General features: G+C 35.0%; 7 protein-coding genes and 1 long non-coding RNA gene across 21 annotated transcripts; 4 read left to right on the top strand and 4 right to left on the bottom strand.

Annotated features, from left to right (window-relative positions):
- Positions 1-204: 204 nt before the first annotated feature.
- LOC110813147 (Pentatricopeptide repeat (PPR) superfamily protein) lies at positions 205-11,997 on the top strand. 6 transcript variants are annotated; one of them, XM_088208797.1, is made up of 5 exons: positions 208-949; positions 5,877-5,955; positions 6,369-6,477; positions 9,233-9,645; positions 11,282-11,997. In XM_088208797.1, exons 4-5 carry the CDS (start codon positions 9,280-9,282, stop codon positions 11,696-11,698), a joined length of 783 nt encoding a protein of 260 aa, XP_088064923.1. In that variant the 5' UTR covers positions 208-949; positions 5,877-5,955; positions 6,369-6,477; positions 9,233-9,279; the 3' UTR covers positions 11,699-11,997. The 6 variants fall into 6 exon arrangements, with proteins under 6 accessions (XP_088064927.1, XP_088064924.1, XP_088064928.1 ...); XM_088208801.1 differs by lacking the exon at positions 5,877-5,955 and having other exon boundaries at positions 205-949; positions 6,369-6,874; XM_088208798.1 differs by lacking the exon at positions 5,877-5,955 and having other exon boundaries at positions 206-949; positions 6,369-9,114.
- Positions 11,998-13,124: 1,127 nt separating this feature from the next.
- Positions 13,125-14,818, top strand: LOC110813169 (RING/U-box superfamily protein). The gene has a single exon (XM_022040204.2). It carries the CDS (start codon positions 13,561-13,563, stop codon positions 14,686-14,688), a length of 1,128 nt encoding a protein of 375 aa, XP_021895896.2. The 5' UTR covers positions 13,125-13,560; the 3' UTR covers positions 14,689-14,818.
- Positions 14,819-17,647: 2,829 nt separating this feature from the next.
- Positions 17,648-39,527, bottom strand: LOC110813086 (AP-1 complex subunit gamma-2). 5 transcript variants are annotated; one of them, XM_088210167.1, is made up of 19 exons: positions 39,205-39,527; positions 36,332-36,634; positions 35,993-36,134; positions 33,303-33,476; positions 32,846-33,025; positions 32,502-32,656; positions 30,114-30,204; positions 28,887-29,050; positions 28,579-28,633; positions 23,333-23,458; positions 23,123-23,218; positions 21,731-21,861; positions 21,401-21,505; positions 21,042-21,301; positions 20,159-20,404; positions 19,897-20,072; positions 19,481-19,585; positions 18,021-18,117; positions 17,648-17,905 (listed from the first exon to the last, which is right to left on the bottom strand). In XM_088210167.1, exons 1-18 carry the CDS (start codon positions 39,234-39,236, stop codon positions 18,022-18,024), a joined length of 2,637 nt encoding a protein of 878 aa, XP_088066293.1. In that variant the 5' UTR covers positions 39,237-39,527; the 3' UTR covers positions 17,648-17,905; position 18,021. The 5 variants fall into 5 exon arrangements, with proteins under 5 accessions (XP_088066293.1, XP_088066292.1, XP_088066294.1 ...); XM_088210166.1 differs by having other exon boundaries at positions 17,648-18,117; XM_088210168.1 differs by having other exon boundaries at positions 17,648-18,117; positions 21,731-21,858; positions 39,205-39,526.
- Positions 39,528-42,456: 2,929 nt separating this feature from the next.
- On the top strand, positions 42,457-46,398 carry LOC110813095 (NHL domain-containing protein). 2 transcript variants are annotated; one of them, XM_022040108.2, is made up of 6 exons: positions 42,457-42,617; positions 42,695-42,865; positions 42,936-43,100; positions 43,205-43,405; positions 45,575-45,672; positions 45,751-46,398. In XM_022040108.2, exons 1-6 carry the CDS (start codon positions 42,569-42,571, stop codon positions 46,255-46,257), a joined length of 1,191 nt encoding a protein of 396 aa, XP_021895800.1. In that variant the 5' UTR covers positions 42,457-42,568; the 3' UTR covers positions 46,258-46,398. The 2 variants fall into 2 exon arrangements, with proteins under 2 accessions (XP_021895800.1, XP_021895801.1); XM_022040109.2 differs by having other exon boundaries at positions 45,747-45,975.
- LOC148252790 (uncharacterized) lies at positions 43,412-43,992 on the top strand. Its single transcript, XR_015814075.1, has 2 exons — positions 43,412-43,588; positions 43,668-43,992. It is a non-coding gene; the product is annotated as an uncharacterized LOC148252790 (long non-coding RNA).
- Positions 46,399-47,595: 1,197 nt separating the features above from the next.
- Positions 47,596-51,520, bottom strand: LOC110813094 (uncharacterized). Its single transcript, XM_022040107.2, has 7 exons — positions 51,075-51,520; positions 50,843-50,923; positions 50,529-50,705; positions 49,406-49,576; positions 48,869-49,081; positions 48,694-48,782; positions 47,596-48,497 (listed from the first exon to the last, which is right to left on the bottom strand). Exons 1-7 carry the CDS (start codon positions 51,160-51,162, stop codon positions 47,835-47,837), a joined length of 1,482 nt encoding a protein of 493 aa, XP_021895799.1. The 5' UTR covers positions 51,163-51,520; the 3' UTR covers positions 47,596-47,834.
- Positions 51,521-58,623: 7,103 nt separating this feature from the next.
- On the bottom strand, positions 58,624-63,852 carry TPS9 (trehalose-phosphatase/synthase 9). Its single transcript, XM_088209811.1, has 4 exons — positions 63,690-63,852; positions 59,994-62,053; positions 59,633-59,906; positions 58,624-59,534 (listed from the first exon to the last, which is right to left on the bottom strand). The coding sequence occupies exons 2-4, from the start codon at positions 61,970-61,972 to the stop codon at positions 59,205-59,207; spliced, it is 2,583 nt and encodes an 860-aa protein (XP_088065937.1). The 5' UTR covers positions 61,973-62,053; positions 63,690-63,852; the 3' UTR covers positions 58,624-59,204.
- A 14,003-nt stretch (positions 63,853-77,855) lies between these two features.
- On the bottom strand, positions 77,856-84,667 carry LOC110825734 (potassium transporter 6-like). Of its 4 annotated transcripts, none has more exons than XM_022056223.2 (8): positions 83,896-84,667; positions 83,139-83,634; positions 82,994-83,047; positions 80,923-81,183; positions 80,781-80,833; positions 80,029-80,152; positions 79,682-79,936; positions 77,856-78,981 (listed from the first exon to the last, which is right to left on the bottom strand). In XM_022056223.2, the coding sequence occupies exons 1-8, from the start codon at positions 83,932-83,934 to the stop codon at positions 77,906-77,908; spliced, it is 2,358 nt and encodes a 785-aa protein (XP_021911915.1). In that variant the 5' UTR covers positions 83,935-84,667; the 3' UTR covers positions 77,856-77,905. The 4 variants fall into 4 exon arrangements, with proteins under 4 accessions (XP_021911915.1, XP_021911916.1, XP_088066373.1 ...); XM_022056224.2 differs by having other exon boundaries at positions 83,139-83,628; XM_088210247.1 differs by lacking the exon at positions 83,896-84,667 and adding an exon at positions 83,719-83,858.
- Between the last annotated feature and the right edge of the window lie 23,105 nt (positions 84,668-107,772).

Here is a 107,772-nt window from a genome sequence, read left to right as displayed (position 1 = left end):
AAATAAAAATAATTTTTATTATTATTCATTAATATATAATCTTTTTAAATATAATATAATTTTATCATTATCACATTATTTTAGTATTATACGTTAATGAAACACCGTAATATTCGTTCAAACAAAGCCTAAGAGATTCATGGCGCCGTTCTCTGAGTCACTTTTAAAAACCAAACGATTAGGATTTGTTTTTCTTTCAACATCTTCATTTTTTCTTATTTTCACAGTGAGGGGGCATGGTGACTGGAGGAAGACATATGACGTCTGCGGGGGCTAATTCAGGAGTCTGACACGACATGTCAACAGAGAAGGAAATGAAAAGGGGATGGCTTTTTGTTCGAGAATGAACTTAAATGGAAGATGAGAAGATGTTCTTGGATCTCTATGCGTACCAACGAGAAAGATGACGAACAATGAAGAGGATAAGCTGCTAGGGCTAACATCGAGAAAAACCAAAGTTGAGACGGGAAAGTTGGTTGCTGGAGACCCAAAAGTCAACGAGGGAGCCTTCTGAAACGATGATCAAAAGAGCCTACCCCGTTAAATTCGGCCTGACCCAAACTAAAAGTAATCCAGCCTTTTTTATTAACAAAAAATCCATTTTCACCATCTTCAATACCCGAATACGATCCAGATTACAGTGTTTCGGCCTATATGCAAGACCAGCCCAGCTATTGTCTCGTCCAAAACGACACCGTTTATAAGCCGAGAAGGAAGCTTCCTCTTTCTTTCGTTCATTTTACTTCAGGTAGAGAGCATTTGCGTAGAGTAAATGTGATGGTTGTTGTAAGTAATTCCACTGTTCTGAGGAATGCTTCTGAGCTTGCGTAAAGAAAAACGGAGAAATCGACTGAGAGACCAAGCGTGAAGAGGAAGAAGACGAAGAGACAGAGCGATAAAAACTAGTTGAAGAAATCCTCAGTTTGTAGGGCTCACGGGAAAAAAAGGGGTATAATTCAATCCTATCCTTTTTCGATTGACGTTATTTTGTTTGTTAATCTCATCTATTTGAGAAATTTTAAGGATCAAAGGAGATGTTATTCTGATGTGCTTTCCTGGGAATATATTCTATACTTGTTTTGGTTATTTTATTCACTATTTCTTGAGATTCTGTGAAATGTTGGAACTTACAGTGAAATGAAGGGTGTTCTTTGAGTCCTTCCTTTTTAAATACCAAGCAACATTCTTAATGAACACTGAGTTGCTATGACGATCATTAACAAATTTTTTTGCTCCCTAATAAGTACTCTGCCGTTAGTAACCGTAGTTCAGTAATTTCCTTTTTGGGAAGATATGTGTTGAATGGCCCGAGTTTCTCCCTCTTTGTCATATTCGTATAAACTGGACGCTGATGAATTGAAATTGTGAACCTTGCCATGACTGTTCATCTTTGTTCAATAATGGCCTTATATTTGGTCTACATCATTAGAGTGCTCTAATGTGAAAATGGCTGGATTATGCATTAATCTGTGAGATGATTTTTTTCGTTAAATGTCCTTTGGCTTTGTAGTGTAGCATGATTGCAATGTTTCTCTGCTCTTGTTATCGTTTTTGTTACTTCCCAAGCTTGTTCTTTTATTAATCGAATATATGAATAAATAGTAGGCATAGGAATTTATGAGTACTAAAACCTATATTTTTGTCTACGGTCCTCTCCAATTTTCCTCACTTTAACACTGCTTCCTTCATTTTTCTTTTAATGTAGTTGTTGGTAAGTATTTGGGTAAGATGTGGTATTTTGGTAAAGGCAGAAAGCTCTTGAATGTTTAAATGTAAAAAATAAGTTAACTAATGTGATCCCTTTGACAGTTTTTTGGGTCTTATGGAAAGAAGGAATAATAGAGCGTTTGATAGTGAGGCTAGTAGCATGACTAGGTTAAAAGATAGATGATTGCATTATTTTTTGTCTCTATTGTTAAAACATGATATTATTAGTGTCGTGGATTTTGGGCGGTACCCCCGTTTTTGATACCTTGTTAATACACAATTGATACTTTTTATTTCAAAAAAAAAAAAAAAAGCTCTTGAAACTTAATCAATAAACTTGGGTTTGACTATAAGTGGTAAACCTTGTTTGGTTTTGACAATAAGACATCTAAAATGAGTTTGGTGTAGAATATAATTCTTTGGGGAGGATGTCAAATGCCCTTTTTATTTTGTGTATTTTGTCATGTATGATCATCATCTCTTAAGTTTACTTGTTTTAGTTTTCTCTTTTTTACTGTTTATCTATTATTTGTTTTTGTGAAACTGCTTTAAAGATGAAGTTTACTTAAACCTGCTTAAAAAATGGCAACAAAAGACTGTTTCTCTTTGATCTTTGCTGACTAACAGAAAATATGTGAATGATTATGAGGTTTAATCCTCTATTAAAAAGAAGGGCTCTCAGGAGTTCATGCGAAAATAAGTACGCAAAGGGTTAATTAGGATCTTATAATTTTCTTTTCATTTTGATTTTTTTTTTAAATAAAAATTGTGTAATATGTATTAATATTGGTACCAAGGAGTGCCCGCCCATGTACAAAAATTTGCAATTCAATCAAGTTGTCAATAAATATTCATTTTTATTTATGGGTGAATGGCACCGATCACACATTACACAATAGCTAGGTTATAGGAATGCATGCATGGTACATTTAACTACTTCATGTCACATGATAGATGTTCCATATGTTCCTCCTTTTTTTCAAATTTAAAGTATGAATTGTATTTATATAGGCACTAAGGGGGTGCCACTTATGTACAAAATTTTACAAATCAATCAATATAGCGACAAGTTCCCTAAATCCTCTATAGAGTTTAGAGGATGATCTCATTACAAAAAATTAAGGGTTTAGAACTATCTATTCGTAAGAATATGAAAACCATTTATATTCTCAACCTCATTGAAAACCTTTCTATTTTTCTCCTTCCACACCACTCCAACTAACACCCTTTGATGTCCAAATTTCTTCTCTCACCGAACCTGCCATAACCCACTCAATTCTCAGCAGCCTATAAACCAGGGTCCACAAATTATAAGCATCTGGACATTATAGCAAGAGCTGCTTGCAAGTATTCTCATCCCTCCTACAAAGATAATAAGCATTAACCAATATCTTTCCTTTTTTCCTCAAATTTTTAATAGTAAAAAAATATTCCCTACTAGCCTCCCAGTCAAAAAAGGAAACACGGGGTGGGACACTAGTCTTCCACATCTGACTAACAGGGAAATCTTCATACCTATACAACTTCTTGTAGAAGGATTTAACTAAGAAAAACTCGTTGGACGTGAGGCTCCACTGGGCGGAGTGTTGATCCTTCTATCCAACAAAATAAGGGATTGCATGCCCAAGAGCTCTTCATAATCTCCAACCTCCCAATCATTGAGATTTCTCGATACAAGTACTTGCCATTCCTTTACACCACTACTGTTATCCACTAAAAAGTCATAAATCTTGATGTCTTTCTGTTAGACTATTGCGTAAATATGAGGGAAACACTCTCTCAAGATGCCCCATTCCACTCACTGATCCTCCCATAGTCTCACTCTATCCCCCTTGCCAATGTTTCACCTGATAAACTTCTGGAATCTATCCTTCCCTTGACTGATCTTTTTCCAAAAGCTTTTCCCATGTGGTTTTAAGTTCTCTCTAGTGAGCCATCTTTTATTGTCCATGCCATATTTTGTTGCAATTGTTTTTCTCCACAATGTGTCTTCCTCTGTTATGAATCTCCATAATCATTTTCCTTACAGAGCTTCATTCATCTCAGACAAGAATCACAATCCAAACTACCAAGGCATAATGGCTTCTTGAGCTTGCTCCATGCCGCCAAATGATACCTCCGTCTTTCTTCCATGTCAACCCACAAGAAACTGCTCTTTATAGCTTCCAGCTTTTCTGCTACACTTTTCGAAATGGTTAACTTAGACATGTAGTAGATAGGAAGGTTGCACAAGGTACTCTTGATGAGCTTGAGTCTTCAGCCTGTTAACCTCTTGTTGTTTCATATTCTACACCATGATCATTCTCTTGAGGACATTGCTCTGACGTTGATTCTTGGCAGTACTGTTTTGAATCTAGGGTAGGCATTGGTTGGGGGTCCTACACTGCCCAGGAACATGTGTTCTAATAGCATGAAAGTTAGCCGTGTTCTTTTCTTTTCTTTTTTTTTTTTTTTTATTACAGAAATCGTTTAATTAAACTTTGCGTTGAGCAAGTTGTCTTGTGATGCATTTTCGGTTAGGCTGGTTACTGATTCGTTTTTTTGATAGAAAAGGGTGAGTACTAATTAATGTCTGTGTAGCTTCATTTTATGGCTGGGCAGTCCCCCATCACTTTATTGACTTGTTTCTTTTCATTATGTTGCATATGATTCAGTAGAAAATCATGTGGTGTAGGTATTTAAAAGTCGGAAATTTTTTAAGCTGAATATGTTGTGGGTATTTGGTGGATTATATATGATAGATTAGATTAAGAGGGTTTGCCAGTGAAGTGCTGAAGATTTTGAGGGTCTGATTTGGCTAAGAAACGGCTGTTTTTTGAGTACTTGTCTGGTTTATTGTTTAACCAGTACGTTATTTGCATGCCCTTAACCTCTTCTTACCGCTTCTTATGTGGATATATCTTTCATTATGAAGAACAAAACTTCATGTTAAGGTTCAGCTGGCTTAAGAAATCCCGAAATCCATACCTATGCATCAAAGATGTAATATTTTTAAGTTGACGGACCAATGCTCACTATCACATTGAAACAGTAGGTAGGGCAGCCACAAAACATTAAATTACGGTCATAAAGAATTAATCTACATCATAAGACAGGTGTCTATGTCTTTCCAACTTGTACTATTTTCTTGGATCCATTTCTTTGACATTGATGAGTGCATATTTTGTTGTCTAATCCGACCTTTAATGGTATCATGGTGATTTCTTTTAATTCTGATTTGCTAGAGTATACAGGAGTCTCGATTGTGACACTAGCATGTAGAGGAAGAATAATTAGGCTGTGGGAATTTTATGCTGGATTGTATGTTATAACCTGCTTGCTAGCTAAGCAATCCATTAAAAATTTATGTTAAATTTATCTAGCAAATGGAATAAAACTAACATGACTATATCTATGTTCTGTGAATTTAATTTCCATAAATGAGTTTTCAAGAGTTAATTTTCATAGCATATCATTAGATTGACAAGGGCACTGCAGAAACACTTCCTTCTAATTTTATTAAATTCACTTCTTGTATTGTATTTAGATTGAATTAGGTGGAGCATCAGGGTTTCAGAATGAGAAACATAGAGTTTTAGACCCATTTTCTTTTTATTTTTATGTTGATTTTGTTTTAATTGCATTAATCATTAAATGCTTTCTTTTAGTTTATTTATTCTGAATAATTCATTAATTGGTTAAATTATAAATACTCGATGTACAAGAAAAGTCACAATGACAACTACAAATTGAGGAAGACAAATTTTAACTTTTCTTTTCCTTCTCATTTATTTTTGTGCTTATATGTTTTTAGATTCCCATTATTATGACTGGAAAGACTAATCTTGTTTTCATTTCTTTTACGGATCAGACCTGATAAATGATGAAATGTATGCATATACACTATTTATGACAATTTTTGACTTCTTTTATGCGCTAATTAATGATCCTTCATGTGACTAACATCTTTTTTCTATTTTAGTTCTGAGAGCTTTTTTCTCTATTTATAGGCTAGCATAAATCACAGTCCTTGCTTTAAAATGAATTAGTTGCGACTCATTTTTTGTAATTACTTTAGTTACTTAGAAAAATGTGTTCACTACAGCTTTGATCAATTGGTGCAATTGGTGCAATGGGTGCAAGAGCTTGGGGATTGAGCTTTCTTCTATTTGGTTTCATTTCCTTTTCAGTCTTTCTCTATGCTGCTGTCATATCCAAATTTCTTCCACCATCTGAGAATCCCATCTTAGCATCCATTCAAAAAGATAGGTACTATTTTACGCTGTTCCTGTAGTAGTTTTTGTATTCTGATAATTTGTGGGATAGATGTGTTATTGGCTTTTGAGTTGAATTCTAAGAGGATATGCTTGTCGTGCTTAAGTCACATCATGCTTTTATGAGTGTAGAGGAGGATTAAATGTGTGATTTTTGTTGACTTGGATTCTGAAAATATATGTAAGACAATGGATGTAAGACAATAGAATTAGATCCTATTAGAATAAATACTTCGTATACCTTAAAGTGTTTTATCAAGATTTTCATATATAGGACCAGAAATTGTTGTTTTGAGTTGTCATTCTGATATAAAATTATTCACTGAAACACACTCAGTAGGATGCTGATTCGCTTTATTGTTCATGTTCTCCATTTGCTTTTCTCATTGGGTTTTTCTCTTATTGCAGATACTACAGTTTGCTAGTGCCATTGACCCTTCCTGTTCTTGTAATTTCTGTATACTTTCACTGGCTTAGCATGAAACTCTTCAAGCATGCCTGAAGCCTACTTTCTCAGGTTTCCAACACTATTTCCTGAAAAAAATTCTCAGTTTACCTCCATTTTACATTTTGGCGTCTACAGTTCATAAGTGTCATAATTGTTGCATGGTGTCTTTTTCCCATTAGGAAATAAGTTTTATAAGGATATGAACAATGTTTCTTGTGTCTAATATTGTTGAATGAGGTCAACCAGTTTGAATTTATTCAGTAGCTGAAACCATTCTCAAGGTGAGAGTTTCTGGGGCTGGGGAAAGAGCAGAAAATCGGATTTTGAATGTACAAATCACATTTATTTAGGTTGTTCATGCTGTTGAATATTTGACATATAAAAGATATGATTCTGGACTTTAAGGGTTGCTGAAAAAGCTATTTTCCTTGTGAGAGGAATCTGTCAGATGATACTCGGGTCACAGGTGACTCATTTCTCATTTATTTATTTTTAAAAGGAGGTGGCTCATTTCTCATTTAATTCTTAGTTAATTCTTGCAATCCCTAGGTGTCTATACTTAATGATACTACTATACTTGTTATTTTTTTAAAAAATTCTTAGTTATAATTTTTGTATTAATCTTGCTATTTGTAGGTATAACCTGATTTATTGTTATTTCAGAAAAAAAAAAACCTGATTTATTGTGTCTAAGGCCACCTTGGATTCCTTGGTGCTGAGAATTCAATTTTCACTTTTAGGTCCTTAGACTTGTAGGTGAGGTAGGGATAACTAAGTGTAAAAATCATGTTGTAGTTTTGCATAGTTAGATAAATATTAAAATTAATTTACGAATTAGTTAGGAATTGAAGAGGGGATTAAGATGAATGAGCCATCCATATCTTTTGTTTTTCTTGATTTGATATAATTTGTACACATACTATATGATAGTTGTAATATCTTCTCTTTTTAGTTAAGCAGGTATTTCAAAGATTTTTCTTTGTCTATTTTGCATAGAGGTTGATTGATTAGCAACTCTATTTAGTTTTGTCGGCTTTCCTCCTTTTTTCAACTGTTTTTTCATCTTCCTTTTGGGAGGATATATTAGCCTTTCTTGTTGTTTCTTTTCTTATAGTATATCTTTTTCCATAAAAGCTATCTACTGATTGTTCTTCAGTCTTGCAAAAAATGATAATCATAATACTTAAAAGCGTTTCTTGCCTCTTTTCTGAAGGTTCTGTTCGTTTGGATGTATTATTTTAATGAATATGTGTTCACTTACAAAATAAGATTTTTATGTTTTTGAAATGCAAAAATTTTTATTTTTATTACTGATAGAAAAGCAGCAACTAATGATGAAAGAACAACTTTTGCACTTCAGCTATGGTATTTTATGAACCTCATAGCTAGGTGCTATCAACTTCATATCTAGCTGGCATTAAGCTTGAACATTTGGTCAAAGCTACCAATGATTAGATTTTTTTTTGAGAAGGCTATAATGATTACAAAACCCTTTATATTTTTTTTTGAATGTAACCAGAGACACTAATTCCTCTTCCTAACGTTGTGAATGGATTTTTTTTAGAAAGCAAAACATTATTACCTGAAATTTTGCTAACAATGACGTAATAAAGGTGAGTTAAATGAAAGTTTTGGTTAGAACATGCAATTCGTCCTCTCTTTATGATTCTTCTATCCACGTAACTTCATGGTGTACTCATGGATTGGCTAGTTCCTATTTGGAAGGCTGCAATTTCTTAACTGCCGCGGTGTCTACCCCTGCTAATGGTTTAGCACATTCTTTGTTGTTACTATGGGGCCCTGAAGCACAAGGAGATTTTACTCGTTGGTGTCAATTAGGCAGTCTGTGGACTTTTGTTGCCCTGCTTGGCGCTTTTGGACTAATAGATTTCATGTTACGTCAAGATTCATAGGCATCTGAAATTTGTTGTGGCCCATGATTACGACTTGAATACATAAGGTTTAGTGTACAAATACAGCTCTGTTTTGGAAATACATAAAAAAACAAGTTAATTTAAATTAATGTAACAAAAGTATACCCTTCTAACATTTTTTGTTTGTTTTCTTGACTTTTATTACTTATGCCATACATACATTTAGCAAATGACTAAATTACCCATGGCCTTGTTATACATATAACATTTGCTCCATCTTTCTCTCTCTCTCTCTCTCCTTGATCACATTCACTATTGAGCCTTCCTCCCCTGAGACTATCCTGTTGAAGAATAATGCCTTTCTTATCCTTCACAATCTGATCTGATCCATCTTATTCTCTAACTTTATACCCCACTTTCTCTATAGAAATCTTTTTAATTTTTTTAATAGAAAAGAAGCATTTACAGTAGAACATGAACTTAAAAAACATCTAGGGAAACCAAATAATCGCTTCTCAGTTCTCTATACAATTTTTACTTACTACTCAAGCAACACCATAGTGATAACAAATAAATATCCAAACGCTGCAGCCTCTTTTGAAATCTTTTGGATTAAATGTTTGCATAATGCAACAATGTCTATGCTTCTAACTACTGAAAACTTTTGATCTGTTACTTTTATTTCATTCTCTTCCATCCATATTGAATGGTGTCTCTTGAGTGTTTGGGTTGTGTTTAGATTGGAAAATGGAGCCCTACATACGTGATATTTTATGGGTTGCTCTAATTGTGGCTAAGGAAAGATGCGTGTACATACATTAGTGTGATTTTGGTGAGTGTTTGTAACTAAGGTTTTGAATTCAACATGCCTAGCAAATAGCTAGCATTTTTATGAGTAGATGGTCTTATTAGGGGGTGTAAAAAACTTATCATATTTATTTCTTTTGTAGAAACTGCTGTAACCATTTTAGTTCTCAGAATTCAACCCGCTTATGCTATGCTACTTTTTACTCCAAAGCTTTTGCAAAAAGCTTCATCTACAACCCCCAAACCCTTCTGTCTTGCAATCCACTTGCTTCTCCAAAGTACCTCCACAAAACATGAAAAGCAAAATCAACAATGGTTTGGTTTGATTCGTTGCATTGCTGGTCCAGCATCAAGCCCGAGCTTGTCTATATGGAGGCGGAAGAAGGAGATTGGCAAAGAGGGGCTTATTGCAGCCAAAGAACTCAAGCGACTTCAATCTGACCCAATTCGTCTTGGCCGATTCATTCGCTCGCATGTGTCTCGCTTGCTCAAGGCTGATCTTGTATCAGTTCTTGCTGAGTTCCAAAGGCAAGATCAAGTATTCCTTTGTATGAAGGTATTATTCTTTTTTATTTACTTTTGCTGATTCTTGCTTTAATTGCAATGCTTGATGCAAAATTTTAATGTTTTGATGGATTAAGGAGAAACTATTCACTCGGTTGCAGAGATTGGATTGTTGTGTTGAGGTGGCGTATCGTTTGGCTTTTGTTTCTAATATATATTTGCTGGGTCAAATAAGTATGGAGGTTTTTGTTTTAGCCGTTTTGGTTTATAAGCCATTGGCTTGTAAGGGGAAAAAGTTTTAAAACTTATCTTTTTGGCTTCTAGGCTTATGCTATAAAGCTTTTGGCTTATAAGCTATGCAATAAAGCCTATTTTGTCTTTTATATCTATTACCAAAATGTTCTTATTAAAAAATTACTACCTTTTGTTCATGTGTCCTTTTTAATAATTTTATTGACATTTCTACCTGCAACCACTCTTTTACCAAATACATTTTTCTACTTATAACTACTCTTTAAGGAAACAAAAGTTTCACTTATTTTCAATAGGTTGGCCCCATGAACTTATAACCCCAACCTAATTGTAGGGGAAGTGAGGGACAGAAAAGACTGGATGTTGTTAATGCATGCTACGTCCTTCATGCATGTTACAGTTGTATGCTACCTGCTTGCTTATCAGAGAAGGAATAACGCAAAGATCAGATGTTGATGTATACCGGCTCTGATCTTACAGAAACAGAAAGCTATTCTGATTCTCTTCTCAATCTCTAAAAGGAATCCTAGAGTGAAAATATTCAGGATTTTTAGATTCAAGACTTATCCATGTTAGTTACTTTAGGTCTGGAAAAATGAGAGATGCTCTGTTTCTGTCAAGCTTCAACAGTTGGTTAACTTGATAATATTATGGGTTCTTGACTTGTTCTGTTGGTCTGGGTGGCTGAAAACTCTATGATAGGAAATGCAGTCTTGATAACTTGGAATCAAGCGTGATGTTGTTATTCAATATTTCCTTAAATGAATTTGTCAAGTTTTTACCAAGCTGATAGTTTGGAGTTGTGTCTACGGCTGGCCTCCTTTGTTTTTCTTATGTAATGCTTATTATGTAGGAGTATGAAGACACTTTTAATCTCAAAGCAATATGCTAATTCTGTTATTTACTCTGCATATATCTTCAAATGTTTCTGATCAGTCCAATCATCCCTGAAGATCATATTACATGTGCATTTACATGTAAGCAATGCCAAGCCATAAGCAAAGAATTTTTCTGATTGGTACATGAAAATATTTTCATTTTTCTGTTTATGCATGTTATTATTCATAGAAGAATGTAAGAGTTGCATATTTGTGAAATAAAGTAGTTTTTTAGGAAACACTGAGAACAATATTTAAATTTTTTTTGATTTCTTCTTGTTATGCTATTTGTTTTCTTATTGTTAATAAATTTGTATGATTTTATGAATGAAATACTTATAAATTTAGAAAATAAAAATTAAAAAATATTTTCATATAATAAACGGAGTCTTAGATTCTTATATTGAAGTTGAAGCACTAGATCTATTAAACTTGATTATTATGCCACATTGAAGTTGGCAGCTAAACTAATTAGTGCAAGCAAATTAATCACGAAGAGATAACTACTTATAAATTTGGAATTCTTCTAATTTTGTGACATGTGATTTTGTTTTTCAGTTATATGATGTAGTACGGAAAGAAATATGGTACCGGCCAGACATGTTCTTTTACAGGGACATGCTTGTGATGCTAGCTAGAAACAAAAAGGTGGAAGAAGCAAAGAGGGTTTGGGAAGACCTAAGGAGAGAGGAAGTTTGGTTCGATCAGCATACTTTTGGAGATATCATAAGAGCTTTCTTAGATGGCGGACTTCCCTCAGAGGCAATGGACATTTATGAAGAAATGAGACAATCCCCTGATCCCCCGTTATCTTTGCCTTTTCGAGTAATCCTGAAAGGACTCATTCCATATCCAGAATTGAGAGAGAAGGTTAAAGATGATTTTTTGGAGCTTTTCCCTGGTATTGTCGTCTATGACGCCCCTGAAGACTTGTTTGAAGATCAAGGATTGAGATCAGAGAGTGAAAGTGAGTAGGGTTTTATTTAGGGCTTCTTTGAGAAAATATTGAAGATGAGGTGTTCCCTAAAGCTTTGAGAGTTTAATGCCTTTGGAATATTGGGAGCTTGTTTTATGATAGATTATGTTGTAGAAGCTCAGAATGGAAGGGACTATTGCCACTAGTCCGTTTGCAATGAATAGTTCGGAATAAATATCTAATTCGTCAAATAGTATAAATCTATAAGAATGCATTACCAAGGGAAGGTTATATTTTTGTGTATGTATATGAACTATTTGGTTAAGTGATCTACTTTTGTCTCTTTCCAAGAGTTTAAGATTCTAGTGCCTTAAAGATGAGTCTTTTCGTACAGTGGACAGGTATCTGATAAAATACACACACACACACACATATATATGTACTATAATCTTCTGAGGAACTAATAGATCAGAATTTATATTTCTGGCTGGATCATTGATTGGTGATTGCAAAGATTTTTACCACTAAAAAGGAAGTAAATTTCTTTAGTACTTTATATGACTTTCTTAAATCTAAAAGTTACACCCAACCAAAATTTTCTTTTAAAAAAAAAGGCTGCATTAATTTTTTTTATAAACTATATTATTCAGCTCGATCGAGATAGTTTCTCCATTTCCTTCTACAATAAAAAGCACTGCCTGAAAAAATAAAAAGAAAATAAAAAAGCACTAAAGCTGAAGATTATTTATAATTTAAAATTAAAATTAATTTTTTCTTCTTGTTTAATAAGTCATATAACTGTACAGTCCATTCCTATCTTTTATCATTTTAATTTCTCAATTTATAAACATCTTGGGATTATGACTAACTTTGTGTACAATTTACTTATAAATTTATATTATTTAAATTTAAAAAAAATTATGAAAACTGTAATTAAAATAATAAAAATTAGACTTATAGAAAATTTTGTATGATTAGATCAATAAAATCTAAAATTGATCAAATTGAGTTGGGCCTCTCTCTCTCTCTACTCTCATAATTTTAATTGTAAATTTTGTGGTTCTTTTCTCTTACACGGGCCAGCTTTTATTCAGGTCCAATCTGATAAAAAAATTTCTAAATAGTGGGTGAATGACCGTCCTGTCACTCAATCAAAGCCCCTTTCTGTTGGGTCCTTTTCTCCTCTCTCACATGCCTGTGACAGTAGACCACGCTCAGAACAATAGAATACAACAAATTAAATCTTAATTTAATTTAATTTTTAAAAATCACATGACATGACCGTCATCTAAAGGTTATTGCATGCCCAATCTGTAACATATTGGGTGTTGTGACACAAAACAAGCTTAGCTGGACAAAAATACATTTATTACTAAATTACACTTTTACCCCCAACTCTTGCTCGTATTGACATCCACATCCCGTCCCGAATGCCAACTAAACCCCTCTAAACAAAAAATAAATAAATAAATAAATAAGAGTAGTACTGCTCTTATTAGGGTTTCATGTCACTGCAACTGAACACTGCCCAAGATGATACTCATCAGTTTGAAATGGCCTCAATTAAACCCAGATAGTTTCCTTATCGAGGTAGGTAACCTACGCCCTTGACTTCTCTTGGTAAATAATTTTTAAAGGAGCTTTCCATTTAAGCCTTCGTTTTCCTTTACTCAAAAAAAGTAAAAAGAAAAAACTCTTCTTGTTAACCCATTATTTCGATTGCTTAGCCGAGTCAAAATTGAATTTCTTTTCCCTCTTTCTTCACCCAGTTGGCCTTATTGAAATGGGTTTCTTTTGGGTGAAAAGGGTAAGGTGTCTGTTGCTTGTTTAACTCAGTGTTTGAGTTGGGCTTGATGCTGAAGGAAGCAGAAATGGTTTCTTGAAGCCGCATGTAGGCGAGAGTGGTGGTGTTTTAGCATGTATGCTTCCTAAAATGCATTGGATTCAATCTCAGATCCAGCACAAACATGGTCTTTTGACCTATTCTGTCTTCTATTCTTCTCCTTCATATAACACTGATTACCAAAAACAGACCACCACACCCCCACCACCCCCACCATCTTCTTCTGGTAGTAAAATAAGCCCGGCCCTTCTTTTTATTATTGTTATTCTAGCTGTTATATTTTTCATCTCTGGTCTACTCCACTTGCTTGTTAGATTCCTCATAAAGCATAGATCTTCTTCATCAGTATCTGAATCCGACAGATACCAAGAGATGTCAGGGTCTGATGCCTTCCAGCGGCAGTTACAGCAGCTCTTTCATCTTCATGATTCGGGTCTAGATCAAGCGTTTATTGATGCTCTCCCTGTCTTTCCTTACAAAGAGATAAAGGGTTTGGAAGAGCCCTTTGATTGTGCTGTTTGTCTCTGTGAATTCACGGAACAAGACAACCTGAGATTGCTTCCCATGTGCAGCCATGCGTTTCATATGAATTGTATAGACACATGGTTACTTTCTAATTCAACATGTCCACTTTGTAGAGGTACCCTTTTCTCAGCTGGACTTCCCATTGAGAACCCAGTTTTTGATTTTGAGGATTCAAACGAAGAAGATGCAGTCTCAGGTAATGGAGGGAATTTAGTTTCTGCTGGTAAAAAACCAGCGGAGAATGAGATTATTAGTGAGAAGAGGGTGTTTTCTGTTAGACTAGGCAAGTTTAGAAGCACAGATGGAGGAGGCGGAGGAGTTGCAGACATAGCACAGAGAGGAGAAGGGGAGACAAGTAGTAGTAATTTGGATGCAAGAAGATGTTACTCAATGGGATCATATCAATATGTGGTTGCTGACTCGGACCTTCAAGTAGCCTTACGTACCAGTAGAAACGGAGCTAGTACTAGAATAAAGCTTGGTAAAGGAAGAGGATTAGGGCAAAATGGGTTGCTCTCCATTGATGGGGGGGATGTTGAAGGTAAGAAGATAAACATTAGAAGTAAAGGAGAGAGCTTTTCTGTTTCTAAGATATGGCAATGGTCTAGTAAGGGCAAATTCCCAAGTCGTCCAGAATCGCAGCTGGGTTCATCTTCTGTAACTGTTGTTGGTTGGTCATGAACTGATAGAACTCAATCTCATCAGGAATCATGAAAGGGTAACTACTGTTGCCTCCTACTTTTTTTTTTTTTTTTTTTGTCATTGTATCAATAAATTCATTTATTAAAAGCTTTCCTCTTGCCTTTTGCTTTCTCTTTTCTTCAAGAATATATATAAGAATACATTTTTTTTTTTTTCACCGTATGAAACTTTGGTGAAATATCTTTCTTTTGTTTTATACTTTTATGCAAATTGCTGGGTGCTTTTTCTGCTTTGAACCTACCAAAAAGGAAAATCTGGGTACTTTATCTTTTCAGTAAATTCCATAAATTTGTATGAACTGGTTTTTACTCATCTCTGACACAATCAACCTTCATTCGGAGAAGAGAAGGAAGATGATAGCAAACTCAACAAACTCGAAATTACAATATTGTTTTTTATCCATAATTATTTTATTATTTCAAAATAGTTTTTTTTTTTTTTATGATAATTAAAATACTAGTAATAACGTGAGCTCGAATTTATAATAAAAAAAAACTGAAGTCGGTTGTATCGATGAAAGATCCAACTCAGGCCATGTGTTAAGTTCATAAAGTCTTTAAATTTGAAAGAGGGCACGCAACGACATTGGCCTGCCATGTGATCTCCCTGTAATTTACTTCCAGGATAATCTAGACTGCGTTTTACCTTTTTAAAATTTTTTATTTTCCTGGGAATTATGATTAATGGGATAAGCTGGCTGTTTATTTGCTGAATAAATAATCTTTAACAGAAAAAGAAGTGTTTTTTTTTTTCTTTTCAATATTTTTTTAATATTAATTTAAAGTGCTTATTTTGATAAATTCAGTTATATATATTTATTTTGATAAATGCTCCTATATATATATATTTGATAACATAAAATAAAATAAAAGATTTTTTTTTTTTTTTTTTTTTTTTGGGTGGGGAAAATAAATGGTTTTGGTGTTGGAATGGAGAAATGATATCTGATGGTGGTGGGATCGGTGAAAAGCGTTTTAAGGGACTCTTGTGATGGGCAGACACTTTATCATTTGATAAAAAGTTGACATTGGATGGATGTGGGATCATAATTTTTTCTTCTCTTCTTTCTCTCTTTTAAAAATAAAAATAAAAAATAATCTTGTCCCTAGTTTAATAATTAGCAATAATGGTACCTGGAAATAGTTAGGTTTTTATGTTTTTAAGATTAAGAAAATGATGTTCAGACTTTTAATTTCAAATTTGAAAGATAACATGACGATTAAGTGATTGTTTTAAACAAAAAATCCAAAAGGAAAAAAAATGCACGTAGTCTCCTATTACTTAGAGGTGGGATACTACATTGTTTTAGTTTTTGTTAGTATGGAGTCAAATTATATCATATTGTTTTTATCTTTTATTATTATTACGTAGTTAAATTATTCGTTATTAGGCGAGGTATTAATTATTACCAAATGAATAATACAGCACTTAAAGTTGATTATAACAAATGATTGTCGAAATAACAATTAACAATAGTTAAATGATAGAGAAATGTATAGCATATAGTAAAGAGGGTTTTGTTAGTACGTAATTTGGGAGGTAAAAGTGTGATTGTGTATATGTTAGGTTAACATGAAATGCCCAAGTGATGTATTTCTAAAAAACAAAATCAGGCAGTTGGGGAGTTGACATCATAATAATACCTGCTGCACAGGACATATAAAAAAAACCTTCCCGTCTTTGTCATGTTCATGTACTATTTTCCAATTATGCCAGGCAAAAACATCATAGAGAGGTGTCGTCTATGACATTTTAAAGCAAGAATAGAAAATTCACTTGCATACCAAAACCATAGAATATGAGGAAGAATCCAAAGTTCTTCCACCTAAAACATATACATATATATATATATATATAACAAGTAGGGAGTGGGATTGAAATTCCCAGAAATTTTTGCTATTAGATTATGATTAAGGTAACAATTAGTATGGTAATACGTGCCTATTCTACAAAATGACTCCTTGAATATACAAGGAAGAACAAATTCCAAAGCCAACAATTAATTTCACATGGGCATTAAATGATATTGCCTCTTATATTATTTTACCTTTTATTATTTGTTTAACTTACTTCAGATGGCAACCGAGGGGGTTGCTATTCCTTCTCTCATCCCCTCATTTATATAAGAGAAGGCGAATGGTGACTAGTTATTTTACATTTTTGTAATAAAACAAAAATTAATAACAGAGAATTCTATGGTTCAAAATTATAATTTTTTTGTAATAAAATTACTCAATTATATTGTATAGAACTAATCTAATTAATGTTCCTAAATATGCATGTGTCAGGCTGAAAAGAAAAAAAGATAAAATCTCATTCGCCCATTTTTGGGAAAACTATAGAAGAAAAATATTTCATTAAATGTAACTTGTAAATAAACCCTAAAATCATTCAAAAGAGGGATTATTTTATCCCCCACCTTAAAACAAAAGATCTAATGAGCAGAAACTCCAGACCTTGCTGAATCACCAATTAACAATATAACTGGACGTCAGTGACGAACATTAATCATATATTTTGAGAAAAGAAAGAAACAAATAGTCCCCCACATCTTCCATTATCAAAATAAACAATGCTAGATGTACAAAAAAAATTTATAATGCAAACATAACAATGAAGGCGGATACCATTGCCAGAAAGAACAATGCTTATTTAATTGAATAAACTCGGTCTATACATCAATTTCGGAAAATTAAATCCATTTCACATTACTCTTAAACATGATTTCCATTAAAAGAGTCAGAACCGAAAGAACAAAACTCTTTATAGTTTGATATCCAGAAATTGAAGACTAATATTGAATAATTTAATATCCAGAACTTAACTAGAAAAAGAAACCCAAAATCAGAAACATGGCCAGCCTCTGAAGAGCCAATTTAGAACCTCAACGAGATACGGTAGACAATTATATCATCTTCAACTTGAATATGACAAAAGATTACTTGTAAAGTTTGTGACTTCATGAAATTCACATTACTAGCCGAATTAGAACCTCAAAACAGAGTTTCATCTCTTTGCGCCTCGAGAAGGCAAAATTTTGATTCCCACAAATTACATACAAAAATATCATATCATAATGTACATAAACACCTAATACGAAAAGTAGAGAAAAAACCGGTATTCGAAGTGTGAAGATATCTGACATATGCCAAACCCTAACAAAATCTCATACCAATTGCCACAAGCCACAACGGCCCTGGATAAGAAGAATTAATTGGAACATCACTACCCCTACAAACAACTCTTCCCAGTTGATGAAAAATAAGCAATCGTACATGTATATCTATGAAAACCTTTGCGGACCAACCAACCTTACAAATCATGAGGGAAATTGTTGATTTGCCCCTCCTCCAACATATCTTTGCCGTTCACCTTGTAAGCTATTCTTACACGCATGACAAGGGATTTCTGAAAGTCAAACGAGGCTCATAAGAGCAGAAAATGTGGAGATATCAGTTGGCTGAATGTAATAGAACAAGTAGTAACAATTCACTCCCATATGGGTCCCCCCAAGTTCCCACAGTGTTCCCAAACCAAAAACTCAACATTACAGGTATAAATAATCTTAATAAATTTATCAACCTAAGTCAATAAATACACTAAGCATATTGTAACAGCTGCTAATTTTCTAGACAAGTAACTACCCTAACTTAGTCCTTTTTTTATGGAAGTCCAAGAAGTACTCTCTACTGCTAAACTTAGAAATTTCATAAGTCATATTATTTTGCAAGGGAATCTGATCTATAGAAACACTTTTGAACTGGAAATGCTAATAAGGCAGCAGCATAGGAAGATTTGATTCTGCTTGAAAGATTCCCATCACAATCATGGCAAAATCTCTACATAGTTAACCTAAATCTCATATTGATCTTTCTTCTCTATCAGTAAAAGAACCAGCGTCTACAGCGGTATCATTCAAGAGAGCGAACAGAGTCAGACAAACAACAAGATCATTCTCTCTATCACACAAGAAGAGAAGCAAGGAAATTGGAAAAAAAAACACATTAGTCATAAAAGGCATGAACTAACATTCCCCAAAAGAGGCAAAGATGTTAACTGGCAAGCGTAACTTCAAAGTCTGTGGCTCAGGGTTTTGTTGATTCAAAAATAAAAATAGAAAGGAATTTATACACATTTAAAGAAGGCATTCAAAGTCTGTGGCTTAGAATTTCGTTTTGAGGAACAAAAGGACTTTTGATGGGATTGATGATGTGGATGGTTTTGATTTACTTAAGAATATATAGTTCCAGACTCTTAATTTTTTGTTGTTGGATCATCATCTTCATTTAATAGAGGATTTAGGGAACTTTATTGACACTTTAATTAATTTGTAAATTTTTGTATATGAGTGAGCCTCCCCTTGGTGCCAACATCAATATATACATTATATATATATATATATATATATATATATTTTTTAAAAAAAATTATAGCTCAGGCATGCAAAATCACCAAAGAAAAAATTTTGAGAAGGTTCTATTGGCACATGAAAAGTATCCTAAATCTATATATATTTATACATAAAAATAAGTACTTAAAAATGATAATAAATATAGTAAAAACAAAGATGACGTTAAATGAACAAAGATTGTTTAATTGTTTTCCAGAAAACACTTTTCATTTATTCATTATTACTTCACAAATTCATACCATCATACATCCTTTAAGGAACACATGCATAAAGCATATAAATTAGGGACTGAAAACTGAAAAATCTTTTCATACTCCATCCAGAACCTAAATGTTTGTTAAAACACATTCATCCACATACCTTCCCGTGTTGGCTGTTAGTGACTCTCAAACTTTGTGTGATGTTCCCATTACCATTTGCGTGAAGGGTATTGCCACTTGCTGGATCCAAGTGCAGTTGGAGGAACTGCAAGTTGAAAAGAATTTATGACGTGTCTAAGGAAATGTGAAATTCTCAATACAGAAACCAGCCAGACTTTGCAGATATCAATTGTTTAGAATTGAACATTTCAAGGCCACCCATACATAAGTGACCGTGCTTTTTAAGTTACGAAGTTCTTCAAAGTTTCAGAGCATAAACATAATGACTACCAAGCTTGATAATGCAAATCATACACGTAGGTAATAGGAAATGACAAAATTCTACTCACAAGTCAATAAATTACCAAAAATGACAGAAAATAATATATAATAGGTGCAACTACTATCTGTAGCTACCTTTGGAACTGCTGCCAGGAAAACAAAATCTGTATAGCGATTAGGAGATAAATTTGTAAACGTAGCCTGTATAACTGTTGTTTGCGGATTCTCAGGTTGCTTTGAGAAGTCGAACATTATTCTCAAGGAGCCACTTTCAAACGCAACAACAGATGGATATATTGGACCGTTGTCCTCTGTTCATAAAGGCAGAAGTTATCACTACATCAAGAACAACAATAAAATCTGCCAAACACAATTTTCACCATTTAAAAATTCTTACTCTGCTTTGGTGGATTTGGAGCAAAGCCATCCAACAAATCCATCATAGGAGTAGCTCCTGCTGGAGAAGCAGCTTGTGCAGAAAGTGAAGGTGATGAGAGTACATCTAATGTTGCAACTGAAGATTTATCGTGTGTTGAGGACAGCAAATCAGATGGAGATGAGCTCTTCTCTACAGGAACTGGTGTTCCAATGGACAAAAGATCCAGCAAAATATCTGTGCCAGCTTTTGGAGCCTTGGTCACACCTGAAAATTTGTAGAGAAGAATAGTAACTAAATTAAATTTAAATAGGAAAAATGAAAAAGCATCAGCACCTCCTTTGGAACAAAGATAAAGAATATCTTAATTCTAAAACTAAAAGAATATCATACAATTAGCAAAAATCCCAATCACAAATTTTGTCAACTTGTATTCTCGAAAATATGTGAAAAGAAGTGGATGAAATAGCTGCATGATGAGGTGAAGGATAACCGCAGCTATAAAAAATTAACCTATAAGTTATTGAGGCCAAAACGTTATGTGTCAGGTTCCTCTATCAAGTTCACATTCATTAAGAATTTCTGCCCATCAAATTACAAAACTATACAGTTAACTGGACTACAAGTATGGGCAAGCCAATTCAATAAGATTAGATTGCAACTAGTGGACCTAGGCTAAACCACAGGCACCCATATCACTACCAGGCACCAGATATGATTATTGGGGAAGTGGAATACAACCACGATGTCAAGCAGTACAGCTTCATGCAGTGATTATTTGAGAAACTGAATTCTTCTACCTTCTTCTAGTTTTGTTTCAGGAAAATACAGTCTCCAGTCTTAATGAAAGTAAAAGAAAAGGGCGGCTTAAAAAAAGTGCAATTTCAGACACCAGAAGACTGACCAGGTTGTGCTGCGGATGACGATAAGTCAACACTAAGGAGATCATGAAGGAAATCACCACCAGAAGAACTTGGTGCAGGGACGTCATCGGAACTTAGGTCAAGTAAGTCCACCAGAGGAGCTGCAGCAGGTTTGGCAACTCCATTTGGAAGATTAAGTGCCAGGGCGCTGGAAGTTGAAACAGATGTGGGCAAAGAACCAGCCCTTCTTCCACTGAAAGTTGCCTCATCCAACACTGGCATTCTTTCAACCAGTGAAGGCCTGCATGAATTCATCCATCACTTCTATGAATTTAAATTACAGGATGCAGGACACTTCTCAAGATCATAAGGAGTATGCATAACAAAGGTAATCACTTACCTAATGTTCTGGTGCTTCTCCATAATAGAGTTAAATTCAATAGATCTCTGCTGCAATTCAAGGACGAGGCTGCCTTTATGCTGAACTATTATAACCTTAATCCTCCTACAGATATGATTGAAAGAATGTTCATGACGTGATTTAATAAGAAAGTCAACTAACTATGGCTGGATAAATCTTGCTCAACAGTGATGAAATAAAGTTTTAATCATTTAATAGGGAGATAAGCAAGACATCTCAAAACAACGAGAGCCTAATCAAACACATTTCAGGCGCAGACGGAAAGTAAATAGTATATGTTAAAATAGAAGTCAAGTAAACATTACATACTCTGAAGAAGATGGGAATCGAGATGAGAGCTTTAATAAAGCAATCAAAGCCATTGCTTTAGTGGTGAGATCAGATGTATGACGCTTTATAGCCGTCTCCATGACATCCACAGCATCGGATTCTGTTACCTGCTTTGAAACCAACCAATTTCACTAAATCCTTAACAACCGTAAAAAACAATAAAATAAAATGCAGATTCTAACTAACTAAGAAATTCAGTAGAGGAAAAAAAAAACAGCTGGAGTCAAGTTAGTCATTGATCATAAAAATTGTTCAATATTAAAAACAAAAGGAACGTGCAAACTGGCATGATTTTATGTTAAAATGATTGGACAACATTTTTTCTCTCTAAAAATATTAAATATATATTCATTTTGTCAAAAAGATAATAGGTGAACTCTTGATCCAATATATGGATGACAATGAAAATACTTGTTTTATTTTCATCATCAATCTATTAAAACACAGGCCTCCTACTTGTAAGTGTTAGTTGAGTAGTGTTTTTGAAGCAATTGCACAAGAAATGAATATATTCTCTCTTTCCTTGAGGCATTATTGATATGGTGTGAGGCAACCAAAAATCCTTCACTTGAAATATCGATGCCCATGGAAGTTGCAAATCTCAATACTTTTGGTATCTTGAGTTCCAGAAATCACACACTTTGGCCTCCTGAGTGCACTAACCACAACACAAAAGGACTACATATCCAACAAGGTAGTGTGGCTGGGCCAATTCTGATATAACATCAGAAGCCCATCATGAAAGTGCTTGCATTTTTTTCTTCTCGTTTCTCTAAAAAGCAACCAAAAGTCTTATCAAAAGTGGCACTCTTGGGGTCATTAATATGCCATCACTTTTTTGGAGACAACAAATGTCACTGCTTATGTTGCAAAAGACAACTAGTACAGCTAGTCTTTGTGCTCTATGGTCACTTTACTAACAAAGTTCTTCAGATAAGAAAACTCAGAAAAACTCCCAGTAAACATGGTTAGGAGACATCTAAAACAAACAAAATATACAGATAGAAGTATCCTTTGCTCTTTCTTCAAAACTAAAATTAAAGATAGAAGAACAGTTAATCTGAAATTTTCTGTTAAAAAATATGTAGATTGGAAAGAAGTTAATATTATCATCTAAGACATTGCCTTTTCCCACTTTGCAATATGTATAGTAGTCAGCTGACACATTAGTTTACCTCAAACATGCATCCCCCAAAAGGAATTTAAAAAAATCCAACTTACCGCCCTGATTCATAAGAAGACTCTGTAAATCCAAAAACAAAATTACTTGGTATTTGGCTAGTTTTACCCCTTTTTGGAACAAGAATATTACAGCAGAACATGACCATAACAACTGTGGTCAAACAAATTACTGAATTAGAGAAAGCTCACAGTTACTGGATCCTCTGTATCAAGCATCCCGGTATTATTGACCAACAGATCACCATATTCTCCAATGCACCATATGGCTACTCGAACAAGAGTTTCCTAACAAGAATATTAAAGCAATCTTCTCAAGATTCCATATATATGGACACTTGAATAATTAAACTGACAGGAATTTCAGTTGAGCAAATTATCTTGTCAAGGAAGAATACCAACTACCTGTTCAGCAGATGCCTGGTATGCTCTGTACAATGCCCTGACTGTATAGCCATGCAGGTCAGTAGCATTGCTTATCACAACAATAAGGGCATGCCATACTTCATCCTTCACAAAATTTCCAGCCTACTAACAATATTGTAGAGATCAGTAACCTTGAAAACAACAGTATAATTAATTGTGTCGCAAGGAACAAAAAATTATAGTATAAGTATGCCTTGAATACTACTTTCAAAAGAATAGAATATATTGTTTGCCATCCAGTTAAGCCTTAACTGCAAAGTAATTGCAAAATTCATGTCCTGGCATAGGAATTCCCAGGCACATTCTCTAATTAATCTTATGCTTTATTCCTTCTTTCTTCCTCACCACCTGAACTAAAATCATAGCCTTCTTCATTCTAGTTTATTCAAGCAGAATTGCTATTTTCTACTTTTTATTATTTTGCAGCCACTTGATTGTAACATAACATACATTTAACCAGTGTTTGCTAAGACATTGAACTGAGTTGACATATATGTTTGTTATTTAGTGAATTGTTTGCTATATAACAAAGAAATAATGGATCCAGCAGTAATTATACTCAATACGAACCCAAAAATCAACATGTGAAAAGGGTCCAGTGCAAAAGAGAATAACTATCCAGCTTTTTTTTTCTTTTTTAAATAAAGTAACCCCAGCTTTAGGAAAATGCTTCCACAAACTTTACCAAGACAAGAAACTAGTTCCAACCTTCACAGCTCAGTTCGCAGAGGTTGACATTGAACTATTACTCCTAAGTTCCAACCAGCATGGCGACCAATAGAAAATGGATATGGTTGAGAACATATCCAGTTTATTTCCTGGTCTTTAGGAGAAAAATACCTGCTGCTTGTTTTTCTTTTTAACCTATGTATGGTATTAGTTTTTGTAGAAGCAGTTTTACATTTTCAAATAGTTATGAACTCTAGACTCTGCAAGATTTCCAAAAACTTTAACAAGACAAGAAACTAGTTCCAACCTTCACAGCTCAGTTCACAGAGGTTGACATTGAACTATTACTCCTAAGTTCCAACCAGCATGGTGACCAATAGAAAATGGATATGGTTGAGAACATATCCAGTTTATTTTCTGGTCTTTAGTAGAAAAATACCTGCTGTTTGTTTTTCTTTTCTCACCTATGTATGGTATTAGTTTTTGTAGAAGCAGTTTTACATTTTCAAATAGTTTTAAACTCTAGACTCTGCAAGATTTCCAAACAATTTCATCAGCTTTTAATGCTTTTGGATTCACTAAAGTAAATTCATTCAACATGGGGCAGTGGCCAGGATTCAGTAATGCACTAGGTATAACCATGCTTTGTTACATCGTAACACAAATAACGTACAAGAGAAATATAACAAATTGACATAAGCTGTTTTATTTTCTACCTGCATTAAAATGACATAGTTCTTAGTAATTCCGTTCATCTAACCGTAACACAGTGATGAACAACATGTAAATAACTTATTAAAAACATATATGGTAGTATCACATACGACTTTGTCTTCCAAACCCTCTAACATCCCGTAATTTCTAAAAAACCAATGGGAAGAGAAAACATCAAAAGAACACAAACTCCTACGCAAACAACGTACAGCAAGAAAAATGAATCTCCCATTGCGATCAATCTTTTTAATCAATAAGGAAAAAGATACTTAGTCCACTCAACAAAAAGCTCTAGTCTTTTAGAAATTGAATGGAACATAGAAAAGAAAAAAAACATGAAAATCAAAATAGCTTCACTTTGGAGGGACAAACTGATACTTTCACTTAACAAAGAGATAAGACAAAAGAATTGTAGAGTCCAAGAAGGAAAGATGGCCAAAAAGAGCAAAAGAAGATTATATTAACCAAAGCAAGAATATATGAGATTTCCTTCAAACCTAGCAAAAATAAGTTATTAAGAATACTTTTACAGCAAGAAAGTCCAAAAATAAGTAAATTGCAATATTTAACCTGAAGAATTCAACAATAATAATCAGATGATTTAAGGGATCTTGTTTGTTGGGAGTAAATTGTTTGTGGAAGGAAGGCAAATCCAAGATGCTATTCTTGTGGCTAATGAGGTTGTGGATGATTTGGTGCACAATGGAAATGGGGGATTGATTTGTAAACTTGACATGGAAAAGGCCTACAACCATGTTTGTTGGGAGTTTGTGGATTACATGCTATATAAAATGGGCTTTAGCATAAAATGGAGATTACGGATGAAAACGTGTATGACTACTACTTTTTTCATTGTTCTTGTCAATGGTGGACCTTCCAAATTCTTTAAGGGATCTAGGGGGCTGAGACAAGGGGATTCGCTCTCCCCGTTATTGTTTATTGTTGTGATGGAAACTTTGAATGGCTTGATGGAGAGGACTATAGAACTGCAGCTGGTTAGAGGGGTGCAGGTGGGTAGAGCCGTTAATTCTGTGGAGGTATCTCACTTATTCTTTACGGATGACACGTTATTTTTGCGGCCAAAAAAGCAATACTTACTGCATCTTAAGTGCTTCCTCTTCTGTTTCCAAGGTGTATCGGGGCTCAGTATTAATTTATCAAAATCGGAATTAGTGAGGTTGGGAAGTGTGGGTGATGATAGCAGTTTGGCTAAGCTACTCAAGTGCAAAAATGCGCAGCTCCCCATAAAATATTTGGGGATGCCATTAGAGGCGAGGTATAAAGATAAACAAACATGGGAACCGGTGGTTGAAATGTTTGAGAACCAGCTTGCGACTTGGAAGAGAAACTTCTTATCAAAAGGAGGAAGATACACTCTAATCAAAAGTACACTTGCTAATCTTCCAACATACTATCTAACTACTCTAACTATGCCGGTTAGCATTGCAAAAAGATTGGAATCAACTCAATGTTGCTTCTTATGGGGGGGCAGCATTGAGAAAAGAAAGCATCACTTAGTGAGATGGTCAAAAGTTAAAAAACCTCATAGCTTGGGCGGTTTAAATATCAGATCTCTGGTTCATATGAATAGGGCTACTTCAAGGCAAATGGCTATGGAGATTTTTTAAGAAAGCAGATTTTGGAGAAAGGTTATAGTTGCTAAATGGGGCTGGCTTGATTTTGCTGTGGAGAATTTCCGTGATTGCAGGGGCCAGCTTGGCTTTTTGGAAGACCATCAAACAGGGCTGGCCAAGATTTAAAGAATACATCAACTGGTAATCGGGTAGGGGAAATTGTATTAGGTTTTGGCATGATGAGTGGCTGGAAGGTGGATGCTTGAAAATCAGATTTCCTAGAAGATATGCCATTGCTCAATCGAAAAACATGAGAGTTGAGGAGGCGTATGCAATGGAAAATGGTTGTTTGTCTTGGACAGTGAGTGTCTCTAGAAATCTGAATGATTGGGAGGCCTTTGATTATGAAGAGGTTTTGAGACTGGTCTCACAATGTAAAATTAGTGGCGAAGCAGACCAGATTCGTTGGAAACCTTCCAAAAAAGGTGAATTCACGGTTGATTTGTTGTATCAACAGCTAGTGGGGACTAGGCAGGAAAACATTCCCCTTTCCCCTCAAGACAGATCTGGAATTCCAGGGGCCCGCCTAGAATCTTTTTTTTTTTTTTTGCATGGGAGGCTTATAGAGGAAATATATTGACACTTGATAGGCTGAAGACTAGAGGCCAGATTGTGGTTAATGGGTGTTTCATGTGCAAGAAGGCTGAGGAATCCTGGTGTCACTTATTTCTTCACTGTGAGGTGGTCCACGAGTTATGGTGCCAGATTTATAGACTGATTAGAATCAATTGGGTCATCTCTGGTTCGGTTTTTTATGAGATCTGGGCTTGAAGTGGGATTGATCTGAAAAAGAACATTGTTATAATTATCCCTTTAACCTTTTTTGGGCCATTTGGAAAGAAAGGAATAAGAGGGCGTTTAATGGTATGAAGAGGGAGATTAATAGACTAAGAGATGTATGGTTTAATTATTTTGGTAATATTGTGTTGGATCATGACATCATTAGAAATGAGAATTTTGGGGATGTTATTGATACCCTAACAACTTTGTAAATTTCTATGTGGGTGATACTCCATTGGTACCCTATTTATATATATATATATATATATATTCACACTTTTTATCTCAAAATAATAATAATAATAATAATAATAATAATCAGATGATTTAATCTCATAAACGAAAAAAAAAAACTAATAATTAAATTGATAATGTATACAGAAGGTTATGAAGAGAAAAAAGATGTAGGAAATAAGGACAAACCGATAATCTACTTAACCAAAGAAATGTCTAGCAAAGAACTAAAATACATAAAGGACAAAATGGTAATTCTACTAAATCAAAAGAAAAAATGAACAAAAAGAACAATTTTATTTTAAGGAAAAAGAATAGTAATATTACTTTAAAAAATTAAAAAAAAAACAGTAGAACTGTTATTATAGCAAAAGAAAAACGTAATATATTATTATGCTGAAAAATAGAAACAAATAAGGGATTGGGAATTAGGGGAAGAAAACAGGCCTCCCTTTCTGTTGGCTCACTGTTCCAACAATTCTTGGTTTCAAATATCTCTGTGTGCTTGAATAAAGACAGTTAATTTAGCAATATAGAAACAAATAGGGAAGGGGGAAAGAGACAACATGGCCTTCTCTTTTGTTGGCTCACTGTTCCAACCATTGTTGGCTAAAAATATGTGAGCCATTCGTCTGGCGGCTTAAGCTCCTTTTATTTTAATTTTTTTCAAAGAAAAGACAGATGTGAAAATGGTTATGATAGAATGCGGCCTACACGCTAGTTGAGGAATACTGTTCCAACATACGTTTCTATTTTAACAATCAGATAAATGTGGACTGAACATTAACAGGCAACACATTCATAAAGTAGACCCTCTAGCGAATCCTGACATTTTGAGCAAAACCTCCTAAAACTGATATGCATTTTAAATGATTTAGCTACTACACTGAAATACCTGAGGCAGACTTCAGATATCCTATCAAAATTAACTATGCCCATCAAGTTCTTTTCATAAATAAAAAGAATGCCCAAGACCCTCTAGCCAACCCCGACATTCTAAGCAAAGCCTCATAAAACTGATATGCAGATTGAAGTAGCAAATACACTGAAATATCTGAGACAGATTTGAGATATCCAATCAAAGTTAAATATGTCTATCAAGTTCTTTTCGTAAAGGAAAAAAGACCAGATTAGGTTCTTAATTAAAATTATACCTTGGGGTAATCTCAAAAAAAGAAAATAAAATTATACCTCAGAGAGAACCTTCAGCATCTGATCTATGTACCAAATTTTCTCAGGGGAAAACCTAAATCACCAAAGAGGCAATGTTAACAGACAAGATTGTGGTAAAGTAATTCCAAAAAGCTGATTTTGTTTTCAGCAGACAGGCAGTAATCTGCCATCATTTCTCAGGGTTAGATGCATTATCAACTCGACGCTAAGATCATCAATTATATTAGCACCTTGTCCTTGTTCAGAATCTATAAATCCTGATCATAAAGTAGTATGGTTTAGCTACACAAAAAAAAATATAAACTCCCCACAAGAGCATAACTTACTTTTCAACAATGGAGCAAATCTTTGCAGTAAGATCTCCTTTAAAATCTTGATCACTTACTTCCAAGTAATCAATTAATTCTTTTGTCAAAGGCTTTACATTGCTCTCATTCACCAGAAGGTAAACAAGTTCAAGAGCTCTTTTCCGAATTGAAGCATCTGAATCCTAAAAGGGTAAAAAGATCATCAAAATCATTTTTGGAAATCAAAAGGAAAAAAAAAACAAAATAACATAAAGGAATTTTTCAGTCAATAATAATAATAAAGCAGTCTAAGACAAAAAAACACTGCCTGGAATTAGGACACTTCTGAAAATTGTTATGCTCTTCACAACAAAATTTACAAACTCATCATAGTTGTTGTACAAACATGATAATAACCATAAATCAAAGAGAAACATGTGTAAATTTCTTTCTTTTTCTTATTAAAGAAGAAGCTTTATTAGAGATACAGGAAGAAAGAGTTACAAACACAACGAATAAAGCTTCTCCAAACAGAGTATTAAAAAAAAGCAGAAAGCTAATGCACAAAATGCCACATCCTATGGGCTAGAAATATTTGTGCTGAGATAACACCTATGCGCTGCCCAGTTTCAATGGAGCTCCAAGATATTTGTGTTGGGGTAATACCTATGTGCTTTAGCCCATAAGGTTGCCAGGAAAATTTATCTTTCCCACAAATCGTAGAATGAGGTGTGTCGTTCATTGAATATCCTACAGTTTCATTCAAGCTATATCTTTCATACCCCTGCAAAAACAACCCCTTTCCATAGGGATTTAGCTTCTTTCCCCACCCCTTCTCCCTGAATACTGGAACACAAAAAACTCTCCACTGTGGGAGAAACAGGTGAAAATACAAATCATATCAACTAGAAGAAAATAGCAAAAAGTTAATAGCGGAAAACAAGGATCCAACAATATCCACAAGAAAACAAATAGTCTTGCCTTTGAAGGAAATATGCAAAAGTAGGTTTGTGGTTTAAGGTGCAGTGTCAAATAACAAAATCACCAGGTCCTATATGCCTTAAATATGGACCAAACACTGCAACTTTTGGCATAGGAAATCTTTATTAAGCCCATACATGATAAATATCACAACAAGCATTATTATACTGAGAAAAGGAAAAATAAAAATAATGGGAAAACAAAAGAATTCTTAAGAAAAAGAAAATAACTAATTCAGTAACCTCCTGATGTTATCAGGCATGAAAGAAGTCATCTTTGAACTACCTTCACACATTCCAGGATGGTAGCCCTATGCCTCTGCACTGCTTGGGCATCAACACTGATAGCCTTCATCAGCATGTTCAATGCAACATATCTAAGAAACATGTCATTGACAGATAATATATTAGATAGCAGCTGGATAACATATGGATGAGTGACACAAGGTCTGCAAAACTTTAAACGTATATCAATCAGGGAAACAAATAGTTGTCAGCATACTGCAATACGAAGCTGAACCAAAATACTCAGAAAATCACATATATACTCAGAAAATCACATATAAAACATAGACATTCAAGAACTAATTCTACGTACCACATGAACACATCTCAAGACCACTTTAGAATCTCAATGAGGAACCCTTCACAAGTAAGCAACACACACATGTGCATATATAATTTTTTTCTTTTTGATAGAAAAAGAAAATATATTAAGATAAGGAGGAAATATTACAAAAAAGGAAGCGGATAGGATATCCAGCTGAAATAAAAGGAAACAAAAAATACATAAGGGAAGCACCAAAAAGAGAACCAATCCTGTTAGTGTAGCATCCCATCTCCTACGTAGGATAGTGAGGGAGATGTCAGAGCATTTCCCATGAGCTTTGGCCCAAAAGGAAGCAAGAATGTCATCTTCTCATATATAAGGTTGTCCTGCAAAGAACGGTCATCAAATATCCACTGATTTCTTCCAATCCAACTAGTCCAAAAACCATCAAAAATTGCTCCTACTATAATGGTCTGGCCTTAACCTTAACCCCGAAGGCACCAAAATTTGTGTTGATGAAACAATTCAAAGGAGTAACTCATACTAGGTTAAAAGTGTTAAAAAGCATGACCCATCATTTCCATGCAACTTGACAATGTAAAAAGAGATGAGAAAATGTTTCCCTGCCCTTATGCCATATAACACAAATGTCAAGAGACAGAAAAAACGCCCCTACCACAATGGTACAACCTCAACCTTAACCCCGAAGGCACCAAAATTTGTGTTGATGAAACAATTCAAAGGAGTAACTCATATTAGGAAGTGTTGAAAAGCATGGCCCATAATATCCATACCACTTGACAAAGTAAAAAGAAATGAGAATGTGCTTCCCTGCCCTTATGGCATACAAAACAAATGTTAGGAGATAAAGCTCAGTTAGGCCTATGAATTTGCAGCAACTCATTAATGTTAAGCTTAGTCCACACAAAACCTTCACCTTTGAAGGGACCTCCAAATGTTCTAGATCTAAAACATACCTCCCAATTAACCAGATGATCTCTCCTATCCTCACCATTCCCCGCCCATAGAAGAGTCCTCATTGCACCTTCTAGTGCTCAATCACACTGTCAAGAACCTTAAATAAGGACACAAAATAGATAGGTATACTAGACAATCATGCTTGAATAAGAGTGACCTTACCACCCAGCAAAAATAGACTCCTTTCCAATTATCTAACCGTCAATATACCATACTTACCACCTCATCCCAAAACTTATACCTAGGGTTACCGCCCCATGGAAAGCCAAGACATGTAATAGGCCATGCTAGAGACACACGACCAATAACCTCCGCTAGATTGTTCAATGTGCTACCGGACATACTAATACCAACCACCCCACATCTTGCCATGTTAGCGCAAAGCCCAGACATATTACTGCCAACCAATCCACATATGTGCATATTTTAGCCCATATTAATTCATTGTCTTTTGTCTTTTCCTTTCAGCCTTCTGGTCTGAGTTGGGTCATAGATAGAAGTGTGGAAAGGCATCTAAAGTGATAAACAATCTCCAAGACTTATCCCTTTAGCTACTTTTTTTTTGGTGATTTGGAAGAAGAGGAAGAGGAGAACTTTCGAATGGATAGAATTTTCTTTTACAGAACTAAGATTCTAGGTTCCAGGTCCTTAATTCTTTTATTAAGGGTCATCCATTGTACTCTAGTGAGAATTTAGGTGACTTTATTGATTGGTTGAGCTGTAAATAATTTTGTATAGCGGTTGAACTCCCTTGGTGCTCTTTTACAGACATATTATACTTTTTCTTCTTCTCAAGAATAAAAATTCTTAGATCTTTCCACATCATTCACAGTAATCCCAAGACCTTCCAGACTGAAACTTCAGTAAACATATGTAGTTTAAACCTACTAGCTTTTCACATCTCAAATATGATGGTTTCAAAGGTTTAAACACAATATAACAGCAAAGGATAAATCCAGCAGCAAGAAAGATAAGCAGATACTATAAGAAGTTCTTTTTTAAAAAATAAATACTAACTTTAGCTGAACAGGGAATAAGTTGGCCAAAAAAAAGATAGGGTAGCTATTGACACCAAAAAATTGATTTAGTCAACTACAGAGTACAAGATTGTTATATGCTATATTAAGAGTTGGATAAGAAGAGAACCTGATATTATTGTCACGATTGGACAGGAACCTTCCCAAAATATTAATAGCCAGCACACGTAGGCCACCATTATCTTCAATACTCATAATAGTCGCAACACATTCATATAAAATGGCATTTCCTGCATTTTTATTTGACTCGGTTTTTGTTGCCACCTGAGAACGACATAACATACACCAAGAAATGAGATAATTGAAGGCATGTAAGTTTGAAGAATTGGGAAATGAAAAGCATCTAACCAGAAAAATAATAAGAGAAATAAAATAGAATAGCAAACTGGAAAAGCGGCAGCTACCTGAAGCTTGAATGAATTTTTCAGACAGAAGAAAGAAAGGGAAAATAACCTGAGCAAGGATATCATTCATACAGTCACTAGAATCTGCATCCCCTTGCCCCAAAGTACGCAATAGTTTAAGCAATCTGATGTGAAGGAAAGGATCTGTAATGCCTGCAATGTCATACTCAGGTGCATATGGACTATTTGTTACATCCCTTAAAGTTTTGACCAATCCCTCTGTACATTTCTGCAGCCACAAAACAATTTTTACAGAAGAAAAAATAGTATTTTCCATGAAAAATTAGGAGTAAATGACAGAAAGACTCAAGTATTTCTATAGAAGTTCGTGGATGACTAGTAAACAAGTCACGTGTCAGACTGACACTGAGATCAAAAGACCCAACAGATTTCCACATAAAGTATGGCTGTTTTTTAGTCATTATTAGCTACCCTCTATACTTTCCAAAGAGCCCCTCCACTCCCCCAAAAAATAAAATAAGAACAAAACATGAAAAGAGTTTTACCTTTCTAAAATATTCAAGAGCTTCAGCACTGACTTTACACAGATCAGTACAAAGTTGAACTCCTGTTATAAGAACTCCATGGTGCTTTTCTTTAAGTAAGGAGGCAGCAGTGTTTATAAAATTTTCTGCCAGATCTGGGACCTTTTTTATAATCCGTATGGAGCATAGTGCTGCCTAAATTCAACAGAATAGACAAACAATTATAAGGATGAGTACTTGAAAACAAACCAAAGAAGCAAATGAATACAAAGAGCAAATCACATATTCATTTTACCTCTCATAAGAAAAATTAGATTTGTCATTAAAATATATAGAAGTTTAGACCATCTGATAACAGCATTTGGTTTGTAATAGAAATTATGACACCAAATTTTTTGCAAAATATAGAAATTATGACATCAAAGAATCACACGAACATTCAGTTGTTCTGTATGGTAAATCTAGGAATTAATTTACTTAAAAAATTCTTCAAAGATTTGGCAGCAAGGTTTATAGCATGTGATAATAGCAATCTCATGAAAAATTATTGAAATCCATGAAAAGCACTTCAAAATGGAGCCTTACTGCAAGATTTCCCAGGAGAACTTGCGAAGGTAGAGTAGAAATCCAGATGATAAAATATACAGTCATAAAAACAAATTTTAACAACTTTTTCATTCAAATGGTGTGATGGAATAGACTATCTACTGTTTTGTGAACCAAACGGAGGAGCACTACTTAACCTAAGATGTGTTCTACTGTATTTTCAAGGGGTTTCTAGTCCCAATATCAACTTCACAAAGCCAGAGTTGGTGAGACTGCGTGATGGGGGAATACTAGATTGGCAAATGTTCTGGGTGTAAAGTGGTGAAAATTCTGAATAAGTACCTGGGTATATCTTTAGGAGCAAAATATAAAGATCTGAGGACGTGGGACGCTATTGTGACAAGACATGAAAGGAGATTGATAGGGTGGCAAAGAAATTTATTATCCAAAGGCGGCCACCTCAATTTCATTAAAAGTATACTATCCAACCTTTCCGTGTATAATGTCCCTTTTAACAATTTTGGTGAATGCTGCAAAGAAATTGAAAGCAATTCAGAGCAGATTTCTATGCGTGATTCTGAGGAGAGAAGGAAATATCATTTGGTCACGCGGGAAGTGTTAGAAAGATCTTTGCATCAAAGTGGCTAGGGTTTGAGATTTATAGTAGAAATGAATAAGACGTCCTAGGGCAAGTCGATTTTGTGGTTTATGAAAGAAAACGAAATTCTTTGGCAGAGGGTTATTGAGGTGAAGTTTGGTATGGTGGAGAGGGGCTGGTATTCCAGAGCGGTGACAGGACTGCATGGGATTGGGGTGTCGCGAAAATATGTATGAGAATGGATAATTTTCATAAATGTATCAAGTAGAGAGTTGGTAATGAGGAGAGAACTAGCTTTTGGACGAAACCTTGGCTTGGAGAACGAACGCTTAGAGACAGTTTCCGAAAAATCTTTGTTATTGCACGATATAAGGATATTCCAGTCAATGAAGCATATAGAGACCTTGGAAGAGAGAGAGAGTGGCATGTAGAGATATTGAGAAATCTTAACAATTGGGGAAAAATGAAGACGAATCTCTCTTAAGCTCATTGTCTTCTATATCTTTGAACGAGATTTATGATCAACCGGTTTGGACACTGAACCCAATAGGGATATTCACGGTTGTGCCCTTCTCTAACAATTTGGCCACAAATGAAATTGGAGAATAAGTTCCCTTTCTGACAAATCTGGAAAGTGAATACTTCTCCAGAAATGCTTTCTTTGCTTGGGAAGCAGGGTCTGCATGTATTCTTACCATTGACAAGTTGATCCGAAGGGGAAAGATTAAGGTGAACGGTTGCTTTTTATGCAAGAGAGCAGAGGAGACTTGCAACTATATTTTACTTTAGTGCCTTTTTGCGTATAACTTATGATTTATGGCATGCATAAGTTACTGCGATTAGCTGGGTAACAGTGGGTAATGTAAGGGATGAGATATATGCATGGAAGGGTATTAGTGGTCGCAGAAAAATATTTTGGTCTCGTTCCCCTTGCAATCTTTTGGGTGGTGTAGAAAGAAAAAAAAACACTTTTGAAGGGGTGAAAGAGGTTTTTTGATAGGCTTAAAATTAGATGGTTTCAAATCCTGGTTTTTTGGTCACGGCCCACCTTTTGTATTCTATGGAGGATTTAGGAGACCTTATTAATATCCTAATCATTTGTAAATATATTTATACATGGGTAGGCACCCCCTTGGTGCTTGTAATTAATATACTCCATACTTTAAAAAAAAAAAAAAACTATCTTAGAGTTACTAATTCTTCTATACTTCAGTGCATTATTTCTGATATTGTTATCTTAGATCATCAAAAAACAAATTATCCTCCACTATACTTGCTAGGGCATGAGTGGGTATGTATCAGGACTAAAAGAGAAAAGCTCCAATTGAAACAGATTTGCATGAACACTGAAGATGCCAAGTAAAAACTCATGTTATCATACCGCCTATTTTCTTCAGCAATGGGATTTCTAACTCTAAACTGCAGTTCTAACCCCTAGAAGGATGTAATCTCCAGCCAGTTTTGTAAAAGAGCCCCCAGCCAGTTTAAAGAAAGAGAAACCACAAATTTTTAGTCCCGGGTCTCTCCTTTCCCTCTAATAGAACAATAAAAAGTAAGCAACACTCACTTTTTTCCGAATATTAGGATCACGGAATTGAAGCAATCTCTCCACTTCTGGTGCAAGATCACGAGCCATTTCAGCAGAACAAATATTTCCCAAGGCACAAAGAGCAAGTCCCACTATATACTGGTTTGAGTGATTGAGATCTCTGCACTTAAGTTAAGGCTGCTGCAAGGAAAAGTTAATTTCCACACAGTATCCCCCCCCCCCCCCCCCCCCCCCCCCGCCCAAAAAAAAACCACCAATTCAAAATAAAATGTGAGACTCAAAAAATTGTCTGAATAAACTAGAATTGGCAAAATAGAACTTCGGGAAAAAAGCCATAAAAAAATCTGGACAGGATACTGCTTCAACGAGTTTGTAACCAACATTAGAACTTCTTGTCTTTCATCAAGAAGCAACATGAGGCCAAGATAACCGATTCTCTTCTCTGGGAATCCAGCAGAAGCAATCAACTTAAGGCACTCCATTTGCCCAAAATGTGTAGGGTAACCAAGCATGTGAATGAACATAAGTTTTGCCAGGTTACGGTGCCTATAATCCTGATCATTTTCATTAATTGCAGCACGAATGGCAGCACACTCTTTCCTTACAACGGCACGTTCCTCAGCTGCTGTTTTGCATGCACGTATCGCCCGAATCATATCCCTGTATCCAAGAAGTAAGTACATACTATTTCAAAAAAGTCGAAATCAAAACGTATTGATCAAGTTCCTCACCAATAAATAAGCATCTATATGAAGAGAGAAAAAAGAGTAACAATATGTTTCCAAATCAAAACATAAATCATCAATTTTTTTATCAAAAGTTCAAGTTAACTATTACAATTCCAGGAGAGCAAGAAATGTATATAATTCTGGGAGAGACACACAGATAGATAATCATATATAAATAAGTATTTTTTTTACGGCTTCCCCAAAAATAAAATTATAGTGAACAAACTATATTCCTAGAAGAAAAAAAGAAAAAAAAAACAATAGCAGCTCTTAACCCACCATGTTAAACAATCAGTTAATACATGATACAATTGAAAGAGGAAACTATTCATTCTCCCTGTCCATTATCTAATTGGAAAAAGAAAATGAATCAGACTCATGGTCATTGACTCATTAATGTATCTCACTATCACAGATTAGCATATCAAGATATCAAGCCATACAATCAGTCATTAGCTAATATGGAATTACTCACTCAGTTGAAGAAGTTCCAAGAAATCATGTACTCAAATAAAACTGAAAGAAGAATTCATTATCACCTCCCACCATCTAATTGGGAAAAAGAGCCAGGACCACTATAGTTGACTACCAAAAGTTATCTTGCTGTTACAGATTCCAATCAAGATCTTCTATCTCTAAGATAGGTAATGCTATCAACAATACCAGCCTCCACAGTTCAAAATTCGCAAATGAACCATTAAGACTCTCAGATAATAGCTCCAATAGTCACTTTCCTCCTATTCTTTGAGACAGAATGGCGTTCTTGGCTTCTTCTTGGCCAAGGCACATGGGGTGCTTTATAAAATCTCTCAGTCCTTGATAAAAACGAATTGGGGTGCTGTCTTGTATTGAGTTTTTTGTCTTTGTTTTCTTTCCTCCTGTTCCTTTCAGAGGCTCTCCAAAGAAGAACTTACCTTCTTAACTTGTATTTTTCTTTCTCTTCTCTCTTCTCTATGATAATACTTCCTTTTCTATAAAAAAAAAAAAAGTCCTGAACAGCCATCTAGATTCTTCTGCTATTTTCAAGGGTCCTGTGTCCTAAGAGAATAAGTATAATCATACAAATGAAGCCACATCACTTCCTACTTAGCACTGACACATACAATCTAGCTACACTGCATGCTCTTGCAACCTATTCCAGGTAGGAAGAAATTGATAACGAAGACTTTTTTTTTAACTAAGAAATGTAATGATTATACTAAATGCAGCTGAAGCCATTTATGAACCATAACTATAATTTCCAATTCTGAATCCAAAAGTTGAACCTTCAATATAGAAGGCCGCATTCTTTTGACCACAATGTAAAGCCAACATAAAGAATTATGGGAGATGCAATACCTGCTTCAAGAACAAAATACCAGTTTCCAAAGGTAGAGATCACAGAAATTATCTGGATGATAAACTCTGCTTAAGTATAATATCATCATTAATATTGAACATGATTTCCTATTAGCATCTAGTTGATTACTCAAAACAAATTAACTTCAAAAACTAAACCATGAAAGACTCCTCCCAAAATACATGATAATGCATCCCGTTAATCCCCTAACTGTCAAGTGACTTACTGTCAAGTGAAACCCTCTGGTGGAGATATGGGAAACGGCTAAAATACTTAGAGAAAGCTCTGCCCAATTCCCCGGCACTCGGAAACCAAATAAGAGTAGCATTTTTATTTTCCAATTAAATCAATCTCATCACTCATCCAATTCACGTATCAGTTTTCAATCAACATCCTTCATCACTTCTTATCTGGACGTGGCCTTCCATATACGACAAACCTTCTTCCTTCTTCACAAAATTGAGCATTCAAAAGAGTATCGCAAATTATCGCAATGCCCAAAGAAAGCATAAACAATAAGATCGTCTAAAGTTTTATTTGGACAGTCCAAATATTTTCATATTTGAATAAGGTTGAAATTAATGCCAAAATTCCCTTTCAAGCCACCCACAAAATTTTCCTCGTTGTTGAATTTTCTCACTTATTTATTTACCTGGCAAGGCAATAAACCCCGAAGAGCAACATCTTTTTCACTGCGGAGGGTGTAGCACCTAGACATTCTACCTTATGCAATGTAAAGATTCCAGAAACAAGGGGATCTCCCAGCAGTTATGCTTTAAAGACATGGTATATCAACAGCTCACTCATTTACACATTTGCTTTACTAGTTGCCCACTTGTAGCTCACTACCAATCAAAATTCAAACCCAAGCAACCTAAACTCCGACAACCTAAACTCCGACAACCCAAAACAATCATTAACAGAATGCCAACATAAACTAACAACGAATTATGCCACTGATAACGCAAAGCCATTTTCAAATCAGCTTAATATTCAACTCGGAGAACGAAAAGAAAATTCAACACCTTCAACCACTCGCTCAATCAGGTCGGTCTACTGCGAGTCATAACTAATACATGTATCAGCCGAATCCCTTGTATTTGATCTGAAATTATTAATTAAAAAAAAAGCAAAAGATAGAGTGAATAAATGCTATAACTCACCTTAGACGCGTACCGGACGAGAAGGGATTCATGATTGGGTCCAGGGTCGAAGCACCGTCCCAAGCTTCAATCAGATCCAAACAGAAAATGAAACCAAACCAGACCGAGAAGTTGCGAATCGATCAATCACGAGACTGAACCGAGTGGAGAGTCCTAATTCGAAACTCGATAACAGAGTAGCTGAATTTGGAGATCGCAAAGAAAGAGAAGAAATTTGGATCTGAGAGTCTTTCTTCTTCCTGTTTGATGTGTAATTTCTTACTAGAACGCACGCTGGTTCCTCTGCCTTGTAAAAAAATGAAATCAGAATGAGAATTGAATTAATTTTTATTTTTAATAGAATTTTTACAACAAAGTTTAAAGGAAATCAAATTTCTTTGTTAGCGTTGATTGGGTGAACTGCGGGTGATATGTCATTTAAGGTTCTTGAATGTTGATTGGCTAAAGCAATGTGAAGCGTGCGAAATACCTAATAAATGTCTTTGTTAGGGCTTCGTGTCTAGGCGCAATTCCATTGGTCGTTTACGAAATCTGGGAAACCACAGGTAACGAACATCAGTTTCCACTCACGCCCTTTAAGAAATAAGAAGGTCCCTCGTCATTAAAATAAATTAAGCACAATTTGATTAATTTTGGAAAACGAGTAATTTTACGAAACTAATAAAAAAGCGAGTTGATTTTTTAAATCTGTAAGAAATTAATGATGAGATAAAATTATTAACAAATTAGTGTCTATAGAAAAACTGGTGTCATAGGCTTAGTTTGGAACAAATAAATAATAAAATATAATTCTTTTGAATATAAATTTTATAATATACTTTCTTTTGGAAATTAATTATTGTTTTTGAACATTTTCGTTTGGTTTTATGAATTTTGATTGAGTTATTATGTTTGAAATAAATCTAACATGAATACAGGTAATTACCCTTTTATACTTTTAATAATTTTACAACTAGTTTAATTTTTATTTAATATATGTTTAAGAATTCGTCTAAATTTATTTTTTAATAAATGGAAAATAATAGAAAATCATGTAAACTGTGCTACAATATTAAAAAAAATATACATATAAAAGAATTCAAAGTGAAATTAAAAAATTGTATTTTAAATTCTATTTTTTTTTTCAATAAATAATATTCTTTTTTTGTTGAGGGGTTCCAAGACATGATAATTCATTTTAGAGAATATGTGTCTTCCAATTTTTTAATTAGTTTTTTTTTTTTATAGAAAAATTAAGATTTGTTGTTTTGTGAAAGCAACCATGGTTTATTTAAGCATTGAATATAATATAACTGTATTTTCATAATGTTGCTACAATAAAATATTTATTAAAAATACTATATTAAATATTATATAATAAACGAAAAATTAAGCACTATTTAATAAAATACTGTATTTGGTAGTATATGACTGAGTTGGGTAATTATTGTTCTGTTAAATGTTTGGTAATTGATATCAAGTGCAAACACAATATATATTTATTTTATTTTGTGCGTGAATATAAATATATATATATATTTTTTTTTATACTTTTATTAATATATTTAATTTAGATTATTTTTAAATTAATATTAATTTAATTTTGATAATTTTATGACAAAAATCTTAAACTGTTCATGGTAATAAATCACTTAAAAAGTAATAATATATTAAATTTATTTAATTCAATTCAATCATCTCCTAGTTAAACTAATCGTGTCTTCCTTCTACATACAATTATAATTCAAAAAACTTGAAATTAAGTATTTCACCAAAACAAAAAAAAAAATGCTAAAATAAAACTACTTATATTATGATACGCCGTACTTAATTATTTCGCGGTTACTAATCGAATATCTAAAATTTTCGAATGAAATTTTGTTATTATATTATAAATTAAAATAATTAAAGATTAATTTATAATCGAGTAAACAAGATAGAACAATGAATTTATGATAGTTTTGGATATTCTATTTAACTTAAACCCTAAAGTTTGTATAAAAAAATAAAATAAATTAAGCTCATTTGCCGTATAATATGATTCAATTTTGGTTTTAAGATATGTGTGGAGTATTTAGCTACATTATATGATTTTTTTTAATTTTAAATATGTTTTAATGTCAATATAGATGATAATTTGTCCTAATTTAAAAAAATGATTTGCAATTAAAACTTTGTGAAAGAAATATAGAATAGTGACAAGATAATGCCACATATTATTTATATATTTTAAGAATTTTATTGAGGGGCTTTCTTATTTGTTTTTTTATGTTTAATTAGGATTATAAACTTTCGTTAAAGGCATCATATAATTTTTTTAAAAAAATATTTCGCACTTGTTGTTTTATGATAATTTTTTATATTAAGATGAAAAAAAGCTACTAATATATTGAAAACCTTATTTATAAATAATTATATATAAATTAATATGATAATGAGTATCACATCCGAATGAATATAAGTGTACTTATGCAAATAAAGAAAGATATAGTAGTTAATACTCAACAATTATTTAATGCTAGTTTGAATAGTCATTTTAAAGCAAGGTTAAAGATTGAATTACTGTAACTATGCATATCTTTTCTTGCTATATTTAGAAGATAGCTTGAACCGAGGTTGTGACACTAATTATCCTCACTGTATCTTCGCTTAGTATATTGTTTTTTTTATGTTGTGCAATTTAATAAAATAATATTAGAAAACTCAAAGTGAATCAAGCAGATGAATAAAAATTAAAAAAGAAAAGTAGTCCAAACTTATAATATCTAAAATCACGTTTACAATTGCTAGAGGGAGATATATATATATATATATTTTTCATTATCTTTACTTGATTAATGTGCTTAAATTTATTTAAACTTTCTCTTTTGATTTTAGATTAAAAAATCAATAAAATTAATCTTATTATGTTTATGACATGACAATATCAATTATTTCAAAATTAATTTAAATTAACTGAAAAAAAGAAAATATCTCAAAACCATAATCACCCTCCGTATGCGGACCAATATACTAAACTAAACTATTTAAATTATTATGTGCTGAGCTCTAAAATAATTTAATCAATTTGATTAACGAGCCTAAATAAATCTAAACTATATACATATATATATATATTTGTTGTTCTCAAAAAAATAAAGTGGAACATGTGTAATTTACCAAACTGCAGGGAGTAAAATATAATTATTCGTACGACAGATTTTTCAACGGTTGATGGTACATTGACGTGCCACGTGGATGACGATCAAGGCAAGACTCGATAATAACACACTATGTTTAAGTGATCATCTTCCTTTTTCCTCTTCTAGTTATTTCTTTCTTCTCTTTTGGGTAAAATCATTTCACTGTTTCAGAGCGCGATCGCTGGTTTCTTGCTGTGTTGACGATGGCTTTTCATTTCCCTCTACTCCATCTCTTCTTTCTCGTCGGCTTTGGTATATTTTTTTAATTAATTTTTTTAATAATTTTTTTACCTATATATTTACTATTTTTTAAAATTAATTATTGACAGTATCAGCGGAGCTAATCCTTGAAGATGGATACACCGTCATCACTGTGATCGACGGCCACAAGCTACACATAAATCCCTACTCAGTCCTCCCTCAGTCAAGATCGTCCGATTTGATAGTCCTTGACTCTTCCAGCAGTACCTTCTACACCGTGTCATTCCCCATATCTGAAGGTCTTGTTGTTTACTCTAGGGTTACCTTAATTGAGAATCTATTAATTAATTATCAATGTAACACTTGCAGGGAGCTCAGTTAAACGCTTATCGGGAGATGGCATTGCGGGTCATGTGGACGGGAAATCGGGTCATGCCCGGTTTAATAAGCCCCGGAGCTTCTCTGTGGATGCTAGAGGGAACGTGTACGTTGCTGATCCGAAAAACCATGCAATACGCAAGATTAGCATCTCAGGTTTATAATTTATGTTAATGTCTTTGTTTCGTTGTTGCGATGATGCACCTCTGTCTTCATGTGTGTGATATGATCGTTCGACTCCATTTTTTATCTGTGTTTAGGTACTGTGACTACAATTGCTGGAGGGTATTCGAACAAAACCGGTTCTGGTGATGGACCTGCGCAAAATGCATCCTTCTCTGATAATTTCGAGATCATTTTCGTTCCTGAAAGATGTGTTTTGCTTATCTCGGATCATGGGAATCAACTGATTCGGCAGATTGATCTGAAGGTGGATGATTGCACGAGAAGTTCTCCCTCTGGTGAGTTTTCGAAACTCTTGTGTGCCTCATATTGAATTTGCGTGAATAAGTCTGTTAGTGTTGTAGTATGTGGACTGTGTGGCTATGGATTTTGCTTCTTAGGCAAGGCTTTCAGGATTTGGCAAATGTAAGGAAATGATTATGCAGCATGCTCTGCACTTTGCATGAATATAATGACTGCGGGTACGGTATCAGACAAAATGGGGCTTCTATGATGTTTGTTATTAGTTATGCAGTTTGGATTGACATTTAGGTCTTTCAGATGCAGAGTACAAGTTAATGGGAGTTGTAAAAATGCTGTTTAGTGTGATAACTTGAGGCAACAATGTTTCACCCTAAGGTGGGAATGGGATGTGAAGGAAGTGTCAACTTCTTTTTACCAGGGTGGAGAATAGTACTCAGATGTGAGTCATAAACTCTATAATCGGAGCGTTAACCATCTAATGCTCTTTGCAAGAGGAGAAGAGTCCATTTGGTTATTTTCTAGAGCTGTTTTTTCATTTTTTTAAGATACATGTATACGTTGAAGGTTGGTTTCAATATATATACATAAAACATTAGATAAATAATATGTATGTATTAGATGTCTTTATGTCTGTTTTTCATGAGGTTTATTTTTTATGGCACAAGATCCTTAACCTACAAATCCGGGGACCATAAGTTCTTGGTTCCAATTTTATTTTGTTGGCATCCAGTGACTATTTTGCAAGGTTCTGTTAATTTGCTTGGTAAATTATACAAATGCTCTCTAAACTTGATCATAATTGCAAATTGCCCTCTATTTTCAGACAATTATATTAATGCCCATTTTTTTTTGCTTTTATTAGCTGCCATTGGAAAAGTGACATCTGTTGTACTAGTCAATTTACATTTTTTTTTTCTTCGTATTTTGCTTTAACTTACTGTCAAATAAAATACATTAATAAAAGTCATAAGAAAAAATCCTGTTGTTCTTTTCTTCAAACAATGATGTTGGCTTTTTGATTAGCTTCTCCAATCCTGCAACTGCAACTGTTCATGTTCTTTCTTCTCCTTCAAACCAAACGGACTTTCTATCTCTTTATCTGCCCTATTCAAATCTGTCCCCAAGCTACTGTTGTTGATGAAGGAAAAGCCAATTTAAATAGTGGAGTATAATTTCAATCAACAGCAACTAAAAGAAAATGTTGTAAATGGGTATTTATGTAAATCTCAAGAAAATTGAGGATGGTCAAGTTAAGAAGAGAGCTTTTTTGTAATTCACCCCTACTTTTCTTGATATCTAGTTTTGTTCCATATATATCTTTCTTATCATTGCTTTTCCTCATATAATGAAATATGCTCTAGCCTAGTTACTCTTATGGTGCATATTATATGTTCATACTTCCTTTAACTTGCAAACCATGTTATCTTGAATGTTTAACACAGTAATTTTTTGGGAAGCACATTTTCCCACATTATGATGCAGATGATTTGTCAATATTATTATTTGAAGGAGTAAATTTATTTTAGATTTGGATTTTTACATGTATCAGGATTTTATTACTATTTGAATTGTATTATTAGTTGCATATATTTATTCAAATTATGGGATAATAAAGTTCTATGTCCTTTTGGATTTGTCTACTTAGAAATTAATTTTATGTTAAGACTTTTGTAGAGCAGTACAAGTAATTAAGTCCTATGAGTTGTAATTTTTTTCTTTAATACATATTTTCTTGATGATGTTAGTTCTTTTTTCAAAATATTTTCTTGTTCTTTTCAAAGATTTCTTTATTTTCCCTAGTGGATTCAACAGACCTAGTGCTTTAGAATTCAAGTTGATTGTGGACGAGATCAAGGGATTTTGTTGCTACCGTGAATGAGATAAACCATTATTCACAATTCTATCTTGTGATACTTCATACATGTTAAAGTCAGTCCGATAATCTTTTCTTGTACATGAACAATGAGTAGATTGTATCTTATGTTAATGTGGTTGCTATATTCAGTATTTAAGGTATTATGACTATTTTGACTTCCAATTTTTCTCTTGGAAGGGGTCCTGCTCTTAATGCTTCTCTGACTGCTTGGTAGAAATTCCTCTGTACATTTTTTTGATAGAATATTCATACTTACATAGTAAATGTGTTGATATTAGTCCTGAGTACCAAAATGAAAGACAACGATTTACCATTTCTACTTTTTCAGCTCTCGGGGCAGCTTCAGTCTGGTTTTTGGGACTGGCACTTTCTTGTTTACTTGGCATGGCCATTGGGGTCGCTGTTCGTCCTTATATAATTCCTCATGTAAGTTTCCTTTTCTATTTGTACTTTCTTTGTCCCAATCGAATTTGCTCACATTTTGGAACCAAACTCTGTAGACAGGAGGGCTCCAGGGTCCTCAGTTTCAGCAAGACATGGAAGCATTGCCTAATCAATCTGGGGAAGCAAGTACTGATGCATTGCTCCGACATCAGAAGCGCAGTTGTTAAATCAATGGTTTATACAATCTTGAGGCAGCTTTTTTGGTTGTGCCTATCTCATCTATCACTCATGGTTACGGTCAACAGTGTGAATTCTAAAATTTTACCACCCCAGCACTTGGTATCATTACTTGACTCGGATGACTTAATGAACTGTGAGGTGAAATCGTCAGAGGTGATGTCTGATCAGTTAAAGGATTTACTAAGTTTAGATTATAACCAGGTTGTATCAAATGTAAGTAATGAAATAATCACGGGAGGAGATACAGAACAACAGGAGAGTAATGTTTTGGCGAGCGACCAGAGAAGGATAGATCGAATTATAATGGCCAATATCAATGGGTTATCAAAGACGGCTTCTCCAGCTGGATCTGTATTTGGCACTTCTGATTTACTCAAGAGGAAATGAAACTAACTAGAAAGGCACGTCTATTTTGCATATTAAGGCATGTAGCTTCTTTTTTTGTGTCCTTTTGGTCAGGGAATCAGTAAAATCCTAAACATGGTTCTGAACTCCTACGTAGTAAATATAATGTACTTGCTCTTGGTATGTGCTCTTTTGTAATTTTTCTTCTTCATATCCTGTTTTCGTTGTAGCTGGGAAGAAAAGTACAAGTCCCTGATGGATGTTTCAGCGAGGATGGTTAACAGTCCATCAAGCTCAAAATGAAGTAGCCTAAGGTTTGTCGACCTGATTGGATGTCATTTTAATAAGCTTGGTTCCAACTATGGTGCAATTCCTTTACAGGGTCGGGAATAAAAGAAAAAACCCAAAAATGATGATTTCTAATGATCGGCTTTTTAAATCCTCTATTCAGAGGTTAGATCAGAAACTGCTGCATTAGTGGTTCAAAAAATTAATTTATGTTTTTCCTTTAAAGAATCATGCTATGTGGTAGTACAGCGTGTTTTGGGAGTCTTTTTGCTTATGTTCCAGTAAAACATGGATTTGCTTTAGAGAAAAATAGCGTTCAAATTTCAAAGGTAAAGTCTGGAGGGAGAGAGAGAGAGAGAGATTATGCTCTTTTAAACCCTTATATTAAGAAAAGAAAAGGGAAAAAAGAGTTTTCTCTTGTGTGATTTTCTGAAAATAAAACTAACAAATAATCACTCTCAAATAACTTTAAGATGAGAAATTATTGGGTAGTTGAGGAATGTAGCTGAGCTGGTTCCCTTTTCGTCATCCGTTTCAATTAGACTGTATTAGTTCTTCTTCTTTTTTTTTCGAAGGACCATTAATTTTCTTCTAATAATAATCTGAGCAACTCAACGAAAATTTAAGGGTTACTTGGAACTGCAAAACAGAGAGCATCTCTTGACCCTTGCTAATGGAGAATCTTCATATTATATTAATTGCAGATTGCAGATGCATGTTCAAAACGACAGCTCTGAAACTTCAGGTTGGAATGCTTGTCCTACTGGCGGCTTTTGTTATTATAAAGTGTTCGTTTTCCGTCAAGTGAACAAAAATATTCAAACAATATATCAGTAACATGGCACTGAAAATATAATATATTTTCACCAGATAAATGTTTTCCGAAGTTGCATCTCGTGCACCGAAAATGTTGGATCACCAAAAATTTCTGAAGTCTCTATTAAACAACTCCTTTTGGACTTTAAATTATCAGCTATATACACATTTTTTTTTATTTAAAAAAAACACTTATAGCATGCTGCTGTTTGGATTCTTGCAGGACCCAACCCCAATCAAACAATACATATATCTAGAAAATTGAGGAACAGAGCATCGGAGAAAGACCATTTCATGACCCTTTTAGATATTAATTGGCTTGAGTTCTCTTACAAGGCCTGTCACACATGTACTACCAACATTGAGACAATTCCCAGTCTCATTAAAGATGCTCTGACTAACACTCCAATCTCTCATAAGAAAACTTTTAAAGCCACCTATACCTGATAACACCTATACCTAAAATATTATCAAGGAAAAATGTTGTACCACCAAAATCTCTTTTCTGTGTATGATCAATATCCATAGGGATAACCAGTTGAATTGTTTCGGAAGCGAATATTGTGATGATTATAAATGGGATCTCCATAATCAACAGGTTTAACAACCATGCCATCCAGCTTCCTTTCCTGCTCCTGGACTGCCCCAAACACAATCTCATTGGTCTTCTCATAGCTCTGCTCATAGTAAGTATGAGGAACAGATGATTGATAGCGATGGTTATGCTGCTGTTTCTGCTGCTGTGCAAAATCTGCATCCCAGCCATTGTAGAAAGCTCGACTTTGACGCAATTGATGCATCTTTTCCGCATCCTTGGACATGAACGGATAAGTTTTCCGTGGTGTAGGGGTTCTGGTTTCAATTGAAGGGGGAGGTTCATCTTCGTCTCGAATAACAAAGCTCTCTTGCACAGGCCAGGCACTGGCTTGCTTCTGCTGTTGCTGGTGTTGGCTATCGTATTGATAGCTTAATTGCTTCTTCCTGAGGCCAGGAAATATTCCTCCCAAGATTTCCAGAAGAGATGCTCCAGTATTGGCAAAAAGTTTCCCAAGTGATCCAAAGAAACCTTCTTCTAGCTTCTCTTGTTCATCTTCTGTTGGAATTAATGGTGGTCTCACTGACTTCAGTGGCTTTTGATATTCATTTGCTGCATTGCTTGTTTTTACTGTACGATGATCCTGCATTGGCATGAGATAGAAACTAAAAGAACTCCCTCGAGATGTAGTAAAAAACTCTTATGTCTCACAACAGATACTTTGGAAAAGAATTCTTACATGAAGTGATTCACATACATTATATTGATAAGTAATTATCTTATGCCATGAAGTGCTACAAGATAAGGAAGTAAATTAAGAAACAAGGATTAATACTTACATTCTGAGAAGACACAATTGTACCAACCCTCCGTTGCAGCAATGCCAGCATGTAACCAAAGAAACTAGCTGCAACAAGAACTGCAATCCCTGCAGTAACCAAACTAACATTATAAAAGATCTGCCACATCAATAAATCATGAAAAAAAAATGAAGGTTTGGATTGAGTAATTTACCAAGTGGGAAACCACTTCCATACTGATAAGCACAGTCGTCAAAATGGAGTTGGATCTCTCTAATGGCTCTGTTTCCTCTGTCAATAACCAGTAGGGAACAACTGCTTCCAATGTAAACCACATCAAAGTCATTAGAAAATTTTGCATCTTCACTTGGACCATCTACATGGCCTCCTCCCTGGCTCCACTTCCCTCCAGCAATGGTTGTTACCCCTGCAGGAAGTTTTTGGTTGTTACCACACCAACACATAACATATAACTACAATCCTATCACAGACACAGTCACAAATTTTTGTTTTAATGATCTTATTAGTTTCCCTTTCCGCCATAAAATACAGTTACAAACTTTAGTTTAATATTCTTATTAGTTTTCCATTTCCACCTGAAAATTTGATGTGAAAACTAGAGAATATGGCATGTGAATTGCTGGATTAGCTTAGAAAGAAAAACAGTGCTATCCTTCATCTGACATAATAAAGTGCCAAGGAAAAATTCTCTAGGCACAAGAATGTCCAAGCAAGTAGAAAACAATGTTACCTCCGTCACTTATCTTTCTGATTGCCATATTCATTGTGTCTGCAATATAGATGTTTCCTCTATCATCGACTGTAAGCCCCTTTGGGTGGTTCATCCTAGCTTCCCTAGTCCTGCCATCTATATGCCCAGCGTATCCCTCAGGGGATCCAGCCACCAGTTTTGGCCTACTATCTGCAGTATTCTCAAGAATTTGTCCCCCAAAAAGTCAGAAAACAATCACACAAAAAATCCATGAAAATGCAGTTCCATTAACAGAGTAACATTAAAATTGTCAAAAGCATGGGACAGACTGAAAAAAACAAGTAAATATTCCATATGTTTGAGATATTAGCGATTCAGAATGAGGAAAAATGTAACAGTATACATCGCTTATCTAGAACTTGTTTGATGCCAAATGTAGTAACAATAAGAGAAAGTAGTGTAATTGAACACAGCTCTATATAATACAGATCTGTTTGATTTAAGAAAAATATGAGATGCCCAAGATATTTATAGTATGATATTCATATGGTAATGCTGCAAATATTTAGTTAGTAAAATTGCTATGGAACCACACTCTGCTACTTAAACTTGCACTGGAACCTTATTCAATAGGTAGGATACAGCACCAGAAATGTGACACTGCTCTAACTGAAAATTGCAAGCAACAATAATTACTCAAATAGATTGTCCTTCATTCCTAGAGTCATTTGGGGATCCCGTCTTCCCAAAATCAAATAGAAACAATGAAAAAGTATTTCAAGTACATGCAAATTCTTTCCACTTACGAAAAGCAGCTTCAAAAAGATATGAAAAATAACAAAATGCATAAAGCATTGAGTGGGAGTGCTGCTGGAATGTAAGCAAAAGGTGCTCTGTGCTTTTTTATGCAATAGAGTGTACTGCTAAAAGAAAACAAGTTGAATACCCCATCTCATCTGCAGTACAACATCAAAGTGCTAAAATCCAGCACAAAGAAGCTAAGGATTAGATTTGACAGACTAAAAAGAGTCCCAATTACATTTCTAACAACTAAGATGCAAATTAGTTCATTCAATATGCTAACCCCATATATTGATAACATAAAAAAACATAAATGGATATCTAGGAAAGTAAGCAAAATTATAAGAAGCAAGTCTCTTACATAGAGAAAGAGAGGAAGATATCCTGTAAATGTTACTGTTAGCAGAGTCCAAAATCAGAAGCTCTCCATTGGGTAACAACTCCACCGAGTAAGGCTCAATCCCAAGCTTGCTTCCATCAAACACTGTCTCCACAGTATACCCACTCTCGAATTTCATCATCGGACGGCCAGAAATCGCTATACACACAAATCCAATAAAACCCACATTATCGTTTAAAGAAACTGTATATACACCACCTTCATAGCCAAAAACCCAGAAAAGGTGAATCTAAAAAGAACTAAGCGATCGTTATTTAATCGAGAGAGATGTAGACCTGTTTTTGTGGTGGTTTTGAGTGACCATAGCCATTTCATGAAAGCAGACAAGGCATTAGAGAAAAAACCACTAACAATCTCTGCAAAAGAAGAATAAAAAAGAATAATCAAAGGAATGCATTTTGTCAAAAGGGAAAGATTTAAGTTCAAAATCATACCCAGAAAAAAAAAAAAAAAAAAAAAAAAAAAATCTAGACAAGCCTACACATGAACATATCTGCAAAAACTCACTTGCAGGTGAAGCAGCAGAAGGAGCTGAAGCGACTCCTACAAAAAGCAGCAGAAGGACAATACCCAGAACCAGTACATTCTTACCCATTACTTCTTCTACCGAGAAAAACCGAAATAATCAGCTCGGATAGTTAAAAAAAAAAAAAAAAAAAAAAAGAAAAGCAAGAGATTCAGGCTCCACTCATAAGCAAGAACCCTAGCTCATATACGGCATAAAATAATAAAAAAAAGCGGGTTTTGAAATGAAAAACAAGACTGAAAAACAATGGGCTTTATGGGATAATTTTCTTTTTTCGATTTTCAATGAGAAAAAGAGGAGGCAGTGAGTGAGCTTTTGAGTGAAGCGCAGAGGGTAGAAGGAGGGGTAAAAGGAAAGTTGAAAGAGAAAGAAAAGGAGAGGGTGAGAGTGGGGACGGTGTGGGGAGGGAGAAGGGAAAGGAATCATATGATTTGAGACTGTGTGATCATGTCTTTAAAAATTATAAATTCATTTTTCTGGTTCTGTTTAATTTAATTCTCAACAAACAATCGTCATCAACATTTATTCTTTGCTAAATTCTCGCTATTTCTTAGGGTCTTAATGGTGTTTTCCTGTAATTAACAATAGAATCTTTCTTTATTTTCCCCTTTTTATTCACTTTATAGCAACTGTTTCTCTCCTTTTCAAATACCAGCATCTATTGTGAATTGGAGATTTTCATGGTTATCTTTACTAATTTCTAATTTTGTACATTGCTTATAAATTAAGACATCTTAATACTAACCTTATGTTCTTTTACATGTTATGTAAAAACAATTATTAATATATTATTTAAATTCAATTAACATAATTTGTTTTACTTTCTTTATAAATTATAAATTTTGATTCATAATATTTAATTTAATATAACATATAACTTAACAATTTAAGATATTAATAGAATTATATTAATCAAATTAATTTTTATCTTAATAAATCATAACATATTCGAATTAAAAAAAAAAAAAAATTTATGACCTTGTGGCTAAAAAATTAATATAATTATTTTTACAAAAAAGTGTTTGACTTGATAATTATCCCCCCTCTCTTCTATATTATATATTAAAGAATTAATTTAAACTCTTATTTTGTACAATATAGTAATTAAAAAAAAGTAAAATTTTTATTTAAAATATAATAAAAAATAAATTTTAAAATATATTATTTTAATTACGCATTAAATTTTTTATATATTCAATTTTTTTTTTTATCTCGATACAACTTATTTTTTTTAATTATATAAAATAAAACATATTATTCAAATTTATTTGAAATAGATTTAGTCAGTATTGTTTGAGTAGCACTATTTAAATAATTTGTAAATATATTTGCACTAATATCTCTACACCTTATGATGGATAAATCAAATTTAGAAAAATATTTTTTATTTTAAAAAATCCATTGAGAGTTATAATATTTTATTCACATAAACTAGAAAAATGCTCTCAAACAGTAATTTAAACAAAAAAAAAAAATTAATGTTTGATATCGTATATATAGACATGTAGATTTATATATTTTAGTATACGATTAAATCAATTCTATTTATATTTTTAATTTCAGAAAGATAAATTAGTTGTTTTTTGTACAATTGTCAAAGGAATTTATTTAGACAGTGATAATATGTATAATGAATTATATGTATATGTGTGTGTGTGTATATAAAATAGAGCACGAGCCATGTGAAGAAACAGTTGGACACTAATCACCCCAGCAGCCATCGCAGCTGTTGATTTGGACCTTTGATGTTAGCTTTTGCTTCTGTTCCACCCAATTCCCACTTGGATATTATTTTGTTTTCGAGTCTCTAATTCAACGCAATAATAATGGTGCTACCATTTCTGTCTTCATGGTTAATTTTTATTAGTTTTAATTTGCAAACCGCTCTTCAATTTTCCCCAATTATATTCTCAAACATGAGTTGATGGAAACATTCATTTACCAACTTTATATAATTTATATATATAATTCCATGGACCACCCAAAATTGGTTTCTTTTTTGTTACAAGAAAAAACAGAAGAGAAGGCATATACACAAATGGTTGAGTGCCACATCTCTCCATCTTTTATCTTGTCAAAAAGCGTGATTCCATTTTATCATTCAGTCAATCCACCAATTTTTTGCATTGGGAATGGGAACGTATGATGTAAACACATAAATATTTACCCACATTTTATTTATTAATTTACTATCTTACCTACACACTTTTATATATATATATATATATAAAGAGAAATGCACATTAATCTCATAATCTTTCTTAGTGAGTAACTGCACCGCTAGAACGCTATCTATTTCCAAAATGATGCTACGTAACCTGACATTACAAAACGAGTTAAAGACCATCGAAGGCTCCCTAAAATTTAACTTGAAGAATAGAGTATCTATCAATTTTCCTACTGAAACTTCTCAAGCAAGCATCATCCTCATATCTAATAAGGCCGTTATAGTAGGAGAGATTGGTTGCAGCACGATAAACACCATCAGTGTTCACCTTCAGCCAACCCTTGGTAGTTTTTGCTAAGTAATAAGTTCTTCAGATCTGTGTGTTATGCTTGGGAGAAAAAAAAATTCATATTATTAGTTATAAAAATATAATCAATCATGAGGGACACATCTTTAGCTAACTCCTCGATACTACTCTCATTCTCTTGGAAAATAAATTTATTTATATGGTTCCATAAGTTCCAGCAAGTAATGCCAAAGGTCATTCTCCGATCCTGAAATGTCTTGCACCAGAGCCAATTATTTTTTAGGTTCAGCACTAACCACTCGTTCACAACAATACTGAAGAAGGTTGATTGGGCTTCGGTAGGAATGATTTTCAACCATAGTAGTTTGGCATGCTACAATACGGAGGATATGATCCACATCTTCAATAGGACTGTCATACCTATTGCATTCCGTAGTAGAGGACATGTGACATTGGTACTACTCCCAATTTGTCAAAAGTTTCCCCTTAGCAGCCAACCAAAGGAACGTATGCACCTGTTAAGCACCTGACCAATGCCAAATGTCTCTCCAGTTCCTATTTTCTGGGTGCCAATGATTGCTCTCCATGAGGGCGTAAGCTGAGCTAATCAGAAGCACATAACACTTGTTATACCCTATAGCAAGAGTTCGAAATATTATCATCTTTAGGAGTCGGTACTGTTGCCATCTGGAGTAACGTACCCATTGACAATACCTGGTATAGGGCATCCTAATCCCATTGGTCGGACGGCACCACATAGTCCCTGGCACATCTATAGAGATCTTGTTCCTCAATAAGCGCGAAAGCCAAAAGCTTAAGCGGCCCCAGGTCATCTAACCAACAGTCTTCCCAAAACTTAACATTTCTCTCCGAACTAATGGACCATTTGATGTGAACTCGAAGGTCCGTCTGGAGATGGTTAAGGTTACACCAAAGATGGAAGGTCAGTCAAATTGGCTTATAATTCCACGATAAGCTAAATCACCTGTACTTGTGAGTGAGGACCTGAACCCATAAGAGGTCGGGCTTCGTAACCATAATAAAGCCTAATTTCATTAAGAATTCTTGGTTTTGCTTATGGATAGATCGAATGTCGTTTCTTCTAGCATCATAAGACATGCACATATCATCTCAACTGATAAGACTAATTTTCTTGTTGTCATTCCCCTAGCCCTAGAGAAACTTCCTGACCACAGCTATAATCTGATCACATAAGGTTTTGAACAAAATTGTGGTCTGTATAGCATAAGCAAAGATAGTCATAAGGACAGATTTGACCAAAGTTAAACGCCTTGCAAAAGAAATGAAGTTAACATTCCAACCAGATAGCTTCTGGTTAATCTTCTCAAGAATTAACGATAAATATCTTTATTGACTCTATCATGTAACAACGGAATACCCAAATACTTACCAAGATTATTAGACACTTAAAAACTAAATATTTTGCTAATACGACTAACCTCACTTGTGTTAAAATTACAAGAAAAGAAGGCAAGTGTCTTCGTCGCACTCACTTTGTGGCTCAAATTCACACAGAATTCCTCTAAAATCTTCTTTATAACCTAAGTTTGGTCATTAGTGGCTTTCCCAATAATCACAAGGTCATCAAAAAAAAAAGGTGTGAGAGGACAGAGTCTTTCTTACTAAGGCAGATCGGCTTTCACATACCATTTCTCACCAAACTATTGATGCGATAGGATAGTCGTTCCATACGCAACATAAATATATAAGGTGAAAGTGGGTCCCCTGGTCGAATGCCTCTAGTAGGGTATAATTCCTGGTGTGAGACAACCATTCCACAACAATTGCATGGAGCAAAAGGAGATATAATGCATGATGACTCTGATAAGGTTACGAGGGAGACTAACATCAAGTAGAATGTCCTCCATATATTCCCATCTGATGCGATCATAAGTTTTTTCTAAGTCCACTTTAATGGTCATTCATTTATCTTTTTCCTATAAATTCCGCATAGAGTGGACCATTTCTTGGGCAATAATAAAATGTTATCTGTGATATTACGCTTAGCTACAAAGCTAGCTTGGGTAGGACCAACCAAAAAATGTATAAGGCTCTTGAGTCTATTGGCAATGAGTTTGGTAGCAATTTTATATAAAATCGTTAATAAACTGATTGGATAAAATTCTTTAATAGTCTTCGGTTTTGCAACTCTAGGGATGAGAGTAATAAGGGTCTTATTAATCTCAGCCAATAACTATTCACCTTGAAAAATACCCCTGACCATTGCACAAATTGATTCGCCTACAGTCTCTTATTGGTTTTGGAATAACATCGTGTGAAGACCATCTACACCGGGTGCCTTCAACGAGTGTATGCTAAATAAAGTGTCATAAATTTCATAGTCCATTACCTTAGAGTCCAACTGAGCAACCATAGTAGTTGTTAACTTTGGGAATAAACCTCTTACATGGTAATGCAGTATAGATCTCTCTTTGGCAGTATAAAGGTGTTTAAAAAAAGGGGAGGCCATTCTCCGAACATATCCTTCATCGGTACTCCAATTTCTATCCTCATCCTTCAGCATGCTAATTTTGCTCTTTTTTCTTCTAGAGGTGATTTGAGCATGAAAGTATTTGGTGCTTCTGTTCTCTAAAGAAATCCAATTACAATGATATTGTTGCTTCTAGAGCATTTCTTCTTGTAGTAACACCTCCTCTAATTCCTCTTCCAAGGATTTCTCTAACTCTTAAAGCCTAACAGAATGGTATCTTTCTAGTGCCTATTGGATCTAATTCAATCTTGCCAAAATGATGCATTTTTTCTTAGTGATATGGTCAAGCACATTTCTATTCTAATTCTGCACAGTCTCGTTGAAATTAATAATATTCTTCTGGATGAAGAGATGGTTTTCCCAATTTCTCCTAACTAAGTTAGGGATATCATGATGGGATAACCACGTAGCTTAAAACTAAAAAGGCTTGGGGTCCTTATTGTGAGTGTGACAGGTATAAGGGATGATCAGGAGAGACCTATGATCCGAGTACACTTTCGAGATATGGTGAACGATGACCTCCATAAATTGGTTGAACCATCTCTGATTGCAAATAACTCTATGAAATCATTGAAATAGGGCCCACGTCGCCACGTAAAGTTCGGTCCTACATAATCAAGCTGTTGGAAGGAATTGACATTAATGAAGTGATTAAAGAGAACGCAACCTTTAGACCATTTAACCACCCCCTCTTCAGTCATCCACATCCAAGATGGCATTAAAATCCCTAATAAAGAGCCAAAAGTGATCCATGTGTTGCCCGATAACTATGAACTCCTCCCAAAGGTCTTTATGCTTATAGGGATTCGGACTTCCATAGATGATGGAGAGTGAGAAGTCCCCCCGACTATCTTCCTGCTAATCCTGGAATGGATAAACTAACGGTAATTATATTCCACATTGACCTGGATAAACTTTTTCTACATCATCTAAATGTCACCCAAAAATTTGACCGCTTCAACTCTATGAGAGTAGTCGAATCTCAAGTTCTTAATCACTTTATCCGCTTTTTCGTCTACCATCCCAGGCTCTAACAATGCGACCAAGGCAGGATTGTGGATATTTATAAAAGAATTAAGAACATGTCAGAGACCAACTTTTGATGCACCCTGATAATTCCACACCAAAAATGAGCAATCTATAAGATTTATCCACCCACTTTGTCTCATCCTTCTTTGTAAAGGTTTACCATCATACCCATAAACTCTTTAGTGCAAATCATATCTCAACTATATATACAAGTATGTTTGTTCTTATTTAAATTTTTTGTAATTGACTTTGTTATACAATGTAACATAATGTATACAATGCATATACATTGGATACACATTTACATATATACCGAATATCTATATGTATACTCTCTGTACATGCGTTTATATATAAATATATAATCGCGTTATATATGCACTGGGTACATATTGGATATAAATATTATATTATACATGCAATATTTATTAAATATATTACAAAAGATATAGTCAATGTACAATATATATTTAGAAATTTTGGTACCCATATGTGTTTTTATACATTTCATATGTCTAAACACGTGTTTTAAAATTTTAGATAATCAGTTATACCCTTAAATATTTTGGTTACTAAAATATTTATGAGCATTTTAAATATTACTTCACACGTTTAAATATCTTAAACATTTATATACATTTACAAATATTTTAAATTATATTTTATATATTATAGATGTTCGAACATACTCTTAAATATTTTAAATATCTGAATATATTTTTGAATTTTTTAAATCTTAAAAGTTACGTTCAAATTTTTTGAATATTGATAGATTATTTGGGGTTTTTTTTTTTTTTAATAGACAATAATGTATATGAACATTCAAAATAATGGAATAAACACTTTTATATTTTAAATATCACACTTGCTAATATCATGATTACGAAGTATAATGTTATCATTAGTGACATAAGTTGAAGAGTGTAATCATGATTACATCAGAATTACATTATAATCTTAATTATAAAACTTTTTGTACAACCAAATGTAATCAACCCACCAAACATGCTCTACTATTTATTTTATTTTTATTATTTAATTAAAAAAAAAAAAAAAAACTCCCATTAATGTAACCGCTTCCATTCTTTTCCCAACACTTTCTATTTTACAATGGCTTTTGACAATTTGAAGAAGAATATCAAAGCAGATGGTGGCCACCATCCATTAATCATCCTCCTTTTTTTTTTCAATTCACTCTCTGGGATTCTCTTTGCCTCATATCACGCCCTTCAAATAAGCTGAAAGCTCCTTTTGAAGGCTTTTACATAAATATATACAAACTATACAGATGTTTTTTTTTTTTTTTTTAATTTTCTAGTAGCCCTATATCTTTCCAAAGTACCATTTGCAGAATCAGGAAAAGGTTGAAATTGTATTGTCCAGTCTCTCCTCTGTTCCCTCCTATCAGTCTCACCAAAAACAATACTGAATACTATCTTTATCTTTACCCTTTTAACTGCATTGTAATATAAGATAAAGCCTTTAAACAGGTATGTAAACTATGATGAGTTCATATGGGCTTAAATCTACCACATTCAAATGTTTGCTGCAGCAAAACTGAAATCATAAATGGCATAGTGGAGTGTGTGAACCAAGTATAAAGCCGCTAAATGTGGTGACTATTTACAACACCTTCCGGTTTCAGTCCGCTGTATGGCAGGCAACACTCAACATGATCTCTAACTAATGGTGTTAGCAGCGAGGACTGCATAACATTTTTTGTATCAAACAGGCAAATTCGTATTGAGACAAAAGCAAGTGTATCTATACAAGTAAAGGCTGCCATCCTATTTGGTAAAAATGCCACCGCAGATGTTTGTGTGCTTACCGATTGGTTGCAAGTATACAATGTGATGTTACCATGTATCGTGATAAAAATTGTCAAATTTTCCACCATCTTTGCAAATACGTCAGATCCAGCCTTCTGACCAGGTGGACCCTGGAGTTACTGAGAATTGGGAACTGGGCGGGGCGGAGTCACAACTGAGATCAAAGTATATTTTGTTCCCAGATTGGAATTACCAAGACAAGTCAGATCATCGATGCAAGCATATCCAGTTGCTTAAATCTGTGCCTGCCATTCACTTAGTTTCAACTCAAATAGCACTCTCAAAGGCCACCGGGATTTGAGTTTGAGCAAGATATTTAGGTTTTGAACACGAAGCAGTTGCAAGGCCCTGAAGCATTTTCACAACATCTGCAACATCATCAAGATAATACTTAGCCTTGCTTGGCTTTCGCCCAACTGTGCATGCAAAGATGTCCGGAGCTACAGGCATCGATTTAGAGGAGAGTATGCTTAGAATGCTCTCAAACATGTCTTCATCAGATCTATCATCGCCAATGCACATTACAAAATCTGGTGGCTTCCCACTATCAGCCATTCTCGAGAGAACCTTTTCAGCAACCAAACCTTTACTAACTCCCTGCATGTTATAGAATACCAAAAAGAGTGAGTTTGGTCAGCAGTTCGTGTGCATGTAAGAGAGACATCAAAACAGAAGCAAGCAGTAGAAGATAATACCTGTGGCTTAACTTCAACGATGTGCTGACCCCTTTTAACAACAGCTGGTTCATTTGCAAGAACACTCTCCAAATGATCCAACAGTTCTTTTGCTTGACAGGATCCAAAGTCTGGGTCTGCATCTTGATGGTGCCACACTATGGCACTCTCCTTAGTTTCTATACTGGACCCATCTGTTGCCTCTGTGTACAGTCTCATCACAGGTTCCACAATCTTTTTCCATTCAAGATCAGCAGTCAGGGGACTGATTTCCCATTCAGAGGCTTGACTTGACCTGCAGGAACAAGAGAACTTCCTTAGTTTATATTAAAAGCAAGTAAAAAGTCTATGGAAAAGCATTCAGAATATGTTACCAACAGACCTTATGAAGTAGCCATGTTCAGCTGCTATTCCCAGATTCTCACAGGGCGCAAGCCATTCACTCAATGAAGATCTTCCCCTCCCGCTAACAATGAACACTGTGTTCTTGGAATCATTGCACAAAGTTTTTAAAACGGAAATTACCTCAGTGCTGGGGGTTTTAACAATTGAGGTTTCAGGGACAACAGTACCATCATAATCAAGGAATATTGCCCTTCTATTTGCCCTCCTATATGCTGAAACAATGTGATCAATAGCCAACCTCCTGAAACTAGGAGAAAGAGACACCACTCTGAACCCCAGGCCCAACCCAATCCCCCAGCACCGTTTGTTATAATGGTCTTGGCTTGCTCTCTTTAAATCCTGCGCAAAGCTCTGTGACCAATAAGCCACATCATGAGTACTAACATAGCGATAGTGTTTCTCATGCCGCAATTGCTTCTCAGAATCAGGCACAGTGAGGGCCAAATATAATGCATCAGCAACAGCATCAATATCCCATGGGTTCACTCTAATTGCACCACTTAAAGATGGTGAGCAACCAATAAACTCAGACACAACAAGCATGCTTGTGCGAGGAGTGTCTGTATTCATACCTAGAGCTTCATCCATGTAGGGAGTTCCTTGCCTGCAAACAATATACTTGTAAGGAACCAAGTTCATCCCATCTCTCACAGCATTTACTATGCAGCATTCTGCTACAGCATAATAGGCTGACTTCTCATGGCGAGGAACATGGCGATCAATTAGAATCACCGGTGCATAATTTGATGAACCATAAACCTCATTAATCCTTTTGGCAGTTAAATAGGTCTCTCTCTTTGCTTCTTGGACATCCTTCCCTGAGCCCCTTGCAGGATTTACAATTTGAACCAGGACTACTTTGCCCTGCAACTCGGGATGTTGCTGCAGGAGTTGCTCTAAAGCCAACAGTTTTAAGCTAATGCCTTTAAATATGTCCATGTCGTCAACACCAAGAATCAAGTTTTTCCCTTCAAACTGCTGTTTAATCTCTTTCACTTTGGCTGAAGTAGTGGGAAGATTCAATACTGATTCAAGTCGACCCATATGAACACCTACTGGTAGAATCTTAACATACACAGTGCGGCCAAAGTAATCAAGTCCAATATGTCCCCTCTTAGATTCGTAGTCCAGGCCCAGCATCCGACTGCAGCACGACAAGAAGTGCCGTGCATAATCAAATGTCTGAAAACCAACCAGATCACAGTTCAGTAATCCCTTCAGAATCTCATCCCGGACAGGCAAGGTTCGATAAATTTCTGATGACGGAAATGGGCTGTGGAGGAAGAACCCTAGCTTGACTCGGTTGAAACGTTTCCTTAAAAATGTTGGCAGGACCATCAAATGATAATCATGAACCCACACATAATCATCCTCGGGATTTATTACTTCCATCACCTTGTCTGCAAATATTTTATTTGCAGAAACATAGGCCTGCCAAAGAACACGATCAAAACGATCACCATGGTCAGGGCACATGGGTAGCATATAGTGGAAAAGCGGCCATAGTTGCTGCTTGCAGAAACCAAGATAGAACTTTTTCTGTAACTCAAGGGGTAGAAAAGTTGGAACACAGTTAAAATCCTCCAGAAGTCTTTGGGCAACATCTTCCTGTTCGCCAGCATCTACATCTGCCTTGAGGGACCCTACATATATTACCTCTGTTTCAGATGAGAAACCATCTTTTAGTTGGAGTAACAGTGAATCTTCATCCAAGCTGAAGCACCATTTTCCAGTTTCTGTATCTCGTTTGGCATGCAAAGGTAACATGTTTGCTACTATAATTTTTCTTTCGCATCGAACAGATGGCATAATATCTGAATCCCTTTCATTACTGCTATAACCATCCAAATCGGAAATGATTCCAGGCACAGTTATCACCCGAGGAAGAGCTCTAGGAGTTTGGGGAATATCCAATAGGTCCCCAGAAGCCAAGTGCAAAAAATTTCTTGATACCATGACTAATAGCAAGTGTTATCTCTAAGGAGTCATGCAAACAGAATGCTTCCAAGCACTTTCTAGTAGAAAAGCATCAGAGACCTGCAAATAAATAATATTATTATTCACATAAAAAAACTTTTGCCAATTTGCAAATCCATATTTTGCACTTAATGCTAACTCAAACAACCAAAGGAGAAAACACTAAGCATTTTATATTTCTCTTTAAAAACAGTAAGCATTCTCACATCGTCCTAAGCTATACCCACAAGGACAAAACGTAATGAGGAAAGAGTACCATACAAAGGACATTCTTATGACATACTATAAGTCAGTGCCAGGAAATTGATGAAGATGAAGCTGCAACTACTTTGATGAACTGACACCGATACTGATGATATAAGACTTTTACCATCCCAAGATATTTTTAAAAGCATAGTTAAAAGTATGAAAACATGGTGAAAAAGAAAAAACTGAATGCATGCTGCATAGATGTAACTGTGGAAGGCAGAGTTCAGCAGAACAAAAGTAGAATGTCAGACAAAGAAGAAATCTCAGTCACATAACTAGCATGCTGGAATAAACTTGATGCTTTTATCCATGTGAAAGATCCACGGCCATAAAAATTGTTCATCCTATCTTTTCATTTTAATCAACTTATTCGTAAGCTTTACCATTGAAAAACAATTTTCAGGATTGTCATAATATATGATGTGCTCGTGAAAAAAATGCAAATATGCCAACATTTAGACAAATAACGACTGGTGATTGCTTGGAATGCTCTGATTTCTTCATGAAAAGACATAGTCTGATACCATATTTATACATCTACCCTGCCTAACGGCAAATGGGTATAAAAAAAATCCTATGACGATCCATGTTGTTGCCCGCACCCACCCGTGGATACAATTGCAGTGAACATATGCATTTGAGAGAAGAAATACGGTGGGTACAGTAGATGCCTACTATGTCAACATAGCGAAAGCTCTAAGATGTATCACAGGATGCTCCTTCTAGAATTACGGGAGTCGTGTTCCTCCTGCATCTTACGGTACAATATCTATGTTCGTAGTGGATAGACGCGCACAAGTTGGTTACTTTCAGGAACCCCAATGTGCATGCCAAAACAGGAAAAGCTCCAAATAATAGCAGACTACTGAGCAAGCAAGTGTTTGCCAAAAACGTAGACATTGCATGACCAAATTACTAAGAGAAAGAATATTCAAAGCAAGTTCTCCAGGTTTTCACCAAACCAAAATAATAAAGTAAACAACTAAATTTCAGGATCTCGTACAATCAATGAAAAAGCAATCATCTAACCGGAAAAAGAAATATTACGGGCTCATTTAATTTAACGTATAAAAAAAACATATCATCCGTTTCTCTTTCCAACGGAAAATATAAAGCAAGTAAACTCGTACATCTCATAAATCTCATGCTCGCACCATTTTAATAAAAGTAAATCCTTCTCAACAAAGTGAAAAACAGCTCTCTTAATCCTACAAGAACAACGAAAAGATAAATGATCTACGTTAAAAGAAGAAGAAGAAAAAAAAAAAAAAGGAAACACCGATACCAAAAAATAAAACTGTAATTTCGTGTCATTTCCAACAGTTTCTCGAGAACCAAACAGAAGAAGAAAATAAAGCAAAATTAGAAAGCTAACTTGATAGACATAGTCAACAGTAGATCAGAGAAAGCTATGGTTCAACGGTCAAAAATCGAAGCGTCTACTTACCTCGCCGTTTAAAAAACAACGTCAAAGCTCCGTCGTCGGAACAAGGCTCGTTTGTCGGAAATAGGCGTGTTCCGTCAAATTTCTTTTCGAAATGGTCAGAGACAGAGAGAAGAGAGAATGGAATGGCGAAACAATAAAAACAGATACGGGATTAGATGGGGAGTATAATAAGATGATATATACCAATAGAGTTCGGGGGTTCAATGTTTCTGCTTAACCATGGTTAATTACTAACCATGGTTTTGGGTTCTGCGTTACGTTTCTACTTATCCTATCTATCTTTCCCTGTCAAATTACCATTATGCCCCTCCAATTAGCCTTGTGCATTTTTTATACATATTATTTATTCTAGTGCTTGCTTGTTTTAAGGGACTTTGCTTTTGAATTATTTTTATGGTGGAAGAAGTTCTTTTGCTCTTTTGCCTAGTACTTTAAATGTGATTTTTTTTTTTTTTCCAATAATTTAAGTTTATTTTTTTAAATTTCTAATTTTATTTTTATGGGGTATTGAAATTGTTAAACTGATTTTCCAATCTAATCCACTTTACTTGCAATTATATGGAAATTAGCCAAGATCTCACCTAATGTTGGATAGAGACACCCACTACTTGGTCCAAAAGCAACCCAAAAAAAAAGAAAAAAAAAAACAATTAGGATAATTGGATATTTCCACTCAATTTTTTTTTGTTTTTGTCTTTTAATGGAATGTTTATGTTAAACTAAAATTGGCATATCATCCATTATTGATTGAAAAAATATATATATATATATATATATGAAAATAAATAAGAGGATATATCAATAATATAAAATGGGTATGTACGTATCTTGTATTTTCATTTGATTCTTATTTGACATTAAGTTATAATTTGGCTAATTTATTAATTAAGGTTTAAATATCAAAACCCAAAAAATATTAATATATATATATAGGTAGAGTAAAACAGTTGGGTTTAAGTATTAAAAAAGAATATTATCTTCTTATCCTACATTAGCAAGTAGGTTTTGTCAAGCACAATGTCTAGTGTTTAATTATTTAATGCAAAATTAAATTTCAATTAACAAAATTAAGTCAAACATGGATAGGCCCCTCTTCTTAAATGTCAATTTTTTTATAAAAAAAAAACCCAACCAACCTAACCCTATTTGCCATCCAACATTTTTAATGCCTTTAAATTAATCTAACAACATTATCCTTTTAATTATTATCATTAATCTTTTGTTTAAATCCAAAACTATATAATATAAATACTCATAATAGTACATTCATTCAGCGCACGCCATTAAATTTTTACATTATTCAATAATGCAACTTTACACTTTATTAAAAAAATATTATATCCAAAATTAATAAGAAGACAAAAGATAATGAGGTCGGTTGATATATATATATACAATAATGATTCTACTTGGAAATATTTCGATCAAAATAATCAAAAGCTGGAAGATAATGTCTATTTGGTGCATTGTGTATGCAAATGGCATCTATATCCATTAATTTATTATTATTATAACCAAATGTTTTATTTGCAATTGAATTATAATCAGACATGATTCTTAATCTCGTTATATATTTATTTTATTTTGAGGATCAAAGTTAATAATTTTCGTAATTATAATTAGATATAATTGATCAAGTTTATTCAAAAGATTTATTATCATAAATTGGAGTTTACAAATATTACAATATATATATTTTTAATAAAAAATTTGATATTCTTATTTTCTAATAGTATTTCATACATTTATGTGTTTGTAAAATTCAATTTTGTTAAAGTGATTAAAAAGAAGTACAAGTTTAGGCAAGTTTCAGCCAAACAGCTTAACAAGTCAAAAGGGAAAAGTTTCAGATGCACATATCTCCTATTTCATCCCTCAATTTTATGATAAAAACATAAGATAATTATATATTTATTATTTATATTAATTATATATATATATATTTTAAAAAAATATTTATTATATTATTGTTACATAATTCAAGAATCGTTCCATGACACTTCGGTGAAGTGTCAGCACATTACACGTTTTATTTTTTTAATTTATTTTGAAGGACCAGCAAATTACATGTTTTACATTAATTTTATATATGTGCGGATATTTTATTTTTTTCAAATTAATACTTAATTTATCTTTTGATTAATACCCTCACAATTAAATCTTTAAAAATTACTGTTGAAGGTGGTGTGTTCAATCGGGAGGGTATTTTGGTAAATTTGTTTTTTTTTATAAAAAAAAAACAGCATTTTGAACTTTCGGAAGTGGATGAGATGAGATGAGATGAGATGAGGCGGGAGTTAATTAGTGACAGCTGGTAAAGATATTGCAACGCGTTTTGCTTCCCGATACTGCTACAGTTTCGAATATTTTAACATAAATAAATATATTTTTCAAATATAAATTATTTATTAAAGATTTTTAAATAATTAAATACCCAAATAATCTGCAAGCTCGAAAATAAATTAAGAAGACGGGCAAAAATATATAATTTAAATATTTAAAAAAAGTTAATTAAGTTAAATTTAAAAAAAAAAAAGATTATCGAAAGCAACTGAGTAAGACAGCGCCGCGCTGTCCGACCGCACCAGGTCCTATCTGGCAATTGGATAAGGATTGCCTTCTTTATTATTATTATTGTTTTTTACTACTTTGCCCCTCCTTTATTATTTTTATTTTTATTTTTAAATATTATAAATATTTTATTTTTTTTAATACACACACCAAGATTTCAAAAGGAACACGTTTTTTAAGTCTTATAAAAATATTAAATATGAAAGAGTATCGGATAAACATCATTACTTACATGTCTTCCAGAATAATTTTTATCACGTTTTTTTAAATTCAAAAAAAGGAAACTGGTTTTTGAACAAGTCAGGAGGCCTTCAATAAAAAAGAACCACTCTCATTTGATGGGTTCAACACTGATAGGGATGTAATATGAGAGATGGATTTTTTTTTAAAACAAAAATACGAAAAACAAGGAGAACAGTGGCATTTACGTAATTTAATGGAAGTCAAGGCCTAATTTACGGAGACATTGTCCGATAAATAAGTTGATAAAAATCGGGCGCCTAACCTAACCCACACAGACACACACTTCCCATTTTCCTCGTCCAGCCCCACAATTCCTCGGGTACTGACACGTAAGCCACGTGGAACACAAACTCCTTGGGGCCACTCCAGAACAACCAATGACCATCATCCATCAGAATGACCCGGTACACGTCACCGAGGAAATTGGGAATCGCAATCGCCTCCCGGTGTCGACACCTGGTGACCACGTGAAACTAGGTGTTATCCGTGGGTCCCACTTTTATCTGGTCGCCGCGTTTGGCGGGATGAGTTTACGGACCAGTGGAGATCGTCCCTATCCAAAACTCCTGTTTTCGTTAGTGGGGCCCACTTTCCAAATGGAATGTTCCAACCGTAGATGCTAACTCACCGATGTTTTTTTTTTTTTTTTTACTTTCCTTTTTCTTTTTTCTTTTTTTAGTTTCCTAATTATCGTAATATTTTTAACCATAACCGGGCTTGAAAGAATATCTCTTTTATGAAGTCGTTGGAAACTAACCAACAGTTAGAGGCCAAAAATTAGTGGTCCTAATATTTTTAATTTTAAATACCATTTTCAATTGAGAAAAGTTAGTATTTATAAGCCCCTTTTTTCATTTCTAATAGTGTAATTTCAAGTCAAGCATGCACATAGAAACACTATCACAATCTATTGTTTAGAGTTAAAATAAATCCGCAATCACACGTATAACATCACGTAATATACAGCCGTATACACTATCAATAGACATACTATCCACTATACTACTAACTTTTACACATTCAATCTGTCTATAAAGATCCTTATTCTGTTGCTCTATACACTAGGCCCGGAAACCAGTAACTCAGATCCCGACTCCATTCCTACATCGTCTGTGAACAATAGAGGGTGAGTTCATATAATTCAATACAGTAAAAATTAAGTTACAATTATAATATGCATCAAATATGAAATTCAGTATTTCTATATGTACCCCATCACCCAACCTAAGTCTACCTTGTCATCACTATGGGACTACGCAGGACTAAAACATACCCCGGTATTCCAACTACCATGTATACCATATGTGACCACCCCCCAACGTCACCCCAAGCGTACAAATATTCATACTCGTCACCAATATCGACGATCACCAATAAACCACATATCTCTCGACCCTTAATAGGCCACTCACTAATACCGTCACTAATATCGGCGACCAAATCTATTCTCGTCGGAGTCTCCCGACCATCACCACCATCGACGATCAACTTTTTTTTCTAGGTAGCGACAACCAATATCGGCGTTCCCCGATGCTATTGATCCAACACAATATCATCCTATCCTTACTCCCCCACCTTATCTTGAAGCCTTCTTATACTTTTAACCTGTGTACTTAGACTACATCCATCTCCCCATAAAGCACGCACCAACACTCAACATACCCACACCTGTAACGTTCCCTTGCCAACTACCAAATTCACAGTAGTTACACCAACCTATATACGACCCATACCCTCACACCACACAGCTACCCCACACATCCCCTCGTCCTACACAGAGACACCCCCACACCTCCATACCGGCACTTCATTTCCACGGTCTACGACCTCTCTTTTCTCCTCCCAAACTTTCTACGTCCACACGCCCTACTTCCTCCCTTACACATATTTACCTCACTTCCAAAATCTCTCATTCTCTCCCCCTCCACGGCCTACTCTAGATACTCCACCCTCAAATCCCAAAATTACCACCCTCACACTCTGCACATCTTCCTTTCCCTTCTCCCACGGCCTAGCCTCCTCCATACACCCTCCCTCACACACAACAGCCCCTCTCCCTCACAGACCGCACTCACACACACCGCACTCCTTTCTTTTCCTCCTCCCGCAGCCTAACCTCCTCCATTCACCCTCTCGCACACACAACTCCTTTCCCTCACAGACCGCACTCACACACACCGCACTTCTTTCTTTTCCTCCTCCCATGGCCTAACCTCCTCAATTCACCCTCACGCACACACAATAACTCATTTCCCTCACAGACCGCACTCACACACACCGCACTCCTTTCTTTTCCTCCTCTCGCGGGCTAACCTCCTCCATTCACCCTCATGCACACACAACAACTCCTCTCCCTCACAGACCGCTCTCACACACACCGCACTTCTTTCTTTTCATCCTCCCGCAGCCTAACCTCCTCAATTCACCCTCACGCACACACAACAACTCCTCTCCCTCACAGACCGCACTCACACACATTGCACTATTTCCTTTCTCTCCTCCCGCGGCCTAACCTCTTCCATACACCCTCTCTCACGCACGACCCCACCTCTCTCTCATAGACCTCCCTTCTATGCCACATTTTTTTTCCTCTCTCTCTTTCTGCGGTCTAACCTTCTCCATACGCCTCCACTCACGTTTCCACAACTCCTCCACCTACAGCAAAATCTCAAATCCACCTCAACTAACAAAAAACTTAAAATTACCGTACCTCCCATTTCTATCTTTCTTCCTCTCGCTGATCGCACTGTCACCGTCCTCTTTCTTCTTTCTTCCTTCTCGTTCTTCTCCGCTCCGACTCCCATCTCTCTCTTTCTCGAACCTTCTTTTCTCTTTTTTTCTCCTTCCCGCTCTCTTTTTTCTCTATTTTCTCTTTTCTCTCTTTTTTCTTTCTTTTTCTTTTTTTTTTCCTTTTTTCTTTTCTTTCCCGTCTTCTATTTATACATCACCTGCCTCATCAAAACGACGTTGTTTTTCCGTCTCCTATTTATACCTCACCTGCCTTATCAAAACGACTTCGTTTCCCCTCTTTCAAAACGATGTCGTCCCCGCCCCCCCAGTTTTTTTCTTTTCTTTTTTTTTTCCTTTTTTTTTCTTTCTTCAGTTACTACAATATTTCTCAAGCCGCATATATTTCTTTAAGTAATCAAAAGTCTTTATATAATTCAATTTAGTAATTTTTATAATATAAAAATTTTTACAGAAGCTTTTAATTGATCAACTATCACATGCCTAGACTAATTAATATTATTTTTCATAAACGTTTTTCATAATCTAGAGTATGTGTAAATAATATTAAATTAAAGAGAGTTGATTATAAAATTTGGGATCTATCTCCAAAAATTTTGATTTGCAAAGTCATCTGGTTCCATTATGAGCTTTTTAGTTGTTAGTTCTAGAATTTTAATGTACTTATACAGAAAAATAAAAATTTTAATTAAATTTTGTGATTCAAGGAAATATTTCTCAATAAACTAATCTACCTCTATAGAAAAAGTTGTTTCAGTGGTGAACAATATTTTACAGCTCTTCTATACGCCCTCTCTCACGCATGACCTCACCTCTCCCTCACAGACCTCCCTTCTATGCCACATTTTTTTTCCTCTCTCTCTTTCCGCGGTTTAACCTTCTCCATACTCCTCCACTCACGTTTCCACAGCTCCTCCACCTACAGCAAAATCTCAAATCCACCTCAACTAACAGAAAACTTAAAATTACCGTACCTCTCATTTCTATCTTTCTTCCTCCCGCTGATCGCACTGTCACCGTCCTCTTTCTTCTCCTCTCTTCCTTCTCGTTCTTCTCCGCTCCGACTCCCATCTCTCTCTTTCTCGAACCTTCTTTTCTCTTTCTTTCTCCTTCCCGCTCTCTCCTTTCTCTGTTTTCTATTTTCTCTCTTTTTTCTTTCTTTTTCTTTTTTTTTTTCCTTCTTTTTTTTCTTTCCCGTCTTCTATTTATACATCACCTGCCTCATCAAAACGATGTTGTTTTTCCGTCTCCTATTTATACCTCACCTGCCTCATCAAAACAACGTCGTTTCCCTACTTTCAAAACGATGCCGCCCCCCCCCCCCCCCCCCCCAATTTTTTTTTCTTTTCTTTTTTTTTCCTTTTTTTTTTCTTTCTTCAGTTACTACAGTATTTCTCAAGTAGAAGGAATTAGAGTATTTACAATGAAGCCGCATATATTTCTTTAAGTAATCAAAAGTCTTTATATAATTCAATTTAGTAATTTTTATAATACAAATTTTTTTACAAAAGCTTTTAATTGATCAACTATCACATGCCTAGACTAATTAATATTATTTTTCATATACATTTTTCATAATCTAGAGTATGTGTAAATAATATTAAATTAAAGAGAGTTGATTATAAAATTTGGGATCTATCTCAAAAAATTTTGATTTGCAAAGTCATCTGGTTCCATTATGAGCTTTTTAGTTGTTAGTTCTAGAATTTTAATGTACTTATACAGAAAAATAAAAATTTTAATTAAATTTTGTGATTCAAGGAAAGATTTCTCAATAAACTAATCTACCTCTATAGAAAAAGTTGTTTCAGTGGTGAACAATATTTTACAACTCACAAAATATCATAATATTTTTAAAATTCTAGTGAATTTGTGAGCTTGAAAAAATAGAGGATAGTTTTTGCTTCTGCTTACGGTCGATGGTGCTGAGAAAATCAATATGACTTTTATAATGTTTATAGCTGATAGATAACCTAATTTTGAGGATCTCATGAACAATATTAAGATCAAAGTTTCTAATTAATTTATGGGTGTATCAGGCTATATGATCTCGTATAATTAGGTAGTTAAACAATTAGGTAGTCTAATTAAGGAGGTAGACCTAAAGATGAATTTTGTACCGCAAGAATCTAAGAATCTTCTAAAATGAAAGATGTCAAAGCCATTTTAAGCCCTTATGTGCTCATTTACTTAAAAACTTTATGTTTTTTACAACATATTTTCATAAGTATGAGTCCTACTTAGAAACTTTAGTAATTAACAAATGCTCGAACTTTAGATATCCGACCTTAACTAGTAAAGCCCAAGACCTATTAGTATTTGTCAGAAGTTGTTAAACTAGTTTAGCCACTAAGGTTAGATCAGATCATTCGATTTCTTTAAAAGTCATCCCTCATTTTGTTATTAAAAATGCATATTTTATCCCATCTTATAGAAATAAACTCATGATTTATTATTTAAAGTTCTACTAAAATTTATAGTATATTTGGAAAGTATAAAAAACAAACATTCGGTAATATTAGATTGCATTAATAGTAGATTTGATTAAAATAGTAATATGCATAAAAAAATTCGATTTTTCAATCAATTGAATACGACTGTATTTTTTATGCAACTTTCTTAAATTATAGATTGTGATTCCCCTTAAATGACAACATCTAACCTAAATACTTAGCTTTTCCTTGCATAGGTTTGCAATTTTTCAATGTTCATACACTTTTCCTTTTGTGATTCCCTACATTGTTACTAAAGTGCATGTAAGACTTTAGGCTTTTTGCCATACCATCTATTATATAGCTGTATAAAACCTTTCAATTCCTCTTCCTTGACGTGATAAAAGAGCAATAAATCATCAACAAGTAAAAAGTGGTTAGAAGATGGGGTGGGTTCGAGCAACTTTCATATCTCCGAACGCTTCTTTCTGTTTAATTTTGTAAGTAATTATAGATAAAATTTTGATTTTAGAATATGAAAATATAGGGAGAAAGAAGGTCACCTTGTTCCATTTATATTTTATACAAATAAAAAAATTATAACAATTGTAAATAAACTACATAAAAAAATCATAATAATTTATGATAAAATTTTAAAAAAAATGCTAATAATCATTTATTTATCTTAAAATTTTAGAGTCTTAATTCATTTATTGGAATTCTTATTATTTTTTATAAAATAATTTAGAAACTAAATTATATACTCAGTTCCATATTTTTTAAGAACTAAAAAATACTAAATAGTAAATCAGATTTTATTTTTTAAAAAATTCAAAGTAAGAAGAGTCAAAGACATCATAAGTATGGTTGGCTACTGATTGTGTATAAGTTGGACCCTTCCTTTAGTCGCTTCCGTTTCAGCTCCTCCAACCCATAAAAAAAAAACCTACTCCACCCAATTCCATTTTTATTTTTTTTTATTAACAGAACAAGTCCACTTTTTCTGAGTCTGACATTTTATTTAATTTTTTCATACATACAGATTTGATTGACTCCCAATTTTTTTAGCATAAATCTAAATTCTATGTATTCAAAACCTAATTTATCTTTATATTTTCCCTTTTAAATATTCAAATTTTCAATTATAATATGTAATTGTAGTTAGTCTAATCTTTCAAATCTTTGTAGCGTTGACTTTATTATATTGTACTCAAATATATATGTATGTATATATATATTTTACTTTTTAAAAAAAAAAAAACAAAATAATATATATCTACGTGAGTTAAATGGGATTCAAAATTTTAAGTTCCCAACAGGAACAAAAACAAGAATAGTCATTAGGATAAAATCAATTATTTTTCATTTTAATTGGGTTAGCAACCATCATTATTTATTTTTTAATTATTAATTAAAATTTACATTTTAATTATTGTAATCATCGTTACTGTTAACAATTCATTAATTTTGAGAATGTTTGAATGAGTTTCTGTAATTTTTAATTTACGACCTTATTTAAACATGATTTGTTTTATAGATTCATAATTAATAACAGAGACAGTTTTTAAACAGTTGATGTTGTAGAAGATCGCTCCTATTTGAATTTAAATTTAATTAGAGTGAACACTCGATAATCTAATATATTAATTAAAAATATACAATTTTTAAATTTAAAAAATATTTTTGAATTCTATGTTCGTCTAATCACTATATGATTTTTTTAAAGTTAAAATATAAAAAAATTAATTCAAACACCCACAATAATAGACCAAAAATTACTTCAAATTTTAGATTAAAGACAGGTAAAAAATAATTTGGTTGGATATTTTAGTACAATAAGAAAGAAACTTTTTCAAAAAAAAAAAATAAAGAAAAAAAGGAGGAATATTTTAGTTAAAAGCACAACACTAGACCACGTACTTTTTGTCTTTTCAAACTTTGAGTCTCTCTCTCCCACACTCATATTTGTAATACATACATACATACATACATATACATATACATATACATATACATGTATATTGTGTACGTAACAACTTCTACTCCTGTCTCTCTCTCTCTCTCTCTCTCTCTCTCTCTCTATATTTGTTCGTGTGTATATTTAATATCTATCTCATATTTTACAAAATAATGTGTAAATAAGATATCATATATATATATATATATTTGTGATGATTTGTGATCATATAAATCCCCCCGTCATTGTGAAAAAGAGTTTGATTTTTGATGCTTCAGAGTTGAAAGAGTGAGAGAGGCAGAGGGACATCTTCTCATTGCGCGAGCATCAAAATATTTAAAGGTAATATATTTTTTAATATTTTAAATTAAAATATTAATGTATAAATAATATATTTAAAATTAACTTTTTTTTTTAAAAAAATTTGGTTAACTTTGACCTAAGCATGGACTATATTGAAATTACATTAGTTTAATTTTTAGTTCAAAATATTTTTTTATTCGATTTTGATTCCACATAAATGCTCATCCCTGGATTTATTGATATCTCATATGTGTGTGTGTGTATATATATATATATTACATAATTTTTTATATTCTTTAATGCACAAGTTCAAATTGGATCCTAAATTTTTGGAATTAAGGATTAGAGTGAATTTAGTTTTGTTTGAATCCAACAACTAATCTCATGTTTGATTTTTTAATTCAGGCCAATGTATGCACCCCTTTAAGAATGAAATTGAAAGATTTTGAACTAATCTTTTATTTCTTTTTTTTCGTAGTACTTCGATCAAGAAAGATAAATTAATTATTTATAATATAAATCATTTGATTATAAAATCAATATAAGAAGAATGGAGAGAATAAAGAGGTTGACAGAGACCTCGGAGAGTTTAGGTAGCAAAAACTTACATCCTTTTAGATTTAAAAGTATTAATCAAACTTATTTATAAGGATATATAAGAAGACTAAAAGAAGTTTAGTGAGTAAGTGTTACTTTAATAGTTTAAGTAACTTAGAAATATCCACTAGTATCACTAAATCTCGAAATTTATGCATATATTAAATCATGATGATTTTAATTTTCGTATAATTTTCTTTGCACGACAGTTTGTACGGAGCCCATAGAGAGATATTAAATAAATCATTACTGGGGGATGCAATTAGGTCGATAGAATGTAGATCTTTTATTCTAAAGGACATAGAAGTATATATCTACAAATATATTGTATTTTCTAAGAACTAAATCTAGTAGCACTACCTTTAACCTTTTAAAATAACCAAGACATCAAAAAAGAGATCATGTTTTTTCTTTTATCCTTGTGCTGGTATGTTTCATCTTTTATCTAAGGGCACAGTACCTTTATCATTAACGAATTTTAGAGAAAATGAAGTAAGGGGAATGCTCTTGCTCAAAGTTAAACATGGTCCAAAAATCTCAAAGCTTTGGCTTATGAACTAGACATGAAATAGTTAGTGGGAAAAATGAGTTTTTTCTCAATAAAAACTTTTAATCACTAAATCAGTTCATGGAAAATAAAGAGCGTAGAAAGTTTAAAAAAGAATTTAAGATGTTTAAAGTAGCAAACAAATTATATTTTTATAGATTTAATAATATTTATATGATTTAAGATCATGCTTATAATAAGATAACATGGGAGTCTAAAAATTATGATTCGTTTAATATATTTGATGAAACATCATTAGATCTCGATATTTGACTTATTTATTAATTGTTTTCCACAATAATCGATACAACGCCCTCGAAAATAGTCTATTTATCATAGTTAGTTGAGAATAAATTTTTTTTTGGCAAAACTTGAGGATGATATAATGAAATTTGTATCTTTTAAGGAGGTATTGAATTAATCATTATCAAGAAATGTCTCTCAGGGGCACACGTTGTCTTTTTAGGGGCTAACTATCAAGGGTAACAATACTACCAATATCATTATGTATAAGAACATAAAACATAATTTAGATGCTGACATACATACATGACTAGGCAAGGTTGATAAGAGAAGATAATAAGTTGGCCGCAAGTCTTAAGCTTAGTTTAAACTTTTTGTTAAATAAATGTTAAGCTTAAGCCAAGTTAATAGTTAGGTAGTTCCATGCATCCTTAATATATAAACGCAAACAAATGGTGACTCCTCTGAGCTTTATTACTGAAAACTGTTAAATATTTAAGTCAATAGTAAAGAAGAAGAAAAACTTAAGGAGTATGAGAATGAAGATTGAAAGCACTGATTATAGAATGCCAATCAAACTGTTACATAATATATCTTTATATAATTCAACTTCATAAAGTTTAAAGTTAAAAATGAGTTAATAGTTATAATAATATACTCATGGTACAATTATATTTGATAAGATGAGGTGATTAATCACTAAGTTTTTATAGCAAGTTTTTTAAGAGTGAGTTGATTAAAATTACTAAAAAATGGTTGTCAACTGTTTTTCTAAACTTTATTAGTTTGTTTGACAAATACTTCGCTACCTGTTATGACATATGTTCCTAAATTTTATTATCTATTTTGTCACTTGTAATTTTCATTATCAGATATAATTAAAATATTTTTTAAATATAATTTAAAAATAAATTATAAATTCTAAAAATCACTTAAGAATAATATTAAAAACTAATCCTAACTATTTAGAAGTTGACTCTATAAAAACTCAAAGTTTAAACATAATCGGTTAAGAAATTCTAAAAGAATTAGTTCTTCCTACATATAACTTATAATATTTAAAATTTAAATTTTAAAATCTTTTTTAATCATGTTTTAAAAAAATTAATAAAATAATTACTTATGCACATTTTAACGTAACATTTTAACAATTTATTTGTTTAAATATGATCATGTTGCACTACGCTATTCACTAGGTTATTACATTGACTTACAAGTTTCAAAATGTGTATTAGATATATACAAAAAAAAAAAAAAAGGTTACATATTATCGAGTATATATAAGTATATATATATATATATATATACTTATATATATATATATATACACGGCTGCTGATTTATTTGCTACAAAAGGATGTACGAATTGATGGGCAGCAAGATAAGGTATAAAATTGAATAAAACAGAGGATTGCATTAAATTTCTTAATACTTGGGGGGACGATGTTTCGTGGTGGCAACTAGCAGCCGACATAGATATTTATATATTTCTCTGAGAGCTACTGATTATAACTAAATAAAAAAATAATATTCTATTTTTACATACACATATATATACTTCCTCCTATAATATATATATATATATATATATATATATATATTTGTCCATTTATTTATTTATTTTGGGGGAAAATCTTGTTCATTTGATCTTATCTAATCTCTAGTTGAATATCAGATTGAGGACTTGTCAACTTTGATAGGCCTTGACTATTAAAAAGTTGGCTGCCACGATAATAAATTAAATTGCTTTAAATAAAAAATATATACCTCAATAAGTTAATTAAATTAAATTTTTAAAAAGGAAAGATATTGGGTTAATTTTTTAATTTAATTATTAATCTCATCTATTTTCATACTACCAAATTGTAGAGAAAATTTCAATTGAATCATAAATGTTTGTTCAAATTCTCTTATTCATTTAGGTTATTCTAATTGGTAAAACATATATTTATATGTATATATATTTTTATATTTTTGACAAATTTAAGTTTCATTTATATCAGTAGCATTTTTGTGATGATAAAATTCTGAATACAATAAAAAGAACTCATATGAATTAATGTAATTGGTAAAAAAAAATTATGCCCTTTGATCCCCATATTGCAAGGCCCAAGCCCGCTTGTATGGACTAGTGGGTTTCATTCCCCTAAAAAAATTATGCCCTTTGATCCCCATATTGCAAGGCCCAAGCCCGCTTGTATGGACTAGTGGGTTTCATTCCCCTAAAAATTTGCATCACTTGTCCTGAAATTATCAGAAGAAGATTAAACTTCCTAATAATTAATTATGTAAAAGTTGACGTTTTAGATTCGAATAATATCCCAAGCCTGTCTATAAAATTAAGAAATGAAAATCAATTGGAGAGCCCACATAGTTCAAATAAACAGATTCACTTAGTGTATTTGAATAAAATTACTTGGTTTATATATTTGGTATTGTTGATTCATTGGATGAATAAGGTATAGTTATACATCACTATCTAATCCACTCTATATTTACAAACTGTCCTATAAAACTTGGGGAGATTTCAAGATATAAAACATATACACTACTTATAGTCTGTATGAACCAAGAATCAGACATTATACATCATTCCCACCTCAAGTGTGGAAGCATGTGGTACACTTAAGGAATAGTTGGCTGACCTGCTATTCCTCCTCAAAAATTCATATCCTATGTTTATCACTACTCTCTTTAACATGCTTGATCCTTGCTTTGCTTTAACATAAGAATGACCTAGAATGTATGCTATCCCAGCTTCCCTAGCTTCCATGAGTTCCTGCAACTCTTCCATGGCTCCCCTATCAATCTTTGGGCTTTCTGGTACTATAAATCTTACTCTTTTCCTCCTTTTGATGGGCGGTGGAGATTGTATCTCCCTCACCTCTGATGGTCCAGCTATATTCCTGTTATCTGCATCATCCTCGCTCATCTGAATCCGATCTGTCTGAGTAGAACACGTCCCGACGACGGTCATTCTATCATCTTCGTTCAAGATGTCTCCGTTTGCACAATCACCATTTGCACAGTCAGCTCCGATACTTCCTGAGCGAATAAACTCTGCTATGCTGCAAACCAGATCTTTCTCAAATTCCATGTCATCTTTGTGAAAGTCACGGTACCCGTATCGTACAATGCATCGATATAGCCTGAATTCTCTCGGCCCAATACGACCCACTAGAAACCGTTCCTCGGGTCTGACATGGGGAACTGGTACAGATTTAATGCAAAGGAAAACTAGGATCTGATGGAAGGCTGGAAGGTTGGTGACAAAGTGGGAGAAGATTGCTGGGACTCCAGAAACAAGCTCAGTGTGTATAAGGCCAATCCCACGGACCCTCACAATGCCCAGACTTGGACCCAAGCTGAGCAGCCAGTTAATAGAGACCTTGTTTTGGACATCAAACTCATACTTTTTGAGCGTGCCATAGTGCCAGATACACATGATGATTAGGAAACAGAACGCAAGGGCAATAGGCACCCAGGCACCTTCAAGGAACTTGATGAGGGAAGCTGAGAAGTAGAGAGCTTCAATTGTGCCAAAAAAGAAAACAAAGCATATTGCAAGAAACACACTCTTCTGCCAACAAAGTACTATCACCAAGGACATTAAACAGGTCGTGACCAGCATAACGGTAATCACAGCCAAACCTGCTCCACAAGAAAACCAAAACCTTAACGATACATTCAGAATTGCAGCAAAGAGAATGGAAGAGAATTTCAATTTGTATCCATTGCAATTTATGATAATTTCTCACAATTGATAGAAAGAAAATTTCTATGCAAGTGGAGACATCAAAATATCTTTTTTTTAGTTGTAAACAGAGTGACAAGACATTCTATAAACGAAATGCAAACCGCAACTGACCTAAATATTTTTTGTCGGACAAGCATATACGGCAATATAAAACCATCACGTATGCTCATTTTAGTTCAACTGAATTTCAGGTGGTTTTTCCACTCAAATGCAATATTTAATTACATTCTCTAGTCCCTTTAAAATCTTTTTCAGTGCTACAATCAGATTACCAAATGGCAGATGGTACTTGGTTAAAATTACTTTCGGTAGGTTCAACCAGAAACCATCTGTCAGATGATTCAGCACTGAAAGAAAAATAATGGAGCTCATGTGGAGGAGAAGATAGCATACATTCTAAGAGCAAGAAGAAAGATGACCTAAGATTTATGATATATTAATCAAACAAATAGTTCCGTCTTTATTAGTTAAATATTTAACATGTATATCAGAGAAACTAAGAAGTAAACAAGATGCCATTTACATCAGGTATACTCAATGTGGTATTCGAATAGAGAAACTAAGAAGTAAACAGGACTATTGAAACTGTTATACCTGATGCATTGCCCATACGCCTGGTATCTCTGAAACCAATTGTAACAGCCAAGCATAAAAGCATTAGGATCCAGTTGATCTCTGGGATGTAGATCTGACCATGTATTTTTGATGATGTATGCACTATTTTGACTCTGGGGAAGCAACCTAGAGCAGAGCATTGTTTGATGATTGAGAAAGTTCCGGTGATGATGGCTTGGCTTCCCACTACTGCAGCAAGTATCGCTATGACTAAAACTGGCCATCTTAAACTCTCTGGAGAAATGGTATGGCAGAATTTCAGTCAGCTGAGAAACTCACCTACTAACAAATGAAAAACCTCCATGAAGAACAACCAAGTTATTTACCTGGAACAGATACATAAAATCCAATTCTGTAATCATTCTCCATTTCATGATGCTGTGATAGATAGGCAGCTTGCCCCATATATGCAAGAATCAGGGATGGGTAAACCAAAGATGTGAAAGCAATCTGCAAAAATGTGAAGGCATGTCAATTAGGCAAAGCTGTTAAACTTATTATGATAATAGGCAGAATGATGAAGTATCGACTTGTACAATTTGATATTTGACATTAACCAAAATAAATATGTTGTCTCAAAAAATTCACAATAATAACAATCCACATGGAAATCATCAAATCATAACAATCTGTACGAATCATAGTTCCATGAAAAACATTCATTAGAAAATGTTACATATTGCATAAAGCAGACAGGTAGATTGTTGCCGCCACAAATTGTCCCAGAAAAGTAGTGGCCAAAATTGACATGCTCACAAGACAATAGATTATAGTTTGTAAGCAGAAATATTTTACAGATAAAGCAAGAGGACACTAACTGCCTTAATTTACTTTGGTATATGGAAATCTGTCTGTATGCCCCATCTACACCAGCCAAAATAATCCACACTGATAACTAAATTTTCCTCCTGCAAGGAGAGGAATGGAACTTTAACCACCTTGGTTAATAATGACCAATCCTATTACAGGGGGAACAAATTATCACTTTTTGATTGTTGTTCCAGGTCAATGAATTGAATTGTGTCACACAGTCATCAATAATTAAGTAAATGGATCTCGATAAAGATTAAATTAATACCTTGATTGACAATTGTGAAAAATGTCCAAGATCTGCGAACATAGCTTCTGAACCTATAAGATTAAACTTGCATTAGTGCGATAGATAGTCTTTTTGCTTCTAGATAGTTCAAGAAGCAAACTATCTCATACAGATAAATTACCTGTTATACACAGCAAAATTCCACCTAAGGACATCCATCCTCCTCTTTGAGTTTTCTTCAAAAACTTGTACATGTAATGTGGGGAAAGTGCTTGGTACACATGAGGATTCCAGTGGATAATATTATATAAGCCAATGGCACCGATGCATAGGAGCCACGTTAGGACCACAGGTGCAAACAAAAATCCTACCCTGTGTGTGCCATAATGTTGAAGGGCAAACAAGCCTATCAGTATGATGCATGCGACTGGGACTTCTACATCTGCAAAATGATTGAATTTATAAGAGGTGGTTCTTGATAAGGTCCCTTACTTGAAGGAAAGAAAGAAAGAAATTGCAGAATGAAACAGCCAAAGCAAACAAATGAATCTTCAATCAGTCATGTGGAGGACAAGCACAGACAAAAATCTAGATAAGTTTCTAGTTTTTTTTTTTTTTCCGGCAGAACCATACAAGTTAGTTGTTAGAATAAAAGTGAAAAAGCAGCAATACAGCACCATGCTACAAGTAATAATTAAGATCAAATGGGGGTATCCAGAGGCAATATCATTATATTGTGATAATTGAAGCATCTTATTTGACCAATCATCATGCAACTGGATCAGATTGGACAAATAATTATATTGTCCGTAGCAATGTTTATCAAGAAATGAAAAAAAGATTACTGTAGTCCAAACCACCTCCTGACATTCTCCATACAGTGAGCCAGTCTGTCCACAATTTAGGCCGGAAACCCAAAACAAAAATAGGCTGACAGCAAAGCCAATCTACCATACATATTTTCTCACCCAAGCTAAAGGCGACTTTCATATGATCTTTTACTGGTCTATACTGTTGGCCTTACAAGGAGGCAATGGTTATCCGTATTTTGTCATCCCAAAGCTCTACAGAGCCAATTGATAGGGGCTTGATCCTAACAACTGATACCAAAGAGAGGTTGCACGTTTGAGTCTACTGATTGTTGGTAAGAGGGCCCATCTTCGGCCTTACGGGGGCAAACATCGCCCTTTGTACTTGTTGCTATGTATGGTGTGATATGGTGTATTGACAGCCTATCCTGTTGCTGTGCCAAGTGCGGACTGTTAATTCTCCATGTACACACACAACATATTATAGACGCGAGGCTCTGTGCTGCTTGTTTACAGGAAATAAAATTAATGCTAACCAATAGTCTAGCGGCAGGGTCTTGGTTCCAAGATAGATTCTATGCATTCAGCTATTTGAAACTGGCCATTCAACTATCAAAGACTTTTCAATCTTTAATTATTCCTTGTGAACTCTTGAAACTGGCCACAGGATGCCATAGTAATCAGTTTAAACTCTTATCAACTTAAATGATATAGAAAACTTGCAGACAGTTGTCATTTAATTCTTCTAACTGAACATAAGAAGCAGATGGTTGGGGCAGATGTAACCAGCCAACACCTCTAATGTTCAACAAGTGGGCCACCCTAATTAAAGCCAAATAGCAAATTTAAAAGCATTATAAGAGAGTGGAATATGATGGAAATCTGGGTTTCAAGAATCCGAATTCAAGATTTTGAGCATACTCTGCTAATTGAGTTGCCATAGACACAATAGCTGTTCAATGAACTTGATTTCTACAATTTGACTTGAGAAATAATAACAGTGACCCCACGTCAAGAAGCTGTAGTAGTCAAAACTACATGTTTTGTGTAGACTAAAATCATTAATGGGGAAAAAGCCAATGACCAGCACATTCAACGGTCGGAAATTAGAGTGAGATTGAAGATCATTATAGGTAATACGCATACTGAAAGGCTTCTTAAAGACTCTACATTAATGGAAATTTCTTAAAAGTTATGCAACAGTCCAGAGTACAGAATCCATTATCCCCAAAACTTGGCAAGTTCACGACAAAAAAGAAAAAGTTTAAGGAACAGAGATTGGCAGATTCTCAAATCCAGCTGAAAGAAAGGAACTATCTTGACCAGAAAATAATCAACAATTCATAAACCATTCAACCATGACTTGCCTTCTCATTCTAATACGTTGTTAAAAAGACCAGATATGAATGAATAAACATTGAAACACAAGGATGAGGATCTCACATTTGTGATGCTCTTTTTCCGTAGAAAGCTCGAGCCCGGACACCGCAGAAAAAACTGCAAAAGCAAAGACCCAGGTAACCAATCAATTGATGCAGTCGGATCTCAAAACCAGGGCAAAACCCAGAAAAAGAAAATCACTATTTACCAGAAATAGCTGGCGTGAGGACACCATCACCAATCACCATACATGTCCCAATCAAAGCCAGCACAAGCAAAACCCTCTGCAACACTCTGTGCTTCTCCAGAGTAGACTTCAGGCTCGACCCAAAACTTGATTTTGGTGTTAACCCAGTGTTCTCCTTCTTGTACTCGGTTAGGTCCTCATCTGCCGATTGGCAATTCGGCAGTGAGTTGACTCGGGCATGTCTACACAGCAAAGAGTAGAGAGCGAAAGTGCCTCCTTCGCCATTATCATCAGCTTTGAGCACGATGAAGACGTACTTTAGCAACGGGACTAAAGTAAGAGTCCAGAAAACGAAAGACAAAACTCCAAAAATCTCTTCATTTGTCTCAGAGTGTTGAATATCCTCATCGAATGTGCTTTTGTATACGTATAGAGGAGAAGTGCTCAAATCTCCATAGACAACACCGAGGCTTTGATACGCTAACGTCAATACCGTTTTCCACGATTCCTTCTGCAACTGACCATAACAACAATCAATGAAGAGGATTTGTACTGACAAAAGAAAATCAATGCATATTAGAAAACATGATCATATACAAACCAACAGTTTTCGCGATGAACACAATAGTTTTGATCGCAGAAATGCAAAAGGATACAATAAGCATAGACCCATGATTGTTCCAGCCAGAGAGAAGGTAATTTGATCACAGAAGATAAAAACTATTTCCTCGAAAATTTGAAAACAAAAAGAAGTGATATTTTTGAATAACCCACTAACCTTGATAGTGTCACGATAAACTCCACTCTCCAGATCCATGATGGGCGGTTTCAAAAACTGTAAAAACGCATTTTGGCTGCAATTTCGAGAGAGTCAACTGATCCCCATTTTCCAACACCCAGTAAAACACGTTCAAAATATGCAGACGCTGAAATTAATCATCTTATGCAATGAAAATTTGAAGATTGTTTATCCAGAGTGGATGTTCGGGAAGCAGTTGAACAACCACGAATGGTGAAATAGCGAAAAGCAAAACACGAAAGCAGAAAAAGAAAGAAGAAATAAGAAGAATTAGAAGGGGACAGGCACTAGAACCGGGAACCCAAAACACAAAGGAGACTTTGAAAACGAATATCTTGCTTGAGGTTTTAGAGATAGAAAGAGAGAAAAAAAAAAAAAAAAAAGGCAGTTTGTTCTGTAGTTGGTGGGGAAGGCGTCTTTTGGTTTTTGGATTTTAATATTTCGTTACGATCTTTTAATTACTGGGAAGGGATCTTCTTTTCACTACTTGGGTTTTCTCTGAAGCATCTGCTCTCCGATCTCGTAGGCAATAAATAATATTACGGAGGTGATATATCTAAAGTTGTTGATTGACTCGGAGATTTGGACTTAGTTGAGTGGGTGAATATTGGGAAACTGAAAAGAAAACTGCGTTTGTTCAGTTTACTTGTCCTTTTTAAACCAATTTCTTTAACTACCGGAGGAAGAAGATGAAGAAGAAAAAGAAGAGCAAGTTTTCAAAAATCAGAAATGGTGGATAGTGTGACGGCGTCTTGTTGCGGTTAGGTGAAAAGAGTTCGCCATTGCATGCCATAACAAAAACACCTGTTTCTTTTTATATTTTCTTTCTAGAATTTTGCTAATTCTCTTTGGAATATAAATTTTTATTTATTAACATTTTATTAAAATTAAGAGAATATAATTTATTGACATATTTATGAATAAATTGATCGCATACATATATATATATATACATATATTTTTTTTTACCTTATTAATGTGTAATATTTGTTGATTAAATAGATTCAGTTACTATATATATGTTTTAAATTTTTATTCATATATACCGTAATATTTATTTAAAAATTAAAAATATTATAAAATAATTAGTGGCATTATTATAATGATTACCATTTTGATTAGTAAATAAATAAAAAGAAAAGAGGGAAACAGAGTAAAATAAGAGGGAGGGAGGAGTTGATAAGGGGAATGTCGGTTCATATAATTCAAAGGTTGTATAAAGTGATAACACCAAGGAAGAAATTGCTATCAACAAAGATTATTTATAGTCAAACCGAGATTTCCAAATATTCAAATTCAATCGCACTGAGTTGACTCAACCCAACAATATATACAAACTAATTAAATATTAAATATTTTATTTTCCTAAAAAATATATTATAAAATTTTTAAGGAAAAACTTTGCCTCTTAAAAACTCAATTATATTATAGAAAATTACGTTCTATTATTTCTTCTATTAAAAATCAATAGAAAACAAATATAATTATTACGTCATTGATACATACTCAACAATACAGAAAACGACAAAAAAAATGTATGTATTAAATTGGTTTTTTTATTTTTTATTTTTATTTTTTAAAATCACCAATTATTTTTATTTTATATATTAGAATATTCCGAGTATAATTGATATACTTCGAATGGCAACAAAAGATTAGCGAAATCTTCAATAATGATGACAATTAAATATTTTTTATTTTATTTTTAAATCAAAACTTCTTTTAATATTATTAATTTTTTAATAAATATTTATATATTTTAATAATTAAATCAAATAAATACACATTACTTATACTATAGTCGCATGATGTACAAAATACTTACCATCTAACTTAAATACATAAATTCTTATAAAATGAAACATTACCATCTATCAAGTTATTAAATAAATAATTTTATAATTTAATTTAAAAATATATAAGTTAAATAATAATAAATGTTTCACTAATTTATCTTTATTTATTTTTTTTGAACATAACGTAACATTAATTTTTTAAAAAAGATAGATGATGCACTTAAAATTCTTAGGCATCATACTTAATATTGATTGTAACGGCCCCGGAAAATATTAAAAAAGAAATGAGTATTTAAATATATCGAATGCGGAAGCGAGATCAAAATTTCAGTTAACATCCCTTACACGAAAAACAAAAAAAAACGTACTTAAAATATAAAAGGTTAAACTAACTAAGAAAGAAAACTCGAAAATAAACTATGCGTATGACTACAGAGTCTCTAGGCATCCCCTTCGTCGTCCTCCTGCGGAACGGGCTCGGGAACCATGTCTTCCTGATCTGAAATGGTTAATTAAGGAGTGAGCTACACTAGCCCAGTAAGAACATCACGATATCTCACCGTCACGGAGATAAAGGTGGGTAGAAAACCACAAAAAGACCAATGGAGCATAATTTACAATAAACTCGTTTATTAACATGAAAACCTTTACCATCCACTTACCTCGGTGGAATTTATGAAAACAATATAAGAAAAATAATAACATTATCACAATCATGGAATAATATAAGCTGTAAAACATAGCACTTATCACGCCTTTTGTAATTCAATCATTATACAACATATCCTTTTCTCATTTACCAGCCTACTAGTATCCATGGGGGTCCCTAGGGATCCCGCTACCCGTTAACCTTTAACATTCATAATCAGTTTCCAGGGCCGTCCCCATACCCCGTCCGGTATGGGCGCAAAAACCATAAACCTCAATACCCCGTCCGGTATGAGGGTGAAACGGGCCGTCCCCATACCCCATCCGGTATGGGCGCCAAAACCATAAACCTCAATACCCCGTCCGGTATGAGGGTGAAACGGGCCGTCCCCATACCCCGTCCGGTATGGGCGCCAAAACCATAAGATCTCCATGCCCCGTCCGGCATGTGAGACCACAATCCCGGTAGGGTTCCCTACGGACCCGGTCCGTCCACCATCTCCCAGGATATCTAGTCAGGCTGACCCCGTCATACAATTATCAGTCTATACAATGTTTCATTTCCCTTTTTCCTCAATAAGCATCATCAATTCACATTTAAACAAGCAAATCGTAATTCATGCCGAACAGACAACATACAGTATCAGTTCTTCAGTCATTCAACCCATAATTAATAAAACAGTAATATATGCATTCGAAACTATAAAATGAACACATCAAACCCCATAATGCATTTAAAGCTGTAAAACAGTGTAAAACATGCCAAATAACAGTAAATCATCAATCACACTAGACTCGGGCTCCATTAGCAACCTTAAGCAATTTCACACATGCGTTAATTCAAGAAATACCGTTTTATCATTTTGAACTTTAATACCGTGATAGGAAATAGGGTGAGGGGTCCTTACTTGTTTTCGGGATCCGAATACGATTCACAGTGCGCCTGCAGGCTGTCCCTAATTTTCCCTGAATTTTTCCCGGGGAACTGAAACACGCTAACAGTACCTGCACGTGTTCCAAAAAAAATCCAAATTAGGCCCAGGGCCTCTTTCGGCCCAAATCGCAACTCCGGCACGGCGGCTCCGCCGTGCTCCGGCGACGGCGCCGCCGCTGGCGGCGGCGAGTCACCTCGGGTTGGCTGTTTTCGGCCGTTTTCGGCCGAATTCGGCCACACTCGCATCGGTCCTTGTAAGAAAACAACCCTAGGGCCCTCGGGGGGCCAAAAAATCACGGAAAAGCGGAGCTTACCGGCGGCGGCGCTCTCGGGTACGGCGACCCTCCGGCGAGGTTCGTGTTTTGGTGATTTGGCTTCGGTCAACCTGTAGAGAAAAGAATGGTGATCACGGTGATATAAAAATTGCATCGAACGGAGGCCGGGAAGGGCCTCGTCGGAGGCAAAAACCGAGAGGGGGCGCGGCGGCGCCGCTGGGCTTCGGCCGCGTATTCCGGCCGTTTGGCCGGGATTTCGGCTTCGATTTGGCCATAGGAGGAATCAGTGGGGAAAAACGAGTCGGGGGTATGAAATTTACCTCGATCGGCGGTCGGAAATTTCCCCGGTGCGGCGGCGAGTGGCGGCGGGTGGCGGCGGTCGGCCTCTGGTTCGTCTTCTCCGGCGAGCGGCTGGCGGCTAGGGTTTGTGGTCTGGTGTGGGGGTTCTATTTATAACCCATTGCCTTTTGATCACAGCCGTTCATTTCGTTTTAATCTGGGCCGTTCGTTTTTGATTGAATCTGGGCCGTCCGATCGCGCGATTGATCTGGGCCGTCGGATCGCACCCACGCGGATCGCCAACGTGGCTCCTTTTGGAGTGACGCGATCTTGCCACGTGGCAGGCCCCGGTTGGCCGGGACTGCTGACCGGGCCTGCTGACGTGGCCCCTTTTTTTTTTTTTTTTTTTTTTTTTTTTTCCGGGTGCTACATTGATTGAGTTAGATAATCAATTATGAAAGTTTCTTAAAAATATTATTTAATATTTGAATAATCAATAACTGAAACTATAAAATTATTTATAATAATATTTTACTAATTATAATTAAATTAATAAATAGTAAAATAATAGAAGTATGAATGCTAACCTTAATTAAAAATAAAAAATTAATACTAATAATGTTGTTAATGTTAATTATAATAGAAACAAAAAATAATGATAATAAAAAAGTAAATTATTAATTCCAATAATAAATTAAAAACACTTTTAATAATAAAGAAGATTTTATTATGGCTATACACCATAAATTGCTCGTCTTTTTGTGCTTCTTTGTTTTTTTTTTCGCTCACTGAGGAATCATGAATGGAATCTACGGTTGAAGAAGTGTCTAGATGTTTCTCTTTTGTTTTTGTCAACAAAATTTTTAGATTTGATTTTAATCAAGTTCTATCATTTTATATTGTTTATTGTAAATTAATTTATTTGGTTAGATTAATATCGTACATTTATCATATAATCATCTTTCAGTAAATTTAAAAATTTATTTGTAAAAACCCAAACTGTAACACCCTAATTCTTTTATTATTATTATTATTGGAATTATTTTTATTTTATTTTATTTTAATTATTATAATTAATTTATTATGTAATAATTATATGATTTTAAATTTAGTTTAATTTAATTAAATAAAAATAAAAATAATAATAATGATAAAAGGGATAAAATTATTTTTGAGATTTAATTGAAAACAATTTTGGGAAAAAGAGGTGAAAATTCGGATTCTGAGGGTGTTTTTGAAAAGAAAATCGAAAACCGGTGGTCAAAACGTAATTTAGAAAAATTACACTACGTAAACAGCCATGTCAGCAGCCCGGTCAGTAGCCCCGACCAACCAGGACACACTGCGTGGCAGAGACACTGACGCGGGAGGCCACGCAGAACGGAGCCACGTGGGTGATCCGCGTGCGCGCGATCGATGGCTGAGATCCGTTCTCGCACACACGGATAGCCCAGATCAAAAGCGCGTGCGAACGGCCCAGATTTCGCGCGTGCGGACGCCCCAAATTGAATCACGTACGGACGGCCCATATCGCATCGCGATTGACGGTCCAGATTCATTCCCAATTTAATCGCGATCGAACGGTCCAGATTAAATTATGATGGATAACTCAGATTAAAAGGGAAAGGTTATAAATAATCTCATCCACCCCCAACCCCAAACCCTAGCCACTAAAGCCCTCGTCGGAGAAGACAACCCAACCACTGCCACCCGCCGCCGTGCCGGAGCACTTTCCGGCTGCCAAACGAGGTAAAATTTCTCCTCTTGGCTCGGATTTCAATGTTGAACCCACCTGTGGCCAAATCGGAGCCAAACCAATGGCCAATTGGCCGAAAAACGCCGCCGTCGCAGGTTTTCTCAATTTTTGCCTCCGATGAGCCCCTTCCTGATTCCCGTTCGATGTAATTTTTACACCACTGTGACCACCATCCTTTCCTCTACAGGTTGACCGGAGCAAAACACCAAATCGCGACTCGCGCCAGAGGAGCTGCCGCACCCGAGAGCTCCGCCGCCGGTAAGTCTCGGTTTTCTGTATTTTGTTTGGCCCACCGAGGGCCCTATGTGTGTTTCCTCGTAGGAACTGGTGCTAGTTTGGCTGAATTCGGTCGAAAACAGCAGAAAACAGCCAACCCGAGGTGGATCACCGCCATGGGCGGCGGCGCCGTCGCCGGAGCACAACGGAGCCACCGTGCTGAAATTTTGAAATTGGTTGAGGAGGCCCTGGGTCTGATTTGGTATTTTTTGGGGACATGTGCATGTACTAGAAGTGTGTTTCAGTTCCCAGAGAAAAATTCTGGGAATCTAGGGACTGCCCGTAGGCACAGTGAAAAACTGATTTTAGACTTCGAATCAAGTAAGGATCTCTCACCCTATTTCCTATCATGGCATTAAAGCTTAATAAATGATAAAATGGTATTTTATGAATTAATAGATATGTATAATTAATTAAGGTTGCTAATGGGGCCCGAATCTGATATATTTTCGGTTAGTTGTTGTTTTAGTTATTTTATAGTTTTAAAGGTATTATGGTATCTGATATATTTATTTTATGGTTTTGAATGCATGAATCATTGTATACTTCACTACTGCTTGATTTTGTGAATCCGATGATATGTTTGCATTGTTGGATGCTCGTTACTGGTTTAAATATTCATAATTATGTGAGAAACAAAAAACTAAGAAAAGAATAGAAAATGTATGTGAATTGATAAATGGATAAGTCGACAGCCTCACTAGATATCTTGGGAGATGGTGGACGGATCGGGTCCATAGGGAACTCTACCGGGAACGTTGTCTCTCATACCGGACGGGGTATGAAAACTTTAAATATTTTGGTGCTCATACCGGACAGGTTATGGGGACGACCCGCTTCACCCTTATACCGAACGGGGTATGGAAACTTTAAATGTTTTGGCACCCATACCGGATGGGGTATGGGGACGGCCCTGGAGTTAAGTTATTAAGGTGAATGGTTCACGTGTAGCGGAGACCCCTATGGATCCCCATGGATACTGGTAGACTGGTAAAAGAGAAAATTTGTTTTCTGATGATTGAAATATTAAAAGTATGACATGTGTTATATTACAGAGTGTGTATGATTTCATGATATTATAATGTTATTATTTTTATAAGTTGTTTTCATGAATCTCACCGAGGTAAGTGGACAGTAAAGGGTTTTATTATTGATAAATAAATTTGTTATAAATTATGCTCCATTGGTCATTTTTGTTTTCTACCAATCTTTATTTCTGTGACAGTGAGATAGTGTGACATCTTTACTGGGCTAGTGTACCTCATTCCTTACTTAACCATTTCAGATCAAGAGGATTTGGTTCCCGAGCCCGTTCTGCAGGAAGACAGCGAGTAGATGCCTAAAGATTTTATAGTTTTCCTTATAGTATTCATTTCTAGTATTTACTTTAGTTAGCTTATTCTTGCACACGTTTAATACGTTTTGCTTATTGTGTAAGGGATGTTAATCATAATATTCTATTTCGCTTCCGCACTTAGAATTTTTATATATACGTTTCCTTTTAATTTTCGGGGCCGTTACACAAACCCCTACTAGGAATTCTAAGTTTAAAACTCAGTAATAGTCAAATAAACAATAATGCAATTTATAATTTGGTGGAAGCAAATTATGTTTAGAGTTATATTCCTTACACATTTACTTAAAATGTCCAATAAAATTATAGAAATATCTTCGAAACTTAAATAGAAAAAATATAAGAGAAAATAAATATGATTAAATTCTACTCAAAACTGATGAAGTAGAAGAGGCAATTTCTTAATGAGTTTCTTGCTGTTCAGGATCCGGATCTTGTCGTACTCATATAAAATAGTTAATAATAAAGGAGTGAGCTACACTGGATTAGTAATAATATCAACGTCTTACCACTGATACAAAAAATCAAAGGGTCGTAAAAAAAAAATATATATATATATATATATATATATATGTAATGAAAGAGAGGAGACAAAAAGAAAAAAAAAGAGAGGAAAGAGCGAGGAGAGATATGTGATGGTGAGTGGAGAGAAAAGGTTGAGCGACATCGATAACCGAGAGAGAGGGGTTTCGTGACACTGTAATCGAAAGAAAAAGAAAGACGAGAACAATTATCGTTGGTTAGAGAGAGAAAAGAGGAGAGAGAGAGAGAGAAAAAATGTTGTCGGGTAGAGAGAGGAAGAGAGAGGGAGAGAAAAAAAAAGAAGAATAAGAAGAAAGAAGAAGAAAGGAAAAAAAAGAAGAATAAGATGAAAAAGAAGAAGAAGGAAAAAAAGAAGAAAAAAAAAAGAGGCCATGGGGAAGAGGAAGGAAGAAGAAAAGAAAAAAAAGTAAAAAAAAAAGAAGAGAAAAAATGAGAAAAAAAAAGAAAAGAAGAAAGAAAAAAGAAAAGAAAAAAAAAGAAAAAAGAAAAAAAAAGAAAGAAAAGAAAAGAAAAAAAAATGGAGAAAAAAAAATGTGGCAAACAATATGATGTTGGTGCGCCGCATGCAACAACGCCTGCTGATTTGATTATCAACGCGTGGCATTTTTTGTGACAAGGCATTCCTAATTTTGGGAGTGACTTCTGAGCAAAAAGTGATCCTAGCTACATAGCTACTTGCAGGTGAAGTTGACCGCTGATGGGAATTTAGACAAACTACATTATCAGTTCCCATCACTTAGGAAAGGTTTCTGGCGACGTTTAATGCCGAATATTTTTTAGCAAGACTTCGACATCAGAAAAAGCTAGAATTTATACAATTAAGTTAAGGGAACTTGTCAGTACTTGAGTATGCTTGGAGATTCACTGAATTGACTCGTTTTGCTCTGGCAATTCTAACTGATGAAGGATAGAGGACAAGAAAGTTATAATGGGGGCTATGCCCAGAATTCAGGATTCTCTTGCAATTCTAGAACTGAATACCTATGATGAAGTTTTGGCGAAAGCTGAGATAGTAGAAAACAAATTAAGGGGTTCATACTCAGGAGTAGACAGTTCTAGATGCCCTATACCTCCGAGAAGGCCGACTCTAGTATTTGGTTCACAAGATAAAAGGCTTAGAATGACAACAGAAATATCTTCTAGACCACCATTAGCACCTAGTAAGGCACCGACCTGCCGTACTTACGGGAAGAATCATGGTAATTAGTTGTGTCATCGTGTTACTCGATCCTATTTCAAGTGTGGTAGCTAACAACATCTTATTTACAATTGCCCACTTATGAAGGAATATATGGAAACTCCAAGACGGGGATAAATATATACCTTTACTGCATCAGATGCTGAAGCAAATCCAGATATTGTCCAAGATATGTATCCTATCTCTAAAAACTTAGCTAGGGTGTTAATATATATTGGTTCCGCACACTAATTCGTGTCACACACTTTTGCATCATGATTGGGTGTCACACTTATTTATTTGAAGTATATCTTGATGATATCTACACCAGGCACAGATGTATTACTTTTGGATGTTATATATAAAAATTGTATAATAGAAATAGCTGATAGGGAACTAAAAATAAACCTGATACTTTTAGATGTGGGGGATTTTGATGTAATCATAAGAATAGATTGGCTAGCAGCTCATTATGCGACTCTAGACTGTCGTAACAAGAAGATTGTATTTAATATCCCTAATAAAGAAACTTTTACTTCGTAATTGAATGAAGCTATTTACAATATATTATAGTTATTTAAATTGTACAACTTATTAAATCTAACATGTAGAGGTTGTCATGATAGGTGATAAAAACAAAGAGATTGATTTTTATAATGTATTGGTGGTTCGAGAGTATCCAGATGTATTTCTTGATGAACTTTCAGGGTTACTCCCAGACCATGAAATAGAATTTTCTATTGATCTACAGCCAGACACTCAATTTATCTCTATTGCTCCTTACAAACTAGTAAGAGCTGAAATGGAAGAATTAAAGAAATAATTAACAGAATTTTGAGAGAAATAATTCATTTGCCCTAGTGTTTCTCATTGGGGTGCTCCTGTGACATTTGCCAAGAAGAAGGATAGAACCAAACAAATGTACATTGATTACAGAGAACTCAACCGAGTCATCATCAAGAACAAATATCATTTGCCCAGGATTGATGATCTTTTTGATTAATTACAAGGGGCCCAACTTTTTTTCAAGATTGATTTACAATTCAGTTATCATAAAGTGAAGATTAAATCCGAAGATATTTCAAAAACTGCCTTTAGAACCATTTATGACTATTATGAATTCTTGGTCTTACTTTTTGGATTGATGAATGCCCCGACAATATTTATGGACATGATGAATAAGATGTTTGAGCTCTAGTTAGATCAGTTTGTTATTATATTCATTGATGATATATTAATTTACTCCAAAAGTCGAAAAGAATATGTTGAATATTTGAGACAAGTTTTGGAATCCCTTAGGAAAGAGAGGTTATGTGCAAAATAGAATAAGTGTGCATTCTACCTCGAACAGATCGCCTTTTTAGGTTATTTAATTTCTAAAGATGGAGTATCTGTGGATCCAGCAAAAGTTGAGTCTATCATGGGATTGGAACGTCCCACTACTGTAAAGGGTGTCCGTAAATTTTTAGGTATGGCTGGGTATTACCGCCAATTTGTGAAGGAATTTTCTAAGATTGCAACCCCTCTTACCGGGCTTATTAAGAAAGATACTAAGTTTGAATGGATCCCAGATTGTGAGAATAGCTTTAGAGAACTCAAAAATCGACTTGTGACAGCTCTAATACTAACACTACCAAGTGGATCAAGGAGTTATGTAGTGTATACTGACGCGTCAGGTTAGGGTTTAGGATGTGTGTTAATGCAAAATCATTAAGTCATCGCCTACGGGTCCAAACAATTGAAAAATCATGAACGAAATTACATGACTTAGAATTAACTGTAATTGTACATGCCCTTAAGATATGATGTCATTATTTGTATTGAGAGACGTTTGAGATCTATATTGATCATAAAAATCGTAAATATCTCTTCACGTAGAGAGAATTGAACATGCATCAGCATAGATGGATGGATCTTCTTAACAACTACGATTGCAAGATATCCTACCATCAAGGGAAAGGAAACATGGTGGCTGATACACTGAGTCGCAACATCTCTAACATTATTACAAATTAGTAGCTTTTGAATGTAAGACTCTAGAGACCTTACAAGAATTATAGTAGGGTGTTCACAAACGGGGAATGCATATAGTCAGCTTGAGAATCGAGCAAGTATTGATTCAAAAAATTAAAGATACTCTAAAAAACTGATTCTGCTATAGGAACCTTTAAGAAAGAAGCTGAACAGAGTTTAAGACTTGGCTTCAGAGTTAACGATGACTCTGTTAAATTCTCTGTAGTTTATACATAATCTCAAGGACCCATTACTCTTTCTTACGAACGTAACTCCATAACCCTAAGAGGATATGTTATGTCAGATGAACCCATTGTCCTGTAACTCGTTGATCTATTTTTTCAGTTCTTCTATTTCGACACGACTTATTCGGCATTGGACAACCAAGATGGGTTGGGTGTTAGGCTGAAGATCAATGACGAATTCAACTTCTTGATCTACTGGTAGTCCCGGTAGTTCATCAGGGAATACGTTCGGGAACTTTCAGATAGCAGGAATATCTTGAATGCAAATATCTTCCTTAGATTTGCCTAATGTGGAAAAGAATAGTCAAGTTAAAGGCATTCGATAAATAATACAGTCACCATGTGTCAACAATATCTAAAATTTTATTAATTAGTGAAAGAGTCTTCGTTAAGAATGTTGAATACAAGCTTTTTGTGATAACAGTCCACAGTAACGTGATATGCTACTAATCAGTTTATCCTTAGAATTACATCAAAATTTTCTATATCTAGTTTTATTAGATTTACACGCAATTCCCTATCTGCTATCTCTATGATACAAGATTTGTATATAACATTCTCCAGTAATGTTTCATTCCTAGGTATAGACACCAACAATACAGAATCAAGACATTCATGTAACAGATTTAAATTTTGAGTAAAAACATGTAAAACAAAAGAATGTAAAACACTAGTATCAATTAAAATATGTGCAAGGTGTTTGCAAATAGTATATGTACCCTATATCACATTTGGATTGGCTCTGACATCTTGCTAAATGAGTGTGTAGACTCTGCTACAGATTACGGGTTTGGTCTGATTCTGATTCTTCAGGCACTCTCTTGCATAGTATTGGGCACTCTCGCGTATACAATAAGTATTGTTGAGGTGATAGTAAGGTCAGTCTTCATGATTCTTACCATAATGCTGACAAATCTTACCGTGTCCTACTATCGGGGCCTGGGGAAGAGCCTGAGGTGCAGGTCTGGGTCTCTTGCTCTACTAGTTCAGTGCAATAGGTGCTGGCCTACAATACGGAACTAGAGGCCTGGAGTTACCCACTGCTGAGGGAAAGATGCAGATGTTTCTCTCTATTAACTGTGCGTTGGCTAAGACTGTCGAATAAGTACCAAGCTCGAATATATATAGTTGTTGTTTGATCTCATGGTGAAGATCCCATTCAAACCTTCTTGCCATCCTCCCTTCATCTGTCATGCTCTCATGGGAGTACTAGCCTAACTCTAAATTGTTTTGAGCATATTCCAATACTAACTAATCTCCTTAAACCAGATGTGCAAACTCCATTTTTTTTTCCAGATATCGGAGATGTTCCAAAAGATACTCAACATTGAAGGTTGCTAAAAACTATTCCCAGGTGACTGGAGTGGGTAGAGTAGCCTGCTTAAGTTGTCATCAACACCCTTTACCTATGAGTATGTAAGTGGTAAAGACAACCTTCTGTTCATGAACCAACCTAAGGGTCGCGAAAACCTTTCTGTCTCTACTAACCAATATTTAGCTTATTCAAAGGTGAATGTCCCTACAAAAGTAGATTGATTAAGTCTCTTATACCTCTCGATGTAGCTCGGGTCCATCATAGGCAGAGCTAGGTCCTATTAAAAGGGAAGTGGACTATACTAGGGAGGAATTGGGTGGCCCTGTGACGACACTAGATTATACGGTGGAGGTACCAGATTATACTGCGGTGGTGTTTGATGGTACTATAGAGGAGTTAAGTTGTACCATGGGGTACTAGATCCTCTTGATGTAGAGGTGGCTCATATTGTGGCGGGGTGGAAAGGGGATCAGACAACTCTCTTCTCTCCTCCCTGGTATATTGGGTAGAAATAAGTCTTTCAAGCATATCAAAGAGCCAATCAACATCATCCCGAAGCGATCTCTCCTGGGCTACTCTATTTAGTGGAGGCCTTTCTCTTTTCATGTTCCTTTGCCTACATTTCATGACAATGGTTTGAGATTTGGCTTGCATTAAATATACTCTATCTCTATGTGCAAGGAATTGTTCCAAGGAACGTGGCTCTAATATCAACTATAAAATTCCAAACCCCTACTAGGGATTGCGAGCGTAAAACTCAGTAATAATCAAATAAACAATATTTGAATTTATAATTTAACAGAAGTAAATTATGGTTAGGGTTATATTTATTGCACATTTACTTAAAATACCTAATAGGCTATGAAAATGCCGTCAAAACTTAAATGAGAAAAATATAAGAGAAAATAAATATGATTAATATCTACACGAAACTGATAAAGCGGAAGAGACAATCTCTTAACTAGTTTCTTGCTGTTCAGGATCTGAGTCTTAGTTGTCCTGATCTGAAATGGTTAATAATAAAAGGGTGAGCTACACTAGCTCAGTAGGAATATCAACGTCTTATCACTAATACGGAAAATCAAAGGGTTGTAAAAAACATAAAACAACCAATGAAGCTCATTCTTAATAAAACTCAAATGCTAGTGCATTTATTATTCGTTTCACTAAAAATGTTAGTATTTTCTCGACTCGCCTGTAAATCTTCAAATGCCTTTTATTAAGATAATAATTAGAATAACAATCTAACTGTATATATTCTAAAGATATGTTACAATTAACCCTTCACTATTTTCCAAAATTGGATTCTTTACCCTATTTATCTATATCATTTTACCTTTTTCTTATCGGTGTCGTTGGAGGTCCATAGGGATCCCTACTACATGTGGACACGAACACTTTCTTTATAATCAAATGACCTTCCCCATACTCCGTTCAGTAATGGGTGCCACAACATACAACCACTTCAATACCCCGTCTGGTATGAGCATAATTAAAACAATTCCAAACTTTGTCCGGTATGAGACTTCTCAGCCCTGTACGACTGAGGGTAATGTCCAGGATAGGGTTCACCCTATGCACAAGTCTATACACTCTTTCCCAAGACACACAGTAAGCCCCTTCATTCAACATTATTAATTCAAGCATATCTTTTTATTTATTTATTATTTAGCCTTAAAAGTGTAATAACTGGAAAAAAAAAAGAGAAAGGGAAGGGAAAAACGACGTCGTTTTGTAGAGGGGAGGAAACGACGTCGTTTTGGAAAGGGAAAAACGATGTCGTTTTGCAAGGAGGAAAACGACGCCGTTTTAAGGGAAAACTGGGGTGATTTAAGTAGGAGGCGGGGGAAGGAAGGAAGAGAGGAAAGAAAAGAAAAAAAAAAGAAAAGGAAAAAAGGGAGCAGGGGAAGAAGAGGAGCAGGAGAGAGAAAGAGGAGAGGAAGGAAGGAAGGTTCCAGAAGGAGAGAGGAAGGAAGCAGAGCGGGGAGAAGAGGAGATCGCAAACGGTGAGAGCACATTCGGTCGAAAGAAGGAAAAATGGAAATGGGAGGTACGGTAACTAACTCTAAATGTGTGTGTTGATTTGAGTGTGAAATGGTTGGATGTGTAGCGTGCGTGGTCACGGGTTACAGAGGTAGCAGTGTACGGAAGAGACTGGGTGAGTAGGTGTAGTGAGGCAGTTGGAAGGAAATGGATCGAGTGAAGATCGCGGGAGGAGAGAGATAGGAGTGCGGAGTGAGTGGAGGTCGGGAGAGAGAAAGAAGGTGTGCGAGCGAATGAAGAGTCCGTGGGGTGAGTGAGGTGTGTGAGCAACGCGGAAGGAGATAGGAAGAGGTTATGGTGTGAGGACGTAGTCGGAGAGAGAGATAGGTGGAGACAGTAGGGGAACGCAGGGGAAGGGAAGAGTCCGTGGGGTGAGTGAGGTGTGTGAGCAACGCGGAAGGAGATAGGGAGAGGTTGTGGTGTGAGGACGTAGTCGGAGAGAGAGATAGGTGGAAGCAGTAGGGGAACGCAGGGGAAGGGAAGAGTCCGTGGGGTGAGTGAGGTGCGTGAGCAACGTGGAAGGAGATAGGGAGAGGTTGTGGTGTGAGGACGTAGTCGGAGAGAGAGATAGGTGGAGGCAGTAGGGGAATGCAGGGGAAGGGAAGAGTCCGTAGGGTGAGTGAGGTGAGAAGGACGGTGTGGTGTGATGGTGTGGCGGGTGGTTGTAGCCGAGAGAGAGATAGCGGGAGGCAATGGAGGAACGCTGGTGAAGGGAAGAACCCGCGGGGTGAGTGAGGTGAGAAGGATGGTGTGGCGCGACAGTGTGGCGGGAGGCTGTAGTCGAGAGAGAGTTAAGGAGGGGCAATGCGTGAAGGTTAGAGAAAGGAAGGATCTACCGGGTGAGTGAAATCCACCGGGGGAGTGAGATGCTTGGGGAAGTGGAGTGGGGTAGTTGGAACCTTGGGGGAAGAAAGAGGGGGTGAGTGGGGGCAATTGGGATATGTCGCAGGTAGCGGTCGGAGAGAGACAGTGGATGAGAAGGAGTAGTGTGTGTGGGTGTGGCCGATGAGAGTCGATAGGTAGACAATGGTCGCCGATGTTGGTGACGCAAGTGAATGAAAATGGTGTGCGTGCGTGGCCTGGTATAGGTCGATAGGTGGTTAGTGGTCGCCAATATCGGTGATGGGAGAGAATGATCAGAGTGTGTGTGAGTGGCCTGGTATAGGTCGAGAGATGGCTAACGGTCGCCGATGATGGCGACGCAAGCGAATTAAAATAGTGTGTGTGTGAGTGGCCTGGTATGGGTTGTGAGATGGCTAACGGTCGCCAATGGTGGTGACGGGAGAGAATGATCAGAGTGTGTGTGAGTGGCCTGGTATAGATCGTAAAATGGCTAATGGTCGCCGAAGGTGGTGACGGGAGAGAATGATTAGAGTGTGCGTGTGTTGCCTGATGGGGGGTCGATAGGTGACGGATGGTCGGCGCTGTTGGTGACGAAAATGATTGAAACTTGTGTGCGTGCGTGGCCCACTAGGGGTCGATAGGTGGTTAATGGTTGCCAACCTTGGCGACGAATGGTATCACTGGCACGCGTGGAGTGCCGTCGGGGAACGGACGCCTAGGGTAGGTAGAATTGTAGGTGCAGGAGGGAAAATTTGAATTCAGTAGTGAATGATTAGTAGAGGCATCGGGTTTTATACTGTTGCATTTCACGCATATATTTTGAGTTTTACTGTACTGAGTTAAAGGAACTCACTCTTTCCTTTTTACAGATGATGTAGGGACGGAGTCTAGATCGAAGCTGTTGGATTCCGATCCTAGTGTGTAGAGTACAGGATGAGGAGTTTCGTTTTGTTTCGACTGAATGGAATATGTAGAATTGATGATAGCATAGATTTTGAGTATGGTTGTATTGTGTGAGATGTCTTGTACATGATTGTAGGTTATCTCGATCATTGAATAATAGATTATGCTAGTGTTTCCTTGTGCATGACCGTTTGGTTATGAAATTGGTTGCTTGTTAAGTACGTCCAACATGAAAAAAAAATTGGGGCGTTATAAAAAGACACATATATCTGCATCCCAAACAATACATCAGTATGGAATTCATATTTCAGAGTACGTGAGTGAAATAAACATGCATTATTTTGATAGAAACATATTATATACACAATAGAACGACAAAACAACATAGATTAAGAAACTTTATCATGTTAGCCATTAATTTTAAGTGAATAAATTAAAGTAAATAGAACAGTGAATAGAGAAGCATAATAAATGATTGAAGGAATAACTAATACAATTAAATTTTAAAACAGACATAGATTGACCGGTTACTGGCTCCATTGGCAATCTGTACTTAATTAATTAGAGGGTTGCCAATTATCTAAAATTTTCATTTATTATTAATTTGGCTTCAATTAAACAGTAACAGAAGAAATGGGTGAGAGATTCTTACCTTGGGTTGGTGTCCAGAACATTGCCTTTTCTTCACTATGGTTCTTAATGGTTTTCGATTCTTGAATTTCTTGAGTTTTCCTACTAAGATCGAAATGTATGTTAAAATAGCATGAAAATACACAAAAACGACAAAAAAGGACAAAAAACTCACTGGGGAGTCAGGTTGAGGGTTCGGCGCGGCGGCGGCGCTATGCTCCGCCACCTGGTCCTCATTTTCTAGTGGCTCTTCCTCTCAGTCAGGTTGTTTTTGGCCTATTCTTGGTAAAAATCTGTTTAAATCACGGTTATGAGGTGTTTCTCGGCGAAAGGAGGGGAAAAATAGAATCTTACCAGCGGTTTTGGTCCTCTGGTGCGGCGGCTCAGCCGAGCTCCACCGTTCCTTCCTCGCGGTTTATAGTTGTTCTCGGTTCCCCTGCAATGAAAATAAGTTAGACGGCTAAGGGCAAAGAGACAAAGAGAACGAGAAGAATTTTTGGCTTACGGGAGCCTTTCTGGCGTTTTGGCACGGTGGTGCTGGCATTCCTCCGGTGGCTGTGTCTGCTTCCGGCTACCTCTCTTCTTCTTCTTCGGCTTTTGGGTGTCGGGTAGGGTTAGGATTTCGACGGAAGAGAGGTTTAAAAATACCTCTCTTCAATCGATCTTAGTCGTACATTTTGGGGAATGTGGAAGAATGCGGGTCGTCCTATCGTGCCTGTTTAGGAAATCAATCTAGGCCGTCCATCAGGGTTTGCGTGGGGCATCAGAAGCCATTCGATCGGGGCCTATTCAGGGAATCAATCCGGGTTATTTGTTCACGCGGAAGTGAACACAGGTCGTTTGTGCTCACAAGACTGAACACGGGGCGTTGGATCGCCTTGGCATGTGAATCGCTTACGTGGCTCTCATGTAGAGTTCGTGCCAGTATGTCCGCCACGCGGCGCATTCTGACTTGTTGTGCTGTTGACGTGGCCGTCCTACGTTGTCTGTACTTTTTCTTTTTGAGATTTGACCCATGTTTTAAAATTGTTCTCTCAAATACAACCCCGTTTTATTTACAGTTACACTCTACTTTCTAAAATTATTTTTAAATTCGTCTAAAATCCATATATCTCAAAAAAAAATTAAATCTTACAATTATTATTATTATTTTAGAGATTAAATTACACTATTATGAGTCTAGATATCGGATTTGGGATGTTACATTTTTATAAAAGTTATATAATTTATATTTTTATAAAACAAAACTACTCTTATAAACTAACCCTCGTATAGAAAAGTGTATTATTTTTAAATTATACTTTGCATGATGACCTTAAAAAAAAAAAAAAAGAAGGAAAGTAGGGGAAGACAATAAAAATTTTCTCCCACTACGCCATTGTATTCCAAATTCAAATGGTTTGTCAAGGAAAATCATCATTGTTTTTATTTTCAGATTTTGGGATAAAATTTCTCAATTGATTGATGACCAAAATAATTAAATTATGATTTTAAATTAGATATTTAGTAGAATTTCCGTACCTGTTAAATTTATAATTTATTAGAAACTAAAATTTTATTTATATTTAGAAAATTTAAATAGGTAATTATTATATAAAGTGCATAAGTTATGGGGAATTAAAAAATTAAATTTTATTTTTCTATTTTTAGATAAAACTTCTTAATTGATTTTTAAATAATAAAATAAAATTATTTTAAAAAATTATAAAATTAATACGTTTCAGTTCTGAGTATTCCTTTTATATATGTATATATATGATATTTATTTGAATAAAATTATTAATTAAAATGTGTTGTATAAACAAAAGATATATTATAAAGTTCCTATTCCGTTATTTCCTTTTATTGAAATAAATAATATGAAATATTCAAGTTGTAATCTTTCTCTAATTGTAAACTTAATTATCATTACAATAAGTTAACCGTGTAGATCATATTTTTCTCAATTAAAATTACTTGCCAATAAGGGTTTAACTTTCCATATCGTCAATCATACCTAACTTGATTAGTTTACAACTAAGGTATTTAAGTTGTAACATGGAATTAAGATTGATTAATTGTAAAATATAGTAATTAATTAAGTTAATTACGGTATTTAATCACATACGTTGGAAAAAGAATACTTTTTCTTCTCCCAAAACTATTACTGAGCTTTATGAAATTCACTTAAGAAAACTCTAAAGAAAATGCAAAGAAATCCACCTTTAAAAAAAAAAAAAACAATTAATATAAATGTTAAGAAAAATTTGAATATCCCATAAATTAAACACCTGTTCAATAAAATATTATATCATTTTTTTAGTATATAATAAAATTATAATGACTAAATTGTATTTTATTTTAATAAATTATTATGGGTTTTGTTAAAAAAAAAATTGTAATTATTAAAATTTTTAATTTCCATAATTACAATAATTTAATACAGAATTTATTTAAATATATATATATATATATATATATATATACAAATTTGAAACATCTAGAGATTTCCGTCACAAAGGGAAAGAACAAGAATAACGCGGCACGGACTTGCACTTTTTAAAAACATTTCTTCCACGTGGCTATATGTTTAAATCATTTTTGTCTAATTAAAGTACGAAATTTAAAATTTTAATTATAATAAATAAAAAGTAAAAAATAATGTGCGTGAAATTTTACTAAAAGTTACAAAAGCTAAAATTGATAGTTGAAAAAATCTCAATTTATTTGTTGGATTTTAAAACAAATACTTAATATATTTAAGTAAATGTATTTAAAAATATAATTAGCATAGTTTTCTCTAGAAATTAAAAAAGAAATATAATTAATATGTCATTTAACAGAAGAGATCAAATTACACATGTAAATTGCTCTTTTAATTCTACTGCATGTCTATTATTTCTCAATTAAATAAAAAAATATTATGTGATAATAATAATATTACATAAATTAAAGAAATCAACATTAATTTTCATGCTTATTTAACCTTCAAATATATTTAAGAAAAAAATAAATTAATTTTTTATCAACTATTTTTTAACTTGATGGTGGCTATTTGCATTCCGTATATTCTTATTAAAAATTATTTATTATTAGTACGTGTATTTTATTTAATTAATAATACACATCACTTTTTAATTAAAGATAAATTAATATTAACGATCTAATCTTGATTTTAATTGTCTACTCATAAAATTAAAATTCTAATAAACTGTTGCAACCCAGCCTCTCTTTCAATGTATGTTTGGGGCATAACACTTAACTCAAAGTAACATAATTTTCATTAATACAAAATGTCATGGAAGTGCTTATGTAACACCCCGTTTTTTTTTTCCTTAACGGTGTACGATAAAGCACTCATACAACACAATACCGAAATCCATATTATTCCAACCATGCACAAGAGAAATTTGTCCACCTTCCATGTTCCAAATCAATTGTACATACATCTCCACCTCTACAACACATAGTAATACAATATCAAACATTCCTAGATATTCAATATCCAGAATAAACCATCCTTTCAAACTACTTTAAATCACAAACAAAACTTGTGCCCTATGGCACTACCGACGGGGCTCCGTTACCAGCCGCTCGGATCCCAATTCCATCCTTACTCCACCTGTGAATGATGAGAAGTGAGTTCACATAACTCAATACGATAAAAATCAAGTTGTAAGTGTAATATGCAGTGACAAGAATTTCCAGAAATGTCTATATGCATTTATCCTACCCAACCCCAAACAACTCATAACCCTCGCCCTACACTAATTATCAAGGTCCTACTCCAAGGAAATAGCACGGCCAAACAACCCCACCCACCCAACAATCATCCATTAACTCCCGTCACCAACATCGGCGACTCATACACTCTTCCCCCATCTCCCGACCTCACGAGGCCACACACACACACACCCAACCACCTTCATTCCACGTCACCAATATCGGCGACTCATACCCATATCTCCACCTCTCGACCTAATAGGCCACGCACACACCCACACACCATTATTCCGCGTCACCAACATCGGCGACTCACACTCACTCCTCCACCTCTCGACCTAAAGAGGCCACACACACACACAAATACCATCGTCTCGTGTCACCAACATCGGCGACTCATACTCACTCCTCCACCTCTCGACCTAACGAGGCCACACACACACACAAATACCATCGTCTCGCGTCACCAACATCGGCGACTCATACTCACTCCTCCATCTCTCGACCTCGTTGGGCCACGCACACACACAAACATTTCTACCTCCCGTCACCACCATCCGTGACTCATGCACCCTTCTACCCCTCTCGGCCTTGCTAGGCCACACTCACATACATATCCCCTCCCTGCTCCACCAACATCGGCAACTCAACCTGCCCCTACCAACGGCCTCCAAATCTCCCCTCCCAAACCGCCTGCTCCCATCTCCCCTTATACCATGCTAGTCCCAAGCGTTCTAACTTGCTAACTCCTACTGACCACATTACTCCTCTTCTCCCATCCAATCCCCCTCAAATCCTGTTTCCTAGTCCCCTCTGTCGTACCTTCCAGCTCCCTTCCCTCTCCCACTGCCCCCTACCCGCTACCTCCCCCATCCTCCTGCCTCATCCCGATTCTTATACACTTTTGCCTACCTAGGGCGATTAACCTCTCAGCTTGCACCGTTTCACGCCACATACACGCCCTCACCACCGTGTATTTCGGGGAAACACATCACCGCCTATTAGCGGCTCCCTCCACATCCCCACCCACGCACACACCACGCACACACCTCTTCTGTCCTCTCGAGTTTTTATCCCACCCGCGCCCCCTAGATTGTTCTCTCACATCCTCCTCACTCTGTTCTCCCCGCACCACCCCCATCCTTCCCCACGGCTCCCCATACGCCTCCAACACCGCCATACTTTCCATTCCTTCCCCGATCACCTCCGTGAGCGCGCGGGACAACCCCATGCTTACGGCCTACCTTCACTGCTCCACTCCGTCGCGCCATTGCCGACGCCGCAACCTGCAACAAAATCTCTACACACACACACCACACCAAACGGCTCAAATTTTCACCGTACCTCCCGTTTCCATCTTCCTTCTTCCTGCCGGTCGCGTCGTCCGTCCACGGCCTCCTTCCCTCTCCCTTCTCGCTCCCCTCCGCCCCGACTCTCTCCTCTCTCCTTCTGGAACTTTCCTCTTCTTCTTCGTCTCCGCTGTCCTCCTTCCCTCCTTTTCTCTTTTTCTCTTTTTCCTTTTCTTTCTTTTTTTTTCTTTTCTCCTTTTTCCTTCTCCCTTTCCCGACCTCCTTTTATACTCTGCCAGCCTACCCCAAAATGACGTCGTTTTCCTACATCCCAAAACGACGTCGTTTTTCTTTCTTTCAAAACGACGTCGTTTTTCCCCTCTCTAAAACGACGTCGTTTTTATTATTATTATTATTTTTTTTTCTATTCTTTCTACTTTCTAGTCCTTAAAGCTTACATCCCTTAAAAATTTTATAATTGATACAAAATAGAAAATTTTGAATTTTTTTTTCTTACAATATAAAATATAACTGTAACACTCGGGTCTAGAATTTAGGTCCGGGATAATTAAATTATAATAATAATATAAATTAGAAAAAAATTAATTTTAATTTTTAATTAAATTTTTGAAAAAAAATTGTATTTTGGATGTATTTAAAAATACCTTCAAATATCACGGTCGATCGTTGTGCGCCGCGTGATAGACACATAGACATCATTCATGCGGGAAGCCACGCGGGCGATCCGCGTGCCAGCAAATCCAACGGCCTAGATATCCCCCCACACATGGACGACTCAGATCCATTTCCTCTTCAAGTACGATTGAACGACTAGATTTAATCAAATCATGCAACCCATATTAATTCCTCAAATAAGAGCAATCAAACCGCGGAAAATGGGCCACCTGTCCTTGCACAGATGACCCAAATCGACTCAAAGAAGATATATAAGCATCACATTTCAGAAAATCCTAACCCTAGCCGCACCTGTTCTCGCCGAAGAAGAAGAAGAAGGGCGGCCGAAAGAAAAATGTCCTGCCGTCGCTGCAGCACCGGAGCCACCACTGACACCGGTTAGGTTAAGTTTTTTTTTTCCCTTTTTCATTCAGAATTTGATTTCAAGCCTCCCCACACCTATATCGGAGCCAAAAAGAGAAGCCAGAAACTGAGAGTGGAGCTCGGCCGAGTCGCTGCAGCTACGACCCAAAAACTACTTCAGTGAGCCCGATCCCATTTTTTGTTCCCTTTAATCTTTCAACCAGTGTGTCCCTAATACGTTTATGGTGTAGGTCGACCGAAGGAAATCCCTGGCCGCAAGAGAGGAATGACGGAACTGTCGCACCGAAAAACTCCTCTGCTGGTAATGCTTCAGTTTTTCCCTTTTTCAGACAACAGGGGTCGTTTAACCTATTTTTTTGTAGGTTTTCATACAAAATCGATTGAAACCGGTCAGGTCAATAGGAGACATTGCCGTGGGCAGTGGAGCCGGCGCCGGAACACAGCAGTGCTGCTATGTCGGGACCCTAAATTGGCTGAAAATTTTAAAAATGCTTATTTTTGGCCTTTTGGAGTATTTTGGAATATGTGACGTATAATTTTGATTTTGGCAGAAAAATCTAAAGAACCCGAGAACCGGTAGGAAGTGCATAAAATAGTGTTTCTAACATTGATCCGGTGTAAGAATCCTACACCTTTTTCTTCCGTTATGATTAATTAAAGTTTAATAGATGATAATGATATAATTTGTGAATATTAGAATTCCTTAATTAATTAAGTACAGATCACCAGTGGAGCTGTGTAGTAATTAAAAAAAAGGAAAAGAAAAAAAAATTTGT

The sequence above is a fragment of the Carica papaya genome, chromosome 8 (genome assembly GCF_054855325.1).
Source record: "Carica papaya isolate Zhongbai chromosome 8, ASM5485532v1, whole genome shotgun sequence".
NCBI lineage: Eukaryota > Viridiplantae > Streptophyta > Magnoliopsida > Brassicales > Caricaceae > Carica > Carica papaya.
The sequence above is the reverse complement of the archived record's forward strand: the minus strand, read 5'-3'. Positions and strand labels throughout refer to the sequence as shown.

Bases quoted from the DNA above. Each gene is read 5' to 3' on its own strand.
- LOC110813147 (XM_088208801.1), top strand. From the start codon at position 9,280: ATGCTACTTTTTACTCCAAAGCTTTTGCAAAAAGCTTCATCTACAACC. The intron at 9,646-11,281 runs GTATTATTCTTT...TTTGTTTTTCAG, and splicing joins AAGTATTCCTTTGTATGAAG to TTATATGATGTAGTACGGAA.
- LOC110813169 (XM_022040204.2), top strand. From the start codon at position 13,561: ATGCTTCCTAAAATGCATTGGATTCAATCTCAGATCCAGCACAAACAT.
- LOC110813086 (XM_088210166.1), bottom strand. From the start codon at position 39,236: ATGAATCCCTTCTCGTCCGGTACGCGTCTAAG. The intron at 23,459-28,578 runs GTATAATTTTAT...TATTGTTAGTAG, and splicing joins TGCTGAAGGTTCTCTCTGAG to GCTGGAAATTTTGTGAAGGA. The intron at 21,302-21,400 runs GTAAGTGATTAC...GAATTCATGCAG, and splicing joins GAGAAGCACCAGAACATTAG to GCCTTCACTGGTTGAAAGAA.
- LOC110813095 (XM_022040108.2), top strand. From the start codon at position 42,569: ATGGCTTTTCATTTCCCTCTACTCCATCTCTTCTTTCTCGTCGGCTTT. The intron at 42,618-42,694 runs GTATATTTTTTT...AATTATTGACAG, and splicing joins CTTCTTTCTCGTCGGCTTTG to TATCAGCGGAGCTAATCCTT. The intron at 45,673-45,750 runs GTAAGTTTCCTT...CTCTGTAGACAG, and splicing joins GTCCTTATATAATTCCTCAT to GAGGGCTCCAGGGTCCTCAG.
- LOC110813094 (XM_022040107.2), bottom strand. From the start codon at position 51,162: ATGGGTAAGAATGTACTGGTTCTGGGTATTGTCCTTCTGCTGCTTTTT. The intron at 49,082-49,405 runs GTAACATTGTTT...AACTTCCTGCAG, and splicing joins CAGAAAGATAAGTGACGGAG to GGGTAACAACCATTGCTGGA. The intron at 48,783-48,868 runs GTAAATTACTCA...TGGTTACTGCAG, and splicing joins TGGAAGTGGTTTCCCACTTG to GGATTGCAGTTCTTGTTGCA.
- TPS9 (XM_088209811.1), bottom strand. From the start codon at position 61,972: ATGGTATCAAGAAATTTTTTGCACTTGGCTTCTGGGGACCTATTGGAT. The intron at 59,907-59,993 runs GTCTGTTGGTAA...TTGTTCCTGCAG, and splicing joins GAACATGGCTACTTCATAAG to GTCAAGTCAAGCCTCTGAAT. The intron at 59,535-59,632 runs GTATTATCTTCT...TATAACATGCAG, and splicing joins TCGTTGAAGTTAAGCCACAG to GGAGTTAGTAAAGGTTTGGT.
- LOC110825734 (XM_088210247.1), bottom strand. From the start codon at position 83,790: ATGGGTCTATGCTTATTGTATCCTTTTGCATTTCTGCGATCAAAACTA. The intron at 83,635-83,718 runs GTTTGTATATGA...TGTTATGGTCAG, and splicing joins GTTCATCGCGAAAACTGTTG to TTGCAGAAGGAATCGTGGAA. The intron at 80,153-80,780 runs GTATTAATTTAA...ACATTTTTGCAG, and splicing joins TTTCACAATTGTCAATCAAG to ATTGCTTTCACATCTTTGGT.